Source organism: Cupressus sempervirens, chromosome 9, assembly GCF_028749045.1.
Source record: "Cupressus sempervirens isolate cs-2001-9-10 chromosome 9, ASM2874904v1, whole genome shotgun sequence".
In the NCBI taxonomy this organism is placed as follows: Eukaryota; Viridiplantae; Streptophyta; class Pinopsida; order Cupressales; family Cupressaceae; genus Cupressus; species Cupressus sempervirens.
The window spans coordinates 145,709,334-145,853,512 of NC_143126.1; the positions used below are offsets into that span (position 1 = coordinate 145,709,334).

The window sequence follows — 144,179 nt, forward strand, 5'->3', positions numbered from 1 at the left end:
TCAGAAGCTTTCAAGCAATTTCAATTGGTAGGTATAAGGGAAAATTACATAATCTTTTCCAACATCCTTCTATCTTGTGCCAAAAATGGAATAGGGTATGACATCCATCTAAGATGAGGTCATGATGTGACTACTAAGATTAATTTTTCTTTCAATCACTTCTCCACATTTTGAGGAATATTTTATGGAGCAGGTTTCCCCATGAAAATACTAATTCTACTTATTTTTGTTGCTTATGTTTTTTATACTATGTACAACATATGAACAAACTATTTTTTATTTACTAATTGATGTACATAAATTTTGGAGGGAGAAGATTAGAGGTAAATATAAAAATGGAGGGAAGAAAAAATGTAGAAACTATTGGATTTTTTTCCAGTATGCAATTAAGGTTTATATGCAATGTAGAGACTCTGCTAAATCAGAACGGGTGGCTCGAACATCATGCATTAAGGCTTATTTCTTACATAATAATTTAAGTGTTAAATAGTCAAAATTGTCTTCTTTTTTCTACACTTCATTTTTCCATTAGTGTGTGATGTTTAAGGATGGCCCTTTTAGAATCCCCAAAACCTTACCACATAGCTGGGAGCAATATACATATAGGAATCGAGAATGTGGGTGGCAATATGTTTGATAGCATACCCATTGGAGATGCCATATTTTTCAAAGTGAGTGAAGATCTCTTTTCCATCATCTTACTTAAGTTTTAGTTGATTGAAAGATCTTTTCTTATAATATTTGAGCTTTAATTAGGTTATGAATGCAATCTATGTGGGTGATGTAGAATGTATTAATAGACTAGGATGAGGAGGGTTGCCTAAAGATACTTGGTAATTGCCACAAGGCTTTGCCTAAGAGTGGAAGACTCATACTCACAAAAAACATGACGACAGATGCGTCAAAGCCAAGTAAGACTATGGAAATGGCTGTGGATTTGCTTATGATTGCCCTTGCAAATGGAGGAAAAGAGAGGAGCCAGCAAGGATTGGAAATGTTGCTTTAAATGTCAAGATTCAATGTAGTGAAGATCATGGGATTTCCTAGATTGTTTTTGAAAATGAAGATTATAGAATCCATAAAGGTTTAAGCTATTGGAATATGTGAATAAATCATACTTGATTATGTTTGTTGCATATGTTGCAAAGAGTTTGAGATGTAAACAGTCACTAGTTGTAGATGTGTCTCTCATATCTAGTTAGGTGTCAAGTTCATGTGTGTGTTGTCAATCATGAAGTAGTTTTTTGTTAATCTATTTAGCAGTAATTTAGGAATATTGGTGGATGAATCTATTGTATAAATATGCCTCTATTATTCAAAAATAACAAGCTTCAAGTTTCTTCTTTCTCTATTTTCCTAGTGATATATTTTATGCTAAATCGTATCTCTATTTTTGAAATCTCCTATAAAACTAGAAATAAAATTTATATTAGGTTGTCACTAATTGACATCAAACTTAGCCTTATTGATAGCGAACTAGAATATTTGACAACAAACTAGAATTGTGAATAGATAACCATTTTTTTTACAAACCACTATTCAAACTAAACCTATGACTCACTTGTTGATTTATTCCAACACTCCGCCTTAATCAATGAGGGAATAATGATGCACTCCTAGAACATGTCTCTACATTTTATAATAATAAAAAATTCCTCATTATTGTGCTCCTTGCTTCTTCCTTTTTCTCTTGTTTTTCTTATTAGATTCTTTCCTTGGCATCATTTGGTGCTCTTATAGCTAGCAGTCTTGTATCTTGTACAATTTTCAGTCCTATAGACCCTTGTGATCTCTTGTTGGACATTAATAAATTTATCTTATCTTATCTTATCAATGGCTTAGTGAATACATCAGCCATGTTACCATTTATGTTACAATATTGAAGATCCATTTATTGAGACCAAACTTTCTCTCTTACAAAATGATTTTGAGTTTCAATGTGTTTTGATCTTGCATGACAAATTGGATTGTTGGCCGGCTAGATTGTACCTTGATTTTCACACTTGATTAGAGTAGGCCCCTCTTGCTTTCTTCCCATATCTTCAAGAAATCTCCTTAGCCAAATTTCTTCACATGTAGCATGACACAATTCTTTGTACTCAACTTCAATAGATGAAAGAGAAATAGTTGATTACTTCTTGTTGGTCCAAGAAACAACACCTGATCCTATGTTGAATGCATAACCAATTGTTGATTTGCAATCATTTGGATCTCCTGCCTAATTAGAATCTAAATATCTTGTCAGCTCAACATTCAAATGGTTAGTATACTCAATGCCACAGTATATGGGCCCTTGTAGGTATCATATGACTTTTTTTTCTACCTTCTAATTAACTTCAAGAGGATTAGCCATGAATTGGCTAAGTATGCTAACAGAATATGAAATATTGAGTTGTGTAGTGGTCAAGTAGTCCAAACTTGCTACAATCTACCTATACAATGTTCCATTAACTTTTGAAGTATCACATTCATAGGAGAACTTGAAATTTTGTTCTAATGGAGTATATGCTTCTTTACAATCTTGCATATTAAACTTTTGTATTAACTTCATTGCATACTTACTTTGAGTAATCAAAGTCCTACCAATTTGGCTCCACACTTCAATTCCTAAGCAATAATGCATTTTTCCAAGATCCTTCATTTCAAATGTCTTTGATAGAGCTTCCTTGATTGCATCAATCATCTCTATAGAACTGTCTTTTATGATTAAGTCATCCACATACAAAGAAATCAAAATAACATTCCCATGTTCATCATTCTTTATGTATAAATTTGGATCATTTTTACTCGTGATATATCCTTGTTGAAAGAATAATCTATCAATTTTCTCATACCATGATCTTGGTGCTTGTTTGAGACCATGTAATGCCTTTTTTTAACTTGTATACCAATTGCTCTTTTCCCTTTTTTACAAAACCTTTAGATTGAACAAGATAAGTTTCTTCTATTACATCACCATTTAAAGATGTAGATAACATCCATTTGATGAAGATACCAATCAAATGTAGTTGCAAGTGCAATCATTAGTCTAATAGTTTTCATTTTATCTACCGGAGCAAATGTATCCTTATAATCAATTCCTTCCTTTTGTGAGTACCTTTTTGCAACTAATCTAGCTTTGAATTTATCAACAATGCTATCAAAATTAAACTTAATCTTGAACAATCATTTATAACCAATAGGGTCTTTACTTTCAGACAATTCAGTTAATTCCCAAGTATCATTATTCATAATAGAATCATATTCTTCTTGCACCGCATTCATCCATTCTTTATAATTCTTAGTCATGGGAAAGCAACACTACATTATAGATGCATTTCTAGAGCTTTATTGTTTAGTGGTGTTCATTTTTTGTTAATCTCATCCTTTGGTAGACAGGAAAATAACTCTCTTTCAATGAAGAATGATCTTCTCCTCATATATATATAGTTTTATTATCAAATACTTTCTTTATTTTGTATGTGTTATCTTTGGAGTTGTAATTTTATCTAACATCTAAATCCAAGCTATATCATAATTCTAAAAAAAATATAACAAATAGGCATAAAACAATGCTAGAGCATCTAGGTAGACTGACTATCTGGGTCAATAAATTGTATATATCTTTAGGTGTGGATTAATTTCAATATACATCTTCAAGTGTGGGTTTATTTCAGCTTTAGTGTTTAGCTCCATTGTTGAGTTAAAAATAATGTTGCCCAACTTGTCCAATATTTGTTCTAAATGTTTTTTATCATTAACTTGACGAAGGTCAAATATGAGATTGTCCTTTTTATATAATCTATGAAATAATATTTTTAAGAGGAATAATGTTTGTTTATTGTTGCATGTGGTTGAAAATACAAACTCAAAGGAGTAATATGGTCTCTATTAAGCTAGGGCAAAAAAAAAAAATTTACCTAACAGAAAATGGGATGGTGTGGAGGATGGAGTAGGGAATGGAGGGGAATAGAGGAGGTGCAAAGAGAACAGAATATCTAGCATTTCTGAAAGAAAAAGATCCAAAAAGAAAGGGAAAGTAGTTAGAAAGATAGTGTGTAGATAATTCAAAGATTGTAAACAATTTCAAGCATCATCTACTTTGTCAACATCTTTTTCATTAGAGTTAAGATTAGGGTTAGATTTAAAATTAGGACTAGAGTTACATTAACTTAAGCTTAGTATTATAGTTTCGATGTCTCTTGTCCTTTATTTTATATAGAATATTTCACAAATATGCATATGCTATTGTAGCTTGACATTGCAAAAAAATCCCTCTTTTGAATTTATTTATTTATTTATTTATAAGTAATTTAATTCAACCAATAGCATTCAAATATTTTTTTAACATAAACATTTTTAAAATATTGAAAAAGTTATTTATCTTTGATTCCATTGAATAACCAGAAAAACAGTAAGAGGGAAAAATATATTTTATAAAAAATAAATTCATAATTTTCTTGAATTGTGGACAAAGTATTTGGATTTATAATGTCCTAAGAACTTTCCAGAAGCGCACAAGTCTACCTCGACATTGGTAAAGTTTGCAGTGGAAAGAGACGGCATTGACAAGGAAACCAATTGTAGCCAGCACACAAGAACTAACTATTTGGAATTTGCATAGTCAAAGTCAAAGAACACGTGGCAAATGAGATGACGTGTACAAACCAAAAGTTAATTTTCATAGCTATCAAATGTAACTTCTCATTCCTCATGATGGGGACAAAACCCAAGAACAGAATGGAACCAACAGAAAGGGAAAATTATATTAACTGAGAAGATAAGCTAGTACAAACAGTGCAGAGAAAATAAACTTCAAAACATGCCCAAAGGGCTTACAATAGCATAAATCTAGAGATAATTTCTCCTTTCAGTACCTCCTCTCAAACTCCACTCCGAACTGCCTTTTACAATGCCAGAAATCTCCTTAAATAGACCCCGGAGGGTTAAGGACTAGGAGTACATTCTAGAAAGTGCTATTAGGCATCCACCGACCAAATAGAAGGTTCCGGAAGCTGCGTTAGAAGTCGGTGCAAATATAGAAGAATCTAGAAACGGTAACCGAACTTCCGGGAGGCATAACTTTTGAACCATAACTATGGGAGGAGTGTCGCTGGTGAGGAGATCCCCTACGAGGTCACACAATGTCAGTAGCCTTTTAGGACCTACTTTGATCTCAACTCCCAACCAGAAAGGAAAGTGTCACGAATCACAGCCTTGAGGTTTCTTATCACTACCCATTTACCCTCTTATCTAGCAGCCACAACGAGAGCCTGAGCCTCCTTAAGTTTTGTCAGCTGCAATCTGGTGAGATCCTCATCAAGATAAATCTTGATTGGGAGACAGAAGAGTTTCCTCTTTGTCCTAAGTGCCCGAAGGCGGTCAGCAAATGAAAGGAATCGGATAAGACAGATTTGATATCGTAATATATGGAATATGTCACTAGTATTATAGATGTATGAGTGTGATTCATGGAATTGTCCAATAGATAAGGCACTAATCAACTACAGAATCAACTTGTTCTTACCACTGCATATTTGGGGATTTGTTGAAATCAACATTATAATCATCCATTTCCCTTTCCGTTTAAGATCTGAAAAGATGCTCTCACTTAGCTCATCAATTTCTTAGGTCATGTCATTAGCTATTTCATGTCTATGATCTTTGCATAAGTACAGAAGATATAAAGGTTTAAACTTCTTTGTTTTAGATTCAGTGTATGTTTTAGCACCGATACCATATGAAGAATCTAATAGGTCCACCTGCCTAGGTTTTGCAGACCCTGAAGTAGAAGGGTCTAACCTTATAGTTGGCCTAGTGTCTAAAAGGATATCTTGCAAATGGGAAGTATTTGCCTCTAGATGTATTTTGTTCTCATCAGGGTAATTTGAAATCATAATGTTTCAAAACACCGACACATCCCTACATGTACCATTGTTACATCATTCATTGAAATTGCTATCGTTGAATTGGTTGTTTCTGTGAAAGTAAGAAACTTAAGGAATGATCTGATTTTAATGTATTTAGTCTTTTGTAGGTGGGAGACACATTTCTTGGCCTAAGGGGTCCTTTTTATTATTGTTTTTGAGCTTCATGTGCCAAAATAAACATTAAGACATAGTTTTGATAGATATGATGTTAGGAAGGACAAGCAACAACGGTGGTATAAGAAAATGTAAAAAGGTTAAATTATTAACTAGCGCTTTTACCTTTGAATGGTGCAAATGTTAAGTCAATAGTCTTCTATACTTTTAATCATGTCCTTCAATAGTTATTCATAAACTCTCCCTATCTATTTCTCCACCCTCTTCTTTATATCTCTCACATTCATGCACACGAACTCTCCTTTCTTCCTCCCTATATTTGTCTTCTCTTACCCCTATTTAGCTTCCCTTCTATGTATCTATATCCTATTTCTCTTTGATCTAATCTATCTATCCACTATCCATCTAACACCTCATATATCTTTATCATTCTCTCTCTTTAGCTCTCTCCTCGACTCTTCCTATTTCTCTCCCTTCCACTCATCTCCTCTTTATCTCTCCTTTCATAACTCTCCACCACTTCAATATTCAATTCGGATTCATCTATCTACGAAGTGTATCTCCCTATGTTTCACTCTTTATTTTTATCTCTATTAATCTTTTCACCTCTCTACACAAAATGGACAACCTAGCTATTTGAAATCAATAAATCAAAATAGTCTCTATCTCATCATCTTTATCTCTTCCTCTCTATCTGACTTTATATTTCTATCTCTCTATTACTTATATTCATATAATAAAGGGAGGATTGTTAGTATATGTATTACATTGTCATTAAATTTGTTACATTGATTAGGTTAGATAGTTACAAAGTGGTTTGTACACAGATAAAATGTTTAACTGATTTCTATCAAATGCACAAACATTATAAAATACATATCAAATGTAATATCTGACACATTGAAATAAAAGAATATTTTCTAGAAACAAAATGGTTTAAATTTTGAGGTTTCAGGCCTCATATTAATAGATATGATAGTTTTAGGCTTTCAAATCGTGAGGCAGACGTTCTTAAAAACCAGAGGTTATTTTGTTGTAAAGATTGTTTTATGCTTCGGCCCCTGAAGCTACAAAGTTTTATGTGTGCAAAATTTGTCTAATTCTGGAGCACCAAGATTTTTATTTCATCAAGGCAAAAACTCAGAAATTCTTTTGATATAATAGAAATTGATGTCTCAGGATTTTCCACGCTGAAATTTCTTAAATTATTTTTGTTTCGATAGAATTTGCAGGATTTTCCACGCTGAAATTTCTTAAATTATTTTTGTTTCGATAGAATTTGCAGGATTTTCCAAGCATTCTCAACCGATTTCCCGCAACAGAAAACTAACACCACGACTATTGCGTGAGACATTACAATTCTCCGAGGTTGATTCCCAAAATAAATAGCCTATGGGCTAATAAGAGTATAAATATTAATTTAGTTAAAATGGTCGTCTTAAACCAATTTGTTCCTTATCAAAATGTTTTGTGTTTTTATATAATTTTAGATTTTTAGAATTCAAATAATATTTAATAATTTAATAATTTATAATATATTTTAATTATTTGTTTTCTATAAATATGAATTATTTTTATTAAATGATGGAATGTTTTTTAATAAATATTAATGTTTCAAAAAGAATATTAGTAAAAAAATAGGTGTGACGAATATAATAAGAAGTAATAATTATTTTTATTTTACTGAAAATAGAAATGCCACAGTGAATTGTTGTAGATTGTTCTTACTTTCTTTCTATTTCTATTTGCAAAATAGACATGTTACTTTTAGCGAACAAATATTGTAATATTTAGTATACTCAGTTAAAAATTTATTGACTATTGCATCATATCATTTCCAAATGTTCCAATTGAATATGAGATGTCCATTATAAAATATTTTAAACAAATATACTTTTTAAGTGGTTAGTTGCATTGAAAAAATGTCTTGGCTGATCTAATTCTTCATTACTAATATACCATTTTGATTTTTTTGATTTTTTAAGTTTAATGTTAAAACGTATAAGCTATTATGCAATAGCATTCCTTTTTCACAAAAACTGTGATTTATTAAAAGTTAGCAATAGTTTCAAATTTAATTGAACAAAATATTATAAATAGTTATATGGAACCACATGTTTCCTCTTGCCTCTTAATATTTTCACCTCCATCACCTGGTCACAATTGCTTGATCATAACCAATTACCCTTGCAAAATCTTAAATCACTACTATATGAACCCAAAAATGCAGCGTTAGCAATGGTTAATTTCTTGAGCGTGGTATTGATGTTCCAACTAAAGTAAAGCTTTAAATGTCTTTCCAGTATTGTGTAAAAAATCCATTCACTTAGCGCTACTCATCCACTATAACAACTTAAGCTTTAAAAAATCGCACTATTTATATTTGGACCTAAATGGTATGGCAAACATGGTATAAGATCTAGGTTCAAAATCTGCATGCCTAATGGCTCATATGGAATGTATTCTTCAATTTAGAATTGTAAGAAACAAAGTTTGACAATGGGCAAAGAACATTAACATATAATGGTTGAAATAGTAGGCACTGAAATAGAGGAAGAGCAACTTGAACCAAAACTTAGCAAAGAGCATCTGGTTCAATGGTAGAATCCATGTTGTCGGCATCTACATGGTCCTGAGATCAAAATCTTCTATTATACAACAAAGAAAAAAGCTAAAGCCTAAATAAGGTAATCCAAACATATAGAGAAAGAGTCCACAAGTAAAAATGAATTACTTCTCACCTGGTGAGAGCTAAGAGGCCAACTGCAGTTACTAAAGGGAAGAAGATAAAATTGAAGGGCATTAAGTTAGAATATCACATGGGAACTCAATATTGCACCACCCGAATTCATGGTTAAATAATTGGCATGAAGAGGTACTTTGACGTCCAAAATTGAGGGAATAGCAACGAGAAGACCACCTAATCATTTAGTGACTCTAGATGAAACCATATTACGGCTGAACCAACAAGGAATATGCTAACAATCAACAGTAACACTAGCATAGGAACTATTTAAACAGCAGTTTTAAAAGCATTATTTGATGGATGCATATTATACACACCTCCATGAATCAATTTCATTATCTCAAGCAGGAAGAGCTAATTAGAATTCCAAAATACTAAGCCTCCTAATATACCTAAGATATTTCCAAGATGAGTAGACCAGACAAAATTAAGTCGTATTATTTGATCAAGTTCATGTAAAATTAGTTGACCATGCAAATGTACGGCTTGAAAGGTTGGCATCAAAACATAGACTGTATTACATACTAAAATTCATATATATATAGACACACACACACACACACACACACAAGTTTCATCTGCTTTCTGCATTTTTGTTAATTTTCTTGTTGGATTTAGTCCAAACGCTAACTAGTACTACTGTAAAGAAAATGTACAAGTTCAAACATTATACAAGCAGCTGGGCTTCTTTACAACTTAATACTTACAGTTTTATTTCTGTTAGAACACAAATTTTATATTGTAGAATCTGAAATGTATTAAATATGTAAGTAATTACTACCTCCACTATTGATATAATATTTATAAATTATACATACAGCAAAGACATTAATCCTTTCTAAAAGAATCACTTTTTACCTTATCTTGTGTTTTCTACATAATGCTTCACACCCATAACCAGCGATAAAGATTTCATAAGACTCATCTATGCTGATGATAGTGGATAGTACATATGCACTAATATCGGTACAACCCAATGAGAAGATCTTATTATATACATGCTGGCAGTAATATTGGGTTCAATCTAAAATGATCACAATGGCATTCTCAAAAAATGGAAGTCGTGTTTCAATTGCTTATGCATGCTTTAATAATTATGCATTAAACAGATAATATAAACTAAAGATAACTAATGACACCCTCCATCCAGATTGTTTCTAATTTAGATGTCGCATTTCAGATGCTGAAACATTTAATTTTATGCCAAGGGCCATACTCCTTTTGCACGCAAGTCTAGCATACCAATTCACTTTAACTCTTTTGTTGTGACCATTTTTGTCTGTGACTAGAAGATCCAGGAACAAGTCAGGACTCCAAGACACCTCAACATGGGAATTTGTTTCATGGAAACCTGTTACATGTAAGATATACTGTTAGTAAATTAAATATGTAAGCTCAACTGGAAAATAGTTCATCCTTCTCAATGTTCTGTTGCAAGAAGTCGTGGATAAGCTTGCATTCCATGAAATCCCTTCACAAGTATAAGCATTTTTCAACTCTAAATAGGCTAATATCAGTAGATACTAACTGGAGATCATGAAGAATCTTCTTGTTAGGAAGAAAGGATAATAATTACAATCTGGCACAACCTAAAGAAAACAGATAACCAAAAGCATAACAACCTATCACATATCTTCCACTTTTATACCTAAATGCAATCTGGTTCAGAACCATGATGAACATTAATACTGTAATCATCAAAATATTGCATAACCAACTATATTCAAAAGGAGGTAGGTTATAATCTTAATATGAAATTAATTCATGCATATCAAGATTGTCATTACAAACTGGATTTCTCTATTTATATGAAAATTGCTCATCGAGCATACTTAGATAGCTTGCAGTTCTTAGTTTGATAAATATTATCAATGCATGTTAAGTTTGCTGGTAGAAATTGGATATTTCTATTTATACAGGCTCTTCATTGAATAGTTGTTCATGGCACTGTGTCACTTACTAGGTTTGCATCAATTATTAATTTTACAAGAAAAATCTTATTCTCTCATCTAAGACTGATTGTATTTGATAATCACACGATGTTCTTTTCTAATTAAAAAAAGAACCACAATTAAATTTATTTTAGATATTTTTCATAAACAAAATATTTTCATTTTTTCCTCAACGCACACATGAACAACAAGTATATACAGCAGATAGTTCTTGGATCCTATGAAAATAAACAGCAGATAGTTTTTGGATCTTACAAAAAATTCATATCCATAGCCATTTCCTTGTAACATAATGTATGGAGATAGATCTGGTCATTGTTATCTGGTACAAGTGGGTGGTAAAATATTAAATCTAAAGTAAGAACCATAATGAGATGTTGGGTGGATATTTTCCAAATGATAGGTGTACAAACTCCTTTGCAAAAAATAGGGTTGCTAGCCATAATATGTGAGACAAAGTCTCTCCTACCTTAAAGGGAAGGCTCCCCCTTCTCACTACTCCTTGAATCAACTCAAGGTAAGCAAGAAGTTTGGAGGTTCTTTTAAATGGTGTTACTAATATTCTTTCTTCTTGTTCCAGGAACAAATCCACTTACTCGCGGAGCAGGTAATGGGCAATATTAACCTTCTAACTACACTTCTATCTTAGAATTGTAAATAGTGATACCAATAAACTTACACCAACTCACAGGCTGGTTGAAAGCCTACCAGCTTAGATCTATGTCTATTTTTCTATACTATAACTATGAAGCTCACAGACTCCTATGCAATTTCTTCAAAGGATTTCTCTACTATTGGGGCATACAAACTTACAGAAGTAGATGATTTCTCAACTATAATCCTATAAGCTTTTCTAGTTCACAGACATGAAAGTAACTTTAATAAATTTCATGAATATAAGATAGTAATACCAGCTATAGTCACAACTTCTAGTGTATAACACCTCAATTGCTTCCAGTCACAGCTTCAAATTCAATTGCTTCTCTTACTCACTTCTCTCTAATGCACACACAAGATTAACATGAATTAAGGAGAGTAAATACAAATTGCAGTCATAGCTTCCAATTGGATCTACCACAATTACTTCCATTCACAACTTCGAAATTCAATTGCTTTTTTTTATTCACTTTTCTTTCAAAATCATAGTTGTGCTTGCACAAACTTGGCAAAGCTTTCTTGCATATAAAAAAAGATGATTATTTACACTGAAGGGCACTCCTTTATATAGGCAAAGGAGTGAGAAAAAGGAGAAAAAAGGTGGGAGAAACTTGACCACCTTGACTAAGTCAATTAAGAAATACTAGATTACATGACTGAAGGTACATGTAATTTAGTTACATGCAAACGGATTACAGAGAACCTATCTTCTGAATCTACAAAGTTGAAAACACTTAAACACACTTTGAAGGAAATGTTGAAATTGTTGGATCAATATTGTAGATAATCAACAAAGGCTTTGTACTTGGTCATGTAATTGTGAATGATCATTGGATCGGGAGTTCCTGTATTCCACTTCACTATTATTCTCTTTGATGAATTGCCAATTGTCATTTGAAAATCTGATGTAATCAAGTTTTTTCTCATTCCAAGTTGTTGTGTATTCTCCATTGTCATATTTGTGCATTCTAGAATTTCCAACACTTTGAAACCCTTCTCAATGATGTTCGGATGTAAACCCAAAACAACTTTCTCATCAACATCTTTAACCTTTTTTTTGTTTGTTTGTTTGTTTTTTAGAAATTCAAAGTGATTTGGCGCATTCCCTCACGAACTCAAGTTCTAGGGCAACCATTGAGAAAGTGGAGACCAAATGAATATTGCTTCTTTCGAAACATATCTTCTTGACGGGATATCTCCATTATTTGAAAAAATTCTGACATATCTTAACTTGAAGAGTTTGCTGCAACATGAGAATTCCAAAGAGTGAAAACATTTTCAATCAGATTGAATCCATGAGAATTTCAAGATTCGGAACAATGATGGCAGATCCATGGAGGATAAGTATTCAAAGTATGTTTAAGATACTTATTGAACATTTTAGAAGGCTGGAAATGATTGGCACAGCTTGAATTTTGGGCAATAATGGCCAAAATCGAGTTTCCCAAGGTAGATTGCATGTAGGAAAAATAGGGCTTTGCTTTGAATGGACAAGAGTGCAAGCTGAGAAAATATGGATGAGAGTTTTGTATTAAGAACATGAGTTTTCCTTCCAAAATCAGGTTTCAGAGATGCATTTACATGTGGTGAAAACTCATTATTTTTACCTTGTGTAAATATGCAATCAGGTTTTAGAAGTCCAATTACATATTTGGGAATGTGGAGTTTGGATGAATTCCGATGATGGATTGAATATGAAAGATGGAAACATGAAGGATACTTGCATTCTGTTGATGAGAATTCCAACTTTTCTTCTCAGACAAACTAAAAACAAACAATAACAAGTGACCAAAGTATATACGAAAAACAAAAATGAACATACCTCTTTGCTTTGACTCAATTTGATAAGTTCAACACTTCAATCTTGCATGCAAATTCATTTTGGGGATGAAGTACCTTTTGCACTTGCAAGGAATTAGAGTTTTAAACTTATTTAATAACTTAGAACAAAATATAGGGCTGCATTTTAACAAATGGAAGATAAAGAGAAAAAGAATGCAACAAATAAGCAACATGATCAAGAAATGCAATCAGAACCAAAGATTTACACTTACTTAGAGAACAAAGAGAAAATATTGGAGCAAGAAGAAGTTGGAATGAAACTCCTCTCAAAAATCGGGTCTTAGAAATGTGTTTGCATGTAGAGATCAAATGCTTTTGAAAAATAAACCAGCCCTAAATTGTAGTTTCCAAGTGCAAATGTATGTGTTGAATGATGCAACTATGTTTGCAAATGCCCTCTCAAATGTAGATCGCTCTTCTTGAAGTGCTTTGGCCATTTGAAAAAGTCTTTTCAAGAATGAATCATGGTTTGGAGATGCAACTACATGTTCTTGAAAATGCAGCAAATTTATTTGTAAATGCATCTTCTTTCAAATGCCCAAGGAAAACGCACTTTGGAAAGTGCTTTACATGCCACGTTTTGTCATAAAACGCCTAAATCGAGGGTTATTGGAAACCAATGCATATAAGAAGCATTAAAACCCACATCCTAGCAAAATTGAGGTTTAGGAGACCCATTGCATGCTATAAATGTGATGTATTTGGCAAACACATGCACTCATAAACTTGGATGCCTAGATGCAAAGGAAAGATTAAGTTTAAATGTAAATTTGTGGTGAAAAGGGGGTTTCACAAGTTCATTTACATATTTAAAATAATCTCTCCTATGCAAATCGCGGTTTGAAAACCATGTTTGTTTGCCTTAGAATGCAAATTGCTTTTATTCAAAGCCATTTTGCATGTTTGCACATTACATGTAAGACGGAAAATCGTGGTTTTCAAGTCAAAATGTGTGTTCAAAAAAGCATGTAAAACCACCCAAACAAATTGTTTTGATGAGAAACAAGTATTTTTTCATGTAAATCACAGTTTAGGAAACCATTTACACATTGCGTACTCAACATGTAATTGACCCCACAAACCATGATTTGCTTCTTTTTGTGAGAAAATAGAAGCAGGAAAAGGGGGTTCATGGATGCAATTACATGTGCATAAGACTTGCTTAACCTTAAAGTTCTAATTTAGCACATGTTCAATTGATTCACTTGAGTCTCACTTTATGGGGTCCATTCCATATTTACACTAACATTTTTACATGTTATGTGTAAATAGGTTGAAAAAGTTAAATTTCACTTCAATGATTTAAATTAAAACACTAAAGTGAAACTCAACATCAAAATAGACTATAAAATGTCCTTTAATAACTTAGTCACTTATGTTATAAATTAAAAGTCGAAAAGTGAAACTATAAAACTTTAAAAAATAACATAAAGTGATTTTAAGTCATATATTTCAAAAAGTGCAACATAAAATTAAATTTTAAGGTCTCATATTTAAAATATGCAATGGGAGTTCTAAACCCCCCTTACATATTCACTTAAACCTTAATAACTTTTGACTAACGACACTAATTGAGTCCCAAGATATCTCGAAACAAGCGTGTGACCCAAAGCAAGAGATTAAAGGAAACAAAAACACAAAAGCAATCCAAACAAACACTCAAAAATGCAAAAAGGACTTTGAAGGCCTCAAAAATCAAGTATAGGCTAACAATTTGAAAAAACAAAAAGCACTTGATGAGAACCTTTAGTAAAAAGACTCATTATATGGATTAGAGATAATTGATTGATCAATCTTTGCCAATCAAATAGTGAGTTACCTTTGGAGAAATAAGAAACTTAATTGGAAAAGTTTCGCAGTGTTGCCTCCATTTTGTGATGACAAAATGAAGGACAACATGAGAAATGCCACAAAGGCCATTGTGCTCAAAAAAAGAAAGTAGTAGTATTATGAGAGAAGGAAACATACAAACTATTATTTATAAGAGAGAACCCATCACTATTGAAGACCAAAAACTTCATTGTTTAGTTTTTATATGACTTAAATTTTACAAATTCAACTAAATTGTGCGATGCTCGATTTCAAGGTAAATACTCAATAAAAATTATTGGGATTATTTTATGGTTATTGAAGCTTAGTGCATGTAAAGTTAGACATATATATTAGAATGCAAGGCCTTTGTGCAAAAAATGGGTGTTGTTCCAGAACAGATCAACAGAGGGAAATTTTACTCTGCTCTTTTGCATGTCTATGTGAAGATTATATTGGAGGCAGTTTTTAAACGATAAAATTTTAATAAAGTGTATGGCCGATGAGAGAGATGGAATGCATATTATATAATTTTGACTTAAGTTATATGAAAATAAAGGAACCCAGAAAGTGAAGGCAAATTGATCATGAAAGAAGAAACTGTTTTCATTGTGGTCATGAGGTCATAAAAGAATCATAACATTTGTGATATTTGTGATGTGTGCAACTAAATTATAGTCTAGGTGTCTACTGTTGGATGATTAAAGGAGGAATATCTAGAATGAGACTGAATCGATTTTGGTGCTTAAGCCTTGTGACACATTTTTGAGTTTGTCATTGTTATTGTTGAAGGATCCATATGTAATTGCACTGTTCATGAAGTATGTGAAATAGATTCAGTATTAACAAATATTGAATATCAAAGCGTAATTTCAGAACTCCAAATAAGGCAGAGCATTAATCAATTTGATTCTCATCTCTTTTGATTTGGTCTATATTTATAATGCCACTAAGGAACATGTAATGAGCAGACATGTCTGCTCATGATATGCCTTCTCATGAAGAGACATAAAGGTTCATTACAAAGTCTCTAACAGACCCGATACTCATCATCTGTGATTAAGCATTAAACAAATTCTATTTATAGGACCTTCGATCTATATATACTATAATGGATTATATGCTCGATCCAATTACAATATATTGAGAACACTTGAACGATATTGAACACTAGATCATTTACTCAATCTCCAAGAGATAATCTGGAAGTATATGGTTTCAATTAGGTGAAAAGATTCTACCAAGGTATATGAATAATAATTCTGATTTAGCACAAGAATTATGTGCAAGTGTATGTATGCACGTATGTCATTGATGTGAGCCCTGCATCTGACGGAAGCTACATATATTAACACTCCCTCTTAGCTAGGGAAGGTAGTAAGTATACATCAGTTTAGAGATCACCTAACTCGTGATATCAAGGAATATAGAGAACATCAAGTCACATGGCATTCTTATATCCTAGTTATGGTATGTGTACTGATGTCATGTCAAATGATATCTACCATTACATATCATGGCATGTATAGGGATATTACGTCACATAATATACACCATGATTATCTCATTAAGAACATATCGATACACAGCCGATATCAAGTCAGCATGACATCTATTAATAAGTCCAAGAGATATTAACGGTTACATCCCAATTTTCAGCTCAATTTAAAATTGTTCATATAGTTGTTGAAGTTTCCTGTGAAGTCAAGTGATAGGTAAAATTAGTTACGATCATGTGAAAGGGTAAGATGGTTAATCATTATAATTTCATGTGAAGTTGGCATGCTAGTTAACCGTGATGATGATACTTAATGTTATCTTGGAAGGTTGGTTATTCAACATGAATTCATTGGAAGTGAAATGGCCGTTAACTGTTATGATAGTTTACGATTAATAACTCGCTATGGTAATAATTATTATATTGAGGAATATGATTAACTGTGGAGAAATTCCTTGTAGGGAGCACATCAAAGGGTGGAAGCATTGTCAAAAAAGAATTGGGCACAGGGGAACCACCATCAATAGGCAAATAGGTATGAATCTTCAATCGCCATGGCTAAGGGTAAACGACTAGGCAAGCAAGAGTGTATGTTGGGCAATATCATAAGCTACTTGGTCAATTTTTATAACAAGAAAAATATTAAACATTTAATATCATGATAAGAACTATAAACTCTCTGTAGTTTTGAGACACCAACAATCTTAATATTAAAAATATATGTGTGTGTGTGTGTGTGTGCGCATATATATATAAATGTATGATGCCACCATGATACTAGGATGATGTCTATAAATCGTACTTATTTATATATATATATATATATGCATACATGTGCATGTACAAAGAGGATATGATGTTAGAAATAAACCATATTTCTCTAAACTACACACGTATATAGATATACATATTGTATTTATAGGTGCGACTTTAGAAATCATATATTTAAAACAATTAAAACTTATATATATATATATATATATATATATGCACATGTATAAATGATTTGAGAAAAGAGGACTTTTAATAATTCAAAACTTATATCTCTCCATGAGAGGCAACCATGCACACTTGGGGCCACCTTTTCTTTTAAATTTTGTGACCTTGTAACTAATGGTCTTGAAAAGAAACTGCCACCTTGAGCCACGGCTTGCTTGAGCCTAAGGATGATTATAAACATTTCACATCAAACTTCAGACGGTATTCTCTTTCTCTTACCCTAAGCATAATACATCTTGGTTCAGACGCGGGTCTTCCCACATCATATTTTCACATTCCATTCATAGCAAGAGTCAGCTCTAAGCCATATAGTGGAAGCATCAATCAAATTCCACTAGAGACTTTCGTTCAGGTTATGTTCAGTATCTACACATCGATCTTTATGATTTTAAAACAATGCAACAAATTTTACGTTCAATATCTATGAGCTCGAATCCTTATAATTCTAAATCATTGCAACAAATTTTAGGTTCAATATCCATGCACTAGACTTTATGATTTATGCAACAGCTTTTATGATCAATGTCTATGTACCCTGTTCATGTTCTTATCGATGCACAGAATGAGTAATTATCACTGAGATCAAAGTTCTTTCCTCTCTATCTTACGTATATGATCTTTGTCTTTTGCTTTACCACGAGTTATGTTCTAAAGTGCGGTACTGAAATATAAGACCAGCATGTTGCCAGAACTGAAATTACATCATTACACAAGTTTGTTACTCATGGTGTACCCGCCAATGGATAGTAATCCATGATTAACCAAGATGATCTATATCAGAATGAGAAGGGGGTGAAGAGGAAGAAATCCCTGCAAGGGAAAGAAACAGAAATCAAAAGTTCAATACATGTATACATCATAAGTTTTATAATAATTTCCAATAGAATATCCAAGTAATCTCATTATTGTCCAAGAATACACAATTGTCAAGTTGAGTAGCGGAATTATGTATCGGGATGCTCAATGGCTAGACAAGGTGTTCCATGTTGATTCCGAGTAGGGAGGGTCTTTATTGGATGAGATTTTGTGGGGATATTTTAAGAGTCCACGGTTGGGAGGTTAAGCCGCTGACAATGTTTCCCCCCCTCTACCACATGTCAAGACATGCACAAGACAAAGATAAGTTATGCATTCAACATCTATTAATAACAGGTATTTTACTTTTGTGATATTTGAAATTACAAATTGAAGATATGTTAGTTTGACTTATATCGTGAATTAGTTATCTCCTTCAATGAAATCAGCTTTTCTCCTCAATGTAAATGGTAACCGGTTAGATCAATTGATCATCCATTTTGTAAAGTTTCCTACCAAATTTCAAATTCAACGCTGACTGATGCACAACTTTTGATTGCAGGTATGAACACTGATGTCAAAGAATAGATTTGCTCCAGAATCTGTATATGTTAGTACAAAACTAACAAAGATAATAAAATGTTCTTTAACTTGAAAGGTAAATCGATCCTTTGATGTGCTTGCATTAATTGATTTCGATGCCTTGTTATGTCAAGCAAATCAAATATACATATCATGCAGAGGGGTGTGAGGGTGAATGGGCATGTCTCTGAATGGAGACATGAACATTCACCATCACACCAATTCAGTGTTGGTTAATCATGCCCAATTTTTTATAGACTTGACACAAGTTTTAATCATGTTTTACCGATCATTATGAACTACAGCCCAATATAATATAGATCGATAGTGATCTTAAATTGAAGGAAATAGAATAAGTTTCGATCATGTCTAAAATGAAATCTCAAAGAATATATATATGATCATCGATTTCAACTGTGCAAAGTTTTATATATTGCTATTATATATATGCATATATATAACAGTATGTGCATCATACATACATACATACATACATATATATATATATATATATATATATATATGTTGATCACAATTATTGTCAGACCGAAGTTACATGCTTTAACACTCCCCCTTAGCTAGAGAAGACAAAGTACATATATATAAGTTTTCCTTATTTGAAAGTGATATCATCTTGATATACTTAAGAAAATCAAGTCTCATGATATTCTTTCCAGTTATGGTGTGTGAAAAAATATCAAGTCTCATGATTCTTTCCAGTTATGGTGCATGATTTCTACCATAAGAGATCATGGTATATCCAAAGATATTATGTCACATAATATCCACCATGAGTTTGAATATATTGATCTTCAACAGATATCACATCACATGATATCTATCAACATGCTCTTTTAACTATCAAGATTTGTCCAAGAATATCAAGTCGCATGATATTCAACATGATAGTAATCTAATAATTATAAAGTCGTCACCTTATAGTATTAGAATCAACATTTCATTACAAAAGATTGTCACCTTTTGATAATGTACATAGGGTAGGCCCATAAGTCATAGAGTCACACATATGACAAAAGAGTTTAAACTTTAAACATCTTTATTAAAATAATACAAATTTACAAAGTTGAGACTCAATCTCATAAACTTACATTTCAACCATACCAAGTTTTTTTCTGAAATGATCAACCTTCACTTTAGGAAGAGCCTTGGTGAGAATGTCAATTCTTTGATCACCTGTATTAATATATTCCAACTGAATAGCTCTTCTTTCCACCATGTCTCTTACGTAGTGGTAAGGAATTTCTATATGCTTGGATCTATCATGAAATACTGGATTCACGGATAACTTGATACAACTTTGGTCATCACAGTGAATAGTGGTAGGTTTCATAGGCTCACAGAATAAATTAGAAAGCAATTTTCGAAGCCACACTGCTGCTCTAGCTCTCATTGTTGCTGCAATATACTATGCCTTAGTAGAACTCTAAGCAACTGAAGCTTGCTTTCTGTAGATCTATAAGATCATAGTTGAACCTAAGCTGAAACAACATCCTGATGTGCTCTTCTAGTCTTTTACACTTTCGGCCCAATCAGAATCAGTATATCCATGTAACTCCAAGCTGGTATTCTCATATTTAAGTTCATACCCAATAGTGCCTTGAAGATACCTTAATATATGCTTCAAAGCAACAAGATGAATTTCACGAGGATCACACATGAACTAACTTAATGCATTAACAGCATAGCAAATATCAGGTCGAGTATTCACAAGAAACATCAAAGACCCAATTATCTGTCTGTATAAAGTGGGATCAAGTAGTCTGGATTCAGCACATGCTTCCTTCAGCTTGTGTAAGTTGGTTTCCATAGGTGTTAATATAGGTCAACAATTCCACATTCCAAATTTATTTAGAGTATCGACAGTATACTTTTTTTGATGTAGGAAGATATTCTTAGACTTCTAACGAACTTCCAATCCAAGGAAGTAATGAAGAATCCCTAAGTCCTTCATTTCAAATTCAAAAGCCAAATCTTTCTTTCATTGATTAATGAGTTGTTCTTCTCCTGTAATCAGAAGGTCATCAACATAAGAATTAGAATCAGCGTATCACCTTTACTTTAAAGTAAAGATTTGGATCAGCGCCATTCTTGGTGAATCCAAGAGTTCGAAGATATTTATCAATCCTTTCATACCAAGCTCGGGGAGCCTGCTTGAGTCCATATTGAGCCCTTTTCAATTTACATACATAAGAGGCAGCATCATGAGTCACAAATCATTCTGGTTGTTCCAAGTATACTTCTTCCTCAATTGTTCCATTTAGAAAAGCAGTTTTTACATCCATTTGATAGATTTTCCAACCTTTAGCTACTGCAATGGCTATTAGAACTCTAACTGAAGTATACCTGGCAACTAGTGCAAAAGTTTCTTCAAAGTCGATTCCTTCCTTTTGAGAGAACCCTCTAGCCACAAAATGAGCTTTATGTTTTCAATGCTACCATCTGCAGCACACTTAACTTTGAAGAGCCATTTGGAAGAAACAACAGATTTTCCTTTAGATCTACGAACAATATCCCAAACATCATTTTTAGTATCGACTAATATTCTTCCACCATTGCATCTTTCCAAGCTTGATGTTTAAGTACTTCTGAAGCATTAGAAGGTTCAGAGTTTGGACTCTCACACATGAATGCATTGTATGTTGATTTTCGAGGTCTTTTGCTTTCTCTGAAACTCCCTGAAGGTGCTGCAAATTCATCTCCTTCTTGTATAATTTTCCTTGCCCAAAGTGGCCTTTTCGAATTATCATCAAGACTCTCTTCTTGAGTCTCAAGAAGGATCTCAATTTCATTTGAAGTCTCTTCAGGATACTCCCTTTGAATCTCAGGAGCAGTAGCCTCTTCTAGGGAACAGGATAAGTCATTAGTATCTAGTTCATCTAAAGTTTTGGCTCTTTTGAAAGCAATATCTTCTTCAAAGATGACATCTTTGCTGAGTTCTATTTGTTTTTGTCCAGGTATGTAGATTATGTACCCTTTTACAACTTCACTAAAACCAATAAGAATTCCTTTTTCTTCCAGTAGGTTCTAACTTTGTCCTTTTCTCCTTACGTACATGAACATACACAAGACATCCAAATATCCTTAAATGACTAATGTCTGGTTTCATTCCTAAAAATGCTTCTAAGTTTTGTTGTCCAAATGTGAGTGAGGACATCTGTTCTAAATATAGACTGTTGTATTAGATGCTTTAGCTCAAAATGACATGCTCAAGTTCTGATCATATATCATAGCTCTAACAGCTTCTACAATAGTTCTATTTTTCCTTTCAGCAACTCCATTTTGCTCAAGGCTGTAGGGAACTATGAACTCCTTCTTAATCCCAGCAAATTTACAAAATTCTTTAAATATTTCAGAAGTGTATTCTTTCCCATTATCTGTTCTTAGAACTTCAATTTTCTTTTGTAAGGAGTTTTAAGTGATAGTTTTGAATTCTTTAAGTTTAGAAAGAATCTCTTTAGATTCTTTGCACTTAAGGAAGTATATCCATGTCTTCCTTGAAAAAATCATCAAAAAATGTCACAGAGTACAAGAACCCTCTTATGGATGGTGTAGACATAGGTCCACATAGGTCAAAGTGCACTAATTCTAACACATCTTTAGTTTTTCTCAAACTATGAGGAAATGACTGTTTAGTGTTTTTCCCTAAGGCACAACCTTTGCAGGATTCATTGTGAATATGACTTAATTTGGGCATTCCAATTACCAACTACTCCATAGATGTTAGAGCACAAAAGTTGATATGACCTAATCTTCTATGCCATATTTCATTTTAATCTGAAATCTCATGAACAAGAACAAGATTTGTCTCCGTGCAAAGCTCATGTAATAGTCCTTGTCATACTCCCATTGTTAGAGCATTTTTTATAGTTGAATTCTTAGGCCATGCTAGTACCTTACCTTCCATGAATGCAATTCTATAACCGTCATCTTCAAGTGCAAATATAGATATTAAATTCCTTTTAATACCTAGTATGTAAAGAACTCCAAAAAAAGTTGAATAGAATTTCCGGATTTCAATTTGATGGTGCAGGTCCCAATTCCTTTTAAGGAATGTCCAGAATCATCCCCAATTGTAACTTCTTCATTTGTTTCCATTTACATGTTTTCTAGGCTATCTTGATATCCAGTGATGTGTCTTGAAGATCCACTGTCAATTATCCAAGTGTTGGATTTGGTTGATATTTGACTAGACAACGTTGAATAGAAGGCATATTTCTCAGACTCTTGACCTTCATTTGATTTATCAGTTTTGGCAAATGATGCTTGAAGTTTAGATCGATCAGGACAATTTAGTGCATAATGTCCATATTGATCACATTTGAAACACTGAATTTTGGACGAGTCTTTCTTCTGTTTTGACTGTCCTTTTCCATGAAAGTTTATTTTCCTTTTGTTGTTCTTCTTACCCTTCTTATGAGAGTTGGTGTTAAGAATATGAATGTCTTCATCTAAGGTTTTATGTTTTCCTTTAATCATTAATCTCAATTCTTCTTGAAGACAATCAGATCTCAATCGATCTAGTTTTGGGATCTTAGATCTTGCACTTGTACAAACGACTCCCAAGAATTTGGTAGTCCTCCTAACGCTATTAGGGATAACTCTTGGCTGTCAATCTCATAACTGACAGAAGATAATTGATCTCTCAATTCTATGATTCTCATGAAGAAGGCGTTCACAGTTTCTCTTTTATTCATGCTGATATTATTCATTTGTCTTTTAAGTATTATTCATTTGTCTTTTAAGAGGAAGTTTTCTACTAGTGTTATTTACTATGAATGCATTTTCAAGAGCTTTAAACATGCAATATATTGTAGCATGTTTTGCCACAATAGGCACTATGTGATCTCGAACAGCATCCACAATTATCTTCATGGCTTTCTCAATATTTTCGATCCATTGAGTTTTCTCTGGATCATCTTTAGGTTCTTCTTTTTCTTCTCTTACAAAAGATTCTAATTTGTTTTCTTTTAATAGCATCATTATATGAATTTTCTAAGATTCAAAGTTATCAGCACTTGTAAGGTGGTGTTCGAATCTTAACATGTTTGTCATCTTGAAGAGTAATGAGAGATTGCAATTTAATGTGAAATCTAATCTCTTAAACTTAATAAGATCTCTTCTTAACAAGTCTTCGATAACATGTAAAGTTTCTTACCAGATTTCAAATTCGAGGCTAACTGATGCACAACTTTTGATTGCAAGTATGAACACTAATGTCAAAGAATAGATTTGCTACAAAATCTATATATGTTAGTACAAAAATAATCGAGATAATAAAATGTTCTTGAACTTGAAATTTAAATCGATCCTTTGATGTACTTGCATTAATTGATTTCGATGCCTTGTTATGCCGAGTAGATCAAGTATGCATATCACACAGAGGGGTGTGAGGGTAAATAGGCATGTTTTTGAACAAAGACATAAACATTCACCATCACATTGGTTCGGTGTTGGTTAATTAGCCTGATTTGTTATAGACTTAACTCAAGTCTTAATCATGTATTACCGATCATTATGAACTGCAGCCCAATATAATATAGATCGGTAGTGATGTTAAATCAAAGGAAATAGAAGAAGTTTCGATCATGTCTAAAATGAAATCTCAAACAATATATATATATATATGATCGTTGGTTTCAACTGTGCAAAGTTTATATACTGCTATTATATATATGTATATATATAACAGTATGTGCATCATATATATATATATATATGCTGATCACAGTTATTGTCAAACCAAAGCTACATGCTTTAACTCATTTGAACATGAAATGTATCTATAGGTATGAGATAGGCTTATCTTATGGTTGTTATTTTTGTCTTTCATTTATGTGAATAATAATTATGAACGCATCTTCTAACTATACATTATTACCATAGTTAACAAAAGAAAGAAAAGGGATGATACAGTGGTATCTGTAATGACCCTCCCCAAATCTGCTCTCAAAAATGTTGATTGAAGGCTCAAAGAATTTTGTCAAACAATTCACATGCAAGGGACATATGACTGATATAGTTTTTCAGCTTGCTTTAAATGACTCTTTTTTTTAATTTGCATCACTGAGAATCTTGTGCTAGAAGACTCAAAATGGACTACACAATGACCTAACATGAATGTGCAACTTATTCTGACAATATTCAATGCATATATGTGACTGAAACTACTTGCAATATGCAGCTACAGCAACTAGTATTTTTGACAAACACTTGAGATGTAAAATTATAACATTATTTATGCCAAAAAGAGAACCTACAGCCAATTGACATTTTGTCAAACAATTGGCATGCAAACTAATAAGCTGATCATGAATGAAATGAAAACCTACAGCCAACTGGCATTTCTACAAACAGTTGGTATGCAAACTAACTAGCTGATAAATAATAATAGTGAATTGCTTAAATGACACCAACAACTATTATCTTCTTAATTCAATGAAATTTCTAATACAATGCTCATGAAATATGGCCAAGACTTTTGGCATTTACATGGATTACAAAATGATAATGCTGGTATAATGCACACTTATAGCTGAAACTTATAACAACCTAAAAAACAATACTAATAAAAGAACCTAGTTGTAGATCATTGCAATAATTTTTTTCAATGTTGCCCCTTCTGCTTTGCTTTTCCGATTTGCTTTTTCGAACTACTTTTTCGGACTGCTTTTTTGGCCTGCTTTTTCGGTTCCGCTTTTCCGGACTGCTTTTTTGGCTTGCTTTTTTTATTCCGCTTTTTCGGCCTACTTTTTCGATTCCGCTTTTCCGGACTGCTTTTTCGTATTTGCTTTTCAGACTACTACCCTGTTCAATCTCAAGACCATATCTTTCAATGGCGTCAAGATTTCCAGCTTGAAGGGATTTCGTCCTTCAAATTATTGAGACATAATCTCCATAAAATTTTCTAATTTCTTTGATATTTCCAAGCATGAATAAAAGAAGCTCTTCCATTTCTTTTATAGTGTTCTCACAAGAGCTCCATCCTTCGTTTTCTCAATGTGGGATAAAACATAACTCCCTTTATGTAACTTATGTCTCCAATGTCTTATAAAATAAAGGGGACTCTTTTAATTTAAATATTTCCCACAAACTATAGTCTATGCATTAATAAAGTTAAATATTTAAATTTAACTTTATAAAATAGCTTTATCAATGCATAACAAATCTTATCAATGATAAACAAGTCTTCTTGTCGATTTTAAACAATTACCATCGACATACTGTTGCCACTGGATGTCCGCCCAAGATGACTTACTATAAATAGTAAGTACGCCCAAAGTTGCCTCAAAACCCCTCAGAAAGACCTGCAACTGAAACTATATAGGCCAAATGGCCTCTAAGCCCCTTTAATGCCCTGGTCAGCCTACGGGACCGTGGGGAAATAGGCTAACGACAACATCATGCTATGAATGCTAAAAAGGGGACATTACAATCCGTCCTTCCCAAAATTGCTTGTCCCCAAGCAATGGCCGAACAACAACCCAATCAATCCACCTGGATCCCAAATGTAGTCATGAACTATACTGTTGTAAGTCAACATAGGCTCCTGCAACAACCTCTGAAAATTAACCAAGAGGAATCCATAATCAAACTGGCGAATACAACTCACCCAAACTCCAAAGTCAGGAACCCATGAGAAACAAGCTCTCGAAATATCAGAACCCAAGTAGAGTAGATAACCCAAATTGCCAACATAGTAAATACCATCAACGCATCCCACTGGCCTATGCGGAATGTACAATACAACTCTACAACAACGGTGAATACTCCCGCATGAAACTGCACCAAATACAGAGAATCCACACACTGCACACCTACTACAATCAACACAACTCTGTAAATCACCGGCCACTGTCTCATAACAATAACTCCCATGCATCGCTGATGGCGAATAGTCATCACATGATAAATAGCAAGAACTAGAACCCAAACCAAATCTGATGGCCATCAAGTCCTCAACACCTGGATCCAATGCAAACTGATGAACATACCTTGTAGTATAATGCTGGTAAAAAGAACAAATCCCAGTCAAGGACTCATCCTGCAATCGTGATACAACCAACTGTGACTGATCATCAGCTAAGTCAAAGGTTGATATAGCCAAGGGCACAGAATCAACAACATCACTAGTCTCTGTGCCCCCCAAGTCGAACATACCACAATGCTTAGCTGCAGCTCCCAACTCAGCTAAACCTACCTCCAGTGGAAACAAACCAAATATGCCAATACTAGTGTCATGGACAGATATATCCTCATCTCCACTACCTCTATCAACCTCGATCATGGACATCCTCGGATCACCAGACAAAACGGTCTGTGATTGTACAAAATCTGGTAAAGATTGAAGTCGTTCTAACTCCATGGTCACCTCAGCTAAATGAAATTGTGACTCCTCGAAAGCCAACTGTGTACTCTCAAGAAACTCAGAAGTCACCTCGAGCTACTGAGTAAGCTCACTCACCTCATCTTCCTTGACCAATAATGCGTCATATGTTGTACTGCCCCACTCCATAAGATAATCTCTGTCGGTTGCCAACTGCATATAATTCTGTCTCAGAATCCGAATAGCCTCCCATAAGGAGTGGATCTCTGTCAAGGAAAGATAATTGCCTCCTTGCTCATCACTAGTAGGAGAATCCCATCCATAAACTGCTAACAACTGACAAGCAGTATCGAAATGCTCGCAAGCGATAGAAATGTCTCGCTCGCCAACTCTCAGCTGACTAAACACATGATTGTGCCGACTGGTCGAAATCCTCTACTCTATCCCTAGTACATTGTCCAAAGGAGTAACCTCAGAATAGCTATCATCTGTAATACTCAGATCCTGGGACTCTTCTATAAACTCTGTCATATCTGAGAGATCATCAACCCATTCCAACAAGAATGGTCGACTGGATATATGAACAATGCCCAACACAAGTGTGAAAAAACTAATTCCAACATCAAACAAGCTGTTGGCATGGATGAGAACTACACCTGGCAAACTACTAATCAAGTCCATGATGGTGCAACAGATACTACTACCAAGGAATGATAGATATCTCTGGTCAAAATGATCCTAAGTACTAAGATAAGGATCCCAACATCTAATCCATGAACGGAAACCAGCTGGCAATTCAAGTAAACTTCTCACCTGAGTAATGTGAACAATACCAACTGACTTCACGCACCTGTCTACAATCTTTGAATCCGGAGTGTGAATGCTAGACATACTCATATCATCATCAACATGAGAGCCGACTGTAAAGAAAACTGAGTCCCTGCTATATGCGCTAACTCCCAAACTGAACTCACCTCAAGACAAATCTTGTCCACGTGTCTCTCAGAATCCTAGACAGCCAACTGAGTACACACCAAGGAATTCCGAGTATCCTCCAGCTCATGAAAAAACCGGTCAACCTCCTTCACTACATCTAAATAGATCCTTGCAAGATTAAGGATATGATTGCGATCTGAAAGTAGGTGTATGTAACCTAACTTCATTGCCTCCATGTCTTCCTTGATTTGTTGTAAGTCGTCACAAGAAGAACCTGTTGTGACTCCTTTCTATCTCTCCTGCAATTGAATCATCCAAATGTGATTCTCAATCAATCCATGTATCCTGTCATGATGAGATAAAGTCGTGACAATATTCTTGTCCCTTGTCTTCAGTTGGCTTGCCAAACCAAGTAAAAAGCTACTAGCCTCTATCTCATGTGAAGAAGCATCCAACTGTGCCTGATACTCATTTTCTGCAAAGTCCTGAATGCTCACTTTCTAATCAACTGTACTATCCTCAAAAATGACAGTATCCTCAACTGCTATAACTTCATCCAGCCAACTATACTGGAATCACTATCTGTGTCAATTGCACAATCCGGTGTGCCTGTGATATCACCTTCTGGCTCAACCCGCACAACATCTGTAACCCCTTCTACCTGTGAAGATGATGCAGATAAACCATTACCTGAAGATGTGCTAATGTCTCCCTGTATCGAATCAGCATGTCCATTAAACTCCTTATACAAGTTTCTGCCTGTCATAGGGAAGGTACGATCCTTAAGCCTATCAAAACGTTCAATCAGTCTCTCCTTAAACTCCACATATGAGGTAATATGTGCATGACCCATAGTGACCATACCATGATGCCACCACTCGTGTGCTAACCCATCCAAGTGAATTGCTGCATACTTAATAGCTTCTTCCTCAGGCATAGGGTTCGTTTGAAAGTATGTGTCAAGCCTTTGAACCAAAGCTCTTGCTGTAGACTTACCCGAGCCATCATAATATAGTAACTGAAGTTTCCCTACTTTCTTCCGTAGCTCATAGCTCTGGTTCCTGTCATGTCCACGTGGCATATGCTTCATCCGCACATCTATATACTCCCTAAAGGTAATTGCAGCAGTAAAGTCTGGACCTCCGGCTTCCCAATCTCTCTTCAGTTGGTCCTGTATATCAGTGATCTGGGGCTCTGGTACGGGCTGCTCTAGAGCTCTAGGAGGAAATGTGGGAATAATGGGCGTCGAACTCACTATCCTAGTTTGCTGGGGTGCATGACCGAAATTGTTGCCAACTTGTTTGATTCCATTATGTGTCCCATCCTGATTATTACCACTCTGGTTATTACCATTCTGATTATTTCCTCCACCCACATTAGCATTCAACCCCATTTGACGAGCCATCATCTGCATCATAAGCTCTAATCTCTGACTCTGTTCCTGTGCTCTCTGCTCTGCTGATCGCTGTCCCTGTGCTAAGGTGTCTAATAACTGTAAGAATCTTTCCTTTCCCTGATTTGGACCGGCATTCATTTTGTCAAACATTTTTCTCTCTATCTGGCTAATCCAAATTCCCAATAAGACCTCCACAGGATGGCAGAAAACCGCTCTGATACCACTGTAATAACCCCAATAGGTTATAACTTCTTCAAACACCAAAAATCTTTATACTTCAATTGTTTGACATTTCGTCAAACACTTTGCAAGCAAGCTCTGATACCACTGTAATGACCCTCTCCAAATCTGCTCTCAAAAATGTTGATTGAAGGCTCAAAGAATTTTGTCAAACAATTCACATGCAAGGGACATATGACTGATATAGTTTTTCAGCTTGCTTTAAATGACTCTTTTTTTTAATTTGCATCACTGAGAATCTTGTGCTAGAAGACTCAAAATGGACTACACAATGACCTAACATGAATGTGCAACTTATTCTGACAATATTCAATGCATATATGTGACTGAAACTACTTGCAATATGCAGCTACAGCAACTAGTATTTTTGACAAACACTTGGGATGTAAAATTATAACATTATTTATGCCAAAAAGAGAACCTACAGCCAATTGACATTTTGTCAAACAATTGGCATGCAAACTAATAAGCTGATCATGAATGAAATGAAAACCTACAGCCAACTGGCATTTCTACAAACAGTTGGTATGCAAACTAACTAGCTAATAAATAATAATAGTGAATTGCTTAAATGACACCAGCAACTATTATCTTCTTAATTTGCAATGAAATTTCTAATACAATGCTCATGAAATATGGCCAAGACTTTTGGCATTTACATGGATTACAAAATGATAATGTTGGTATAATGCACACTTACAGCTGAAACTTATAACACCCTAAAAAACAATACTAATAAAAGAACCTGGTTGTAGATGGTTGCAATAATTTTTTTCAATGTTGCCCCTTCTGCTTTGCTTTTCCGATTTGTTTTTTCGAACTGCTTTTTCGGACTGCTTTTTTGGCCTGCTTTTTCGGTTCCGCTTTTTCGGACTGCTTTTTTGGCTTGCTTTTTCGATTCCGCTTTTTCGGCCTGCTTTTTCGATTCCGCTTTTTCGGACTGCTTTTTCGTATTTGCTTTTTAGACTGCTACCCTGTTCAATCTCAAGACCATATCTTTCAATGGCGTCAAGATTTCCAGCTTGAAGGGATTTCGTCCTTCAAACTATTGAGACATAATCTCCATAAAATTTTCCAATTTCTTTGATATTTTCAAGCATGAATAAAAGAAGCTCTTCCATTTCTTTTATAGTGTTCTCACAAGAGCTCCATCCTTCGTTTTCTCAATGTGGGATAAAACATAACTCCCTTTATGTAACTTATGTCTCCAATGTCTTATAAAATAAAGGGGACTCTTTTAATTTAAATATTTCCCACAAACTATAGTCTATGCATTAATAAAGTTAAATATTTAAATTTAACTTTATAAAATAGCTTTATCAATGCATAACAAATCCTATCAATGATAAACAAGTCTTCTTGTCGATTTTAAACAATTACCATCGACATACCGTTGCCACTGGATGTCCGCCCATGTCCAAGATGACTTACTATAAATAGTAAGTACGCCCAAAGTTGCCTCAAAACTCCTCAGAAAGACCTGCAACTGAAACTATATAGGCCAAATGGCCTCTAAGCCCCTTTAATGTCGTGGTTAGCCTACGGGACCGTGGGGAAATAGGCTAACGACAACATCATGCTATGAATGCTAAAAAGGGGACATTACAGTATCTGATGCCCTAAATGGTATTTGTCATAAAATCCAGAAAATATTATAATTGACTGCCTGAAACTATGGACATGAAATAACTTATTCAATGAGACACAAGAAGTGTGCAAGGGTAAAGAAAAATTAGATCGTAAGGAACCATGCCGAATTGCATAACTGAATAAATTCCAAACAAGTTATAGTCAGTAATGTTAATGAACCCTACGTGAGTGTCCACACACTATTAAAGCTTTGAATAGTATAAAAAGTTCTGTAAATTATTTTTTGATGCCTTCTCTAATTCACTGGCACAGCTCCTTAAGGACAGGAAATTGTAAATGACCAATTCATGTCTTGGTACTGAAAAGAATCTCAGAGAGTTATTAACTCTTTTCTGTGTGTTAAGCTTTAGTCTTCATTAAACTCTGACCCAAGTTCCCTTCTTTCACACTTTCATGTTGGTAGATAAAATGCACCCATTGAGTGACAAACGGAATGAGACTGGAAAATGATCCTGAGATATAAGTTTATAACCTTCACATGGCAAACCTGTGAGCTATACCTATGATGTGTCACACTAAAATACATTATAGATAGGTAATGACATAAGAAGGCAACAAAACTCAATAGATGGATATTTAGAAAAGCATGGACCTATGTACATTTTACAGAGATTTATCATCGTACTAATTAGCAGAATGCTCATAAACTACTCATCACAACCAATATAAAGAATCTGGGTAAGGTAGAAAATGGCAGATACCCTGTGATCTTAATTTAAACTGAAAAAAGAAGAATGGTAATTATTAATCCTTCATCAAATATAATAATGCAAAATTGTACATGTGCCTGTAGAAAGTGGTGTAAGATTTACAGTTCATTATTATAATTTGGACTTCAAATTTAAGATATTAAAAACATCATCATTTAATTACCCAGAACTAACCACCAAACTTTCAAGCAAGAACACACATGATTCAGAGGCCAATCTATAACAAATACCATAAATTGTTGTAAGCTGCAAAGACCAACTTTTCTAGCATGCCTTAAGCTAATGAAGCAGTATAGGTGCATCAATCAAACCAAAATCTAAAAAAAATTGAAGCTACCTTACTATAGTGCCATCTCTGCCTGCAGAGCAGCAAGCTCATCTTCTTCAGCAGAATTCGGTGTAGCCTTATGAGATGCAGGTTGTGTGGATTGTTTTCCTGGAATTGGAGGCAATTTTGTAGTTGGAGCAATTGAGGCTGGTTGCATAAGTTGCTCTTCAAGCTCTGCTCCCTCTAGTTCCTCCAATTCAGCCTCAAGTTCGTCCTATTACAGTGAATCCATATTATTACAGAAAAACCAAACAATAACAAGACATAAGATGCAAATGGGTATTTCACCTACCTCATCAAAATCCGCAGCAGCGCCAATTGGTGTAGATAATGCTTCCTGAATCTGTTTCATGTTCTCTGTCTGTTCATTTATCTCATCCATGGTTTTGTCCACGTCATCAATGTTCCTGGAACATGTCTCCACTCAATGTAAAATGCTCAGAAAAGCAATACCACCAGATGATATCCAAACAAAAATTTCATATCTAAAAACACCCATACCTCAAAAAGAAACAATTTGCTATAAGCAGACAAAATGACAAAGAGATTGACAAGTTTTACAATATCAAAAATAAAATAGAAGGTAGGACAGTTTTCAGAAAGCAAGAGATTCTAAAAACTGTATTTAAAGCTAGCTTTATATTAAGGAGGCCTCTAATGATTCGCCTGATTTGACTGATAGGTTACTCACCATGATGAATATTTTTCAAAATGATCAATGAAGTTAGAATCAATACTCACTGGAAAATTGCCAGTAAAATTACTTCTACGGCACTCTTACTTTACTAAAAAGTTTAAAACATATATAGATTTGATCATAATGCCATTAATATTGATATACTTTGGAGCAGAATAATTTCTTGCCAATGTGAATATTATAATGCCAATAAAATATCTTTACATTGCACCCTATTGGTAGCTTGTACAATAAACTAATCCTATTTTGGGCCTTGGAAATTTCTTATCTTTACTATTACATGACAAATAATTAAACCACAAGTGTCAATTTCAAAGCTTCTGATATAAACTTCTTGAGATAATTTTTGCATCATCATTTCTGATCACATTCCATGATACAAAAATAAATAAATAAAAAATCTCCCACTTCTTACAATAAGCCTTCAATCATTTCTCATGGACTGTAAAACATCATGGTTTTAAAGTTTAAACAAATCATGAGCCTACTTGTACTTACGTTGCTTTCTGCATTGCTTTCATGGCAGCAGCTGAAGTTCTCAGTGCATCCACTGTCTCTGTTGTAGCTTTTGCACCTTCCAACATAATCATCTGAAATAGCTCCCAAAAGTTAGGATGCAAAATAATTTCATAATAATTATACTGTTATGAGTCAAGGAGACCCTTTCCACTCTACAATCAAAAGCTTTCAATCTTGACTTGACCTTTGTTGGGAACAACTTGTTCTGACTTAATTGTATACCTGATCATGAATGCGTAGTTGAAAATTTCCCAATTGCTCAACTTGCACCTCATAAAGTCTCTTTCTCTTCAAACATTGTATAGCCGCTGCATTGATCATTCAATTCAAAATTTTGAACTCAATCAACGAAATCATAATTCAACTTAGCTACCTGAGAATGCCATAATCAATCAAATAACCAAGAAACATATCTCATCCTTGTAACGAAAAAAATTTAAAATAATTTGAACCTGATATTTTCACTATGAATCCATAATATATTAACCAGGGATACATGTGCCCCCCTATCCCATGTCACCTTCCCCAGCATAGTTTCTGGTACACAAATACAGCAGGAGACAGCCACCGATTTCCCCCATGTCCATCCCCAACAGTGTTTTCATTACACAGAGACAGCTGGAAGAATTCCCTCGCCAGCCCCTAACTTCCATCAAATCAGGGTATGTCTCAGGAAACCTTGTCATCTAGCTGGCCACCCTATGGATAACTAAGGATGTTTAATACATCCCTCAACTGTCCCGGACACATATTTTTTTAATATCAAAGAAAAAATTTCACCTTCTGAAAGAAGAGATGCGGATGGGGGAGACTCATCAAACCAGATTTCAATCTCTCTTGCAATTTTGACAAACAATTGCATAAAAATGGGCATTTCAGAATTTTGAGATGCAATGCACACATTCATTTGCACAGAAAGGTTGTTGGTTCCAAATTGCTTGGTGATATTGATAATGCATGGAAACAGCTGCTAAAGCTATTAGAATATTTGCCTATTTTTAGTCTGTTATTTTTAGTGTTTCTTCCTTGCTTTATTAATGGTCATTTCATAGGTATTTTTCTTCAATTTGAAACTTCAGTTAACAGTTTCTAAAACTATCTTGAAATTGTTTAGTTATAGCCTTGTGTTTTCATTAATTTAGATAAGCGATTCAGTTTTCATGGTATCAGAGCAGGAGCTAATCTGGGTATGACTCCCTCATGGAAGACCCAGGAGCATGAAAAAAATCATTGAAGGTTTTGTTCAAAATTGTTAGCACAATTTTCGAAGGGTTTTTTCTTATTCATGCAAATTGCTTTTTTTTGTTTCGATTTGAGGCGAGCTCTGTTGCATTATCCCTCCAAATGCCACATAGGTTTTTATCTGAAGAATCGTGTTCATCTGTTTGGTTTTTTGGATGTCCGCATTTTTTAGTCCGTGGTTTTCCACTTATTTTTGTTCTGAGATTCGCAGCCCAAGCGACCTTTGTTTATGGTGTTTTTGGTTGCCATTTTCTTTGCTTCACAGTTTTCTTTTTGAGGTCTTCTATCGCTGGGAAGGACACTGAAAAAGCACCATTTTACAAGCTAACACTTCTTGATCATTTTCTTCTTCCCAAAACTAGCTTTTCTACCACCTCGTCAAACCTTGTCCACAAGAGCTTCTGTTCGCACATCTATTCATTCCGCAACTAGGCGTTATCCTCTCTGGTTCTGCGCAATTGACTCTTGTTTTCTGTGTTGCCTATGACCTACACAATGGGACTGAAGTTTTGTGACTTACAGTCTGTATTTTTCGGCTTTATTTTCAGGTTCTCTTTGTCCATGATTTGAATCTTTGTGTGTGCCCTGGTGTGATAGCTTGCATTTTGTGCTTGTTCAACACACGACTAAGGATGGGTTTTAATAGTTTTTTATTTATTTTTAAAGCGTAACAAAAAAATATCATGGGTTTTACGATTTTATTTTTTTTTCCCTTAAAAAATATTTATTGGGTTTTATAAATTTTTTCCCTTTAAAAAATTTATTTGACGGATTTAATACTTTTGTAGTTTTATTCCTTATATGATTATATTGGGTTTTGGTCAATTTTTCTAAACATCAGTTTTAACCAATCCAAAACTTGATTGTTCGCGTGGGAATTTTATGTTCGGTTTTTATTAGGAAAAAAAATAATTCTGGGGTTTTATTCTCGGTTTTATAATTTTTTTCTTAAAAAGATTATAGTAAGGTTTCTTAACATTTTCCTCAAAACATTATTTATTGTGACGTCTAGGTTTTGCACAATTTTGTCCTCAAAAATCACGAGCTCTCATTTGGAGGGCTTTCTAATTTTTTCCAACAAAACAATTGTCAGATGTTCTTGTTTTAGGGTTTTTACAATTTTTCTGAAAAAAACAATGCTTTTAAAATTCAATTTTAAGGTTTGGCATTTTTTACTCACAAGAATTGTGGTTTCTTGCAATCAATTTTTGAGCTGTAGTATTCATTTGCAAAGAGTTCAGTATTTTTCTGCAAAAACGCAGTTTTAGAATCATCTAGGTGTCTCTACCTAAGGAGCAATGCCTTTGTTGTCCAACATCAGGTTGGCAAGGTTTTGGTTATCTTGATCATTTCCAAAAATTTTGCAGAATCAGGGAGGGTCTCAGCAGCAGGTTCATTTTGCAAAGCATTATGAAGAGGAGGATGGAGCCGTCTCTATAAATCTGTGAACAGACTGGGACAGCCTTCATTGCATTTTGACCAAAAGATCTGTAGGTTATCTTTTGTAGGGTAGTTGATAGAATGACCATTACGGGAGGATATAAGAATATTTACCTATTTTTAATAATCTCCTATTTTTAGTCTTTCTTAGTTGCTTTATTAATGGTCATTTTCATAGACATTTTCAGGCTTGATATTTTAAACTTCAGTCTGAAGCTTCAATTAATGGTTTATAAAACTATATTACAATAGGTTATTTATAACTTTGTGTTTTCATTAATTTAGACAAGCAATTGAGTTTTCAAATGCATCCAGGTTACAGTAATTATTCACAATACAGAATTTCTCAATCATGATTCATGAATGTTGATCGTCATAATATTCATGTTGTATCATTTGCAATCGAATGCCCCTCGACATACAGTCAACCTAGCATGTATTGCCAATAATGCAATACAAGATCCCATGGCAGCAATTGTTTTTTATGTAGCCAATGTTGCTCAAACTATTTAGTCGTAATCTGATGCTAAGTTGCTAGAATTGTGCTAGAAATAGACTTGCATGGGCTATAACTATAAATACTAGGTATCAAGAAAAGCATATAAATTGTGGTCAACCAAATTTCAAGTGTTTTGTTGTAAAGAACAAAATATCCACATTTTTAAAATGGTAACTGAGACAAAATTGCATCCCAACTTGAAAATGATGTTCGCAAGCTAGAAAATAATCCAATAGGCCATTACCCAGCTCCAACAATTCATCACCCATACACACACACACACACACACAAATTTTATACTACCATATGCATTCCAGAAGAGCTGAGGAATATAATCAACCTATCACAAGGACTTGGACAGTTAGCATCCTTTGTGGCAAATAATTGAACTGCATAACATTTCCATATAATGAAAAACACGACAATTTCATCGAGTAAGAGTTGCTACTGATAAGAATCTAAATAGTTAATGAATTAAAGAACGCTGTATTTTTATTAGTCATTCAGCCTACTAAAGTTTTCCTCACTATGATCTTTGTTTACCATACAGGGTAAACGGATAGTTATTGCATTAAGAGACTAGAATGTAACACATAACAAAATAGTACTTTATTCATATAAGCAAATATACAATCCCGATTACAATGATGCTTCATAATTCCATTTGGACGATGTACATATATCTCCCGAAGGGATGTATCAACCATCACGCAACCTTTCGGACACTAACTAATCTCGTTGGCTATAGTATAGTTTTACCGACTACAGTATATGTCCTCTTATGGGCCCTTCATGTGCTTCTTTCAATACTTTCGGTATTTCTTCCTCCATAACACATCCTCGTAAAATTTGGTCAAGTCCCATCTTGTATAGCGACCCGTTGATCAATTGGAACATTCGACTTCTCAATACTAGTTTCCTCCCCTCGCTTGGCGGCATTTCCCTAGAAATTGCCCCATTGAAAGATATTCCCCGATACTCGCGTACCAAGAAGGTAGTACAGCGATTTGAAATAGTTGTGCATCGGGAAAGTCATCATTGACTTCCTCCGGAGGTTCTCCTGATTTGATCTTGGATAGATGATCTGAACTCACGTGGCTTTTCCTGGGCTGTACCACAATTTTAAATGTAAATTCTTGCAAAAGAAGTAGCCATCTGCTTATCCGTCCTTGAATGATCGGTTTATTCACAAGGTATAGCAACGCTTGATGGTCTACGTAGAACACAAATGGAGTCGCCAGTAAGTAGTGTCTAAACTTCTGTACAACATACACCATTCTGAGAGCCTCTAGAGCCTCCCACTTCATCATGCTATAGTTCTTTTCTATTTTTGACAATAATCTACTTGCGAAGTACACCGGGTGGTCCAATCCGTGATCACCTATCTGTGCCAACGTTACTCCAATTGCGTAGTTTGATGCATCAATATGTGCATGGAACTCCTTGTCCCAATGTGGATAAGCCAAAATACGCATTGTGGCTAATTGTGTTTTCAATCCATGAAAAGTTTCATCCTACTCTGTTTCCCATTTGTAGGGTTCTCCCTATAATGATCTGCTTCCCAGTAGGAGGCATAGTGATTCCTTTTATCCTTCAATGACCACTAATTTCCACTATGCCAAGTTGATGAAAGGGGTCGTACAGTGGGGAGAGAGGAAATGAAAGGTGTAGGGCTAGTGTTCAGTTGTACGATGGGAGTAAGAGCGATTCGTACGGTGGCCAGGGCAAGCCATACGGTGGCAACTAGAACAGTTCGTACGGTGGTAAATGGCATGGTTGTACAGTGGATCAATTTGTTGTATGGTGGAGGTGGTGGAGAGGAAGTACGGCGTGAATGGATGGATGTGCAACAGGAAGGCCGTATGATCAAAGATACCATGCAATAAGAGGGTCATACGGTCAATTATACTATGCAACAGGAAGGTCATACAGAACCCAAGGATGTCGTAAAGTGGTGTATTGTTCTTGTTTGACTATTCTCCTAGAGTACAAAAAGATGATTGGTGTGCGGATGGAGGGAAAGCTCAATAATGCAATCTAAACTTAGAGATCCAAATTTATCAGATAGCATCAAACAATAATGGAAATTAGACACTAGTAACCTTCAATTAGTATTTGCCAAAAGATGGTGCTTCGATTTGCCAAATATGAGCGAAGTATTACATGCAACAACGGAATAGGGTGAGGGTTGAATCCCACCAAAACTGCACAAGCCAAATAGGGAAGATCTTTCACTTCCAAAATGATGAACAATCCAGAACTCCAACAAGAATTTGCAGTACGAAGAAATATGCTTAAATACCTGTCAGGGAAAATTTTCTGATGGTGTACAAAGATGGTCGATGGCAACACAAATTACGAAAACAAAACAAAGATGGGTCTGAGATAAATTAAACCAATTGACCCATTAACAATAGTTTGATTAATAATCTATTTTATGACGAGGATATTACAATCCTATCTAAAAATTTGCTTGTCCTCAAGCAAACGCAATGTTGGATGCTATAGAATGTGCTCGCCTTCCAGGTTGCGTTATCCAGCGGAAAGTGTTTCTAGCATACCAAATATTCCTTCACCATTCGGTTCTACACGGTCTTTTCACGTACTTCAATAAAATCTCTGTTGGTTCCAATATGAGCTTTCCTTCTTCATTAAGCAATGGAAGGTCTATAGCTACTGTGACATTCTATCCCATAGCTTTCTTCAAGCAGGAAACGTGAAAAACGTTATGAATACAGCTCTCGTCTAGAAGTTCCAGCTTGTAGGCAACTTGACTGATGTGGCACACTACATGATAAGGGCCATAAAATCGTGTCTTCAGTTTTTCTTTTCCCTTTTCTTTCAATGAGGATTGTCAGTATAGCTGGAGCCTGAGGTAGACCAAGTCTCCTACTTCGAAACTCCTCTCTATCCAATGTCTGTTAGCGTACATCTTTTGTTGATTCTGTGCTCGTTGTAAGTTTTCCTTCAGGTATCTTAGAATGTATTGTCCCTCTTGAAGCCAATCCCTCCCCCTTGGTGCGCGACTGTCTCCCAAAACTGTGTCAATGAAGGAGAGGGGTTCGTATCCTATAAAGCTTTGAATGGTGCCATCCCAATGGACATGTGGTACGTGGTATTGTAACAATATTCTCCTAGGTGTATCCATTTGACCCACGCCCACTTGTTCACAATCTCCGTTTGTCCATCTATCTGAGGGTGGTAACTAGTACTTGGTGACAATTTTGTCCATGCCAACCGAAACAGTTTTGTCCAGAAGATGCTGATGAATCGCCCAACCCGATCACTGACAATGTTCTAGGGTAACCCGTGCAAATGAAAGACTTCTCTAAAAAATAGATCGGCAACTTGTGCGGCATGAAAATTTGAGGGGATGGTGAAAAAATGTGTACTTTGTCAATCTGTCAACCACCACGAAGATACAATCCTTTCCGTTCACCTTGGAAAGTTCAATTATGAAATCCATCGAGATACTTTCCCACTTATGTTCTAGAATTGGCAGAGGTTGTAGTAACCCGACAAGTAGAGTATGTTTGGATTTGTTTTGCTGGCAGAGCACGCACTCTCTTACATACTGCAATACATCTCCTTTAAGTCCTTTCCATGAAAACCTCTCCCAGAGACGTCTGTACGTTTTGAGGAAGCCCAGGTGTCCTACCAAGGGTGACTCGTGTACCTCCTTCAAGATTTTTTGCTTCAATTTGGATTCTGGTACTAAAAATATCTGATTCTTATAGTAAATGATGTCATTCACCACTTTGTACTAATCATCCTGGGTGTTGTCATCCATTAGCTCACAAGCAAATGCGTTTTTGGAATATTCTACCAACAAATGTGATTTCCAATCAGCTGAAATCAAGGCTAGTAAGCAGATGGCGGGTTTCCTGGACGAAGCATATGCAACCACATTGTATTTTCCTTTCACATATTCAACGTCAAAATCAAAAGCCTGAACCTTTCTTACCCATTTTTGTTGCCTCTCGTTCAAGTTCCGTTGCTCCAGAAAATATCTCAAACTATTATGATCCGTACAATCGACAAACTTGGCACCCACCAGAGACTATCGGAACTTGGTTAGTGCATGTACAATATCCAACATCTCTTTATCGTAGATGGAATATAAGCATTTTGTTTGCGTAAGCTTCCTCCTCTCATAGGCTATGGGGTGTCTATCTTGCATCAGTACTTTGCCAATGCCTTCTCCAGATGCGTCGCACTCCATAATAAACGATTGAGTGAAATCAAGTATAGCAAGCACAGGACAAGTGCTCATTGCTTCCTTTAGCTTATCAAAAGTGAGTTGTGCGTTTTCATTCCACTAGAAGGACCCCTTTCTTGTCAGATCTATTAGTGGTGCGTTGAGCTAAGAGAACCCCTTTACAAACCTTCGGTAATAACTGCATAGTCCAAAAAATATTGCAACTCCGCGAGTGATTTTGGAGGAGGCCAATCAAGGATAGCCTGAATCTTCTCCTGATGAAATTGAATGCCATATTTACTGACATGTCCCAGGTACAATATTTATGTCATACCGAATTCACACTTGGATTGCTTGGAGAACAAGGATTGATCCTTCATGATCCTTAGGACTTCATCCAGATGCTTCAGGTGCTCTTCCCATGTCCTACTATAAATAAGAATGTCATCAAAAAAACCAGTAAGTACTTACGCAATTGTTTGTTGAAGATGTGATTCATGCATAATTGGAATGTAGCAGGTGCATTCGTTAATCCGAACAGCATGACCAAGAACTCATAATGCCCATAGTGACAATGAAAAGCCGTCTTTTCCACGTCTTACTCCCTCAAGCAGATCTAATGGTATCCGAAACAGAGATCTATTTTCGAAAAATAGACTACGCCATGTAATTCATCCAACAACTCATCTATCCTTGGAATGGGATATCTATTCTTTACTGTTTTTTTGTTCAACGCACGGTAGTCCACACACATGCACATCATCCTGTCCCTTTTGACCAATACCACTGATGACGCGAAAGGGCTAGAACTGGGATAGATCCACCCTTTCTCTAGCAGTTCTTGAATTGTGTTTTCGATCTCATCTTTGAATTTCTTAAGATGGTGGTAAGGTGTGGCTATGACCGACTTGGCCCTTGCTTCCAACTCGATCGTATGTTCAAACCCTCAATAAGGCGGTATGCCAGGAGGAATGTCTATAAAAACTTTATCGTGATCGCTCAAGATATTCTGGAGATCATCATCCTGAGGGGGTTTCCATTGACCTTTTATACGTTCTGCCAAGACAAAATAGTGTGCAGCCCAAGCAATGTCATCAAGCCATAAATTCCCTCCATCCAATGTGCAGAAACTTCCCTCGGACCCTCATTTGCCATTCCGCGGAGAACAACCTTCTTTCCATCGACAACAAAAGTGAAATCCATCTGTTTGAAGCTCTAAGTGTATTCATCAAGTGTCTCCATCAACTGTATGCCCAAAATAACCTCCATGTCATCAAGGTCCACTATGAAGAAATCCTCGAACACGGTGTGATTCGCCATTGTGATAGTTAACTGAGGAACAAGGTGTGTGCAAGGCAAAAGAGTCCATTCGACAACCTTGACCTAGAATCCTGTGTGCGTCTTTGTAGGTAGACCTCTTAATTTCACCAGAGATGGGTTTATGAAATTTAGAGTGGCTCCGCTATCATGCATCACCATAACCCTTTGTCCTTGAAGGGTTCTTATACATGAAATACCATGCACCTCGAGCTACCGGCAAGGGCGATAATTCCTCCACGCCACACCAATGCTGCAATTCTTTCTATACAGTCCAAACTAACCATTTTGGTGTCTTCGTGGGGTTGGTTATCTTTGGAGGGTATATCTTCTTGTTCGTCCTCATCATTAGACACGAACTTGATGTAGTGGATTTTTCCCTTCCTGAGGCACCTGTGCCCAGGTTTCCATGGTCCTTTGCATTTGGAATATAGTGTCTTCCTTCAGAGCTCCTGTCTAGTAGCTTCGTCCAACGACAGCTTTCTTGGTGGAGGTTTGTTATCTTTATCTTTATCCCTCGAAAACACCGTCGGTTTGGAATGTGAGTAACTTCATGAGGATGACATCGTCGATGATGCCATACTCCTTGCCTTCTTAATGGCCTACGACAAGGTGGCAAGATTGAACCCTTTTACCCAACCCTTCAGTGATTCTGTCAATCCGTCCATGAAGAGTACTGTTTGTCTTCTTTCATAAATGTCCATGACCAAAACAGAGAGTTTCTGAAATTCTGCAATGTATTGGTCAACCGATCCAATTTTTCTCAGTTGTGCCAAATCTTCGAAATTGAGTTCCGGATCTTTACTGTCAAATTGACCTATCAATCTCTCAGTGAATTCTGCATAGGTATTTATTTGATCATGCCCTAGCCTGATGGTGTCGTGATGCCACCATTCATACACAACTCCCTCCAAGTGTAAAGCCACAAATTTAATTGCTTCTTCTTCTGGCATGAGATTAAGATGGAAGTATCTCCCTTCATTACCCACACTTGCACAAATATGGATCCGGACCCATCAAATGGTGACAAATTTACTTTACTCAACTTCATCCTGATATCATCATTGAAATATCCTCCATTTCCGCCTCCCAAATATCTCATTCTTAAATCTACATAATCTTGGTAGGATATATCTTCCTCAAAATTCGTATTCTTCCAACCTTCTCGTAGCTTTTCTTGCATTTCTTCAAAGGTCAGTTGCTTCCCTCTGGGTGGTGTCTCCGTCTGTGGGGGAAAAGACATGGAAGGTCAAAAGCGTGCTGGATGAGGGTTCGTTTCACCCGACACCGAGTTCACATTGTGACCATTTTGTTCTCAAGATATTTTATTGTCTGCCAGCTTCTTAAGAGTCTCTTCCATAAATTGCTAGTATCATTGATCTATGCCTGATTCCTCACAAGTTCTCTCAGTAGTGCCACGAGTTCGACAGCTATGCGTTCTGGTGCGGCAGCCATTATATCAACGGAATGGGTTTTTCTTCTCTTCCGGCTATAAACTCTCATTTACTGTCCACAAGCTAGCAGGATCGAATACTTTGATACCAATGTAATGATCTACTTCCCAGTAGGAGGCGTAATGACTACTGTTATCCTTCAATGACCACTAATTTCCACTGTGCCAAGTTGATGAAAGGGGTCATACAGTGGGTAGAGAGGAAATGGAAGGTGTATGGACAGGAAATGGAAGTGTAGGGTTAGTGTTCAGTTGTACAGTGGAAATAAGAGTGGTCTGTACGGTGGCCAGGACAGGTCCTACAGTGGCCAGGGCAGGCCATACGGTGGCAGCTAGAACAGTCTGTATGGTGGTAAATGGTAGGGTCATACAATGGATCAATTTTCTGTACGATGGAGGTGGCGAAGAGTAAGTATGGCATGAATGGATGGATGTGCAACAAGGTCATACAGTCAAAAGATACCATGCAACAGGAGGGACGTACGGTCAATTACACTATGCAATAGGAAGGTTGTATGGAACAAAAGGATGTCGTATAGTGGTGTATTGTTCTTGTTTGACTATTCTCCTGGAGTACGAAAAGCTGAATGGTGTGCGGATGGAGGAAAAACTCAATAATGCAATCTAAACTTAGAGATCCAAATTTATCAGATAGAATCAAACAATAATGGAAATTAGACACAAGTAACCTTCAATTAGTATTTGCCAAAAGATGGTGCTCCGATTTGCTAGATCTAAGCGGAGTATTACATGCAATAATGGAATAGAGTGAGGGTTGAATCCCACCAAAATTGCGCAAGCCAAATAGGGAAGATCTTTCACTTTCGAAATGGCAAACAATCCAAAACTCCAACAGGAATTCACAATACGAAGAAATAAATCAAAATGCATACATAACAACTACCTACAAGCTGTGCTTAAATACCCGTCGAGGAAAACTTTCTAAGGGTGTACAAAGATAGCCGACAACAACACATACTACAGAAACAAAACAAAGATGGGTCCGAGATAAATTATATCAATCGGCCCATTAACAATAGTTTGATTAATAATCTATTTTATGATAGGGATATTACACTCCCTTGCAAGTTAGCTTGTCGAGAGGGTAAAATATTTTGGCAGAGTTCTTAATAAACCTCCGATAATACCCTACGTGTCCTAGGAATGATTTTACTTCAGTCGCATCTCTCAAAAGTGGCATTTCCCAAATCACTCAGACCTTGTCAGAATCTGTCTTTAATACTGCCTTGCACACGATGTGTCCCAACAGTTTTCCCTGAGGTACCATAAATCTACACTTCTTAGGGTTTAGTGCTAGTCGTGCCTATTTGCATCTTTCCATACATTCCTTGAGTGCAGTTAGATGTGTGTGTAGGCATTTCATTTATATGCACCTCTCCTTTGACTTCCCTGTATTCAGTTGGAAAATCGTTTTTTTCCTCTCCCTTACTTCCTTCTTCAACCCCTAACATGTGACAGCATAGAAATAGTTCATAGTCCTCCTTTTGCCAATGGAGTAGGCCATTCACCGAGTCCAAGTCATCTTCGTCAGATCCTCCTTCCAGTCTCAGGATTCCTTCTTCGTTGGGTTCCATTTGTTTCTTTCCTTCGTCGTCTCCTCCTTCGCCTTCGGAGTCTAATGACGCTGCCTCCTCTCCCACCATCTGGGTGTGTAGGTCAATTACAAACCTACGACCTCTTTCCATGGACAGAGTGTTCCTTTTCCAGTTGTATTTCACCTTTGCCTATACCAACCTGCCCCTTCCGAGGATGGCATCGTACCCTTTCCTTTTCAACGAAATGACCACGAAATCGAGTAAGAAAAGTTGTGTACCGATCATTACAGGTTGTGCCATTAGAGTTCCGAGAGGTATGATTTCGTGTTGATCAGTGGTGAGCAATTAGAATATAGGCGGCCATAGGGTAGGTTGTCCCAACTTCTTCCATGTTTCCTCAGGCAAATACATTTATGCCCAACCCTCCATCTACGATGGTGTCCGTAAGGATAGTTCCAAGAATATCCATCTCGACTACTGCAAGGTGTCTTCTTGTGTTCAACGTGAGTAGCATTGGGTCTACCATGGTCATTCTACTTCCCCCTTGTGTATTCTTCCCTAGCTCTTCCACAAAATTCAATCTTTGTCGTGTCTTCTTGAGCAAGTCCTTGGCACTCCTCAATCTGCTAGGTGAATGTACTCTGTTGGTCCGTGCTCCTTCACCACTTTAGTGCCCATCAGCGAGCTGTTGAAACTTTTGCCTTCGCTCCGCCTGTTGTGTGAGAATTAATGCTTCCCCTGTTGTGCGTACATCATCCTTTTTTCTTTTTTTTTTCGATTTTTATTGAGCAAATTTGGCATTAATCTTCATAACACATCTTTTGTACCAGGTTTGGCAGGCTACAACACCAAATGTTTACCGTATAGGGTAAACAGACAGTTATTGCATTAAGAGACTAGAATGTAACACAGAACACAATAGTACTTTATTCATATAAGCAAATATACAATCCTGATTACAATGATGCTTCATAATTCCATTCGGACGATGTACATATATCTCCCGATGGGGTGACTCAACCGTCACGCAACCTTTCAGACACTAACTAATCCCATCGGCTACAGTATGGTTTTCCCGACAACAATCTCCAAGCCTATAGAAGCCCTCTCCAAGCATAGCAGACTCCTTTAAACTTCTAATTAGGGTAACAAAATAAGAGGAGCTGTCCAAGCTAGAAGCTATCCAATGCTTACCTTTGCAAGAGAAGTGAGATGTACCACAAATATTGAAACAAATTTTGTTACCCTAGTTTAGGCCATTAAATTTAAACTTCCACAAGGAAAGAAATCTACTGATTATTAAAAAAGATTGTTTTTTAATATATTTGTTAAGCTCAAGGATTTTCCCTGGCTCACCATGCTTTCTAGCCTTAATGATTTCAGATGCCTGACCAATCTTCTCCTCTTCTCCTTCGCAGATTGTTCTGATCTCATATTGCTTTTGACTTTGCCTACTGCTGTTACACTCATAAAATCGAAAATTCAAATTTTGCTCAAGTTTTGCTCCCTTGCTGACACTCTTACTAGGAAAAATTCAGATTGAAATAAACATTATTTTGAGAAAGGGTCCTACTACTCAGAAATGAGGGAACCTGGAAAGCTACTAAGAATGAGGTCAACACTTTTCTCCCCTTATCACATTAAATTTGAAAGTTCCTAGTATCTTGTCTGTGTAAACTAAAAGGGAATGCATTTCTTACAGTCATCAACACATATTTTGAATCAGGTCAGGAGCATTAGTAATAGGTTAAAGCAGATGATTGGAAAATGTAATTGGACTCATTGCAAAGACAGATTCTAGATCAAGGCTTGTGTTGGAAAAAAACAGACTTGAAAAATACGTAATAGGACACCAATTACCAAATTGTCAAAATTAGGATAGAAAAACATACTCAAAATGGTAGCTCCATTAGATACAAGGTGCAAGAAGTGGTTTCAGCACAATGAATGGCAGAATATGTCTAGCTTTTCGTATCCATTAGGAACCTAAATGCATAATAAAGACTGAGGATCCATCTCATTTGACACAACACAATGCAGTTGAAGCAGATAAGCATGGTCAATGTTTGTCAAGGTTGCAGCAATACCACAAACGTAAATATTTGAAGTGACTCATCCATCGCATTTCTGAGTTTTCCTTAATGAGGCTAGGATAAGTTTGGAAGAGATGAGATTTATGAATATTGGAGAAGTTCTGGTTGCTCTTAATTCGGTATGTATCCCTTACTGCTCTGACTCTCTGATACAGTACCTGAAAGGCAGTCTCTTAAATGTATTCGAAAATATTAAATATGCAATGATATTCATATGATTCTCTCAAGGAAACTGAAATGGTAGCATTATTACTAGCGAAAAAATTGTCTTGTAGGAACATTTAAAAATCAAAAACAGTCTCCCAAAAATGACATAGAACTGAGGCCAGGTGTAGCAGATTATTGGATCCTTTCTCAAGGAAATTTCTGCCAAAAAATGTTTTGAAATTTGGATGAAGTTCTAAAAGTTGGGAAGTTGAACAGCTAATCCTTGTGTACCACTACTTTCATATCCTGGACACGGGAGAACATGCATAGATATGCATTATAATTTACAAGCTTTATTTCCGCATTGGAGGATCATCAATCTCAAATTGTAAGAGATGTTCTTCTAAAGTTGGACATTCTCTTATTTAAAATCAAGGACCGTCTACTTCAGACCACAGATCAGGTGCATATAAGCAGCTTTCTTTCTCCTTTACGAAATCATTGGACTTGGATATTAACAGGGATTCTTGGGAAGTAAATTGCACCCTCCTATGACTGTCTAACTTGATCCCCTTGCCCCTGGGCATAAAATATTGTAGTGCTCTTTGATTCTTCTACTCTACACTTTGATACAAGCATGTGCCAACAATGATCTCCATGTTGATTTCCATTAGCCATTTGTTTCTTTAAGAGGTCTACTCCTAACATGGTTATCTATATTTGTATTTGGATTATATGGCTACATTTCCTATTATGTTTGGATTGATTTAGTGTAAAATTTTGAAATCATGGTGATCCTTTGAGCCTAGTACTTACTAATCGCCAACGTAAGACCTTGGAGTAATCTCATTACTTCAACTAGGTGATTAGTCTGGGAGCCAAGTGGTAAAGCAATAGCTTTCAAAATGTAACTGGTAATTTTATTTTAGTCCCATTGAACTGCTTAGGTCATTGGTGGACATTAATGTTTTTCCTTTTTGCTTCTCCAAACATTGCTTTATAGTTAACCTAGACTGTTGTATTTTTTAAATCCTTGACCAATATTGTCCATTTGTGAATCTTAGTACAATCTGCATCATCGCTTTAACATTTACTTAAGCGGGTATATTACCCCTAAACTGGGATCATAGAATGTCCATAGCCATATAAAGTACTTTGAGGTGGAGAATAATTTCATTGTATGTTAGCCAGAGGCCCAAATGGCATCTCCAACTTGTGTTATTCCAGTGTGGCAACCAATACTTTATCCTTGTGAGCTATGGCCATCAAAAACCTTTTTTACTTTTTTTTTAACAAAATGAATGCTTGTTATTACAGCTCATTTTTTTTTCATGATTGATTATATGTTTGTGTACCTATTACCACTGTCATCCCTTTAACAGACTTACAGAAGTAAACTCATAATTAAATGTCCAATAAAAAAAGTTACAAATGTTCAATTGTTCACTCACTATATTCTACATTCATCTACAAAAATAGACGTGTCCATATTAGTGATCTTAATAAAGTGTAATGTCCGGTTCTAGCACATTTTTAATTTTGTTTAATACGATTAACCTAACTCATAATAATAAATTTATTCAGAAATTGCAATTTTGGCAATATAGTTCGGCTTGGAAACTAATAATTTGTCTCTTGAATCTTGTGTAATGTCCCCTCTCGCCTAACTAATAAATAAATAATCATGTTAGCCTATTTCCTATTCACCCCATGGGCTAAACATTGATTTAATAACGGGTAGGAAGTATCAATTAAATAAGAGGCCAAAAAGCCTAAGTCCCAGAATATATTATTTTAAATAGCTTCCACCCAACCCGGAACTAAGAATACCCAGTTATCTTGAGGTTAGCCATAGCTATTCATTATGGGTCTACACCTTAAGTTCCTATTTTTCAGTCGTAAATGTGGAGCCTTTTTTTAATGTAACTTAAGTTATCTCGGCCAGCTCAGTAGGTTTTTTTTGACATGACATGTGGGGGAGAATTTAGCAATTGTCCTCAATTGGCTTTCATTATCAGAAGAAAGCGAAAATCTGCTTTCTTAAATCACTGAGGTCTTTAATTGAGGAATGGCATGAGGAAGAATTCATTCTATGCTTTTGATCGATTATTGTTTTCTTGCTCTGCAAATCAGAACCACAGTGTGCATTCTCAGGACGCAAACCCTGGAGGAGGCTTCAATTCTGGACGGAACCCTCGAGGTTCCAACTCTTAGCACGACCATCAGTTCATTTTGATACCAGCAACAGGAAAGATTACTTCACAGATGAGTTCAATGGCAACTGGACAATTTCAGCAGTATAAAGTTACAGTGGGTCCCGTAGCAGCTACATTCTAGCTATCCTGGTATAACAAATCGGCAATCTGCATTAATTTTTACTAGCAAAGAGTGATCTGGTGCGACTGTTGTAAACAGCTAATGCTTCTGCTGGTCTTTTTGATAATCAATAGGTTGAAATGAAGCACTCTATCTGAGTCATGCGAATAGTATCTGTATGCTGCATGTAGCTTACTAATCATGTTATGAGATATATAATGATTGAGAAATATTTGTTGAGTATTTTTTACGAAAAACAGTAGTTTAGATCAATTCATTTTGAAAAATAAAAAATGTAATCTTTAATTCTGCTATTCGATCTTCTTCAAACTGCAATGATTTCATCAGGCATGTCTACTTTGAAAGTGCTTTCAGATCTGCCTGAATCAGGGGTTTTCATGCCCAACTCAGCAATGGAAATCAAGGGTTTTCACTTTTCATTCTTGATTCTATAATCATGAAAGATCTTGTACTCGGATTGATTGAATCTTTAAATCATTTTCCACAAAGAAAATAAGTAATGTCTTGATCAACTGATGTCCTCCTTTCCTTGTTTGGACTCCTTTTAATATTAATGCTTCAATAGTCATAACTCTTCAAATTATCCCATGACTGATCTTTATTATTTCAATTAGAATAGTAGGTAACTATCCCCTCCCATTAACAACAGTGGACCAAAGAATATTCTGAGCTTGTCAACTTCATAAAATGAGGCGTGTATGATTCCATGCCCCTTTGTTGTCGGTAAATGTATCATATAGCCGATGGGTAGAGTAGTATCCGAACGGGCGCGTGACGCTTGAGTCACCCCTTCGGAAAGGTATATGTACACGTTCGAGATGGACTTTGGAAGCATGATTGATCATTGTAGTCATTGTAATCGGATTGTAATCTGCAAGTGCATACATGAATAAAGTACCTGTTCTGAATCAAATCGTGTTATACATGTATTGAACTTCTTACCCTATGCGGTAAACATTTGACGCCGTTGCCAGACAAACCTGGAACGAAGGAATGATATGAAGATTGATGCCGAATTTGCCAAACAAGGATCGAAACAAGACAAAAGATAAAAATAAACTAAGTACAGCAAAAGAAATTTTAATTTTAACACAGCAAGCAGAGCGCAGACAGAGACTTCAGCAGATTGCCGAGGGGCACCGAAGGGGTGGAGAGGCACAGACGGAGGGAGTGCATTCACCCAGTAGGCTGAGGAGTGCTGATGAATTGCTGGAAGAAACTCGACAACGCTTGAATTTGGTAGAGGAAACAAGGGAAGAATTCCTTAACCTGTATAGGTCAAGGGGAGAGTGTCCGAACAGAAGGGAAGCAACTCGTACGGCTCGGAGTGCCTTGATACACCGGACAAACGGCTACAAGCGGAGAATAGAATGTCACTTGAAGACTTCTCACCAGACAACGCAGTTGTTGGAAACAAGACTATTGTACAGAACAGCGCGAGAGCACAAAACAGCGCAGGAGTCCAGAACAGCGCGGGAGCTCAAAACAGCGCAAGAGCTCAGAACAGCGTGGGTACACAAGTACCTCAGAATCAAAGACAAGTAACAATGGCTGACCCTAAAGAAAAGTTACCCAAGTTTCATGGTGATGGTTCAGCAGACCCTATCAGACATTGTAAAACGTGTGAAACCATATGGACGGCAAATGGTGTGACAGATGATGATGATTGGGTAAGACAATTTCCAGCGACCCTACGGGGTGTGGCGATAGATTGGTTTTCTGACACTAGTCCTCAAAAACTTAATACATGGGAAAATGTTAAAAAAAAATTTATAACAGAATTCAAATTGCTCGGAGATGATAATGAAATAGTGGCGGAAATCTACAGCACCAAACAAGGAAAAAATGAGACAGTCCGAACCTATGCCAGGCGACTGAAAGAATTGATCGAAAAAATGGAGAGTCAACCAGCGGATGGGTTGAAAAAATGGTGGTTCGTGGAGGGGCTACGGTCGGCTCTTAAAAGAAAAATGAAGATAGTACCACCGGCATCGTACACCGATGCCTATACTTGTGCCATGGATTTGGAAAGTGAACAGAAGATGAGTAAGACGAAGAAACATAAGTCCTCTGATTCAGATGATTCATCCTCAGAGAGTAGTAGTAGTGATGAGGAATCGAACAAGAAGGTGAAAGCGCTACAAAAAGACATGCTGCAAATGATGAAAGAATTCAAAAGTTTGAAAAAGAATCTGGATACAGTAAAAGGAGAACTGTGGTGCACAGATTGCAAGGAGGACGGCCATACGAAAGGTTCATGCCCAAAGAAGCAATTTTGTGACATTTGCCAGGTGGCGGGGCATTCTCTGAAAGAGTGCCCGTTTAACTTGAAAGCAAAAGGACACCAGCAAGTGTTACTAACGCAGGAAGCGTCAAACAATAGCAATAACACGGGCAATGATGCAACTTCAGGTGGCTATCGAAATAATAATAGACGCGGAAGGGGTGGAAACAATAACAATAACAATGGAGGTCGGAGTAGAATACAATATGAAGATTCAAAATGTCCAAAGCAAAGCGTAAATTTATTAAGTATTGAAACAAGCAATGAGAACGTATTGGCAATCACACGGGAGCAGGCGAGGAAGACAAAATATCTGAATGCGGAAGAAGAGAAGGAGAGGTTACAAAAAGCCCGAACAGAGATAGAGAAGCAGATGAGAGCGGAGAAGTCACAAGTAAAAGACACTGCTGAAACTCCGAATAGAAATTTGGCGGAACAGACATGGTGAAACAGATAATGCAAATGGAAGTGCCAATTAAATTAAATGATCTTCCTCTCACCATGCCACAGTTGCGTACGGCTATTATAAATATGACACCGTCCCCGAGAGTGACGGAGGAAGAAAAGGATAGTAAGGAAACAACCACAGCAATAGCAACAGAACAGATGCTATTAGCAATTACGACAGGTAGACACCCAGCAGTGGTGGAGATGGGCATTCTGTGTACGGTGCTAACAGATACAATAGTAGATGGAGGATCGGGAGTGAACGTGCTACCGAAAGATATCTGAAAAAAACTTGGACAACCAACACTATGGCCACCCACCTTTCAGTTACTTACAACAGATCATCATGGGATAAAACCCTGGGCACTTTGATGGCACAGCCTGTAACAATTGGGACACAACCATTTTTATTGGATTTTGTAGTCATTCCATTAAAGAGAAGAGGGTATGACGCAAAGTAACGAGAATCGAAATCATATCGGAATCGGCACGGCCGAATTGAATCGTGAATCAGGGGTGAATCGCCGGTGAATCGGCGATGAATCGGCAAATTTGAAAAACCCCTTTAAATGTAGAGATTTTAACAATTTAAGACTTATTTCATGCACCCTTTATTGAATATAACTTAAACACACTTTAACATCATCAAATAGAAGTTGAAACTTAACATATATAAACATAGAAGTTTGTGTTTACCACATGGGGTAAAGAGTTTTTATAAGACAGCTTCACATCCAACACCTACTCCAAGTGCTTCAAAGCATATCACCCCTCTCGAAAGGCTTGCTCTGTTGTTCTCTCCACTACAGACACTCCATGCCTACAACAACTTCAGGTCTTATCAACTGGTTAGACTTCCCACGACTGATAACCGCAACAACTGGGGGTCTAGGGGGCAGCGCCCTCACAGGAACCGCTGATGTTTTACTACCTGGAACACAGTGTTTTTGTGATTTTCTTCTGATCCCACACTCTTTCTGGGAACTGCTGATGTTTTACTACCTGATTATGTCTTTCCCTTCCCTTGGGCATCATCTGTTATGCATTCTAAACATTTTTTATTTGTCGTCTTTTTTTTTTCTTTTTTTCTTTTTTAATAACCTATGGTTCTTCTTTTCTCTTCTCCTCTCTTCTAGTCATGCTTAACAATTAGAAGGCCCTTTAGGGTTATAACAAAGAGGAAAGGTAAAAAAGAAAGCAAAAAGCATAAGTGATTTTTTTTTTATTTCCAACTAAACATGCTTGCTGCTGCCAGCCGACTTTTGGCGATTTCTAATGGCGATTCAGGCGATTTTTTGAGTGAATCGCCGATACATGCAATTCAGGTGATTCACCCAATGAAATTGCCAATCACGATTTCCGACACCAAAAAAATCGACGTGCATGAATCTGATCGCTGAATCGACAATTCACGCGATTTCAGCACGATTCTCGTTACTCTGGTATGACGCCATCCTGGGACAGGGGTGGTTGGTGCAAGCTAAGGTAAAGCATGATTGGAAAAGGAATACTCTGTCAATGGAGAAAGGAGGTAGGAGATTTATAATCGATTTGCATACACAGATGGTAGGAGAAGAAGCAGCGTCGTCAGACTCAAAAGGCGAAGGCAAGAATGATGACGAAGGGAAAAAAAGGATGGAACCAGATGATGAAGGGGTGCTAAGATTGGAAGGAGGGTCAACTGATGACGACTTAGATTCCGTGAATGGACTGCTACACTGGCAAATGGAAGACTATGAGGTCTTTCTGAGTTGCAATATTTTGAGTGTCGAGGAAGGAAAAGAAGGCCATAAGTTTCCGAAGGAGTACAGTGAATTGAAGGAAGGAGAAGCGCAGGTGGATGAAACACCAGCCCATACGTTCAATAAAGATAAACCGATGAAGTATGAAGAGCCGACGGTGAAAACAATGAACTTGGGTGATGAGGAAAATCCAAAGAACATTCTTGTAGGAGATGATTGGTACCCAGTATTGAAGGCAGCAGCTTGGACGTATAAAAACTTAAAAGGAGTACCACCAAAGCTATGTGTCCACCGGATACCATTAATCGAAGGTGCGGTACCTATACAAAAGCGGCCGTACCGAAGGAATAAGAACTATGCAGCATGGGCCACGGAAGTTGCACAAAACAGGTGGAAGGTATGGCGTCAGAAGCGTTTAAAATTAAACAGATTTCAACATAGTCAGTTAGTACTAAAGTATAATGGATGAAATGAAATAAGGCCTAGAAAATTTAAAGTTAAATGGGTTGGACCGTACAAGATATGGGAAGTTGGGTATAACGGAGCAATTAAATTGTGGACACTAGACGAAAAAGAAATACCAGATGCCGTAAATGGATCAAAATTGAAAATATATAAAGAAAGAAAGAATCCTCCGCCGACAAACAACTGAACGAAGAAAAGATGTCTGTAAATAATGTATATATGCAGGAAGTGTATATTTTCAAGCGAAGTTAGGATAGTTTAATTTATTAAAAAAGAAAAAAAAAAGTATGTGGAAATAAATAAGAAGTCAGATGTGATAGTCAGAGAACAAGTGAGAAGGATGAAAATAAATTATGAGGTAGAACCGTACGGTCTCAAAAGAACCTTATTGGAAAATATTTTAAAAATAAAAAAATAAAAAAATAATAATAAACATGATAAAAAGCTAAGCAAGCAAAGTGAGGAAATAAGAACAAAGTAAGAGTTTTGATGACCGTACGGCCCCCCTAGATGACCGTACGGCCTTATTGAACGACTGTACGGCCTCATTGAACGACCATACGGCCTCAAACAGAGTTATGTTGAAAATAATAATAAAGCAAGCTTAAAATTTGACATGACCGTACGGCCCTAGATGCCCGTATGGACCCAAGACTTATGTGATGGGAAAAAATATAATGAAGTAGAAGAAAGGACCATACAGCCCTATCCCGTACGGACTTGCAGAGCAGTGGAAACAAGCCATATGACCTTAAGAAGAGTTGAGAAGAAGTTTACATGACCGTATGTCTCAAACAAGTAGAAGCAGATTTCACCATACGGATTGTGGCCAAGAAGCAGGAGCAAGCCGTATATAAGAGCTAAATAGGAAGCCATACTAAGTAGAAAAAGTTACAGCTAAAGCCGTACCATCACCTGGGAGGCTGAATCCAATAAAGACGTACCATAGAAATTGCTCACAGGATTTGTAGAAGTCATACAGTATGGAAGCCGGCAAAATTTGTGAACAGTAATTGCCATAACAGTGTGACATTTATTCACAAAACGACAAAAGGGTATAAATAAAAATTTTAAAAAAAAACGACGATAGATTGAAACAGATCGAAATGAGTAATGCATGATGCCAAAGGGAAGGGTAGACATAAGTAGTTGCCAGAAAGAGTGTGATTAGGAGAAATTGCAGAAATAGTGTGTTCCGTGCATTTTTCTGTGGGTTTCGAAGTGCTATTTTGGTCTTAGTGGCGAGGGGCGCTGCCCCTCGACCCCGCTGGGGGCGTTGCCCCCTAGACCCCTATTCGTTGCGAATTATCAGTCGTGGGAAGTATGACCAGTTGATGAGACCTGGAGCTGCGACAGTAGGCATGAGTGAAGCACTTGGAGCAGGTGTTGGACGTGAGGCTATCTTGGTGGATGCATAGAGAGCTCGGGAGGAGCTGATCATCCAGTTGAAGGCAGTACGGCAACACTTGGCTAAGTGTAACCAGGAGTTGGAACAGAGAAAGCAACACAGGTGGCTATTAAGGTCAGCTAAGGAGACAGTATTGTGTTAGCAGAGGCTACAAATGCAATGTGGTTTGGAGACCAATTTGGTGCAGGCATGAGACAAACGTGAAAGTGATGTAGCAGATACAGATTTATCTTGTTGTAGTTAGTCAGTTAATATATTTTGTTGTTAATGAAATTGTGTAATGAATTTTTTTGTATTATCGTCCGGAGACGACCTTTTCTTTTGGGGGGGATGATGTTGTCGGTAAATGTATCATGTAGCCAACGGGTAGAGTAGTATCCAAACGGGCACGTGACGCTTGAGTCACCCCTTCGGAAAAGTATGTGTACACGTCCGAGATGGACTTTGGAAGCATGATTGATTATTGTAGTCATTGTAATCGGATTGTAATCTGCAAGTGCATACATGAATAAAATACCTGTTCTGAATCAAAACATGTTATACATGTGTTGAACTTCTTACCCTATGCGGTAAACACCCTTAATACACCAAAATAACCTTCTGCAATTTATGATTGAGCAGGGCTAATCTTATTTCGGTTTCAAGGTGGGGACATTACATAAAGAGGAACAAAGCTAACAAGGCAAACATTAAGAGAGTATGTTTTACATTCCCAATTAGAATAACAAATTGTTGTCTTTCCCGTAGATTGAAAACATCTAACTCAACCAAACATTTGGCCTAGGGCCAACAAAAAGTCCTCCTCAGGTACCGGTAAATTTTTTTCAACATGTACTAACCTTTGATTCAAAGAGTTACAATATGAAACTTCCTAATAGAGAACAAAGTGCTTCCCTTTGCTACCAAAGTTTTTAAATCCTGTTCTATCTAGGCTATTGAAAAAATTAAAGGTTTTTGATGGAGTTAGCATTACCTTTATTAAGACTATCTGACATGGCCCCATAAGCAGAAATCTGCAAACTTGTTAACCAAAGGATGTGGTGTTTCAATCCTATTAAAATCTAAGTCACAATTTACAAAATAGCACATGCTCATAGGAGGTTGCATACAACAGAAAGGGTGACTTCATAGTTAAAGGGTATAAATAGGAAGGTCGTATGAAACATCAATTCTATTTTATTATGCAGCGGGAAGAGTTCAATTGGATAAAAAATGGCACAAGAATTCCCACAAACAGAGAGAAATCTTAAGGGAGAAGTAGAAGTAAAAGGATAATGATTGTGATGCATGTCTGCAAAATAAGGACTACAAAGACAGTGGGATTGTATTGACAAAGGAAATAGCCAGAAAAATGGAAAAACAACCTGCAGTTTGTGTCAAATATTCGCTCATGTTTGATCTCTCTCATATATGTTTGATCTCTCTCATATGTTCTTGGTAAATTACTAAATTGATAGACCCTACAATCTAGTTTACAGTATAATACAACCCTTTGTACTTGGCTGTTGGTTGGTGAAGTTAATATTAGTCTTCCTACACGCGTTTGATAGTTAGTACAGTAATTTATCTAGAACCAAAATCCCTAAAAAAAAATTGCTTTGAATAGCCTAAAAGCAATTCCACAGCTATTTGTGCTTTGCCCAGCTGCCAATGTTTGTTAAATAAGGATTTTCCAGCCAAATTGCATATATCTATTACAACATGCATTTATTTATCAAAGAAAAATTCTAAACTTTGGTCCCAGAGTTAAGGTTTCCATCCCAATTATGAAGACAGCATGCAGTCTCCATTAGCTGAGAGCAAAGAAAAACTATAAAATACACTTTACATATTCGCAAGAATTACATGCATGCAAAATGTGTCATGGCCTAAGGATCCTACTAGTCTTGCCTACAACTTGACCTAAATATTTCCTTTAAGAATTTAAAATAATTTCATTAGAATAGAACTGAATGCATTAGAAAGGTCAGCACCTACTTATAAGTAAATGGAGAAATTGAGTTAAATGTAAGTTAAAACAAAGGTAGAAAACTGTTAGACATTCAACTAAAAAGAGGATTTCTTAAATAACTTTCTAGCTTCCAATTGCCCCAATCAAACAAGAAAATAGAACCTTGAACTTATTTTGAAAAAAGATGGTAGAGATTACATGTGCACTGTTGATTGAAACTGGTTAGTTCAAGTTACAAGAAAGAAAGTTTAACTCAAAAAACAATGGTTGCACAATCAAACATCATTTAAATGTACCTCTTTTGTTCTTTGCTCGTGTAAACTCCTTGGCTTTTTCAATCTCTGCAGAAATTCTCTTTTGCAACACTCCTTCTTTCTTCTCCAGCATCTCTAGGGTCTGCAACATCCACAAAATTTCAAAATACATGAATATCATAAGTCTTCTGAATAGTAGTATAAGGCATTGTTGGATATACAAGCAACAGAATTGTAAACTACTGAATAAGATAAGATAAGATAATGATATTAATGTCCAAAAAAAGACCAACAAAGGATCTATGGGACTGAATAATTACAACAATAAGGCTGACAGCAGCAAGAGCACACAAAGGTGTCTGAGAGAAAATACAACAACAAGATAAAGCAAACAAAGAACCAGAGAGGCGACCAAGAAAGAGACTAGAAGTCCTTTCAAGGCAAAAAGAAGTCAGTCACTGAATGATATGTATGTCGGTGAGTAAAGGACCTGCCCTGTATGTGGCCACTCGTAGAGGAATGTCATTGGTGCAAATAGCTGGTCTGGGACCTGACGCAACTAGAATGCCTAGTAGATCTAGTAGAGCTAGAAGGCCTTTTCACCCCACGCAAAGGAGATAATGGTGTGAAAAAGGCAGTAATTAGCTGGGTAGACGAGTGCCAATGCGGAAGCAATGACTGAATCGTGCTATCACGGAGCATAGTGGTCTCTCAAAGATGAAGTGAGAGACAGTGCTGATCATAGTAGCTGAAAAAATCATAAAGAGAGAAGCTATCCCGAAACAAATAGCTGATAATAGCTGAGCTTTAAGTCTACCAGTCTATTCAAATAACACTTTCAGGCTTTGACACAAAACATGTATCAAGGAACAAGTTCTCCGCAAACAATCCCAACCCTAGAACTCTTACCTTACAGAATACACAGTGAATTGTACACAACAGAAATAGTTTCGGCATCTAAAATAGGAGTTAACCTTTACAAAATTTGGATTTCAAAGAAGGCAACCATAGTAACACGGGGACGCGTCCCCCCCCTTTTTGCCCGACGTCTCGGAGACTTCAACGCACCGGAGACTTGGGGACTCCGTCTCCCCGTCCCCAGCGGTGCCACTAGATTCCACCACCTCCACCGAGGATGGGGGACATCCTGCTATTCACTATTTGCAAATTCGACTATTTATGTTTAATGTTCGATGTTCCAATTCAATGCAATGTTTCAAGTATTCACTCTTTTACATCTTTACATCCTATATTGCAATACATATTTTGATAACTAACATTTTTAAATACCATATGCATAAATATATACACCGCTCTTGTCCCCTGCCGCCGTCCCCCCACCGTCCCCCCGCCGTCCCCAAATTAAGGCCTCTCTGTCCCCCCGTCCCGAAAACTTGTCCCCTCGTTTCGCCGTCCCCCCGTCCCCCAGGGTGGTGTAACTATGAAGGCAACGAACAACATTAATAGAAAGAAAACCATGTTATCTAACAGAATCTGTATAAATCAGTGATATTCTATCATGTCCCCCATTGGAAACCCTAATCACAACAGTTAGTGAAAACAAGGAGCACCCAGTAATAATTTGTTTCATAGTAGCAATTTTAAGAATGGGAGACATAACAACCATTACTACTATTATAAATATATATACATACATAGGGCAAAAGCCTAATGAAATGGGGAGGCATCTTTGAAGACAATGGAGATGTAAAGCCCAAATGAGATTGTGTATAGGGGGAAAAATTCAATAACCAAGAGGAAATAAGATTCCCTTGAGCTTCATCGTGAACATTATTGGGAGTGTTGTAGCAGGAAGAACTCTATGCTTGAGTCACATTGCTGGATGAGACTATTGTTCCTATTTTAGTCAAATGTTTCTCTCTTCTGAGCTATTTGAAAGCATTTTCAGCATGCATAAGGGTCTGCTCACCAAGAGAAGTGTTTGGTTGACCTTGGAATTCAGGACGTGAAATAATTGTTCATTTTATAACCAGAAGTATATAATTGTAACAAAAATAAAACGCCATAATTTAACACAAAAGATAACACCAAAAGTTATCTTGGGAAAAACCCTCAGCTTTACGAAAATCCTTGCCTCTGATTGACATCTTTAGCCACAGAACAATTAACATTTATGAGTCTTAACATAAACAGATGAATAACTGATATTGCTCAAATGATGCAAATGATTAGGAACAAAGTAAACAAACCATGAATGTTCCTATGGTAAGTATTATTGGGGATACATTATCTATGGACATTTTTTGAATATTTGGTGAATATCATGTGACTTGATATTCCGAGGCCATTACTCTTGATATCATGAGATGATATCTAAATGTGAGTATCTTATGATCAAGGATATTCTTAATCATGCCAACCTGATATTACATTGAGGTAATATCTAACCATGTGTTTATCCTCCCTAGCTAAGAGGGAGTGTTGATGTTGTAACTTCAGCCAGATTGAATAGATCTATAGACGATCCCTCTATGGTTATTGGTTAAACATTATTGCATTTGATTAATCGTCAATTAGATGCAATATACACACATTCAAATCTGCGCTTGGAAAACACATACCGTATAGGCAGTGCTATTACATTTACAATGATCATCATAAAACAACAAATAAGATAAATTCTAGCCTCAACTTTTATGCATTTTATCACCTGGGAAGAGTCTTGCAAAAGCATTATGATGCCCATTAGCAACATCATCATCCGCATATGGTGCAACTCAATCCGCATAGCAACTATTTCCTAGCTATAGTACCTTGGAGATAAGGCATATGCAAGAAGGTGCAATGGGGTAGTCATCTTCTCCCAACGATGATGAATGATTGCTTCGACCTTTTTTGCATAAGGCTTCACATTTTGTGGGGTCATTCTCATATGTTTGTATGGAAAGCTTTACTTTTTCTACCATTGTGTCCATGTCATCATACACATCCCACAAGCAAGGTGAATCTATATCAGCAAAGCATAGCATAGTCATGATAGGCTCAATCAAATCCAATACAAATTGTACACGAGCCCACCAACTATCATCCAAGACCAAAGCCTTGACCTTTTGGGCTCACTCTGAATTTGAAGCCTTCCATATACCCCATTGGCTAGAAATAACCATTTGGCTCAATGCCCCATGCACCTTGAGGAGTCATCTCATTAAAACAGTATAAGATGCGAATCGGGTCTCCGCAACCTAAGCAAGTTACAATATGTCAATAATTATTAAGAAAACTTATATACAATTTGATAATTGAACATGAACATAAAACTTATTCAAATTAAATAAATAAATAAAACTATCTAATTACAATTTTGAATTTACCTTCAACAACTCCAACTTGGAGAATGATCTGAATATGGATTGTGCCATGTGGTGGTTTTACACAAACATTTGTATCTCCTCTTGGAATATTTGCTTCACCTAATCTATTTGGGTGCCAATTTGTTGCATAACCAAGTTGAGAAAGTGTATGGTGCATTATGTCCTAAAATATGGTCTCAACCAAAGCACCTACACCCCTACAATTTTTTGGATTATTTGTGATCACCTGGACCACATTCTCACAACCCGCCATCTCAATGGCCTCAATGAGAATTCTAGAAATGAATTGTGAATCCTTAACTTCTCCTCCACAATCAACTGCCCCAAAAAACATTGCCCCTTTGGGGGGCATTGCAATCACATTAATCAATGGTCAATTTCTCGTGTCTTTCCATCCATCAGACACAATAGTTACACCCCAAGTTTTCCAAGAAGTTTTAATTGGTTGAACAACTTTCTCTAAAGAAATCTCATCTTTTTGCAAAAGAGTAGTACACACCTTTTCATACCCAAGACTAGTGTAATCAATTAATGCTCTATTGATGGTTGCAACCATTTCCTTAAAATATGGTGATCTTACCAAGTTGAAAGGAAGACAACTAGCATAAAGGCAAGATGCAATTACTTGATCAGCAAGCTCTATTGCCTCCATTTTAAATGTGGAATCCAATAGACCTCTTTTGCGGGCAATAACTTCTACTTCTTTGTCTTCCTGTCCTGGTATAAGTACTTGCAAGAATAGATGTTTAGAGAACACAACATGATCAGTGGGCAATTTTACTTTGCTCTTTCTAGATGAAGGTCAATAAAAATTTGTCTTTGATTTGTTAACTAAACAATCAGCAGCTTCTTGTTCTTTTATAAATCTTGCTAATCATGCATCAGCCATCCTTTTTCCATCTTAGCTTCCTTTGCACAATCCTATTCCTTTACCAATAGGGAAGATAAAATGCGCTTTGACACGAATATGAGCTACTGAATGATTTACTATAACATAAATTACATTTCCAAATGTACGACCTGCCTCTTGAAACCTATGATAATCTTGTGGTATGTCCATAACGGAGATACTACATCAGTTTTGAAGTTATCACTTCGTTCACCTTGCCCTGTGACTTAACTTTGACTACTGGTAGTGGTCATTCTTACACAACACAATCTATGAATTTAATAAGAAAATTAAATTATATTTGTTGCGTGGATATTTTGCAACCGACATTCTTGTGAAAATCCAATTGCAAAATAGGATGAGCAGCCACAAAATATGAGACAAAGTCTCTCCTACCTTAAAGGGAGGGCTCCCCCTTCTCAACGTTCCTTGGATCAACTCAAGGTAAGCAAGAAATTGAGAGATTCGTAAGGAGTGTTACCAATATTCTTTCATCTTTAACTTTCAGGAAAGCTTCCACTTACATGCGGAGCGAGTAATGGGCAAAATGAAATATCTAACTACACTTCTATCTAGTAGTTGGAAACGGTGATACCGATAAACCAACATAAACTCAAAGACTGATTGAAAGTGTATTGGTTTGGCTCTAAGTCATGCTTGTCTAATTTATAAGAAAAATCAGTACCATTAGGGCGCAAAGACTTCCAGAAGTAGATGATCTCTATTCTATTTTTCGTGAATTTGAGATGGTAATACAAGCTAAGTCAAAGCTTCTAGTCTATTTATCACCACAATCACTCCCAGTCAAAGCTTCAACTCCAATTACTTCTTAACTCACTATGCTCTATTATTGAACATACAGTAATAACATGATTTAAAGACAATAGGCACAAATTACAGTAAAAGCTTCTAATTTTCTCTATCACAATTGCTTCCAATCAAAGCTTTGAATCCAATTGCTTCTTTTATTCACTTTTCTCTCAAATTCGTACTACACAATTAAAGTTATGCTTGCACAAGTTTAACAGAGCTTTCTTGCATACAACAAAAGATGATTTTTACAATGAGCGAGAACTCGTTTTTATAGGCAAAGGAGTTGAGAAAACAGAGGAAAAAGTGGAAGCAACTCAACCAACTTTGACCTTTTCAAACTAAACGAGAGAAATTATTGGATTACATGTCATAAGGACATGCAAATTGGATTACATGTAATTACACAATTACATGCAATACATCCTCTCCAATCTATAAACATGAAAAACGTTTCAAAAAAATGTTGAGGTTGTTGATTCTAAATGAATCAATCCTACAGATTGTCGGCAAAGACATTGTACTTGATGATGCAATTCCGGATGATCACAGGATCGGGAGTTCTTGTATTTTGTGCCACTGCATTCACCTTGATAATCATGGTGTTGCGTCTTTTGTTAGCCTCTGACTCTCTTTGATGAATTGCTCGTCGTCATTTGAAAACTTGGTGTGACCAAGCCTTTTCTCGTTCGAGTTGTCATCAATTCTCCTTTGTAGATTGGCACATTCTGGAATCTGTAACACTTTGAAAACCTTCTTGATAGTGTCTGAATGTAAACTCAATACAACTTTTCATTAGCACCTTTAACTTTTTTCTTTTTTTCTGAAGCAAAGTGCTTGGCACATTCCTACACGAACTCGGGTTCTCAGACAATCACAGGGAAAATGGAGACCAAATGAATTACTACTTCTTGAGGATCAAAGCATATCTTCTCGACGGGATGTCTCTATTCTTTGAAGAAGTTTTGACATATCTTGAAGAGTGCGTCACAACATGAAGATGAAAACATCTTCCAATGAGATTAGATCCATAAAAACCTTTCGATTTGAGTTAAAATGATGAACCCATGAGGGACGAGTGTTTGAAGTATGGATTAGATACTTATGGAACACATATGATGACTAGATATGAATCGGAAAGAATATGTATTTGGGGGAAAAGTGCTAGAGTTGGACTTAGACAAGTGGATTGCATGTGGGCAAAGATGGGCTTTTCTGGGTATGGCCAAGAAAGCAAGTTGGGATGCATATGGATGTGTGCAAATGGCGACTTTGGTGTTTAAAGAGTGACCTACCAAAGTCAAATTCTCTGAATGCAATTACATGTAAAGTGATTTGCATGTAATCATGACTTTATGCGATCGTGTAATTAGGTTCGAAGGATGGAATTAAATATAGGTTGGTATGGAGGTAGTTACATATAAATACGGATGGAGAATGAGATTACATGTAAATGCGGATGGAGAATGAGATTACATGTAATTGCTCTTGGAGAGTGAGATTACATGTAAATGTGAATGGAGGATGGAATTACATGTAATTGCTCTTAGAATGTAACTGCATATGAAAGGAATGGATGCAATGTGCTTTGACATGAATTGGTGGGATACAGAAAGATGTGATGCACTTGTATGGAAAGGTGAAAAATGAAATGGTGTGATATGATCTTGCATTCTTGGAGAAGAATGCTTAACCTTTCCGAAGAAAGGAAATCAAAGCATCAAACAAAACTTTGCACAAAACAAAAACATACCTTTGGTTTCAAACATGACAAAATATCAAGTTGCTCTCCTATATGCAATTTTAGAATTGGAATTTGGGGAAATTCCAAACACTCAAAATGGAAGTTTTCATCTTATTTAAAGGAAATTTGCAAAATGCATGTATGTCTTTGAACAAGTGTACAATGATAAGCCAAAACATGCAACAAAATAGCAAAGGTTTGAAAACTTCTACTTACTTGGTGATCAAAGTGCCAAAAGTGGAAGATTAATAGGTTTGAAAGAAAGTTTCTCCTCCAATTTTGAATTTCCAACAAACTCTCTGACCTTTTCAATGCTTGTATATGATGGCTTTGTATTAGACATTTTTGTATGTAAATGCCCAAAAATGTGATCTCAAGCCTTCAACATGTAAACGTTTTTTTAGAACACATGCATTTGGACGTTTTTTTGAGCAAAAAAAGGTCTCTAGCAACAATAACATGAATCATCTTTTCTTAGGAAACTCAAGAACGTGATTCACAAAGGCACTAGCAAGCATTAAAAATCAAAAACAATCCCTATTGATCCAAACGTATGGACTGGAAATGCCATTTTTTTGGGTGTTTTTAACAAAAATGTGTCATTTTCATACAAAAATCTGGGTCGTTTTTGCAAAAACGTGGCTCACAAATGCATATATATTGGTCGTTTTTTACTTGTGAATGCAAAAACATCTTGCCTAAATGCTAATACATGGATCCAAATGCAAAAAAGTGAATGAAAACTCAATTTTCTGGGCTTTTTTAGCAAAAACGTGCCCTAATAATGCATGTTTTTGAGTCATTTTTGGCTTGGGAATGCAAAATTGTGGTCTCCAATAGCATTTGCATGTGTTGAAATGCCAAATCGAGGTCTATGGATGCATTTACATGTTTAAAATGTATTCATATGATGGATGGAAGTGCAAATCGCACTCTCCAGACCTCGTTACATATTTAAAATATGTAATACATGTTGTGTGCTTGGACGTTTTTGGCTTTGGAGTGTAAAATGGGGTCTTGGAGGGTGATTACATGAGTTGTGAATGCAAAATTGGATTCTCTAAGACACATTACATATAAAATCCATTGGATTACATGTAAAGTGGATTACAGGTAAAGGAGGTTTTTTATGCAATATGGACTCTAGAAAGTCCATTACATGTTTTTTTAGTACAAAACGCACTCTTGAAGGTCCATAACATGTAAATAGATTGAAAGACATGTATATGCGCAACTTAAGTGATAAATCAAGCGCATGCCTTATTGATTTTTGAGGAAACATCACTTAATTGGGTCAAAAATAGCATTTACACTATATAATTAATATATTATGAGCAAATATCATTCATAAAGTAATATTAACTTAGATGTTTTGAATTAAAACAAAAAGTAACTGAAAAAAAAAATCAAACTATATAGTAAGTCACTTAAGTGAAAATTGTAAAAAGCAACTCAACATGAAAATATAACTTAAGTGCTCTATGGTCACTTAAGTGATAAAGTAACTTAGAAACATAACATAAAATCAATTTATGCTATATTTATCAAAAGTGAATGTCAACATTAAAATATAACATGATATTTTAAAATATGCAATTGCATCTCGAGGTACCACTTTTTGGGCACGTAAACGGTCATATCTTTTGACTGCCAAGCCCGATTAAGCCCTATGATAGACCAAATCGAAGCGAAAATCGAAAGCAAGGGATTGAACGAAACCAAAAGACCAAAAACCAACACACACTCAAGAACGCGAAAAAGGACATTGAAGGCTTAAAAAATAAAGCATAGTCTTAATAAAATGAAAAATGAAAAAGACTTGACAAAAGCTTTCAATAAAAGGGGTCATTATATGAATTGGAATTGATTGATTGATCAATATTAGTCAATTGAATAATGAACTATCTCAGAGAAATGTGAAACTAAGTTGAAAAGTTTTACACTGTTACCTACATTTTGTGGTGACAAAATGCAGGGCAACAATATTAAATTAGAAATAAAATATGAACATCAAACATACAAATGCAAAAATATGATACAAAAATATTTAAAAAGATAGCTAAACTTGTTTCTCTGTTCTTAAAAGAAAAAGGAAATAGATTTGTAAAAGTTCTTCCAAAATTTGAAAAATTTATCATCTCAAAATAAAAAACATTAAAAGAACTCATGAATGGCATAAAATGCTTACCTTAGATGCTTAGAAGTCCTTTGTAGAAGTAATCTGACACCCTACAAATAATCCTCTTCAAAAATAATGACCTTGCTTTGAAAATGACAAAATGGAGATCAAATAAGAAGAGAGCCTAGCTACAAACAAAATGAGAAGAATGAATAATGAATGGCCTTTTTTAGGGTTGTTTGACTTGGGAGCGAAAAAAGAAATTAAAAAAGCAATAAAGCACATTTTGAAATAGAAGTTTAAAGTGATTTTCACGTGGGAATGGTATCTTGGCTGCAAGTGCTTCCCGGATGTGCCAGGATGCTCCCAGGAAGCGCATCTCAACTTTATGGATGCTTGTTGGAGGCGCTTTTCTTGGTTGAATCGGCGAAGAACCCAAAAGCATCCATGCATCTGCTTCAACATCTAGGACCAGAAGAAGAGACCAGTATCATAGCCTCGAACTATAAGGTTAACCTTTTATTTTCAATGATCAAATAAACATTATTCTCTATAAGAATCAAATCCTCTGCATTGAGAACACTTATGAGAATTTCCAAACAATCTTCTCCACATATAGTTTGATGTCCTTTTCAAAGTTCTTGAACCCCAACTACTAAAGATATTAACCAATCTTGCATACCATAAATGTTGCACCTATTGTAAACCATATGATGGCATCTTCAATCTACAAATTAATTGTCCCTCTTCTTCCTTCATGAATCTAAGAGATGGCTTCATGGAGATCTCTTCCTTCACTATGGTGAAGAAACACACTCATTACATCCAATAGATGTGCATACTACTTTGTTGAAACTACAAGAATTGCCTTCATTGTAATGCATGTTGTAATTGGGGCAAACATCCCATTGTAATCAGTACCTTAAGTTTACAAATACCCCTTGGCTTCAAGTTGAGTTTCGGGTTACTCAAATTTCCCTTATAAAGTGAATTTGGTCCTATAGACCTACTTGCAACCAACAACAATCTTACATTTACTTATGTTGTGCAGCTCCCAGTTCTAGTTCTTCATGAGAGAATAAAGCCCATCATGCATTGTTTCATCCCAATGTGGATTGCCTTTGGCTTCCTATATGGCCTCTAGAGCATGCAAGTCATCACATCTTAGCCATCAAAACATGGTTTGAAAAATAATTTCTTGCAATATAAGTATCTAGCACATCTATCTCAATGGAGTGTTATGGAGGACCTCCCTAGCACATTTAAGTATTTTTCTACCGGTAATAGAGAACTTTGGCAGCACTTTGTGAAGTATATTCACCTTCTTCATTCATGCAACTATTTTACGTCACCCACTTCATTTGTATTATGAAAATTCAACCAAGGAATCTTCAGTGGGAAAATATAATTTGGGATTAATAGATATGAAATAGTGGTGTTCTTGATACAAGCTAGGATTGTCGTTGTACCAAAAGATCAACCTATCAATGCCTGATACAACCACTAGACTTACAGAACACAAGAGGCGATTAAGCCATGTCATGAATCCCAAAGGGGAACATTGGCAGTCAGTCCAACGATCCCCCCCACTAGTGTTAATGGAGCAGATTTAAACTTGTGACCAAGCTCTGGTACCACTTGTTACAAGCTAGAATTGTTGTTGCACCAAAAGATCAACTTATCAATGCCCAATATAACCAGTAAACTTCTAGAACACAGAAGATGGTTAAGCCATGTCATGAATCCCACAAGAGAAAGTTAGCAATCAGTCTAAAAAATCTTACCATTTAGTCCATTCTTCTCTTCATCAAATACCACATCTCTATGGATAAGAACATTCTTAATCACTGGATCCCATACTCTCCATGCCTTGGATTCTATACTAAAAATCAACAATGACATTTTTTTGACTGTTGCCATCAAGTTTACTCCTATTCTCATCCTATTCTCATCAAAAGCATGTGCATAGGAAGTAAACCCAAAGACTATGATGTAAGTAAAGCAAAGATTCTTGCAATTCCATTTCTCTTTGCAATCGATTACTTCACAACCAAATCTCTATAAATGAGAACATTCTTAGTCATTGGAAACCATTCTCTCCATAAGTTGGATTCTTTACTAAAATCAACAATGACACAATTTTGACTGTTGCCATCAAGTTTATTCCTATTCTTGTCAAGATCATGTAAACCCAAATACTATGAAGTGACTAAAGCAAGCCTAATAGAGCCTTACTTAATTTGCTCTAGTATTTCCTATTAGATTTGGCTTGTACTTGGAAATGGCAATTTGAAACATTCCCTACTAGGATAATGTCACTTCCCAATGGCTATGATACAATGTTATGTGTTAAATCAAATTATATGAAGAAAAAAATCATGATTTGTAATGCATACTTGAGTCCCAATTTCTTATTTCACTCCAATCACTAGCGTAAGAAAGATGGAAGACTTATTGTGCCAAGGTTGCATGAAATTGTCTACAAGCGGACTCCCTCAAGCTTAACCCCAATGTTGGGACCGACCTATTGGGTTGATATTTTGCAACTAACAATTTGTCAAATCCAATCACAAAATAGGTAGACCAGGCACAGCATATGAGACAAAGTCTCTCCTACCTTAAAGGGAAGGATCCCCTTCTCACCGTTCCTTGGATCAACTCAAGGTAAGCAAGAAGTTGAGAGATTTGTAAGGAGTGTTATCAATACTCTTTCCTCTTAACTTTCGAGAAAGAATCCACTTACCTACAGAGCGAGTAATGAGCAAGTTGAAATCTCTAACTACACTTCTATCTAAAAGCTACAAACAGTGATACCAATAAACCAACACTAACTCAAAGGCTAGTTGAGAGCATACCGGTTTAGCTCTAAGTCCGATTTTAATCTATCATATAAGAATAACCTTTACTATTGGGGCTCAAAGACTTCCAAAAGTAAAGAATTCTAACTATTTTTCGTGAATTTGAGATGGTAATACAAGCTACAGTCAAAGTTTCTAGTTTATGCATCACCACAGTCGCTCCCAGTCAAAACATCGGCTTTGATTGCTTCTTAACTCACTATGCTCTATTATTGAACACACAATAATAACATGAATCAAAGACAATAGGCACAGATTGCAGTCAAAGCTTTTAATTTGCTCTATCACAATTACTTCCAGTCAAAGCTTCGAATCCAATTGTTCTTTTTATTCACTTTTCTCCCAAATTCGTCCTACACAATCAAAGTTATGCTTGCACAAGTTTGGCAGAGCTTTCTTTCATACAACAAAAGATGGTTTTTACAATTTGAAGAGCACTCCTTTTATAGGAAAAGAAGTGAGAAAAAGGAGGAAAAAGTGGGAGCAACTGAACGAACTTTGCCCAGTCTAACTAGGAAATAAGACTTATTGGATTACATGTCTAAAGGACATGTAATTGGATTCAATTACATGTGATTGGATTCAATTACATGTGATTGGATTCAATTACATGTGATTGCATTACATGCGATTGGATTACCTGCAATCCATCTTCTGCATCTACAAAACTGGAAAATACTTGAAGCAAATGTTGAAATTGTTGATTCTGAATAAATCAATCTTGTAGACTATCAAGAAAAGCCTTGTACTTTGTGATGATCGTGGGATTGGGGATTCCTTTACACTGCACCATTGCATTCTCTTTGATGAGTTTCTAGTTGTCATTTGAAAACTTGATGTGATCAAGCTTTTTCTTGTTCGAGTTGTTGTGCAATCTCCTTTGTAGATTGGCGAATTCTGGAGTCTCTGATACTTTGAAAACCTTCTCAATGTCCGGATGTAAAGTTGAAACAACTTTCCATCAACATCTTTAACTCTCTTTTCTAAAGCAATATGCTTGGCACATTCCCACACAAACTCAAGTTCTCAAACAGCCATTGAAAAAATGGAGATCAAATGAATTGTTGCTTCTTTTGATTCGAAGCATGTCTTCTTGATGGATATCTTTGTTCTTTGAGTGTGCCGCAACATGAAGATGAAAACATCTTCCAATGAGATTGGATCCACGAAAAGTTCGGGATTTGAGTTACAATGACGAATCCATGAGGGATGTGTGGTTCAAGTATGGATTAGATACTTATGAAACACATATGATAGTTGGAAATGAACCAGAAAGCATATGTATTTGGGCGAAAAGGGCCAAAATTGGACTCTCAAGGGTGCATTACATGAGGGCAAAGATGAGCTTTTGTGGGTATGGCCAAGAGTGCAAGTTGAGATCAATATGGATGTGTGCAAATGGCAACTTTGGTTTTTATAAGTGTGACCTTTTACCAAAATCGAGCTCTCAAGATGTAATTATATGTAAAGTGATTTAGATGTAATTGTGTTTGATGAAAACATGTAATTAGGCTTGGAGGATGGAATTACAAATTTACATGTAAGTGGGTATGGAGGTAATTGCATGTAAATGCGGATGAAGGATGGAATTGCATGTAAGTGGGTATAGAGGTAATTGCATGTAAATGCGCATAAGGATGGAATTACATGTAAATGCTCTTGGAATGTAATTACATATATTGGGCCCAACTCCAAAATGTCTATATATTGATTTTCACCTATGGTTGAATCATCTATGGCTTATAAGTTGTGCATCTATAGATTTTCGCCAACACATGTAACCACAACTCCAAAACGCCTCTTATTGAGCCCAAAGCGTGAACTAGAAACACCAAAATCTAGGCGTTTTTACCAAAACGTGGCCTTCAAATGAAATGAAAATTAATGTTTTTGCAAGGAAAGGCAACGCCTAATGCATGGAAAGGCATGGAAATGCAAAAACGGCTCTTGTTGCAGGGATTCCATAACATGTCTTGGGCAAATCTGGACATTCTTGGCAAAACTGTGCACTTGGAGATCAAGAACATGGAGGTTTTTGCTCTTGGAGCCAAAATCGTGGTCTCAAGATTCAAATTCATGGGATGGAATGCCCAAACACACTCTAGGAAGGCCTTTGCATGTTTTAAAATGCATACCCTTTAGTCTTCTATGCAAATCGCACTCTTGGAGTGCTTTTGCATGTTTTAAAATGCATGCATTTGGAGTCAAGAGGCAAATCCCACTCTCTAGGACTTATTACATATTTTAAAAATACATGTAAGTGGGAGGAAGTGCGAAATTGAACTCTTGGGACCCCTTTACATGTTTTAAAAATTGTCAAAACAATGTAAGAAGTGCAAAATCACACTCTCCAAGGCCCTTTACATGTTTTAAAAACAAAGCATTTACATGTTTTAGAGCTTTTTGATGCAAATTGCACTCTAGGAGGTCAAACGCATATTTTAAAGACTTGGCTTTTTCTTTTTAAGTATCTAAAAGGCCTTTCTAGTGCCAATCACACTCTAGGAGGTCAAACACATGTTTTAAAGACTTGGCTTTTTCTTTTAAGTATTTAAAAGGCCTATCTAGTGCAAATCACGCTCTAGATAGCTCTTTACATGTGAAAGTGTAATTGGGTTGGGAGTTGCATTTGCACAACTTAAATGACCAATCAAGCACATGTTTAATTTGATTTCTGATTAAATATCACTTGATTGGGTCAAAAATAACATTCACACAATAATATAATAAAGATATCATGTGCAAATATTAATCAAAAAGCAATATTTAACTTAGATGTTTTGAAATAAAACATTAACTAAAAAATAATCAAACTATATAGTTTCATAAAGTCATTTAAGTGAAAAATTAAAAAACAACTCAACATGAAAATATAACATAAAGTGCTCTATAGTCACTTAAGTGATAAATTTAAGTGAAAGTAACTTTATAACATAACATAAAGTGAATTTTATGTTGTATTTTTTTAAAAGTTAATGTCAGCATTAAAATATAACATGATATGTTAAATTATGCAATCGCATCTGGAGAGTCCCACCTTTGAGGCACTAAAATGGTCATATCTTTTGACTACCAAGTCCAATTAAGTCCTCAGATATGCCGAATCAAAGGGAAAACTGAAAGCAAGGGATTGAACACAACGAAAAGACCAAAAGCAAGCAAACACACACTCAAAAACACAAAAAAGGACTTTGAGGGTTTCAAAAATCAAGCATAGGCTTATTAAAATGAAAAACGAAAAGGACTTAATGAAAGCCTTCAGTAAAAGAGTTCATTATACCAATTGGGGTCAATTGATTGATCAATGTCAGCCAATTAAATAACGAACTAATCTCAGAGAAATGCTTTTGACTGCCACGTCCAATTAAGTCCTAAGATATGCCGAATCGAAGGGAAAACCGAAAGCAAGGGATTGAACACAACCAAAAGCAAACAAACACACACTCAAAAACACGAAAAAGGACTTTGAAGGCTTCAAAAATCAAGCATAGGCTTATTAAAATGAAAAACGAAAAGGACTTGACGAAAGCCTTCAATAAAAGAGTTCATTATACCAATTGGGGCCAATTGATTGATCAATGTCAGCCAATTAAATAACGAACTAATCTCAGAGAAATGCGAAACTAAGTTGAAAAAGTTTCGTACTGTTACCTACATTTTGTGGTGACAATGCAATACAACATAACCATCATGTGATCAAAATTACTTTGCCTCTCTATTCCACAAACTCCCTATCCACTTAGTTGTATTAGGGATCGATTAAGGAATTCACTTATTAAATCTTTTATATCTCAAATAAACATATGGATGTAATGAAATGCAAGTCAACAAGGAATTCACTAAGCTTCCTAGATTTGTTGCTTTAAGTTACTTTGAACAATCTCTTCATATACGTTGTATGAATCCCTTCTTACCTTCCTACTAACATCATGAGATGGAAGCCTTATTGTGTCAAGGTCACATGAAACAAACAACAAATAGTCTCCCTCAAGGCATAATCCCAATGTTGGGACAACCATCATGTGCCCAAGATTAATCCGCTTAACCCTTTCACACACTCCTGAACTCCCATGACTATTAATAAATGATAAGATTGGTGTAATTAAATACTCACTAATTACACTTACGCTTACTTAGAATTATGCATTCCATAGTAGTTTATCATTAAGACACCTAGGAGTTTGCATCCCAATTAAGCACATGATGCAGGAGAATTTCACTCCAAGTGGTAATAGTTGTTATCTCATTCCACCTTTAGTACACATATCATATCATCATCCTTGTCATTGCACATACTTCATTGCATTATGGACGATGATCCACCTTAGGTGGACATGTAATTCCACCTTGTGTAGGTGATATGTTCTCTTCTCCTTATTATTCTCTTATGGCCATTCCTATATAGGGAGGCCTTTTATGTACATTTCAATATGTCCAGGAATGTCCATGTAATCTATTGATGTTCATTATCAATAATATCATTATTGCATCTTAATGCAATTGTCTCGTGGAAGTTACCCTAGTCTTTCATTTGATCTTGGGGGTGTTGTAGAGTTACCTAAAACTCTAACATGGTATTAGAGAAATTCTACCGTGGTATCACAGCTCTCAAGGTGTGAAGACCTCTTCTCAAGAAATGCAATCTTGGCTTGATTCTATTGTGAATGTAGGATTTGGCAATTTGGACATTATCTAGTTGGTGGAAATTTGGGGATTTATATTTTGTGACCTTCAATTGTAGGTAAAAATTAGAGCTTGTTGGTGAAAATCAGAGGTTGGCATCATATAGAGGAGGTCCAAAAACCCCGAAATTGAATTTTGCTTCACCCAAATCGAACATTTGAAGCCAAATCTAGAGTTATTTGAATTTTAAAGTGCAATAGCAACAATTTAGAAAAAATAATTTCAGAGGAGATTTTCGAACAGCGGTATCTCAATCATACAGACTCCTTTTACGAAGCAATTTTTTCGTTTTGGGGTAGAATTCCACAACATATGTAGTGCTGCAGGTACTTTTGGATCTCTATTTCAAAGTTTTTTAGAAAATCGACAAGACCTCGTTTGGGCTCATATGAACTCCTTTTTAGGTGCAAGATTTTTTGAAAGTGCATAATTTTTTTTTGTATTTTTCAAATCTGATATTAGCTTCCAATGACTGTGATCAGAACTTGTACTTTCATAATTTGGCGTAGTTTTGCAATTGTAATGCATAGGCCTTAGTTGTTTACCGTAGTGGTAAAGAAATCAACGCATACAGACAATGGAATAGAATAGCAGAATAATATTTGCAATAGTAGACGATTGATGATTTACAATGTTCCCGGACGGGATATAAACACTACCGCTGAACCTTCCCGAAGGAGTCCGTCGGCCACAACATTACATCCACTCCAAACTATTTACCCGTTAGCTACAAAATACAAAACACCGACAACAGTCAATCCGTCGGCTACAAAAACACCGTCGAACCCATCCAGTCGGCTAACACCATCCCCCCAAAAAAAACAGTCGTCTCCTGACGACTAACAAAATTAGGAGACAACTTACAAACAACAGAAGAAATACTAGAGAGAAGGAGGCGTCCCAGAAGTGTGCTGTCCTGATGCGGAGGTCTGTCTGAATCTGAGAATTAACCTCTACGGCCTCCTTTAGAAGAATCGCCGCATCCATAGCCTGCCTCCTAGCTAATTGCATCTCGTGCTCAGCCGTATCCTTATCTCGAACCGCCGCCTCTGTACCTTGCCGAGCCACGTCACTCTCCTGTACTGCTGCTGCCATATTTGCCAGTAGTGCTGCCCGCTCTGCGGCCCATGCTGCCTGTTGGTCAGCCAAGTCGGCAGCTATCTTCTATCTAGCCTCACTCTCAACTGTCAATGATCTCTCTGCTACAACCCTGTCCGCCTCCGCACAGCGACGACCATAGTAAACATCCTTGTATAGTCCCACAATCTCATGTGCCAGCTTCATCATAGGGGTGTCACTGGGTCCCAACTCCGGCTCAGTGGCCCAATCTGCCAACATCTCAGCTGTCTCCACCGTCGGCCAGCCTCTGTCTACAAAACAAGTCTGAAATCGTTGAGGACAAATCCCACGAATATATGCTCTGATCAATTGCCACTCCCTCCGCCGAGTCAGCCTGAATTGCCACATCGTGTCCCTTCTTCAATGCAGACTTCATAGTCCTGAGGTAATCCCGGCACCTATCCTCATCCGACCCGTAATCCTCCTTGGCGAAGTCCTCCAATGACCATTCCGCATCACTGTTCTCCTCCTCATCAGTAGGAGCCATGCCTACATCCGGTGCCGCCTTCTCTGCTGTTGGCGCAACCACGGCATGTGGCATTCCCTCCTCCTAAAGCTGAGGCTCTGGTACTGCTGGTGATGTTCCTGAACGCCTAGGAGACTGAATGGACAGACCCGCTTCGCAGGAGTGAGTCGGAACTGCTGCCTCAGAAACTCACTAGCTCTATCCATCACCTCCGGTTGGTCTGACTGCGCAAGCTCCATGTTCTCCTCTGGTACTGGCTAAGCTAACTCGGCCTCTGCTAAAAAAGATGATGAAACGGTGACAACTACATCACAATCAATGACCTCCAACTGAACCTGCGGCTCTGGCTCTGGCGGTGGCAACTGTGCTCTCAATGAGACTGCAACGGTGACATCTGCTAGTACAACTGGAATCACCTTCACTACAGCCGTCGGCAATATCTCGACAACTGTCCGTGGGGCAACATCTGTCGCTGTCTATGGGACCATCTCCGTCATTGTCCGTGGGACATCTGCCTCCGCTGGAGGAGTCACAAGGACCGGGGCATGGTGCTGACCAAATGCCGGAATGACTGTCGGAAAGGTAGTCAAGCGCGCCGAAGTTGACAGCTGAGGGGGGGTAAAGAATGTGGGCCCACTACCCGCTGCCTCACCATCAACTTCCGCCGATGTGCTCAACTCTTCTTCCACAGACTCAGCCCCGTTACTCATCGAAGTGCCCTCCCGTCCGCTATCTGTCTCTCTGGAAGCAGCCAGTCCGCGGAGTACTTTCTTGTGACCTGCTGCTAATCCTCCTGTATCCAAGTGTCGCCAGTAGAATATGGGAGGCTCCCCGTCTGCCAACTTGCCCCTTGGAGGAGCCTCAAAACCCTCTAGTGGGATCTGGCTAGCAGCAGCCTCCAAAAACAACCCGATGGCATGGTGTGGCATAAAAAATGTTCAGTGCTAAAGCGTCATGAATTCCTCCATCCTGTCGGCAAGCACTAAGGCCCAATCATATTCCACTCCCTGCATGATACCATTCATAAACACAATTTGCAGCAATGCTATATTCGAAGCTCGGGTGGCGCCTGTCAACCTGCTCTTGATGACATCCATGATACACCGCCAATGACCCTGCCGAATAAAGTCCCTGCGAAGTCCTCTGCACTTTGTCCCCTGGACCGCTGTCTCTCTCTCAATGGGTGTAAGATCCCGGCACACTAGATCTATCCAATGCTCTTTCTGTTCCCGTGACAGTTTATGATTCTTGATTTCCACTTTCCTCCCATCGGGGCCGGGGATGCCGAAAACCCTAGTGAAATCCCTCAGTTTAAAAGACACCGTCATCTGCTGCTGCTTGTACAGGTATGTACTTGTTCTACTCCGGGCGCTATATGTCTTTATCATGGTGTGCAATACGGATTCGAACAACTTGATGGAAAAGATGGGAAGCTGGATAGCCCAATGCACCTATGCCCGCATCAAAATCTGTTTAATCTGGTCTGCCTCCGGGGTCTCCTGCCACCACTTCCGGCATTCGCTCCCACTGAGACTCTCAAACTGGATGGTGAGATAAGTGAGTTCCTCCTTGGTCTTCTGTTTCTTGCTACTGGAACCGGAGGGGCCTACAACTCGAATCCCTGATGCCAAAACTCTTGAATTCTTTTCCATATTAGCTGCCAACTAACTCTTCCATAGCTTTCGCTTGCCCGCTGACTCCATGCAAAAATGGTTTATTTCTCCTTATATTTGTTTCCTCTATCCCCTACAAAAAATATCACTCTGGATGTGTTGAAATCACCTTTCCCACAGACCGTTACGGTAGCAGAGATAACCACTGGAGGAGTCCGACCCGAATGAGAAACCCAGGCAATTGTTGGGGTAGTGAAAACAATCAAAACATCCCCTCCTTCGAATTTCCTTCCTACTTCGACTGGTGAAACTGATCCTACAGCCGAGATCTAGAGCTTATGGTCTCCTCCAGTGCAGGGCAGACACAACTGTGGAGGAATGTGTGAGTTGCTCGCAGGAAGCAATTGCCTTCATGCTTAAGACCAGCAATTCAATACACTAGCTCGGCTGGAACAATTTCATGCTGATTCCTTCCCAACACCTATCTGGCGACCGACACCAACAATTACACCATGGATTACAAATGTCTTGATAGCAAGAAAGTCATACCCCATGTAGGTTAGACGAAAACCATCATATTTGGATGAATCGTGATGCACAAGCTTATGTTTTAATAATGTTCTGAAATTCTTATAGGTGCCTCCATGCTTAGGTTCAGGTGCTTCCTCATTCTGACAGATCCGTCTAACTTTTTCCCCGCGGAGAAGTCTGGCTAGAGGAGGGAATGGAGCTAGGCGGAAATCTCTTTTACCCATGGCCTTTTTGCGGAGGAATTTAGAAGTTTTATGCCCGCGGTCCTTTCCTTTGTTACCCGCGGAGACGTCTGGTGAAAATGTTTTAAGCCCGCGGCCTTCCTTGGCGGAGAGACTTATAAGTTTTAGAGCCCGCGGACAGGCTGTCCACAGGACTTTTATTAAACCGCGGACAGACTGTCCGCAGGGCCTTTGTCTTCTTCTCCCACAGACCGCCAGTTGCCCACGGGGCTTTGTTTGTAACGCCCACGGACAGACTGTTGCCCGCGAGGCCTTTCTGTCCGCGAGGCCCCTCTTCTTCTTCTTTTTTTCTTTTTTTTTTTTAATTTTTTATTTTTATTTTTTTTTAATTTATTTTCTAAATTTTTTCTAACACATCAAATAACAGAGGTACCTCCAAATGACGTCGCCGCCAGAGAGTCCTTTAATGACGACGATGGAGGATTCAACGACGACAAGAACTTTCTTGCGCGATATAGTTTCAATTTAGATCCGTTAACTGACTGAGCCATCTCCTATCCGTCCAAGGTCGCCAGTTTGATTGTCACGCGGGTGACCCGGGTTCGTTCCCCGGCAACGGCGCCAAATGTTTACCATAGTGGTAAAGAAATCAACGCATACAGACAATGGAATAGAATAGCAAAATAATATTTGCAATAGTAGACGATTGATGATTTACAATGTTCCCGGACGAGATATAAATACTACTGTCGAACCTTCCCGAAGGAGTCCGTCGGCCACAACATTACATCCGCTACAAACTATTTACCCGTCGGCTACAAAATACAAAACACCGACGACAGTCAATTCGTCGGCTACAGAAACACCGCCGGACCCATCCAGTCGACTAACATTAGTTTGGTCTCTTGCATAGTGATCTAAGTCTACTATAACTTAATTTTGGGGTATAATCATTTGTTGATCTCATTTTTTGATGTGAGAAGTGTATCATTGATGTAATCATGTGTTATAAAACACATCCGGCGGTAATACTTTTGACTAAGGATAATTATGAGTTATGGGCAAAGAGAATAATCACACATTGTAGATGGCTTAACCTCTTGCTTCATCTTTATGGACTCATTCAAGTCACAAGGGAAGCAATATGGTTGGGGAGAAAAGAATGCTCATAATATAAATTTGATTTGTAGTAGCATTAATTCGTGTCTCTTTAATGACATCTACCCCACATTGAGAGGTATTAAGTGTCCACACATAATTTTAACAATTATTTGGAAATTTTTTGGACATCTACATGTTCCTCCTTTCCCAGATGATCCTACTTCAAATTGCCTCATTCCGCACAATGATGATGCGAATAGTATTCCCTATGATGATTATACATTGGATGAGATTGAAGAATTTGCATATGTTGAGAGAAAGGATGATTCAGTGACTCCTCATGTAGCCTCTACTTCTCCAGTTGAGATTACACATTCATCTCTTGTTGGTGGTTCCAAAGATTCATTACAAGAGAAATCTATTTGTCTTTTTGATTAGAATTCCTACTTGCCAGAAATTGGTTCATTATTTGTGGAGCCTCACATTTCAGATTTGAGAGATGTTTGAGGGGGGTTCTCTTCTCTTTGGTTATAGCATCATAGTTAGCAGATACTTCTTCACCTTCTTTGGAGATTAACACTCTTTATTCTTCTTCTTCACAAAAATGGTTCAACTTTATGATGTGATGGAATCTTTGTGCTTGATGAGACCTATTTAGTCTTCGAAGATGCATACTTTGAGACCTTCCTCTTTTGATTTGGATGTGGATTGGCTTATGACATCATCATCATACTTCATTTGGATTCCACTTCCTAGTTCCTATCCAAAATGGGAAGCATTCCTACATTTGTACTTGATCTATCTTCTTCCCATGGGGATAAACATTATTTGTAAACATTATATTATATTTTTGTCTTCAAACACTCACCATTCTTGCAAGGAGCTTCTACGTTATGGAGGGATATCATGTCTCATATTATCCTTTCTATGGGGGAATAATTCTTTGTACATACATGATGTATGTAGTTTTTGGGGGTCTTGAGTACTCTATCCATCCATGCATTGTGTATTTTTCATCTCTCTTTTTGGGGGAGGGTTTTTCCCTTAAGGTTTTCCCTCTTTATCTACATCATGAGATAGCATATCATGTATTGCATTGCATATTGGGTACCTAAAATGTCCTAGTAGTCGGGCCCCGTCTTATCAATCCGAAAATGTCCTGCAAGTCCACTACTATGTTTCTCTTTAATGATATTTTCCCTCATAGATCCTCTAGGTATACACAACTAAACTCCTTTAAACAACATGTCTTCCTGAATGAAATAATCAACCCACTTATTTTATTCATCAATCACAAGGTTCTTACAAGCTTTCGAAGGTTCTACAAAATCAAGGTCAATTTCGTACAAGTTCTTCAAATCTTCAAATCCAAACACTTCAACTCTCATTTGTGTCAACAAACTTCTTCCTCTACTTAATGCATCTGCTACCTTATTTGACTGTTCATGTTTATGTTTCAACACAAAAAAAAAGTTATGCATGTATTCAACCCACTTCATATGTCTCTGATTCGACTTATTTTGACTTCCCAAACTCTAAGACTTTAGGATGTGTATGGCACAAATTCTCTTGGCATCAAATAATGTCTCCATTTCTTGAAAGCTTGAATAATTGCATAAAGTTCTTGGTCATAGACTGAATATTTTCTCTTAGCATCATTTAATTTCTCAATGTATAAAGCTATGGGCTTACCTTCTTGACTCAAAATAGCCCCAATGGCACTCCCACTAGTATCATAGTCAACTTGAAAAACTTCGTTAAAATCGGGCAAAGCAACCACAACTAATTTTGTGACCTTTTCCTTCAATGTTTCAAAGTTTTTATTAGCTCCATGTGTCCATTTGAATCACCTCTCATTGTCTCTATTCACATTACATACTGAACTGAAATTTCTGATAAACTTCCTATAGAAATTTGGCAATCCATGAAATGATCTAGCTTCTCCAACATTCTCACGTGCTGGCCAATCAAGAATAGCTTTTAGCTTTTCAAGATCCATTGGCCGAAATCATAGAACCAAGATACACAAGCTCCTCTATCATAAAAGAACATTTCTTCAAATTTATCAGCAACTTCTCTGCTTTCAGCCTCTGCAAAACTTGTCTGATATGTTCAAGGTGTTCTTTAGTCTTATTGTAGATTAGTATGTCATCAAGATATACAATCACAAACATACCCAAAAACTTCTTTAAAATCTCACTCATCAATCTCATGAAAGTACTAGATGCATTAGTTAAACCAAAAGGCATAACCGACCACTTATACAAACCTTCACTAGTCTAAAAAGAAACCTTCCATTCATCCCCTTCTCTTATCCTAATCTAATGATAACCACTTTTCAAATCAATATTTGTAAAATAATTTGCTCCACTCAATCTATGCATAATGTCATCCATCATAGGCAAAGGAAATCTATAGTTCACTGTTATGATGTTTATAGCTCTAGAATCAACGCACATTCTCCATTCCCCATTCTTCTTAGGTGCCAATATAGCACGTATTGCACAAGGACTCAAACTTTCTCTAATCAAAGCCTTCTCAAGCAATTCTTGTACTTGTTTGTTCAATTGTTCATTCTCTGCAAGTGTTAGTCTGTGCGGTGCTTTATCAGGCAAACTAACTCCAGCTATCAAATCCGTACAGTGACTTATACTTCTTATAGGGGGTAATCCATCAGGTACATTATCTGAGATAATATCTTGAAATTTGGCTAGCAAAGATCTAACCTCCGGTGCATGCTCAAGTTCATCTTGTTTCTTAGTGTTTCTAGGAATCAAAGCAACACAAACATTTTGTTTCTTCATTTCCTTAACAAATTGATTTCCTTCAACCAAACACTCACAAGTAGTACAATGATTCTCCTCAAGTTTCTCAATCGAAGTCAACAATACTTGTTTCTTCCCATTAGCCAAAATAGGATACTAATTTAATCTGCAATCATGTAAAGTTTTCCTATCATACTGCCAAGGTCTTCCCAAAAGTATATGACAACAATCCATAGGCATTATATCACTCAAAACTTCATCAGAGTAATTTTGAATCTTGAATTTCACAAGGCATTGTTCAATCACCAGTAATTTATGTCCATCCTTGATCCAAGCAAAGTGATAAGGGTTAGGGTGCTTCAATCTCTGCAATTTCAATTTAGATACCAACTCTTCAGATGCCAAATTATCAGAACTACCACTATCAACAATCATTTTGCAACATTTATCTTCAATCTTACATATGGTTTTAAAGAGCCTTTTCCTCAAAACAGATTCATTATCCAACTGTTCATTCCACAAAGTTCTCCTCATCATCACGTTCTCTACCTTCTCAAGTTCATTAGGTGCATCAATAGCTTCTTCTTGAATCAAAGCATTTATACTACTACTTCCTATCTTCTTACCAAAAAAGTTACATTCAAAAGCTCTATGTCTTTCTTCAGCACGCTTAAAACAAGTACCTTTAAACCAAGATCTATCTTCGCTCTTTCCATTATTATTATTTCTAGAGTAACCAATATAATTACCTCAAGTGTAGTTACCTCTTCCTCTGCTTCCATAGTCTTCTTTCCATTCAGATTTTCCTTTGTCATTAGATGTGCTATCACATCTGCTACTTTCCCCATAAGATCTTCCTCTACTCCGCTGAAATCTTCCACCTCTTGTCCTTTGTCTATGCTCTTGTTTCTTTGCCAACTTTTCTTCGGCCTTTAAGGCATACAAATATGCTTCTTCAACACTACCCATCTTTACAAAATTGATTTCATCTTGTATAAAAGTCCTCAAACCATTCAGGTATCAAACAACTTTCTCAACCTCATCATCACTATGTCCAGATCTAATGTCCAACTTATAGAATTCCTTAGTATAATCTTTTACAATCATATCTTTTTTGGCTCAAATTTTGCATTCTTCTCAACAAATTAACTTGATAATTAGCAAGAAGGAATTTCTTTTTCAACTAACCAACCATCTTTACCCAAGTCTTGATCTTTTCTTTCCCTCTTCTTTATCTATAATTGCAAGTGCTCCCAGCAAAGAGATGCATGTCCTCTCAACTTTGTAGTTGCTATCCTCACCTTCTTATAATTAGGAATACTTTCATAATCAAAATACGTCCCAATCTCAAAGATTCAATCCAACAAAGCATCAGTATCAAGTCTTCCACTATAGGTAGAAAGCTCAAAAACAGGTCTTAAATTCGCTCTTGCCAAAGCCTTAGAGAGTCTTTCCTCATCTTGTTCTTCTTCAAGTTCAGAATTAGGTGTTGTTGCTTCTTCTTCATCACTAACATCTTCAAGATGTACTCCTCTTCTCTGGGTTGTTTCTACAGCTTCAAGTCTAGCTGCAATCTGTCTCAACATGTCCACAATGGCATTGTCTATATTTCCTCTAACCTTGAACCATGTTGACAACAGTTCCTACAAGAATCGTAACCCTCTACAAGTTATAGGTCATAAACCAAGTCTACCACTGTACAACCAATTCAATTCGGGTTCTCCAAAATCCCAAAACTTCGCAAAGAAAGAAGCCTTCACTCTGATACCACCTAACGCAAGGTTGGAAGGGCCAAAATCCACTCCCAAGCTACCCTTGCTAGAGTTACACATAAAAGCCAACCAATATAGTAGAAACCACAAGAAATTATAGAGATATCAGTGTAGACATGATGAGACAATCTTCATTCAACATGCCAGGCATAAGGTCTACCTTATTGCAGCCATATACATTCAAAATACAATCTACAAGGTTAAGAGCTCGAGCTTTCAAAGCCAAATCTTAGTATTTTCCTTCTATCTAACTTCATTGTACTTTTCCTAATCCTAGATCTCTAATTATAGCCAACAAGACCACAAGTCAACCTATCAGGCATATTATTATAAAATATAGGCCTTGCCCCAAAGGAGAAACTAGAGACCTCACAAAATAGCAAATTAAGTTTTGAGGAGACAAAGATAGGTCCACACATGATCCAAGAATAGATTCCCAAGGACACGAAAAGCCTTGACACCAAACAAAACCTCATTGAAGCCAAACCTGCACATTACTCGAGCTACCAGGAAATAAGCATACCTCGAACAAAGATAAGGATAACTCCCGCAAATGACAGAATTAGTTTATGCAAGCTTAGGTATAGGATCCATGATAGGTCCACATTAAATAGCTAACTGCACCAAAAGAGAAAACTTGAACAGCAACGGCCATTCCTCAAACAGGAAACATGAACAATAAAAGGAAATCTTTTTGGTTAATGCAAGATTGCCAAAGTACCCAAGATGCTCCTACATAAATTCTCATTATCATAATTACTTATTAATTAATTTTCTTTATTGTAATTATTTATTCTTTAACTTTCTTTATTATATTATTTATCCAAAACATATATATCCATATCTTGTATTAAGTATATTTACCAATATGATACCTGTAACCTTAATTATTTTATTAATATAATTCATAAGGCTTCGGCCATTTACCGATTAAAAATATATATATATTTATATTTTTTTATTTTTTTTATATATATATATAAGGAAATTTCTCCTAATTTGCCACTGGCTAGGGACTTTCAACATGTAATTGAGCTTGAGGAAAGAGCAAAACCCATTGTCACTAATCCTTGTCATCACCTAGGAGATAAAAGGAGATTGAGAAAGCAATTAACGAGTTATTGGACATGGAGTGCATAGGACTATGTTCCAGCCCATTTACTTCATCAATAGTGTTGGTCAATAAAAAAAAGGGAATATGAGGATGTGAATTAATTATAGAGCCCTCAATAGGAAGACAATCAATAATTGTTGCCCCATCCCTATGATTGATGAGTTTATAGATGAACATAATGGTGAGCTGTAAATTGATCTACAATTAGGGTATCATCAAATCAAGGTTAGAGATATGATGTGCACAAAACAGCTTTCATGTGTCACTGTAGGTATTATGATTTCTTACTCATGCCATTTAAGGTAACCAATACACCAGCCACATTGAAAATGTTATATTAATCAGGTATTTATCTTCCAATTGAGGAAATTTGTGCTAGGTTTCTTTGATAAGATCTTGATTTATGGAAAAATATAGGAGGATCATTTGAAGTTGAAACACAAATAATGTGCTTGGCATACTTGAGCAACATTCATTTTGTGCCAAAGCATCCAAATATGAGATTGAGTTGATTGTGAAACCATAACTACAGGATAAGATTAATGCCCAAGGGGTTACCATGGAAAAGGAAAAATCAAGGCAATAAGGGAACGTGGGACATTAACGCGTTTGAGAGGATTTGTAGGACTTTGTAGTTACTATATTGACTTTGTGGAAAATAATCTGGTGGTCGAGCACTCTCTAGGAAGCCTTATCTCAACTCTACAACTAATATATTTGTTGATTGGAAGGTTTCTATAATAGCTGAATATGCCAAAAACACCTTTGTCATTGATATTGTGGAAGAAAAAAATATTGGATGAAAGGTACAAAGCAGGGGATGAACTCATTTTTTATAAGGATAGTGAGCATCTTGTACAAAAATTGAAGGTGAAAGAGAAAATCTTGAAGGTATGTTATAACACCACTTGTAGGTAATCAAGGGTACTTCAAGAGATACAAGCAAGTGAGAATTTCTCATTAAAGAGGTTCAAAGATGATGCTTTGAGGTATGTTAGGGGCTCATTTAGAAATGGGAAAGTCTCTCCATGGGTATTAATGCAGATCTCCGAAACGTACAAGTTAAAAAATTGTGTCTATATGGTTTTCGATAAACTCATTAATGTGTTCATTTCCATGCTCTATCTTTAGAGTATAGAGCTCCACAAGTGGTCGAGCGATTATTAGAGAGACTATTAGACTTCATGGGCTGCTAAAGAACATTATAAATGACAAGTAGCACATTTATCAGCTTGTTTTGGCAAGAACTCTTTCAATTAACACATGCAAAATTGACTTCAAGCACTAGCTGCCATCCACAAACTAATGGATAATTGAAAATTGTGAACAAATGTATAGAAGTATTTGAGGAATGATGTTAGAGGGCAGAAAACAGCTTGGGCCAAATGGCTCCACCTTGGGGACTATCGCTACAATTCCACACACCACATGTCTCCAGGTATGACAAATTTCAAGTCACTCTATAATCATGATGTTATTTCTTCATGGATTTGAATCTTTCAAATAGTAGAGTCCTAGAGCTAAGATCTACTTCAACAAAGTCTGGATATTGTAAATGGACTCTACGATGTATGACAATCACTACCAAACAGAGCGGGTTATTGAGGTTGGAAACATGATTTTCTTGAGGCTGCAGCCCTATGAACAATCTACCTTCAAGACAAGTGGTGCAGAAAAGCATAGCCATAATTTTATGGGCCTTACAAGATCATAAAAAGGATTTGTGAAGTTGCATATGAGCTAAAACTTCTAGAGAATAAAAGAACTCATAACATTTTTCATGTGTTGCGCCTTAAGAAGGCCTTTGGACAGCAAAAACTCACCAAACCCAAAAACAAAAACTCAGGAAAAATTCAGCTAGTTTCAAAAAAAAACTCGGAGCCTAAAAAATAGCTTAAATTTAAATAAAAGTACTTTTTTACAAAATTCAATGAGAAGATGCATCCAATGAGTTAATTAATGAGAAAACAAAATAAACAAGCAGAGTTTAGATATATATAAATGCAAAGTGGGTACAAAATCGGATTCTCATGTAGAATGTTGATGGCAGGAAGCAAACTAGTGAATAGTTTCTCTAAAACTTGAAGTAAATACATCATTGTAGTTAGTTTCTAAAAAACTAGAAGAAAATACATCATAGTAAATAAGTTCATTATAACTAGAAGTAAATACATCATGACAAAATAGTTCAAGTGTGAGTTTGAGCAATGCAATTTTGGCATGGTAGAAAGTAATGCTTGTCTTGGATGTGAACAAGTGGTTGAGCTAAGTTTGTCACAACTCAAAAAAATAGAATTGAAACCAAGTGATTTCTGAGAAAATGAGTTAGAATCACTAGAAAATCATTGTTTTAGCATCAATTTGACCTCATAAAGTTAGGACAATTGTGGGAGATAACACTGCTGACGGCATGTTGAATCCTAGAATTTGGCTAAGCCTAGAATATTTTGAAAACCCCCAAAATCTAGAATCTGCATTTTAACTCCTATGAAGTTGAAACCTACCTCAAACATCCTGACAATATACAAATATAACTTAAAGTATAAGCAACTTATATTTAGATGTTATATTTGTATAAATCCTCCTGCCCCTGAGCTACAAAATGGCTAAACAATGCTGTAAATGCAAACTGGTGTCAAAAAAAGACATTTTTGGGCATTTGACCTCTAATTTCGCTACACGAGCGAGTGTTTGCCCAAATCTTGCCGAGTTTTCACTAAAAACTCTATGATTACTCAACAATTTTTTGCCAAGCTGGATCATGAGTTTTTTGGTGAAAAACTCACCAAGTGAAAAAACTCGGCAAGTTTTCCAACTATGATTGATATGATGGAGAAGAGGCTTCGAAACAAGGTTATCCCAAAGTATTTGGTAAAGTAGAAAATTTTGCCTATGGAGGATTCAGAAGGTGTGGAAATCTTCAAACATCCAGGCCTGAAATTGCTTGGGAACAAGCAATATTTCAAACAGGAAGCTTGTCACGTTCTCTCTGCCTGGGAGGTATAAGCCAATATTCTCAATTACATAATGTTTAAAACCACTAAAATAGTGGTATTATAATTATCATAGTTCCCAGACTCAGACTCGGTTCTGACTTGATCAGGAATTGGCAAAAACTCGGCAGGACTCGGCAAAAACTAGGTTTTTGGGGTGTTTTTCCTAGACCGAGTTTTCGGAGAGTCAAGGGTCACTTCCCCAAGGTGACTAGACTCGGAAAGTCTTGGAGACTCCAGGATCTATGATATTTGTGGTCCTAACTTTAAATTATAATAATAATGGTATCATGAGCCCAATTCATCTATTTTTGCAAGACTGAACAAAAAATAGATATAAAATACACAGTGGGGTGCAATTCTGATCATTATTTTGGACAGCAAAGATAATCTTCTGATCACAACTTTCACCTAACTTTAGCATGAACAAAAACCTATGTGCTAACCACCCAGAGGTCAGGATGAAACCCCTGCCTCAATCATTCAATCCCTTTAGTGTTTTTTGACTGTGAATTATATATTCAACATTGGCAGAATCCTGATTGCAAATGTTTATCACTAGAAGTCAGGTAGAAGGATTTTTGCAACAAATCAGACAGGCAGATTGAGCTACAACAGAAGCTTCTAACGACAGCAAGGTGCCTGACAGATATCCTTCAGGTTGTTCATAACCAATATCTACGGCCTAGATAGGAAAGGAGAGTACAGAAGCCGTGACTGTGACAATGAATCAAACCTAAAACACCTCCAAAATCAGGCAAGCATCAGCTCAGTCTAGGCAACCTAAACTCTCAGGTATTGGCAGAGGCAGACATTAATTGTCAATGACCTCAGTCCAAGGAGTTCTCAGTGATTAAGAGTTCCCCACCAAAATCCTACAAGAGATGATTTGCAATCAAATCAGATCAGATCCACACACCATTAGAAGGACAAGACCCCAGTTAAGGTGTTGAATACACAAGCTGTTCCAGATTTGAAGGGGGCTAACAAACCTGATACCTGTGGTCACTCAGGCCCTCTCTAGCATCATCACACTACATATCTCAAGTGTGAACCTTATTATGCCAGGAGTTTCACACTACTACAACGAATTATCTGCTGCCAGTCGTCTGTACAGTGAATCTGTGTAGCAGAATTGACAGTTGGAGTAAGGCTAGTGAAGGCTGGTGAAATCTTATCTAACCAGATTGAATACTGAATTTCGTTATATGAATACTTTGTTTCAGACTGTATAAATTGTTCAAATTGACATTTTTTGTGTATTTTGAGCTAACCGTGGCAAAAAGAAATACAAAATACAAAAATTAAAAAGCAGTGATGGTGTTTATAATCTACTTGATTTCATACCACAGGGTCACTACATCCTCCTCTTGAACTTAAGTCACAATCTAAAGGCAGTGCTATTGCCATGATGATGCTTTGGGTTATGCCCCACCTGTGCTCCCAGATTAATGTAACTATGATAATAAGGACATAATTCAATGATTCATACTATCTCTGCCGAATTCAGTATTGATTTTCATTTTCTTTTCTCTGCCAGCTTCAAGGGGTGGTAACTCTGTACAGAGCCAAGGGTCTGAGCCATTGTCATGTCCCTGACATAAGATGGGCATTGTTTGTGAAAAAATCACAATTTTCTTCACCCAGCATACACAGTAACAACCCTATGGAGGTCAGCAGCAAATAAAACTAACACTAAACAAGGGATAATAAAGATTAACAGTTGTTAGCAAAGACTGAATTAATAACCACCGAAATAATAGTCTGATTAATAGCTGACTAATCCAAAGAGAATTGGGAAGAGGTGTGATTACAGAACAGAGGAGATGCTGTGTGAGGGAACACACTTCTTCTATTCCAAGCCAGAAGGTATAAGAAGGTCAAGGTTAAGGACTGACTCCAAGAAAGGAAGAAAACAACCAGTGAAAACACAGAAGACAAAAATCAAGCAACAAACACACAGAAGACAGCTCAGACAAGGATCAAGCAAAATATTATTTATAAATTATAATAGATCAGATTGCATTAAAACTTTCAGATATTGTGGGATGACAGAATAATTATACTGCTAATGCATATTTAAATGATGTGAATATCAATGTTCTTTTACAGACTTTATCTCCAATATATTTGCATGCTTAGTATAGATATATGCAATGTAAATGTGTGTTTACATCTATGCAAATGACAATATCATGCAACTGTAATAATAAACCATATTAGAAAAAAGAAGAAGTGCAAGAAGGAGGAACAATGAGGCCTCACTAGGTACACCGCCTCATGAGAACAGTTAAGGACTACATTAGGTCAAGAGAGACATAGATTCTGCTCTTGGGCCTAGGGTCCAATTAAGGTCACCCTATCACGAGCTTCTCTTTGAGCCCATATGGGTTAGTCATAGAGGTAATGGAAAAATGGATCCTCAATTATAATAGGAGAGAAAGTTGGTGTGATAGGGGGACCGGTGTACAGGCTCCACTAGGCACACCACCTAATGAGCTTGGTTGCAACCACACAAGGCCAAGCGGGACAGAATTTCTACTCTTGGCACTAGGACTGGAGATAATTAGAGCACCTCATCATGTCTTTCCTATCTCAACCCTCACCATGGATTGAGCCTGTGAAAGTTTTGTGCTATAAGTATATTTCTCTCTTGGCCTTAATGAATGTATTACATGTATTATGATTAAATTTGTATTAACTAATTTGATTGCAAGTGCCAACACATGCCTATCTTATCTTAATCCTAGGTTAGGATTATAGCTCTAACTACATTGTGTTGTCAGTTTCATTTGGAATTTTTTGTATTTAGGGCAGATTACAAGGCAATCCATGAAAGGGTCATTACAAGCATCTTTGTGGCAAAATGTAGGAGAGTGATAACTTGGTGAATCCAAAGTTCTATTAATACTCTTCTGATCAGGTCATTCGCATTTTAGTTTTAAATTCAATTATCCTTAACCTCTAAGTGTTTTTTATTAGATCTAATTGTTGTTGATTAGATCCTTCCGCATCGCTATTACGTACTCATTTGTCCCTTGGTATTTTTTAGATTTGAAATCAAACCTCTACTTAATAGACCGGTATGCATGTCCACATAAATATTGATAGAAAAGGAAAGCTATTGTTCAGCAATACCCAAAAGGAAAAAGAAAAAGGAAAAAAATTATTGACTAATCAGGACAAACCTAAACACAGAATGTGATTGCAAGCATATTTCTCTACCAAACTATGCATGACACTCAAGAAAGCAAAAGGAAGAAATAAACAAACAAAACAGAATTGGGTTTTTTAAATACGAAATGAGGGCATCATTTTCCCTTTATCTGTGAAATGTTTAATTCCATCCCTATTCAATTTTGTCTTACCCTAATCAAGCAAACTCCATCCCGTTTAGGGTTCTCTATCTTTTCTACGAAGCATGACTACCAGTGCCTCAAGAAAACCGTGTTAATCATCTTCATAATCAGGAAAAGCTGGATTCAGGCTCTTTACATTTTTAAAGACAAACAAGCAACAAAAGTACACTCACAATGTATGTATGTATGTATGTCTATACTTACAAACGTACGTACATATAGAGAGTTTCCCGCTACAACATAAATATTTTCTTTGGAAATTTCTTTTACAATTTTTCATCTTCTCTTCCATACCTAACTGAATTTAACCTTTTTTCCTTTTAATTTCTCTTTTCTATCTTTACATGCCTATTATGATGTAACCGTGCCAAAACGTTTTTCACTTTCGCCATTTGCACTCATCAGTCTTCATTTTCATCAAACGCAAAAACAAAAAACCAACCAAAAGACAAGGACAGGAATCAAATATTAATTAGAAAAATCGACCATATGTCCAACTGGAACGCTGAATCTTAAAATCCCCCTAGAATTAGTACCTTCCTCCATCCAGTGAGATACATCACAGAAGTATGATCATGAAGAGATACTAATTAAGCACAAAACTGAAGAACGTAAAACTTCGAATTCATGCTAATTATATTACAAATTACAACCAACTCTACAGAAAGTAACACTTCCTAAATACATATTCCCAAAGCAACTTGATATGTTTCTACGAGATAAAATTTTAAAACATGCATACCTCATTGAGCTTATCGAGAGTGGAGAGAGCCGTCGGCTCCTGTTTGGGTTTTCCGAAAATCCTGTTGAACATTCTGATAGGGTTTCGACAGTTACTGCTGCGTATATAGCACGGGATTGTGATGTGTATATGTAAATTATGGTAGCTGGTAAGACAATGATATGCTCTCGATATTCTAACGCCGAAGTCTGGTTGTTTGCTAGATTTAAAATTCGTCTCGGCTTTTCAGTGAAGGAATTTCTATAGTGGCATTAATGCGAGTCCAAGCTTCCAGACTCGACATAAAGAATCGTCCATAATTCGTTTTTTAGTTTGTATTGAACGTAGGTTGCTTGTACGCTTTTATGTTGATTAATAGCTAAGTTATGCGACGGAAACAAGAGACACAATGTGTCATACTTCCTTTCTAATGCATAAGAGGTATAGATGAGTGAGAATCTAAATTAACATTATAAATGCATTAATTTTTGCCTAGAAATGCATTTGTGATATGATAAGATTGCTCATATTTTGTTGCTAAATTCTCGTTTGAAAAATGTTGTAATCTGATAGGATGGCTCATATTTTGTTGTTAAATTTTCGTGCTATATTATTATATCTTTGGGCATTTAAGCCCAAGAATAAGAGGCCAAAGTCTTCGATATGGCACTAAGTACTTAATATCATACTACGATCAATACATATGCTTTAGACAAATTTGCACCTTCTACATTGACAACTTAAATTATGTGCAATGAGGAAATATATCCATACCAATATTTGAATTATAAAACTTGAAAAAGTGATGAAGCATTTGGAGTATCACATTATATCTTTAAGCATAACATGCATGCTACTAGACAACCATAAGTAGTTGGAATAACTCCCCCTACTATGTATTATTCTCATCTTGATTATCAAATGAAATTCACACTATTTTAAATCATTCGCATTGGACAAAAAATAGGATAGAGATATAGATAGAGATAAATAACAATATACACCAATAACAACATAAACATATATGCAAAGAAAAAATGGATAGATAATATAAAGGAGGAACAAGAAGAGAGATAAAATAGTAAGATAGAGTGATATCAACATAAGTGTTGTGTGTGTGAGAGAGGGAGAATTAAATATAATTATTTTTCTTAATAAAACAAATAATCAAAATAAAATCATAGTTATAATAAAGAATTAAAATATATTATATTTTAATTAATGAAACTAAGAATTTAATTTTTATATAAAACTCACATTTTTATAAGAAAAAATGAAATGTATTGAAATATAAAAATATTTTATAAGTAAAATTAATTGTTTAATTTTACAGAATTAGAGAAAATTTACTATTTAATGTTTTGTATTTCCAAATTTTTCATAAAATTAAGTAATTTTTAATTATGAAATAATATCTATATAATTTAATATGTACATTTGTAAATAATAAATAGATGTAATACATATAAATTTGATGTTGATGAATAAATATGATGTAATAAATAAGAAATAAAATATAACTATTTAATTTTAATACATAGTTTATAAAAACATAATAATAATTTATATATCTTTTAGAATTGAATTATTTCTATTTCGTGGTTATTTCTTTAGTTTTTTTTTGATATAAAATATAATTATTAATTTAATATTAAAATATATATATAAGTTTTAAATGTATTTAAACTAAATGATAAATTATTTAAATAAAAAATATTAATAATAATAAATAATATAATTTAAAAATTGTAACACTTATCAATTATACATATTACAAACACTATTATAAAATATAATTAAAAAATAATATTGTTTAATTTATTTTTATAAAAGTAAAATAATACTAATAATTTAACTACTTTTATTAAAAAAGAAAAGTTTTAAAAAAATTAAAAATTCAAATACAAAGATATAATATATTGAAATTATATTAAAAAGATATATATATATATATATATATATATATATATATATATATATATATATATATATATATATATATATATATATATATATATATATATAATTTGAATTTATGCATTACATGAAGTTTTAGGAACAAGTTATATCAAATAGTCAAAAATAAGCATCAATGTAAAACTAATAATAAATATATTTAAAAATAAAAATTAAAAATACTTAATAGATTGTGATAATTAATATTGATTAGACATGTTGTCTGAGGTGGAAGATAAAATGATTGAAAAAATCTTATCAACTTGTCACAAATGTGAAAAAGATAAAGTTATAATTAATACATTAATTAATGCAAGAGGAAGTTGTTAGAAAATATTTGTATTTTTTGTTGAAAAAAATTAATTTTCTCCCCCACCAAAAATAGTATGTACCAATGGAATGAATGAAAAATGTGATTTATAAAATAATGAAAAATTAGAAAAAGATATAAACATTTGAAATCTCATATAATCTTTTAAATTCTTGGATTTGATTACTTAGTGTTAATGTCCTATTTAGATTGAATTTGGATTGACAGGAATACATAAGTATTCCTACCTTGGCAGGAACTAATAATAACAAGAGCGAGCTCTGGAGAGCTTTAGTCCCAAAGAAATGGTAGAATGATTTTATGTTTTGTAATAATTGTAAGTATTATATAGTGAAAATTTTGTAGTAAATTTAAAGCTAAATTAGGAGCGAAGAGAAACTAAACATATCATATACAACATCTATAAGAATAGTTATTATAGTACTAGACATGATATGATATGTATATATGTATATGCATGTGTACTTTTCTTTGATTTATTTAGATATTTTTTAAATCATTATGAATATAACTTATCATTGTTTTATTATGTTCAAAATGGAAAAAAAAACAAAAAAAAAATTTAAAAAAAACAAAAAAAACTTATAATTTTGAAATATTAACTATAAAATAATTAAATATGATAAGGTAAGATGTATAGAATTGTATATTTATAATATTTATGCTAAATAGAATTTTAATATAATATAATATTTTCAATATCTTTATTTATTATTTATTTTATATAGAAATAATTTTAAAATTATCCAAAAAAGCCTCCCATTAAAAATCTCTAAATTTAAATTCTAACAACTATTTAGTAACCATTCGTCTCTTCAAAATATCATACAATATTATATATAGTCTTTTAAGGAAAATATAAATATAAATATAAATCACAAATATATTCTACACTGTTTGACACTACATGCTAACTTAACTATAATATTTTATTTTATTCATTTCACGTTGCACTTATTTTTTCAACACAATGATTTTTCTAAATAATGAATAAAAGTTACTAACATTAAAAGTTGGAGTGCATCGGTAGTGCTAGGTAGCAAAAATTAGCAAAAGCAAAAGAAATTGAACAATGGTGTTGAGTAATTGCTTTTGTTCACCATGTAAAATTTGGATGGAGTGCATGTATAAGTTTCTTTTCAAATTATCTATTGACAACTTTGTATTTACTGAATAAAGATAATAATGTCTAGAAGTCTCTTTGAATAAGCCATGAAAATATCTAGTTGCAATTTTTTTTTTTAATTTCTGAATAAAGAAAATAATAAAACTCCAACGAAATTATAGAGAACCAATCAAAAAATTGAAATATTCATAAAGAATTGAAAATAAAACTAAAAGATGACTAAAACATTAGGGTTTGTATGGAAAAAGAAAATTATGAGCGAGAAACTAATGCAAATGTGTTCACTGAAAACATTAGTTATAGGTAGGACTAATAAAAGATTTAAACTTCAAACGATTACCAATCAAACAAGTGCTACATAGTGGCTAGTATTTGCCTAATAGTTAATTATAGTTTAATATAAGATAATTTAATAAAAAATAGTTTTAAAAAATATTATATTTAATAATATAAACTTACCAAAGATTAAAATTTTGAAATTACATATTTTGAGATATTATTTTATTTATTATATAGTGAAATAATTATTTATTAAATTAATTGAATGTTAAGGTTTAAAGTAAAATAAATATTAAGTTTAAGGTTAATTTTGATATTGTTTTAATATAATTAAAAATGCTTAAAATAATTTTATACATGTACATAATTAAAAGAATTAAAAGTGAAAAAAAATACATTCTTTAATAAAAAGATTAAGAAAAATATAAAATATATTTGTATACAATAGCATGGATTGTTAATATTAATATTTTTTATAAATGACATGTTTCTATTAATGTGGGTAGTGCCTCCTAACATATTGGCTCATTCCATCAAATTCGTGTTTAAGATGTGAAATATATTAGCCAACCATTGCTCAGATAAATGATTTTGATCATTTTATAAGTTAAAAAATAAGCATGTTAACTTTATTTAAAAAATTAATTAATTAGAAAAGAAAAAATATTTAATAGTAATTAGTGGAAATAAAAGTTTTAATAACGAGTTAAGATAAACTTATTACAATAGTATGTAGCCTTTCAGCAAATACTAAAATATAAAAATTTATTTAAATAAAATAAATTAATATATTAAATAAAAATAATTTTAATTCCTAAAATAATTTATATGGTGCATTTTTGACAAATATTAATTAAGATCTAAAAACTTTGTATAAAATACTTTAAATACTTTAATAATTAAATATTAAATAATCTAATTAAGATCTTTTAGTTATTGTTTGAAGTAGGCTCAATTTAAAGTCTTCCTAATCCTATAACATTTGTTGATTAGATCATTCAAGTGTAATTGTATAGTTATATATTTTAAATTTTGCGATACTGTCAAGGGCATGCATTTAAATTTTACATGCATTAAAACTCCAATTAATTCTATGTTAGAATGATAAATTTCAAATCAAAATGATGCATAATCTTAGCCATAAAAAAGTAGTATATGCTTTTAGAAAATAATTTTGTATTTGATTAATATACATTTTAATCAAGTTGATATGAATCCATTCTTGATTTCAAAACACTTAGGTAACTATTTAAATTTCAATCTTAACTTCTTAAAAAACGTAAACAAACATATAATAACTCCATCACTTTAATAATATTATAAAGTTAAGTATGGTGATTCTGCTATTATTATCATATATATTGTATATGTACCTATCAATACAAGATATATAGTTATATAATCAAACATTTTGAAATGGTTATTTAATCATTTTATTTTAGATACAAGATGATGAAATTAACTGTTAGAAATTAAAAAAAATTAAATTTTTTTTATTTAAAATATGTCAATTCTAAACACTGTTAAATAGACACAATGAAAAAATAATAAAACCAAGACTATGTTATAAACATTAAGCATAACTAGTGTTATATCTAATTTTTTGCCTTGTTGCTGAGAAGAATCTGCAATCACTCCATTAAGCCATAATAGATAATTTCTTAAAATTTGAATGCACTTTATGATTAAGAGAATTTATAGACTACCCAACCTCCTTAATCACTTTGATAAATTATAATTTTACATAATTTCTAAATGATTTTTAGATTTATGCACAAAAAATATAATATATAATATTAAATATAAAAGCAAACTCGTTGGAGAAATATTTTTTTTATTGAATATATCAATTTATTATTGTATATTAAAAATATATTTTATATATATGAATAATTAATCATTTTTGTATATAGTTTGTGGCCCGTCCACATTTGCCAAAAAAAATAATAATAATTAATCATTTTTAGATGAGCCCATCAAACTATCACAGTTATTTCCATAAAGTTCCTTTTTCAACATTATTATATTAAAATTGTATATTTTGTAACTTAATAATAGTATTGAGTATTTTAATTATAGGTGGTTGTTAGATGCCACTAGTGCATTTTACCCTAAATTGCGACCAAGCATTTTAAATGGGTTGGTTGGTCGAGTTATAAAGCATTTTTTTGTTTTTTTTTTTGTAACATGCCTGTGTTGGTCGCAATTGTGACAAATTATTTTTGTCGCAATTGTGACACACACTACAGCATAAAACAAAAAAAAAGGGCAAAAATATAACACATTTCATTTGGCGCGAGGGTTGCTGCGAGTCCGGAGAACAAAACATAAGGGCGAGCTTTCGATGGTTCACAATTGCCATATAATTTTAGGCATAGAATTGTATGGCAATCGCTGGAATGCTTCTTGATGTGCCGATGGTCGACCTCCATTGACCCACCACTTCAACTCCTTCACTTCCAGCATTTTGCTCGCAGGAGGGCATAGATTTTCAAGGGCGGGTTCTGGAAGAGAGGACTCGGCATTGTGTAGGGACCATTGTAACAGGTAAGAGTTTAGAGTTATATGGTTTTCTTTACCATGGCATTGTATAGGGTTGTAATATATAAAATTTTGGTGGTAACTCCCACAGTCTAGTTTTGTCACCCTCTATCTTGTCCAAACTCCACACAGATTTACCATGAATGGCTTTGTCCCCTCTTCCAAGCACTCAACTCCTCATGCACGATCAAGCCTTGGATCGTGCCTTTTTCTGCATTCAAGCCCTTGTTTATGTATTCTTAGGTGGTACATGATTTATTATCCTCCTATATTCAACAGTAGAAAGTGTTCCCTTCTCCGCCATGTGGTGTCAATTCAACCACACTATAAGAGGTTTCATAAGAATGCGCTTGGGACTCCATGTTGGCAGCATTTTCTCCAAAATTAGTGGTTTGAGCACTCCATGCATTAATCTTGTGCTACTTTTTTAGTACTGACTGCTTAATGCATCCCGGTCTTCTGCAACCACATGTTGTATTCATCTTGTGGAACTTCTGGTCCATCAAACTATTCGTTAGAAGGGCTTTGAATGTGCATTACAAAAACTTTCAAACAACTGTAATACTATGTACCATATAACAGTTGAAAACAACAGTACTTATTAAAGAGATTGAAGTTATATTGAGCCCATTGAATTAAACAAAGAAATTAACCAAGATAATCTTTGATTTCATGTGGAAAGTGGCTTGGTGAGATATTCATTTACGCTGTCCTGACAAGGCAATTTTTTTGTTGTGGCATCCTACTTTTGGGGAGCTGAAAAACTAACAATTTAGATCTTAATTCAGTGTGTTGAGCAAGTTCTACCAAAAACATTTAGATTATATGAACCTACATTATGATTGACTTCATTGACTTCAACTATTTCACTATTTTAAGCTTCATGCAACAATTTGGCTCACGTTTTGTGTCAACTGTACAATGCAATTTCTTTTAGACACTCCAATGGTTTGAATCTGCAGCCTGTGACCTTTTGTCTACCAATTACTTTGGTTATTGGTAAAACTGATGAATAATATTCTATATTTGGAGAAGTTATTATGGATTGAAGAAATCTTAGCTTGTTTAATAATATTTTATATAGGATCATGAGCTTTAGATTGGAACTTTTTATATTGGGAGCAACATAGTAATTATATTTGTTATTTGATATGGAAGTAGAATTCTTAGAGTGAAACTTTTTGGATTGACAATTGAGAATGATATATGTTTGTTATTGGATATAAGAGTATGAGTTCTAGATTAATATTTCTTGGACAAATAATCAAGAATAATAATAATTTTTTATTGTTTGATATGAGAGCATGAGTCTTAGATTAGAGCTTCTTCAATTGTAAGCTAAGAGCAATAATTGTTTTTGTTTTAGTCTGTATGGTAGCAAGAGCCTTAAACTGAAACCTTTTCAGTTGAGTGCCAAGGACAATAATTATTTCCGCTACTTAGTATGGAAGCCTGTGACCTAGCTTGAAAAACCTCTTTGATAAGAAGCAAGAACCATAATTGTTTTTGTTACTTGATATGAGAGCACAAACCTTAGATTGGGATATTCTTAATTGGTAGTGAAGAACACCAATCGTCTTTGTTACTTGGTATGGGAGTGCGAGCCTCGTACTAAAACCTCTTCAACTGAGAGCCAAGAACAATAATTGTTTATGTTACATCACTAAGGGAATTTCCCTCTCATTTGCTTATAGGCCCTCCAGAACTGGTGAAAATCAGGAAACTAATATGCTAACTAGTTTGAGATTTCTTTTCTTCTACATTAAATGGAATCTGCTTGAAACTTAATGGAAGTTTGGTGCTTTCGCTAATTGCATGTTATTCGTAGGGTTACAAAATAGTGTTAGCAAAAAATTTCTAGTTGCATTTGAGATGCACAAATCTTAGTTTATGGGTATTTGTAAGGGTAATTAAAAATGTCATGTTTATCACTTGTAGTGGTGCATTGACCAGCTGGATTGGGGGCATCATAGAAGTTTAATTCATTGACTTTATTTTAATGTTCTCCACAAACAATTTAGTGTGCCTATTTAACAATTTTCTCATATACTTCTTTCCTTCTATTATGTGGCCTTACCTCACCAAGCTTTTCTTCTTTGCTTTTGCATTGATCTATGTCTTATCAATACATCTGTATTTTATTGATGGAAACTTATGGCTCAGAATTAGTGTTTTGTGTTTTAGTGAGGAGATAATGGAAAATGTAGAAGTATCCTTTTAAATGGAAATCTTGAAAATATGCTTTACATATATACAACCAAGCTAGTTTTGATACCAAGGATGTCTATGAGATAAGGTAATATCTTCCAAAACTCATAACACATTTGTACATGATCCATAAATAAGCATTACAACAAGTGAACAATAAGGTAAAGGCCATGTGAGATAAATGTACATTTAATATATAGTAATTATTCTATTACAATTTGAAATGATTAGAACTCTTGAGTAGTAGTATATGAAATACTATACATCTCTAATGTAGTTTGTCTAGCATTTAGGAAAAACACTGGCATCATAGAATATCATTTCTTTAATATTGTGAGAGTTAAAAACTATGGTGAACTACTTATATATTTTTAATATTTCAAAAGTGTCATATAAATGTGGAACCACATTACAGTGCGAGTTTGGTATATCCCTACCTTACCTTCACCCATTCTATTAACGGATTTTGACTGCAGTGAAAACAAAACCTTCCATAATTATTAATTATAAGTCAAGTAATATTTTGAATCATAATGATTCTAGGATTTATATACATAAGTTGTTTATTTTTATCTTTCAAATGTGCTTTACCTGTTGCAGTTATTTCTATAAATTAGATTTTTCTGAATGTAATTTTTTGACATCTCTGGTAAAACTTAATCTTGTTTGGCATCCTCTTGGGTGATGGAGTTAAACAATCATAATATAGGAGTTATAAACTAGTATAGGAGTAGTTATGCATATAATTTCATACATCTGCACTGTAATTTTTAGAAATGTGGAAGCACTATACTACAATCACAATACCAAATCCAACTCCATAACTTAATATGTCAATTTCAACAGCATGTATCGAAGATGAGAGAAGTTCTCTGTTAGATTTCAAGGGTGGCCTTTATCTTTCCTCGGGTTAGTTATCCTCTTGGCGTGGATTGAATTGTTACGAGTGGGAGGGTGTTGGCTGCGATTATCATACATCGCATGTGATTACCCTTGATCTAAGTAATCAGTTGAGTGGTGAAATTCATCCATTGTTGTTTGATCTACAACACCTGCAGCACTTGGATTTCAGCTGGAATTACTTTCAAGGTATTTCTATTCCTCCACAGTTCTCAAAACTATAGAGGCTTTCATTTCTTAGCTTGTCAAATACTGGATTTGGCAGTGAGGTTCCTCTAGTGTTGGGAAATATGTCAAGCTTGCATCATCTAGATCTTTCATATAATTGGGAATTTAAGGGTGCTAAGTTTGATGTATGGGCCAGAGCTCTGAGAAGCCTTGAATTCTTGGGAATGAATGAAGTGAACTTGACAATGGGCTCAGAGAGCTGGGGTGAGGCCCTCGGCGGTCTTCACAATCTCACCCAGATTCAACTATTTAGTTGTGGGTTGTTAGGTAATATTCCAGATCTATCAAATCTGACCTCTTTGTCCCATCTACATTTATCATGGAATTCATTCCCGTCCAAACTACCCTCTTGGATTGAGAATGCATCTTTGTTGGTTTCACTTGATCTCAGCTACAGTAATCTAAATGGCTCCATCCCTTCCAATTTCATGCCCCATTCGAAATTGAGAAATCTTGACCTTAGTGGTAATAATGACTTGAAGGGAAACCTTTCGTTCGTTTTAGGCCATTCCAACTCACTTGTTGCTCTATCTCTTTCTGGCTGCAATTTAAGTGGAGAGTTTTCCCACTCTCCTGCAAACTATTCAAAACTCGAGACCATGGATCTGTCCCATAATAATTTGGAGGGAACTATGTCGTCCTCTTTTGACAGCCTTTTATCCCTTGCATATCTGGACCTCAGTAACAACCAGCTATTAGGAAGAATCCCAGACTCCATTTCAAAGCTGGCAAGTTTAAGAGTATTGTTACTCATCCATAATCATTTGACTGGCCAGATTCCACCCTCTCTATGTGAGCTTTCAACATTAAGTGAGCTGCATCTGGACGATAACCAGCTATCAGGAACAATTCCAGATTCTCTTTTGAAGATGGCCAGTTTAAAAGTGTTGGTGCTTGCTTCCAACAGATTAAGAGGCAACATTTCATTTCAGATACTTGAAAATCTAACTCGCTTACAAGGATTGGACCTTTTTGAAAATCAGTTATTTATTACTATATTTGCAAGTTGGATTCCATAGTTTGACCATTTGGAGTACTTGGCATTGAGGTCTTGCAATATAGAAGGTGTTTTCCCTGCATTTTTGTCCCAACAATATCAATTGAAGGAACTACATCTTTCAAGTAACAACATTGTGGGAAATATTCCTTCGCGGTTGTGGGATCTTCCTAATCTTGATACACTCATTCTTTTAGATAACAATCTAGAAAGGTCTCTACCCTGGCAGATATCCCATTGGTTTTCTACAGTAGATTTGCAAGGGAATAGATTGTATGGCACACTTCCTACTCTGGATTTTGTTTCATTCCTATTAGATCTGTCAGATAATATGTTTAATGACATGATTCCAAACATTAGACCTCCATTAGATATTTGGGCATCGATCTTTCTGTCATTGTCAGGAAATAACCTCTCTGGAGAAATTCCAAGTTCTACTTGCACAAATTCAGATAGAGTGCACATTTTGGACTTGTCAAATAACAAGATGATGGGCAAGATCCCTGCAACTATCAGGTCATGTTCTCAATTAGTGGTTTTAAAATTGGCTCACAATGATTTGGTAGGGGAGATTCCAGAGGAGTTGGGAAATCTCACAACTCTTCATGTACTAAATCTCAATGGCAATAGGTTTCAAGGTAATATTCCTCCATCCCTTTCAAATTGCACAGGTCTCAAAATATTTGATTTGGGAAATCATAAATTTGAAGGTAAAATTCCTGTTTGGATTGAAAAGTTGAAAGATTTGAAAATTTTGAGCTTAACCTCTAATAATTTCGAAGGTAAAATTCCATCCCAACTTATGAGGTTGCAAAATCTCCAAATTCTAGATTTATCGAGTAATTGTTTATCAGAAAGTATCCCTCAAGATCTAAGTAATTTATATGCTATGGTCAATCAATCTCAAATTATTGATGAACGACTTACCTTCTCTTATTTCACTGATTTAAATCTGGACCCTCCTTATGAATCAAAGTTCAAGGATGAAGTAACAATTTGGATAAAAGGAAGGGTTCAAACATACAAGAAGATAATCTATGCAGACAAGTTCATGGATCTCTCACATAACAACCTCTTAGGAAATATTCCTCCATCATTGGGAGTCCTCCAAGGTTTAATTTCTCTCAACTTCTCAAATAATCAGCTATGTGGTTCAATTCCTGAATCCTTGGCAAACATGGCTCATTTAGAGTCTCTAGATCTTTTAGAAAACAAGTTGTTAGGAAAAATTCCTTTCAAATTTTCAAATCTAACCTTCCTCGGAGTATTGAATCTTTCAAACAACATGTTGTTAGGATTAATACCACAGGGTAAACAATTCACAACATTTGATGCTTCCTCCTTTTTAGGAAACCCCAACCTTCATGGGTTTCCCCTTGAAAATACGACACTGGGTTGTGGTTCAGGTTGCAGAGAGCATCAAACATAATGGAATAAGACTACCGTGGGTAGCAGCAAAGATATAATAGAGAGTCGATGGTGGGCAGTGGGATTGGGATTAAGTTATGGAGTTGGATTTGGTATTGTGATTGCAGTGTTGTGCTTCCATAGTAGTTATAAACTAGTATAGGAGTAGTTATGCATATAATTTCATACATCTGCACTATAATTTTATTTTTATGCATGGTTAGAACACTAGCTATAGTTTCTTAGTTTAGGAATTGAAGCATTATATAAACAAGTATGTACAATGTAAATAATATTGACAATTTTTTTGCAATAAAGCTTTATGCAATTGTTGCTTCACTCATGGTGTGATAATGCTTATATCTATGTCATTTGATTTTTTTCCACATCTTGTTCAAAACATATAATGCAATCTCATCTATGAAGTGTATTAAAAGCTAAGGATTTGGAGTGACTCGTATACAATTCATTTTTTGTCATTTCATTATATGGTTTGAACAAGTGTGGAAAAAAATCAGATTTTTATTATGAATTTTCTATTCACCAATCTATGTTAAACTAATCAGCAAGGTGACTTTCCTAATACTTTATGAACTGGATGCTATTCGCAAGGTTAGTTTCCTAATATTCACTATAGTACTTGCTATTCAATTAAGATAGACACGGCTCATTAGTTTGTTTGTATTATCTTTGGATTTTGTTAAAGAAGACAGCTGAATGTTATATGAACTAAACGTTTTGTGGTGTCAACAGGCTTGTGCATCTCTTGAGCCAAATTACCAACCCCAGTGACATTTGTTGTTGTTCAAAAGCGGCACCATACTAGACTATTTGCAAACAACCATGCAGATAGGCATTCTATAGATAGACTTGGGAATATCTTGTTGTTTCTTCAGTACATAATAAAGCAACTGAATTTCATAAATTGTTTTTTTGATAGTTGATTTGTTTAAATATTGCCCATCAAAAATTACTTAGTACATCTCATCTTTTTTTTGCACAGGAGTTTGCAGTTCTGAAGAATCTGATAGCGAAGAATTTGAAGAAGATATTGTAGCAAAGGTGTATTTGGTGTTCTTTTTTAAGTGAAAATGTGATTGGAAATTTTGTATATTATCATATTTCACTTGCAGAAAGGTCAAATTGTACATAGAGGTGAAGTTGTATGGATTTAAGTTTCTTCTTCATTATTTATAATGCTCTCGATTCCTCCTTTGTAGCTATAAAAATACTTGTTTATTTTCACCTTTCCAAATACCCTTTACCAGGTTCTTCAAGATTCCAAAATATCTTGGGTTGACCCCACTCCAGCATGTCCTAACTCCTACTTGGTTTAGAGACCTAAATCCTTTTTATATGTGTCTTCCTCTTACTACTCCATCTGCAAGTTGCAAACAAATCATCCTTCTTCCACCAACGAGTCATTTCATTCAAGAAAGACCATGTTTGACGATATCAACACACAAAAAAATAGGGAGACAATTGCTAGACTGTGGTCTAACTTAAAAAGAAAAGGTGATGGAAAATATTATTGTCCTTGAAAAATGTGTAAGGGCTTAAAGACTCGAAGATATCTAATCACGACAGTTGAGCAACATTGTAGGCAACATGATCACATTGAAGGGGGAAACGAGTATCGCCCATTGGTATGTATTTTAATAGTTTATAAATTACATAAGACATGGTTTGATGATGACATCATGGTCATGGTTAATATAAGGTCATCATTTTCATATAGGTCAACATCCCTGAGTTTCATGTTATGGACCATGACAATTCAAAGAATGCGGATGTCCAAACGAGGGAACATGGAGGTGTGAATATTGAAGTAGAAGGTAATGATACCATGGAAGAAGACCAAGATGATGAAGATCATGATGATCAAAATTATCACGATGATCAAGATGATGATGATGATGATGATGATGATGATGACACAGAGCTTGATGTACCTTTACTTGAAAAGGCACGCCAGTCCCTATATGAAGTCTCCAAAACAACTCTTCTTGCCACTGTATTTCTATTGGTGAACTTGAAGGTTATGAATGGTTTATCCAACATAGCAATGACACGTATGTTAAGGTATGCCATCTTCTTTCATCATTTTACTTGTAGTTCCCTTACAATTAACATTGGGTTCATGTAGCAATTAATATTCTTTAAATTAAGAAATTATATTTGGTCATGGATTGATAGGTGAGTGTTTGTTACCACCATCAAACATTCTACCTCACTCATACCAAGAATTATCTGCCATCATGAAAGATATTGGAATGGAGTATCAAACAATACATGCATGTCTAAACGATCATATTATATATCATAAACATCATGAATTTGCAACACAATGCCCTACTTGTCATATCAATAGATATCAATCAGATCGATTAACAAAAAAGGTGCCTTGCAAGGTTCTTCGGCATATTCTCATTATTCCACATCTACAACGATTATTCAAGTGCAATAGCTTGGCACAATTTATGGATTACCATGCACACAATAGAAGTCAAGATGACATTATGTGAATTCTTGCAGATGGTTCAGCATTTAAAGAAATAGAGGAAAAATGGCCACACTTTAAAGAAGAACCTCGTAATCTCAAGCTTTCATTGGCAGCAGACGGTGTCAATCCTTATGGAGAGATGAGATCTACTTACTCGGTGTGGCCTATTTTTGTTATCAACAATAACATACCTCCTTGGTTGTCCATAAAGAGAGAGCACATAATGCTGACACTGATTGTTCCAGGTATATTTTGATTTAGTGGTCATCTAAATTAATTTATTATTACTAATCCATCAAATGGTCAAAATAATTATGTAATGTTTTTGCTCGTTCAACTAGGTAAGTACCAAGCTAAAGATATCAACGTATATATTGAACCCCTTATCGACGAGTTGGTGGTGTTATGGAATGGGGTTACTATGTATGACATTTGTAGACCAATAGGACAAAGACAATTTCAATTTCATGTAATGCTTGTATGGACAATACACAATGCCCTTGGGCTAACACATTTTTGTGGTATGTTCTCTTCTTGACACCTCTTTTTTGGTATGTCAAAGTTAACACATTTAATCCAATTATACACAATCTTGTAGGTCTTTAGACAAAGGGTAAATTTGCATGTCCAGTTTGTGGTCCAAAGATGAAATCTCATCATTCAAAAAGTTTAAGAAAGTAGGTGTTTGATGAGAATAGACACTTTCTGCACAGAAATCATAAGTATTGAATTATCAAAAAACATCTTTTCAATGGTCTAGAAGAGACTACATCAAAGCCACTGAGAATGACACCTCGCCTATGGAAGTTGACATGCAATAAAATAAATCGTCGAGGTAATGTCATTCCATTTGATGGTTTTTGTTTCAAATTTATATTTCGATATTTTGTTTTGTTTACTGATGGTGTGATTGATGCTTGTGAAGGTCATCAAGACATCAATGACCAACTTTCAAAAGGACTAAAAATTTATCCTACGCAATCTACTAGGTTATCGTACTACGAGAAACTCCCAATTGTGCATTTATTTGATCCTATGCATATTGGAAAGAATGTAGCAGAGCCATTATGGAAAATCTTGGATGGAAGGCATGACAAAGATCAAATTGTCAAAACTTGTAGTGACATTGAAGAATCCAACCATGCAATGAAAAATGGCATTCGATCAAATAACAATAGAGACCAAATTGATACAAGTGCCCTTAGTTGGTTATTGTCAGAGCAGCAGAGCAATGTTGTAAAAGAAGTCATTAAAAAATACGATTTCTCATAGGATTTTCTGCGAACATAAACAATGTCATATAAAATAAAAGTGAATTTGGGCCAGGGTTGAAAACACACGATTGGCATACATTTATTAAGGTAATTCATGTTATTTTGTATTCACTATATATTTATATATTGCATGTAGTTTCAATTGCATTCTTTTATAAAATATTGACAAGATCATTTTATAAACATTGCAGTACGTTCTACCTCTATCTCTCCCACGCCAACAATGTCAAACAGGTTATATATGATCTTGGAAAATACATGAGGTGGTTTTCATCTAAAGAAATCAATAAAGAAGATATAAAATATTGTAAGAGAAAAATTCCTCTTCTGATGTGTGAAATGCAAAAGTGTCTACCTCAAAGTTTTTTCAATGCCAAGAACACTACCTCATACATCAAGTTGAGGAGATTGAATTGTTTAGACCTGCACCAACCAGGTCAATGTGGATGGTTGAGAGGCAATTAAATTTTTTGAAAGGCTTGGTTCGACAAAGAGCACAGCCTGAGGGTTCTATGGTGGAGGGATATATGGTATACCAGACCATGGTGTACATTAGTGAATATCTTCCTAAGTTTGCAGCAGAGATCCATGTAGATCATATTTGGGATCCCAACTCAATTAACAAATTCTAAGGGGAGTACTTGATGGGCAAAGGTAGATCGAGGTAAATCTAAGATGTTATTGTAGTTAATTAATTCTTATAAATCTTCAATATAAGTTATTTTTAATTGGTGTATTTTTTTGAAACAGGTGGTCAAGAGTGGGATGCAATACATTTGTATATTGCGAACAATCTTGATTGGATGACAGAATGGATTGAACGATGTCAACAAAATGGTTGCTCATTAACATGGGAAGGTGTTGCTTCATTGGTTACAGAAGCTCATCGTAATGGAGATTCCAATGTTATGCCGATGGTTGTTGATCTAGTAAAGGGTTTAAGAGGTGGAGAGGTACGTAGAAATTTATTAATGATCATAACTCGACGTATGTTTCGTATCAACTCACGATGCAAATAATTTACACACACTTCAAAAATTGCAGATCAAGCACCACAAAGCTATGTACTATCATGGCCACAAATTTTGCATAAAAAGGTTGGATGACACAAAGAAAACTTGTGATTCTGGGATAACTGTAGTTTTTGACGTCACCAATATATCATCTAGAAATGACATACATCCTCAACAATCTCAAAATCAATACTATGGCATCTTGGATAATATAATTGAGTGTGAATTTAACACCTTCAAAGTAGTTTTACTCGTCGTCAAATGGTACAGGTTACGACTAAATCAAAATGATCCAGATAGAACGGTTATTCAACATGATAATGAATTTACAATGATCAATACAAGGTCATTTGAGCCACTTGGAGATGAGCCCTATGTTCTTCCAATCCAATGTGAGCAAGTGTTTTACTTAGAGGTTCCACATAAACAGGGTTGGTCATTTGTTGTTAGACGTGATCCAAGAGGAAGGCCGATAAAGTATAATGTTATGGAAGAAGAAGATATTGAAGATGATGAAGAAGTAGATGATGAAGATCAAGATGATGGTGATGACGATGACGGTGATGGTGATGATGATGATGATGATGGTGATGATGATGATGATGGCGATGGTGATGATGACGATGATGATGGTGATGATGATGGTGATGATGGCGATGATGATGATAATGATGATGATGATGATGAAGATAATCAATGACTACAAACGTTGTCACCCTTATGTTGATGATCTTGCATTCCATATATAAGGCAAATTTGTTCATGTTTACGATGTTGCATATTATTCATGTTGTCTTCTAAGTTAGTTGTAGCATACACGTCTCATGTAATTTTTAGCTAACTTAAGATAAATGATTAACATATGCAAGAAATTTGATTACATATTTATTGTGTTCATTTCTAATGATTACAACATATGTTATTTATAGGTACCAATATTTATGTTGTGTCTGATTATGACCCTTTTTGCAAACAGTCAATTGACTATAGGTACATCATTACCCCTTCTATTGACGATCTTGCATTCCATATATAAGGGAAATTTGTTCATTTTGTGATGTGAATATCAGGATTTAACTGTGTGATTTTGAGTCAAACTCGGGAGGTCCCGGTGCTTCACCCCTGTGAGCATCACCTAGATCCAATGAGTGCTAAGTGTCCCATTTATTCTCATGAGAGATGGATTCATGTTGAATCACTACTCATGAAACATGGGTCATCGAGTTTGACTCAAAATCACACAGTTAAATCCTGATATTCACATCACAATTTGACTAGCTGTGGAAATCATCTCCTACTTATCAAAATTTGTTCATGTTTGTGATGTTGCCTATTGTTCATGTTGTCTTCTAAGTTATTTGTAGCAAACGTGTATCATGTAATTTTTAGCTAACTTAAGGTAAATGATTAACATATTCAGGAAATTTGATTACATATTTATTGTGTTCATTTCTAATGATTAGAACATATGTTATTTATAATTACCAATGTTTATATTGTGTCTAATTGTCACCCTTTTTGTAAACAGTCAATTGACTACAAGAAATTTAACCCGTTTGGCATGGATTGTGCACAGTGACATGGATCACCAGGTATAAGTCAATAAATAGACATAATTTTCTTATATTCTTCTTGTTTATCATTGAGCACGTACGTTATAAATAGACATATTATATAATCATATAATGTATATATAGACAAAGAAGGTCCGTATAGAAATATAATTGTATAATCACTTTCAACTTACTACATTTTATATTTGTCACTTTCACTTTCCATTTGATGGATTGTAGGACCCACCAAATAGGTACTTGTCAGATCTATCTACATCGAATGAGGGAAATGAGGAATTGGTAGATGAAAGCTCTACATGTAGTATGGCTAAAATAGGGAGATCAACTAGAGGTCAAAAGAATAGAAAAAAATTTGATAAACGAATGCAATTTTTCCTTGCTAATGGGGGGTCATGTTCTTATGATGATGAGACCAAAGGCAACATCAAGGTGCCCTTTTGATACTCACACATTGAGAAAGAATGGGTACCCAATGAGCTACCTCCAATTAACACAGATTTTTGTGTTAATGAGAGGATATATTGCATTGCTCCATCCTCATTACATGGTTTGGGCCTATTTTCCATGGATAGGATAAAGGTATGTTACAACAAAGTTGTCAAATTGTTCAAGTATGTCAGTCCATGTTACAATTACAATGATTGGATGTGGATTGTTTGATATATAAAAAGTATGCGTAGGTATGGGGTATCAGCTAATTATATACAACAGAAAGAAAATGATCAAAGTAAAAGATTTGATATGTACATTGATGGGAGACCAAAAGAAATAGGTAATATTGAAGGTTTTATAAATAGTACGCGACCTTCTTCAACTAGTAAGCAACCCAATTGCATATTTGAGGCTCGTGAGGGGAATGAAGTTTTTGTTTGTGCAATTAAATCAATAAGTGTAGGGGAAGAACTGCTAATCAATTACCATTTAAATCACATAGATACAAACAAAGTTACTATCATGAGGGTTGTAAGTACTATTTACCATTTTGTTAATAAGTTTTTTTTTGCTGTCTATTGCTTTCAGTTAGCTGAATTTTTTATGTTTAATCTTTGTGATAGGATGATATGGATCTGACAGATGATAGAGGTCACCAGGATGCTACTCCCACCCCTTCTTCAATGAGGGTAAACCTTTTTTAAATTGTACAAATTAGATAGTTGAAAAATGTTATATTATTACGTTATTTTATTTACAGTTTTTTAGTTTTTATGATAGTTTTACTGATATTCCTCTCACAATTTGATGTTCAGGATAAGTGTAAAGCAGCATCAGTAAGCACCGAGCCACTAGCTACGCCTTCTGATGAGGATATTGCTGAAACTCCCAATTTCATAAAAATGTTGAAGAATTTTTTAAAAAAAAATAATTTAGAAGCAATGAAAATTTTGGATGAGGCAAATATGGAATCGGAGGAGATGGTGAAGAGGCTATCAGATTTGACAGCGCAAGCTTGTCGTTATGAAGTAAGCTCCAATGAATATGTGAGGGAGAGATTGAGGACTTCTCAGAGGTAGGTGGACAAGTTACAGGTGCAAGTTATAGTTAGAGATACATGACTAGCTAGAAGAGGGGAATTGTGAGATAGTAGATCTATGGTCTGAGACCATAGATCTAAAGAGATAGATAGAGTTAGAGCGAGATGAGACCTGTCATCATACCTCTTGAGCTACTCATTATTAAGTAGTATATGAAAATGCAGTACCTCTAGCTCAACATGTCTCAAGGTTCTTTGATTATGCTTGAGCTTTTGATGGTATAGTGCCTCCTACACGCGCAGATGTTACTCCTCCTCCTCCTCCTAGTGATGAGGGGGAAGGCTGTAGTTAGGTCCATGCTATCTTTTGTTCCTTTTTGTATCTTTATATTGATCATTATATTCATTGTATATTTGATGTATCATTTTGAGACTTGAGATATTGATATTGCTCTGATTAGCACTTAGTTTTGATCTTTTGATTGTATCACCCCTCCGACATGTCAATGATATATATATGACACTGGATGCGAATTATCCACTCTTAGAAAGCATTAGAATTATTGATTGCAGTTTACCCAGTAAGATAATGGTGAGCTTCTATTTACCTAAATGTCTCTATTTGGAAACTGACACTCAACTTTTGGAACATTTTGAAAAAGTGAAATCGATCAAGAAAATCACCTATTCTAATGATGAAGATTTTTCTAATGTCAAAGTTCTACAATGCTTTCCTTATTTGGAGTAGTGCGTGCATTCTCCATTATTGGCCGTGTCCCCTACAAGTGTAAGCATTTATGCTATTTTAATCTGCATGAAAGCATTTGCTTGCAAACATTTAAAGTTATGAATTTTTTTTTGGAAAACTCTAACCCAAATTTCATTCTTATAAATAATGCTAATAATTTCTGCTAATTTTTTCCACTCTATGAAATTTATTGTTTCTTAAACTCTTATACCTTATTTATAGGATCAAAATTATGTGGCATTATTAAAGCGAATGGTTTAAACATGATCACATACTAATCTTCGTAATTTCTACAGTAAAAGTGTTAAAGTTGACTTTTTATTTTTTTCTATCCTTAATTCTTCTTTTACTGTGTGACTTTTAAGAATAGTTGAAGCTCATCTAAATAGTTTTCTATCCAACTGTCAGCTTTGAAATTGTTTGTTGTGGATGTAGACTATACGAAACATCCTCCAAACTATGATGTAACGTTTCTGATCTTCTGAGACATTTTGAATGGTGCTCCACTGCTAGAAGCAATCAAAATAAACATAGATTAAGACAAGTCTTAAGTCGCGAGTCTTCTGCTGGAACAATGCTAGGTAGTTCCTGTTAGTTGCTAGTTATCTTAGCAAATTAGTGGGGATTTTGTTTCAGTTACAACCACCATTTATAAAATCAGTTCAATGCAGTGTGGAGGCTAAAGAAGCACTTGATGCACAAAGGTGATGTCTTTTAAATTGAAAACAAAAAAATACTTACTTTTCAACTACAGGTAAATAGGAATGCTACTAAAATAATCTGAAATCTGACATTTGCCCTCAAGTTTATACCTGTTGCAGCCTTGGGGATAAAAACAGTTTGAGTGTGGAACCTATGGATACTCTTCAGGACATCAAGAACCAGCAGGTAATGATACCAAGGTAATGTTACCAAACTCATGCCTTTCCACTAAGCGTATAAACTCTAAAATGCAGTTTGAACCAGTGGTTCCTCCATGAAGCCCCCCCCCCCAAATATGTTCACATCCCATTCAACTAAATTGACTAATCTTTGATGGAAAAAAAAATTAATCTATAAAAGCTACTAGATGTTTGAACTTTTAGCTTATCATTTACTTTGTGTGACAATGGATAATATAGACTGTTGAAATTGATGTGTAATTTTATGGAGAGGCATGTCAGAATATGGATAAATAGAATGAACTCCATGGATAAATAGCATGATTACACATGTCAATTAAAGGTATGATGCTATAATTTCTTCCCTTTTTTCATATTTTTGGTGGAACATGCTACTTTATGGTAGAACCTTCATACCAATATATAATAATCCACTATTTAGTACTGATCTTTATATCTATATCATCTAACATAGTTCAAACTTTTCATAGGTTGTAGGACACATCAAAGGCAACAAAGGTGAGGTTGGAAAAGGTTGGGCAGCACAGACTTGGCTCTTGGGGATATTCGAAAAACAAAGCACGCGTTGTAAGTAGCAATAAATGAATTGCAAAGAAAAATTATTTATAAAATGCAAATAATTTTGTTAATTAATAAAAAAATGCAGGGCACTGATTTTAATCTGAAGGTCACAGAAGAACACAAAAAAATTGCCTTCAAGCAAGGCTATGCAGCGGTGGCTGAATGCCTACGACAAACTTCTATTGCCCCAAACGAACAGTCTCCTGCATCATGTGCACAAGTAAATATGCCAAAATATATATTAGAAATTGAATACTTGAGCAACAATTTATTTGATAATAATGTGCATGACATTGCAATGTAGCCTATTAATCATGACATAGATCATATGCAGCATCATGAAGCTCGTGATGTGCATTGTACTATTGATGGAGGTGCTCATTTGTTATTTAAAACTAATTATATAATTATTCATACAATTTAACATCTTTAATTGAACTTGGTGTGACTTTTTTGTGTTGAGGATATAGAATCATGTCGTGCTGAACGAGTGTCGGAGGATGTTCAGACTGATCAACAGGTAGATCATGTCGCACATTCAGGTAAATAAAATCTATATTTTGGTCTTTTAAAGTAATTTTTTGATTTATAGTTCTTTTACTTAAATAAAAACTCGTAATTCACTAATATAAAATGGTACAAATTTAACTCATGAAGTACTTGTTATTGCAGTGGACCCCCCTTTGGCGCAACGGCCTCATGATGTTCCTGAATGGATGAGGAGGAGACATGTCTTAGAACCAGTAGAGGAGGGGGATGACGAGGACATTGATATTCCTCTTAGAAACTTTATGAAAAAAAGAAACAACAAGAAAGCAAAAAAGATATGATTATTCATCAATGACTTACTCTTGAATATTGTTAATGAATATTATTCATTAATGTTGGGTGTTAATGAATTATTCATGAATGACTTACTCTTGAATGTTGCGTGTTAATGAATTTTGTGTTAATGAATTATTCACGAATGTTGTGTGTTTATGAATTTTATGTGTTAATGAATGTTATCATGTGATTATAATGATTGAATGTTATATTTCAAAAATGGATGAATTGAATGTTATTAAATTTTAATGGGGATGACGAGGACATTGATATTCCTCTTGGAAATTTTATGAAAAAAAGAAACGGCAAGAAAGCAAAAAAGATATGATTATTCATGAATGACTTACTCTTGAATATTGTTAATGAATAATGTGTTAATGAATTATTCATGAATGACTTACTCTTGAATTATTCATGAATGTTGTGTGTTTATGAATTTTATGTGTTAATGAATGTTATCATGTGATTATAATGATTGAATGTTATATTTAAAAAATAGATGAATTGAATGTTATTAAATGTTAATGGGGAATTTAGAGTGATTTTTTTTTTGGGGGGGGGGGGGGGGGGGGGGGGGGAGGGGCCAAATGAACTTCCACCTTCACGTGGTTGGCCTTGTTAAGTAGAGAATATTTAACTATTCTCGAAACCAAGTGAAGCTCAAACTTTAAAGATAAGCTTATAGTTAATAGTGACAACCAATTAGCAAGTCGAAATGAAGTTCTTCATTACATGTACCTTTTTAGTTTTTAAAGCATGATATCATGTTTTAATATTGTATTTTTTTTCTTAAGTTAAAGCATTCTTTTACTATAACAACATAATTTATGACCATTTTAGTAACTATTCTAACATCGCTTTATGACAAATCCTGTTTTGGCAAAGATGGCGATACTTGGTGCTATCTATTCCTTGGGAGATTGGATTGTGCAGGTCTGTATCTCAACATCAACATGGCAAATGGTGTGAAATTGCACTTTCATTAGTTGTGGTTGCATACCTACTGCACTCTTTCATTTGAAAAATGAATATAAATACCATATCTAGTAGCTTCTCTATGTTGTATTCATATATTGGTAATGATTCAATGTCATGCCATTTGATGGTAGCTTCTAGAGTTTCATTTAGTTGTAAGGTGTGTCTTATCTTTTCAAGTTTGTATACTCCATTTAGTAGTTTGGTATTAATTGATGATGTCGGGGATCTTCTACCTTCACTGTAGTCTTCATCATCATCCAACTTGTTGTTTGCTATTTTCCATGTTATCCTCTATTTCCATGGTCTTCAGCATGGTTGTGTATTTTATCTATCTAGTTCAAAGACTCTATGTGCCTAAGGTGGAAGCCATTTAGAACTAACAGTTGGAGAGATCGTGTTTCCCCCCGTAAAACTAGAAAATGTCACGAGTTTAAGGTCAAGAAGGAAGAAGTCATAACATTTTGAGTAGCAAAATATGCTTAAAATTACATATTTAGTTGATTCTTTGGTGAAGTTTCTTATTTCAATTCAATTGATTTTGGTTGTCAACCAAATTCCTAACTCCAATGTATATTGTATTTTAGTGCTACATTTTCATAGGGATGTAAGTAAAATGACAGTTGAATATTATTTATATTTGAGAATTTGTGTTGTGCTTTACTATGATCCTCTGATAATAGAGGAGAAATCAATCTGAATTTGTTTCTCATGTCCCATGTTGGATGCTTCTTCTTGTGTAACTAACCACTTTTGATGTGGGTTATGAACTTTGATGCTAGTATGCTATTACACTGCCATTTATTATAGAGTAGATATAATAAGTATATCTGAATATATAGTAAGGATCTCTAAACATGAGTAAAGAAGTATTACATAACTTAGATCTAAACACAAAATTCATGATGTTTTCCACTCTGGAGAAAGAGGGGAACTTAATATACTCGTAAGACACCCCATCAGAAGAGATCCATTGGATGGTTTTTGTTGGGGTTTGACTCTCCTGGTGTAGCGCTAAGCTAGGCTTCTAGGTGCTAGGATATTTGCTCTTGTTGGTGGTTCTAGACCCACTGAATGCTCTAGATAATTGTCTGTCAAATTTTGGTTGAAGGAGCTATGCTTGGGATGTCAAGTCTTATGCAAATTTTGTCCTATTTTGTGGTGATAACATGGACATTTAGCAGTGCAGAAGTATGGTCTATAAATTCTTAGAGTCTCTAGTGCCTCTAAGATTTACACCATTGGGTGACTAATTCTTTGAAGTCCCTAATGTTTGGTGACATTGAGCTATACCTATGTGAGATATGTTTGGGTTTTCCTTCCTCATTTTCATTTCACTTTTGTGAGTTTTTTTGCCCGAGGCCATTGGAAATTCCCTTTGCTAGTTCCTAAAATTGGATGGATCTAGTACAATTTTGGGGTATTCTATGTTTGTTTTCTAGTTGAAATAGAGATCTCTCCACTTCAATCATGGTTGATGAGAGGCCATGGGTGAAGCATTGAATATGAGGGTTTTCCATTTTGTTGTAGAGATTACATCTCTATAGGATACATGCCTAATGATTGCCATTTTGTGTTGGATAGGTGTTGTCACTTGATGGAGGGCCATGAAAAGTGACCATTTGACAATTAGAGCTTATGATTTTGTTTTAGATTTTCCTTTTGAGGACTTCTTTTCTAATGAAGAAGAAACTTTTTTTGATTATATTGATGCTTCTCATGCTGTTGGTCTGAGCTAGACTTCTATCGCTTCCATTCTTGTCACAATTTTGGATGTTAGACCGTATTTCAGGTGCAATGCCCGCTAGCCTTGTGGCCTATGTTGTTGAAGTTACTGCTCCTACTTCTATTTTGAACAAAATTCTACTGATAATGCTGACTCTTAAATAATCACTCTTGGGCCTTGTTGACAGGTTGTAGTGGGGTTTCCTTTGTTGTAATCCTAACAATAGCATTGCTTAGACTTTTTTCCAAGTGCATAGGAAGAGTTTTTTTTTTGTTGTGTTGTTGATGCCCTATGTTTATGCTTTCATCCCTTATTTGTGTAAAGGTTAACCACCCCTAGTTTTGGTTGTTATAGAAAAACAACATATCAATATCATCCTTTCAGATTAAACAATACTAGACGAGTAATGATACTATCTTGAAAAATACAAGAAGCCAAGACTACAATATACACTCGTTTGATGAAGCAAATATAATCATTCCAACAATAATTAGTCAGAACTATCAAAGTGAATTTTTAGGATTGTATAAACACAATTGAAAAATGGATCAAGAAGATTTCATGTCTTTCTCATGGCAACTTTGGTTATTATGTGTAAAATTGGCCTCATTCTTTTAACAATTATTTTCATGTTATCCATAGAATTTTTTTTATCATTTAAGTTTCTTGTTCTTGCAAGATGAACTATGAGATGCAATGTTACTGGTGTTTGCAAATAAGTAGGATATTCTCAATGCAATGAATGTTGCAGAGATCATGATAAACTTGGGTTGCATTCTCTTAGGCAGCGACACTTGTGAGTATTACATTCTTTATAATTTTCAGTATTAAAAATTGTAGATACTAATCATCTATTATGCTGCACTATTTCTACTTTGCATATAGTTTATCATCACTCTAGTAAACGAGAAAAAAATTGGAATGTTAAGTGTTGCTTGTGAAATAGCTTGTATCATGTCCTAAGGTATATACAAAGCATCTGTGATAGTTTGTTAGAAATAAATCCTTTTATTTTAGTTCTTATGGCTTTTGTTTTATTTTGCAAGTTTGAAAGATTACAATGGAATAGGGTTCAAGAAATTTGTATTACAAAAACGTCTTATTTCTTTATTGATACAGATAGATTGAGGAGGTAAAAGTTTAGTTTTGATGCATACTCATATGTAGGATGCAAACTTATTTTGATGTGACATTATGTGTGTTCTCTTTCACATTTTACTATCAATTTTCTATCCAATTTAATGACTCAAAACTACTAAGAAAAACTGTGAAGGTCACAATTGCTATTAAAATCTTGTACTACCTTTTTATGTTTATCGCTTACCTATTTGCAACTCCACAATCGATATTGATAGTCTCTTGCCCTCACCGTGCAACTGAACTACTTTAGTTTTATTGATGTAGCTGAACTATGAGTACCTTTTGTGTTCTTGACAAATCGTAAGCTTTCAACTTTTGTGAAGCCATTGTGGATGCAAATGAACAACTGGTGAGGTGTCAATATTAAGGCAATTTTTTGTTTCTATAATGTACAGTTCAATTGCTAGTAATACTTCATCTAGATTGTTAATTGATAGATTGTTAACTTTTCATGTCATTTTCTACTTTGGTTGGGTAGTTCTCTTACATTTGTAAATCGTAAATCTTGCTGCAGTCTTTAGCCTAATGATAGTTTGGTATTACATCTAGGGTGATAACATAGTTGACTTAAAACTTTGCATTAAAGAAAACATCAAGGGATAATATTTGAATTGTGGATATTTTTAAATTATGTTGGTTTTAGACATAGTTATAGTTATAGTTATATATGCGCTCTTATGATGATGTGATTGGGACTGTTAGTTTTTTTGTCACATTTATTTGTTTGAAAAATAGATGAAATTATTGGCTTTCATTCCTGATAAATAATTATTTCCTAATTTTATTCTTCCCTGCAGGAACCAAAATTTAGACATGATGTGCCAATTATTGCAAAGGCTTTGCTCTCATAGGAGCCTTTTAAATTGCACAAAATTTGAGTTGTAAAGCATAATTGCTCGGTGGAGACTCAGGATATTGTGCACATTTCTTCCTCCTTCCCATTTTTTTGTATGAAATAAATCATGTGATGAATGAAACAATGGTGTGGAGGTAGAAATGTGCATGATACCCTGACTCTCATGCACTAGCAATTACGCTTTAGAATCAAGTTTTGTGTAGTTTAGAAGGCTCCTATGAGAGCAAAGCTTTTATAATAACTGGGATAGCTTGTCAAAATTTCTACATATGTTGGTCTCAATTTCAACACAAATGCAAATAAGAATTGGTATTTTGGTTGCAATTTTGACACCAAACTGGTCACCTTTGACGTCGCTTGTATGGCACCACCATAGAAAAGTAAGGTGTTTTCGTCACAATTGTGATGCCAAATTGGTGTAGGTTTACATTGAAATTTTGACCAGCGACGCCCGCAAATGAGGAAATAACAGTTCAACTTGGACTAGGGAAATTGAAGAAATTTGCATCGGTAAGTCCACCTTTATGAAGTCAAAATTTTGACGCAGAATGTATGTGGCAAAAAACTGACCAAAAAAGACCGACAACAAGCTTGGTCACCTTATCGACCTACTCTTGTCAAAATTTTGACCTTTTCATGTCAAAATTTAGGCCTAAATTTACTAGTGTACATTGACAGATTCCAAAGCAAGGGAAAGCATGAATATTGAAATTTAGGATCATCTAAATAAGCACAAGGGCTCCTGCCATTGTTACACATAGACGAAGATTTGGACAATTGGCTACTTGGGTTTCACATATATTCTACCTTTTCATTGCACTTGGCATGTAGAAACAACTGCTTGTGAGGAACTTGACAAGTGGTCTTTATAGACAGAGCAAACATTTGTCCTGGTAAACACGAATGAACTCAGAGGGAAAAGGATATTGGACCTTTCTTGATGAAAATAAATCACAATTGGGAGATTCTATTGAGTCTTCCATAAAGGATGCAATATGTTCTTCTGAAGTGTCTATGTCTAGATCATGTGCTTCTCATGTTGGAGGCCAAGGCTTGCTTTATTATTGTATTTTGTGATGTCAAGCCTTTTGAACTTGGCTACCTTGACAAGGAATACTATGTAGTTGCATTCAAAAAATATGGAGGAAAGGGGAGATTAAGGACAAGCTTGACCACTGGAAAGTAGCTCTTAAGTCGCGTGGAAATAAATGTGGCTATATCTTCAGTACATCTAATGGATAAGCTTTATTTTGTTTTGTAGTTTGGTTTTTCCCATTTTGTTAAGTTTGTTTGCTTCCAATTAGCTATCATGATTCATTATTGTAATTTGACCTTTATACCCTCTCCATGTTGAACCCTTATGAATTCTCATTGACTTCAAATTGTCTTCAAATGGTAGCCATTCCCATTGCCTTTACCATTGTCTAAATTAGGAGTGAATAATTTTGCACAAATGTTCTTGTGGGCATTTGAGGTATAAGATGAACCACACATAATCTATGGAGAATAGACAAGCACTCTTCTAAAGATTGATAATTTATCAAAATTGAATGGAACATATTTAAAACAACTATTTCAGAGATCACATAATTAACTACATGTAGAACTGGTCCAGATAGAGGTAGATACATTGACATTCGTATTTCCAGTCTAGAAATTGGTGTCCAGATATCACTGTGCTTTTTCATGCATAATTTAGAAAGCTACTAATTATTATAGGATTCTCTTTTTCCATCAACAATGGATTCCAAGAGCTCACCAAAGCCACCCCATTCCAATGCAATCAACCCACTGCCTGACAATGCAAGTGACACACATGAATGCCCCCATTTTCCAGACTCCAAAGATGGTTGTCATTGCCTAATGTCATAGTTAACTTGGAGATCTATAGTCACAATTCCTCATGCACTCTTGGAGAACCACATTGGTTATTTGATTAAAATCTTAAAGTGTTTTTCCAGCTGATGCATTTTGGAGCATGTACAATGATGTACAAGGGATCCATTTTTTGCCTGAATTATATCGAAGTTGTGGTATCAATCTGATTGTTGAATGGTGGGGAACAAAGTGGTATAATATAGAAGTAGTGCAACCCTAGGGAAATTTGAAAGGTGGTAGACAAGGGTGGATGAGAATGGAGTTGTGCAAGACAACAACAACATTGTTTCTTCATCTCCACCTAGATCTTTGCTAATTGTATTTTGGGAGATGAGAAAAAGCTTCCAATTGTATTTTGGGAGATGAGCAGAAGCTTCCAGATGGTCAAATGTTGGTTCTTTTGTTCTCATTAGATCGAATCTCATCCCATGATCCACATTATTTCTGACAAAAAAATAAATATGTGATTCAAAAAATTCTCAATCTTTGAATAGGAAAATTAAATAAAACCCAGCAAAAATATGAGTAACCAATTAGAAAATAGTAATAGTCTTCAAATAGTTTGAATAAAAAATAAAATCATTGTTAAACATTAGAAATCATACAAAGTATTTCATATCACATGATTTTCTAGATGAACTAATGCAAAATACTTCAACTGAAAACAATAGTTCCTGCCTATATATAGGCAAGACTAATAATAATAATAATAATACCTAGCAATGTTGATCCTTTTATCCATTCAAAATGCGCTTGATAAAAAAGTAGCTTGTGATATTGCTATCAGGATTTAAATGTGTGATTTTGAGTCAAACTCATTGACCCATGTTTCATGAGTAGTGATTTAATGACCACTAAGTGTTCCATTTAGTGATTCAACATGAATCCATCTCTCATAAGAATAAATGGAAAATTTTCCTCCTATCCTAGAGTACCTCTCCTACCTAGCCTACCTAGATATTGATCAATAACCCATTTGATCGAATCAATCAGGACAGTGCAGAGTCGACTGACTGACGAGGAATTGAAAAGGAGAGGAGATGAAAGCAAGCCCCCTATTATCATTTAAGGCTTATTGGTTATTCACTATATTCATTTCATTATCCCACCATTGAGAGAAGGCTCAGTAACAACATAAGCTTAATGAAGGTGGTACACTTCCATGCACGGGTGGGGAATCAACTAGAGCAGATGCCATGTTCCATTTATTCTCATGAGAGATGGATTCATGTTGAATCACTAAATGGAACACTTAGCAGTCATTGAATCATTGCTCATGAAACATGGGTCAATTATTTTGACTCAAAATCGCACAATTAAATCTTGAATCCTAATAGCAATATCACAATTTGACTTGTTGTGGAAATTATCTCCTACTTATCAAAAAAGTAGCTAATAAAAAATGTCAAATCTTAAAATTATAAGAGATCATTCATATATTTATTACTAATACATTATCATTGTGACTATGGTAATCTTTGAAAAATAGTTTTGGTAATGGTTGTTGCCCTAATAGATTACTTTAAAGCTTTAATAATAAATACATATTATATTTTTATAATTAATTAGATAAAATTTAAAATGTAGTAAATAAACAAATTATAAATAATTATGTTTGTATAAATAATTACATCTAAATACTATAAAATGAATGTTATAAGGTATCTTGTAACATTAAATTGGAGTATAATTTTTAATTTTAAGAAATCTCAATTAATGTATATCTAACCAATTCATAATTTAGCTTGTTTATATTTATTCTACATAGTAACAATCTAGCTTGGCTAGATGTAATGTAAATCCAAATTAATTTGTATAATAATAAAAATACTTTATAAATCTCGTTTCAATTCACATAATCTATTTATGATTAGTTTCCTAACATCCATATTCAACTTTCATTTAAAGGTTCTATTGAAATTGGTTATGAAAATACAAAGTGCAAAGTCAATAAAACTCATGAGAAAACCATGTGTATTTGCAAGAAACAAAATCTTCATACAATTTTTTTTCTCTAATTGCTCAACCTAACCAATTTCATTAATAAAATCTACATAGCCTTTTCATGTTAATTATGATCGAATGCTAAAGTGGGCAAGAGAAATCACTTTATTGAATTAATTTCATAGTTTCTAAAGAGAATTTGAAAAAGTTTAACTCTACGAACCCACAAAAACTCTCACTTAAAAAATAATAATAATGTTATTCATTCTAATTTATGAAACATAAATGAAATAGAAAGAATCTATTATACAAGATATTTAAAATATGTAAAGGCGATCATCAAAATAGAAATAATCTAATTTAAGATCTTTTCAAGAAAGATTGATAGAAATAATCTAACTCTGATTTTTTCATGCAAATTATTTTATATTGTAGATGTTTCTATCTATTTATTTTTATTAAAGTATAAGTAGAAATATTACAAAATATAATTTATTTAGATTTTTATTTGCTCGTTTATTAATTTTCATAATGTAGTTCCCTAAATCTAATTGAATCACAAGCTTGAATCTTAAGGTGAGTCTTCATTAAACTAAAATCAAACTTTTGAAAAATATAATATATTTATTATGTGATATTAATTAATTAGTTTGATTATAATAGTTATCTATGTTGATCTCTAACCCTATGGTGTCTATTAGTGTCCAAACACTTAGTCATTTACTAGACAAGGATGAATGGTCGTCACTGTGACCAAGTCATCTAGTAAAGGTCGAGCATAACAAATGACTTGTTTGTTTTGCATTATATGTCAAACAAGTTAGTGATTGTCGAGCACCCTAGTTGAGACTGAGCATATATATAAGTCGAGTTATCTTAGTGGAGATTGAGTAGATTGAAAAGAAATTTTTTGTTGAGTGAACTGAGAAGCTTATGCATATAGAAGTCGAGTGCCAGTATGAATGTTAACGATGACTGAGTGTCAGTATATTTAGATGTCAAGTAGTCTAATTTTGACATATGAGTTTGTGATTGCATAAACAAATATGTAAACTATTTTGGCCAACTTCCATATAAGATTTAATATTTATAAAGACAATTATGGTAGAGATTACGTGTCCTTACAGATGGTAATGATCCTGAGGAATGTAGAACAACCAATCAAAAAATCATATACAAATGACAAAAGAAGATGAGTTGTAAACCACCGATCAAGATCTAGAACTTTTGATGAACACCTCTTTAAGGAGGATTCTAATGCTAGAATCAGTATGAGTGATAGAGGAGAATATGCATGTGTAAACGAATGCGCAAGTAAAGGAGCAAACAAAGGACAAAATAGAGCAAGAAATGCTAAGTGTGGAATTAGTTTAGATAAGGTCGATCGAAGTAGTGAAGGACTGAAAGCAGATATCAGATTGAGAGATTGGATCAGACATTGTAGAGAGGAGATCCAAAATCATCTTGCAAAGAAAACTAAGGGTTAGGTACTAAATCAATTTTGAATCAGGGCAAATCTCTTAATTGAGTGATCCTAATAGGTCTATGTAAATCTTCTAACTGAGACCTTACTTAATTGTAAATGTGAAATCCTTTAACAGGGTAGGACTTAATAATCTTGAAGCTTGTAATAGGGTAGACCCCTCATAGGGTAGATCATATATTATGATCAAACATTGTAAGCCTAATAGGTTAACTTTATCATTGCAACAGTGAAGATTTGTGGGTTTCATCCCCGCCCTGATTTTACCTTCGCCTTTAAGTTTTTTTGGGTTACCAAAGCATTTGTGGTATGTATTAAATCTTTCATGGATGTGTTGTATGCATTTACTACCCAACATTATAGTTTTAATGTTATATCTAAGATATGAGATGAATTATGAGTGAATTTAGTAATTTGATTTTTGAAGTTAAAGTTAAAGATCCTAATATCCCCCCCCCCCACTCTTTGTATCTTGTTTCCCAATAATCCTTCCAACAATTGGTATCAGAGCTCATTTCTCTTGAAATAATTCTAATAGCTTAAGAGGATCATATCATGGAGATGGAGGAATACATGTTAGGAAAAAATGTTTAGAACCAAATGATTGAAATCTAGATCATATTGCAATAACTTGAAGGAGAAAGAGAAGAGATACAAAAATCATTGACAAAAATGAAATAGATAGCAATATGTCATAATGACATTTAATACAAGGAAGTAGACACAGAAGGACTACTTGACAATGGAAAGATCGGTGATAACAATGAAGCAATTACAAAGCTACTAGAGAAGAATAGTACTCTAAGAAAAGAAGTAAAAGAACTCAAGATAGAACAGGAAACTCAATCAATATTACAATATGAGGTAATAGAGCAAAAGAACAAAGTTGAAGAAGACAAAGCCATTACTGAAGAAGACAAAAGATAGATGGTAATCAGACTTGAAGAGAGATCATTTGAAGAATAAAATCTTACAAACAATAAGTTGGACATGATAAATCAATTAATAGTTGCTACTCGAGAAGCAAACAAAAAGGACTTGGAGATCACAAACCTAAGGTCGCAAAATGAGCAACTAAGAAGTGAGTTAAGGCATGAAAAGGGAATTGTTGAAAGAATGAACAAACCAAGTGAAGTTTTCAAACATTTTGAAGAATTGATGAGATCACCTAGAACAAAGGACACCTTTTGATTGGGATACAAGTACTCTTCATCCACTAAAGAAGGAGAATCATCAAAGAGTGAAGAACAAAGAAATGCTAAAGGCAAACCTACATGTCATCATTGTGGTAAACTTGGACACACAAAAAGCATTTACAAAAGCAAGAACAGTATGAAAACTCCTAAACCTAAGTCTATTAGTAGTTGTTCTAAATGCAAGAAGGTAGGACATCAACCACATGAATGCATATCAAAGAAAAATGATTCATTTACTACATTTAAAGAACATTGCTATAACTATTAGAAATATGGACATAGAGCTCATGAATGTAGATTCAAGACAAAGTTCAACCAGACAATTGAGAAACAAACACATGCAACAAGAAAAAGAAATTCCTATAATTGGGATTATAATACATGGTATAGTTGTCACTAAGAGTATGGCCACATTCCAAAGAATTGCATGAAGACACATTTTAGAGGAAATTACAAGAAGTGGTTGAATGGAGAAATAATATGTTTTAGTTGTCTCAAAGTTGGACATATCAGTAAAAATTGTAGAACTAGAGCACCAACACCAAGGAATGGAAATGACAAGGTTAAGGGAAAGAAAACATGGATAGAGATAGTAAAAGTTGGAAGTAGTGGAGCAAATGAAGTAGGGATCACCCAATCCAATGGATCAGGTGATCACACCACATCTAACTAAATGAAGAAGGTATGTAGGAACTATATATTTAATAATATATTTTACATCAATTCCTAACATAGATGTGCTAAAAGTTCATATCTACATAAGTTAAGATGCATTAAGAATAGATCCATAAAAAGGGAAAGTAAAAGATAATCATTTGCTACATAAAGTACCGAGCATCAGTGATACAGTCTATATGGACCGAGCTTTATAGTACAGAGCACGTAATCGAGGTAGTCAATGTATTGACTCAATGAATCAGTGTTGGCCAAGTAAGGTAACCTTGACTGAGCAAGTATGAAAATTGAGCTAGTTGTCATACACCAATTAAGTATGAGAGCATTTATTACAGACCTAAAATGAAAATTTAAAGGTATTTATCAAATTTGAGCATATATTTATAATCATTAAGCATTTTCAGATCTCACCAGTGATTTAAAGGTGGTTAAGAATATTTTAGCAATGAAGCAAGCAAATTACAATAGAGCATTGATAAATTTGTTAACATCTGTAAGTGATACTTTTTGGTGCCGATCAAATTATTTTTAGAAGATATCGTAAAAGAGTTTATTATTTGAAACCCTAGTTCAAATGGCTTCATCAAGTGAAATGTTGAAGGATAGTAACACTCAAATTGTGATGAATGACTAGTATCCTCCACGAAATTTTAGGGGTAGTATAATTGCTAAGAAGATTGAAGATGATATTGGTGCCTTTTCTTCAATTCCACCTAGAATTTTGATGCAGTGAGAATTTGAGGGTACCCCTACTAGAGGTAATCTAGATACTTGCAAATAACCACACAATAGAAACACAACAACAATGCAAGATCTTATATCGATTCTCAAAACTTTATTCATAAAATAATTATTTACATGCAATATGCCCATTTGTAAGGCCTTCTAGGTTAGGGGAAAATACAATAGCAATTACAAAAAAATTCTGCAAGATCCCTCAAAATCTAATCCTAACTCTAGCTAGTCCAGATCCACACTTTGGTAGAAACCTCCAAGGAAGATGTAAACTTGTGCACAAAAGCCCACCAAGCAATCCCCTTGTTTCCCAAGCCTCAACTCCTAGCCCTTCTCTCAAAATTTGCTCCTCCACTTCATCCTCTTCTCCAAGCTGGATGATAATGACTTAAAACTCCACAAAAATCCCCCTACTTATACCCAACTAAACCACAAGTTAGCCTAGCACATTACAAATTAAAATAAACCCTTACACTAAATATTTTCATAAGACACAAGTTAGTTGCAACACTCATTAACTACCTACAACCCAAATTAAATTCCAAAAGTTAGCTCACAAACAACTTAGGCACCACAGAGACCAAGACCAAACTGAATGTCAAAAACCATCACCGAACATCAACATTCCACCAAGCATAACTGAGCTGCATAATTGACCGAGCCAACTTAGGAAATACTACTATGGAGTCCTAGTACAAACCAAGCCACAATATACACTGAGTTCCTCCCTCACGAACGAGTCCCTTCACTAATCGAGCAACTTGGAAAACACTATTGTCAAGCTCCTAGTGTAAACCAAGCTTATAGTATCTACCAAGTGCCCCAAGCATCCTTGAATGCCTTCATTAACCGAGTCATTCAGTTAACATAACAACCAAGAATGACTTAGTATTGACTGAATACCACCTCTTCATTGATCGAGTCCTCCAACTCCATAGCCATAATACCACAACATGTAGGATTGCCAGTCAACCAAGGATGCTCCTGCATCAAAGACCCCATGTTCGAAAAGATGTTTTTAATAGATGGAAGAACATCTTCTTGGATTCAACACATAAATTCCAAATTGGTTCTTCACATACATATCCTCCAAGTCCTTAACTTATACAATCTTTCCCTTGATCTTCTTATGCTTCTTCACATCCATCCTCAGTGTTCTACAAGTCCACCTTCCACACTAATCTCTAGTCCTCTTAGAATCCTTCAACTCAACTTGACTGCCAATACTTAGGTTCCTTCTACCGAGCTCTTCATTTTGCAAAGGAATCAAGGAATTGTTCCTACCACCCTTCACAATTATAAACACATCCTTGACAGAGCCCTGTAATCATATTGTCAAGATTTGCAAAGCAATAAATGACAACTATTTGTGTCCACAATATTATACAACACTTGATCCTTATACTACCCAATTTGGAAATCAACAAGGCATTGCTCCCTCACTTCCAAAGCATGATCACCTTGCAACCAACCAATCCTATAAGGACAAGGATGTCTTACTCTCTTCAAACCAAGTTTTTGAACCATCTCCTCAGCAATAGGGTTATCTATTCTACCACCATCCACAATCACATTTTAGACTTAACCACCAAACTTACAACAAGTCTTGAACAAACTAGTCCTCTGACAAGATTCCATTTTCCTCTAACCAATTAGTACTCCTCGAGCTAGTAAATTCTCTCCTTAATTAGGTTGATCTCTTTTGTCACTAGCCTTAGGAAATTCATAAGATACGTGTCCTACTTTACCATATCTGTAGCAAGTACCCTTAAACTCACCTCTACCTATCCTTCTCTTCTAATCAACAGGCTTTGGTTCATCTTCAACACTCGATTTAACTTTTTCTGAGCTATCATGCTTCTCCTTCCCTCTAGAATTACCTTGACTTTTCCTCTTCAACTTATCTTCTTCCTCCAGAGAATACTGATAAGTATCCTCAATGGAATCAATCTTCAACATGCCAACCTTATCTTGGATATTGAATCTCAAACCATTAATGTACCGAACTACGATCTACTTTGACAATTATCTATGCTCAGACTAAATAGTCAACTTGTAGAACTCCTCGGTATAATCTTTCACAATCATATCTTTCTGTTTCAAATTTTGCAACCTCTTGAACAACTAATTTCATAATCAACAAGAATGAACTTAGCCTTTAACTTAGTTATCATCAACCTCCATTCAATGATCTTTATTTCACCTTCCTCCTCCTCCTCTCTCTCTCTCTCTCTCTCTCTCTCTCTCTCTCTCTCTCTCTCTCTCTCTCTCTCTCTCTCTCTCTCTCTCTCTCTCTCTCTCTCTCTCTCTCTCTCTCTGTAGTTCTTTCCACCAAAGAGCAACATGTTCTTTCCATTTAGTTTGTACTAGCCTTACTCCAAGTGGATCCTCAATATCCTCAAGCTCAAAATAGTCTTCTGATCCACCAATCCAATCAATTAGGTCTTCAGGATTCAAATTTTATGAGAAATTAGAAACCTTCATCTTATGCTTCAACTTGAACTGAGAACTAGGTCTAGCAAACTGACCAACCCTATTTCCCATAGGTCTCTCCACACGATTAGTTATATCCTCACCACTTGACATAACAACTTCAAAGTCTTTAGCAACCTCCTTGTAACCATCTTCAATACCCACATGTTGAGGTACACCAACTATAGCACTTACGATCTCAACTATCATATCACTCTTCATTAGTATCATCTCAAATCTGAATTTTGCTTTAATTTTCTCTAAGATCCTTTCTTCCACAATATCACCAAGATCATCAATCCCCCTAAGGTCCAATATTCTTGGAGGAATCTTCCAAGATCCTTGCAAACCTAAAGTAGTAAATCCACAAATTCATAAGATCAATCAGCTTTACAACATCAACATTCACTTTAAACCCTCACCCAAGTCCTAGTGCAAATTGCCTGAACTTCAGCACTCGATCTACACACTCAAGAATAATTCTACTTTGATATTTTTGGAAGCATGAATTCTAATGATATTCCTATGGGGGATTACTACTATGATGATAGGTTACATTCATGATTGAGTTTATCATTGATGTCAACATAGCAAGTTTTTTGTGGTATCTGACGGAAGAACAATAGAAAGATCAAGTTGATACAGATGGCTAGTTGAAAATTATATCCACCCAAGGTTATAGGGAGATACTTCTAAGTATCTAGTATATGTAGTTAATGTTGGAAGAATAAAGGACAAGCCTGATATAAGTTATGTAAGTTTTGGTGATGTCTGTTATGAGATAGAGTTTACAGAGGCATGTTCTCGTAAACTTTTTTATATCTCTTAGTAGAGTTGATATCTTGAGGATCAAGGTTGAGGACATAAGGAAGACATATTGGTGATGGTGTGGCTAAGCTCACTCATCATAATATTGCATGTATGGAAATTTATTCAAGTTGCAAGGTGGAATATTAAGGTTATCGCTAAGTGTAATGTGTTCTTAATGTTCCTATAAAAATTTAATTGAGAAGGACTAATGTCTGACTCAAGGAATTGTTTTATGGACTCAATATAAAGCAAGGAAATTTTCCTTTATCATGTGGATGAGAATGAAGATGATGATATGGCTTTATGATCAATGATAAGTAGTAGAGTGTGTGGAATCCAAAGTTGAGCAGAGCAATGTAGAAGTGAAGGTAACTTCATTGCCAAGGTTTTAATAAGTGATTTGAGTTTTGGTATTTGGATCCGAGGTTCATGACCTAGTCTATAAGGTCTAACTTTGATTGGTCCAGTTGATAGGATAGAGGAAAGAGTAGAGGAAAGACACAGATAATAGTAAATTACTTGCTTAAGCAGTGAGCTCTTCTTGTAGTTGAAATTGCATGTTTGGGTAGTGGGCTCTTCTTGCATACATTATACCACAACTCCTAATAGGGTTGGAATCTCCCAATAGGGACTCATTATACTAAATATTGTAATAGACTCCTAACAAGGTCCATCCTCTAACAAGGAATACTTATATTAGTACATCATCTTCTGAGCATCATTCCCACTAGGGTTTTCCCTCTGATCAAGGGTTTCCCTAGTCAACTATCTGGTGCAATTGTCTATGTACATCTTATTATGGTTTTTGTTTACTTTGGTTGAATGGTTAAGTTTTTTTAAAGGAGATAAATGTTTTAATTTTTGGATAACCAATTCATCCCCCCCTCTTAGTTATCTTGGTGGATTATTGTTTTTAACAATTGGTATCAAAGCATTAGGTCCTTGAAGAAAAAATTTAACAACTTTGGAAGAACCATGGTGAACATGTTCAAGAAAGATAGTCCAAAGTTTGATGGAATAAATTATGACAGCTAGAAGGAAAATTTGAAGAAAAATTTGTTACGTATGGGTCCAAGATATTGGATCTTCACAAAATAAGTGAAGATAATCATTGAAGAAGAGGATTCAAAAATTTGCATTGAGGCAAAAAGAGATCTTTTCATGTGTGACATGAGAGCTAGAGAAGCACTACTGATTGCACTTCTTAAAATTGAGTGCAATCAAGTAAAATCACTTGCTACTTCACATTTGATTTGGAAAGATTTAGAAAATAGTTTTGAAGGTGATGTACATTCTAAGAAGTTGAGGCTACAAAGTTGGATTTGTGCATTTCAAGATGCCAAAATGATGGAAGATGAATCTATAAGAACATATATAGGTAAAATATCAAAAATTACTATAGGTATTAAAGCTCAAGGAGGAACCAAAGAAGATGATGCAGTTATATGGAAGATATTGAAGACTCTAACATTGCCATTTAAGTCAGCAGTTTGGATGATACAGTTGTTGATATCATGTACCAAAGATTTCACAAAGGAGACATTGCTTGGAAGACTTGAAGCAGTTGAGAATGAACTTAGACAGTTTGGAGAATTGACCAAATTAGAGACAGCTTTTAGTGCCTTGAATATTCAACCTAACTTATCAAGGAGCATAAGTGCTAGAGGAGATTTTTCTATTAGTAGCAGATCTGAAGAAGTTAGGAAGATTGAAGAAGGAGTAGCCCTTCTAGTAAGAAGAGGAAAAAGAGATAAGAAAATATTTAAATGTTGGACTTGTGTTGAATATGGTCATTATGCATCTACGTGTCCTAAAAGAGAGAAAAAGTATAAGGGAAATCATAAGCCTAGAAAAGATAGAGAGTGTTCGTATGCAAATGAAGATAATGATTATGAAGAACAAGCATTAAGTGGTAGTGATGATGAAATTGGATTTGTGGCAATTAAAGAAGAAAGTCCAGAGAAGGTAGCTTTAGTATCATAGGTCAAGAAGAAATTTGATTGGATAATTGGTAGTGGTTGTTCACATCATATGACTGGTGACATGAACAAGTTTGTTGACATCAAAAGTCAGGACGGAGGAATTGTCAGAGTTGGAAATAATGCAGCATGCCAAGATAAATGTATTGGACCTATAATTCTTGATGCTAAAACTAATACTGAAGATGCATACTTTGTTGATTATTTAAAGCACAATCTTTTGAGTGTTGAACAACTAGTAGACAAAGGTTATCACTTGCAGTGCACAAAAAAGACATGCATGATCAAAGACAAAGATGGAAAGGTAATTGGAACAAGAACCAGATCTAGAGGTAATGTATTTCAATTGAATCATACTAAAATGACATGTCTGGTTGCAAAGGTAGATGATAGTTGGTTATGACATAAGAGATTTTGTCATATAAACTTTGATAGTATTGTGAGGACTAGTAGAATGTTTGTAGTTAGAGATTTGTCGAAGATTGTAAAACCTACTAACACAATTTGCAAGGAATGTGTTTTGGCAAAGCATAATAGAACTTCTTTTCCCAATAAGAAGTTTACTACTATAGAAAAGTTGGAGATTGTACATGCAGATCTTAGTGGTCCTAAAAAGACGAAATGATTCTATGGTGAAAGGTATTTTATGATTCTAGTTGACGATTTTTCTAGAATGATGTGGGTTGCATTTCTCAAAGAGAAATCTGAAGACATTTAACAAGTTCAAGATATTTTAGAATAGAGTTGAGAATGAATTTGGTGTAAAGATTAAATATTTAAGATCAGATAGAGGAGGAGAATTTACTTCAAATGAGTTTAACATGTTTTGTGAAGAAAATAGAATTAAAAGATAGCAATCAGCTCCGAGAACCCCTAAACAGAATGGCGTTGCAGAGAGAAGGAATAAGTCTGTTACAAAAGTTGCAAGAGCTATGTTAGCATAAAATGATGTATCTAAGACATTTTGGAGAGAAACTATGAATACAAAAATCTACACTATGAATAGAGTACAAGTCAAGAAAGACACAAACAAGACACCTTATAAACTGTGGTTTGGTCACTCACCTACAGTTAAGTATTTCATAATATTTGGAAGTAAGTGTTATATAAAGAGAGATGATGACATTGGTAAGTTTGATGCTAGAAGTGATGAAGGTATGTTTCTTGGTTATTCATTGAAAATCAAGGCTTATAGATATTACAATCAGAGAACTAAGACTATTATGGAAAATGAAATGTGAAAATTGATGAGAAATTTAGAATACAAGAGAGAATAGTTTTGATTAAGTAAATTTTTTTTTTAAAGGACCCAAAACCTTTACAAAAAACAAGAGTCTAGAGATAAACAAGAGATGTAAACATCAGAGGAAGGCAACACAAGTAAACATGAAACAGACCTCCAAAAATAACAACCATGAGGTCGCTTAAGAAAAAGCTGGAAAAGATAGCAAAAGAATAGTAAAAGAACAACAACCGACTAGCTAAGAAGTCTTTATCAGGTCAACAGCCTGATCTGCCAGAATATGCATATTATCAACATCGGATTTCACCTTGTCCTTCTTACTGACATCCTCATTCTTCTTATAATGAGCACAGGTACATTTGCTTGGTCCCTGGGTCTTTGCCACTAGAGGGGAGTCTTTCTCTTTGTCAATCTCATTCCTCTTCAAGAGGTTACCCACATTGTCCACCATATGTTTGAATAATTTTTCCAAATTGCCCAATTTAGTATCTGTTTTTTACACCTTCCCCTGAATACCATTTATCTCTTTATCCATCACCCTTTGTTTGGCCTCGAGTAGTGGTATCTTATGCATGAGATCTTTAACTTCTTATGCATTCCCAATAACTTTCAAAAATCTATCTATATGTTGGCCCAATCTATGCTCACCTCTGGCAGTTTTGCTAACTTGGTCCATTTCCTTTCCTATCAACACATTTGTTGCTTAAGGAAGCTAATCTCCTTCAGAATTGAACTCAGGTTACCAAAAAGACCCTTGGACAACCTGAGCCCACCTTCAATATTTCCAAATCTGGAATATGCCCCTATTCTCCACTATCCTCATTATCCAAGTCTCAATTCTTCCCAGTTTTTGACCTATCCTCATATCACCTTCTTTTCCTTTCCAGCCGGTGAGCTAAAGGCTCATCATCAGAAGGAGGAGAGACCCAATCATCTTGAAGGCCCTTACTACTCTTTCATTTACCTCCACTCCTCTTATTATAGTGGTCTCTCATTAATTCCTCCATGAAGTCACTCTTCCTGTCAAAATCACCTTCCTCAACAATTTTTTTCTTCCTTTTGGAACTGCCACCTGAGCCCTTTTTCAAACTACCCAAACCCCCTTTAGCTTCATCTTGGTTATTAAAATCATAGCCCTTATCTGGGAGACTCCCTTCCATATCCTGATTAGCCCCTTTCAAACTACCCTTGGGTTTCACAATCTTTTTGGACTTTAAGACATTCATTATCAGGACCATAAGACCCTCATGGAAAACATGCTCACCATTCAGGTCTTTTTGAATAGCCTAAGTGGAAATACTAAGAGATTACAATAAATAAAATGGAAAATTGATCCTAACGTCATGCCGAAAGTGATTTTCCAACATGAAATGATACCCATACAACTTAGTGAATCTCCCATCTAAAGTTAGATATTCCATTATCACAAAAAATACAAATCACCATGGTCAAGAAATTCATACTTTTGGCATAGATAAGACCATGAAGAGTAGTAAAGGCTTTTACAATATGATTAGTTTGACTCCCTATTTGAATAGCCATGCAACCCACATAGTCACCATTAGAGTTTCTGATAACAACTCTACATCCTGCTTTGCCTGGGTTCCCTTTCGAGGCCCCATCAAACTTTATCTTAAACCAATTCACCAGAGGACAATCCCATCTAGCATTATCCCTTGGATTAAGATCCTTAATATTCATTCCCAAACTCTTTATATTCTAGCTATTAAGCACCCCTTCTTCCCACTCATTACAAGGTTGCTATCTAGAACCAATAATTTTAATATTTTCAATCATAAGGACCTTAATTTTATAGAACACCCAATCAGGATTGGATTCCACTCCTCTAAAGATCCTATCGTTGCACTCCTTCCAAATGCCCCAACAGAAATAAGGAGGAATGACGTCCCACAATTTGATAATCAAAGCATTCTTGGAAGGAGCCATCAAACTAGAAAAGAACAGTTGGATGGTAGCATGGAAAACCCAATCCACTTTTAGTAAGTTACAAACTTTATCCCAAAGCTTCTTGGTAAAGGGACAATGCGACATAGTATGATCCACCGATTCCCCATCATTCTTGCAAAGAACATGTTGATTAACAATGATGAAACCTCTCTTCTTAAGATTATCAAGAGTCAAAATTTTATTCTGCAGACGAATCCAAAATAATATATTAACTTTGGGTGTCATGCATTTCACCCAAGCCTTAGCCTAGCAAGGTTCATCATAATCATCGAAAGAGTTAGCATAGGTTGAGGCAATAGAGTACAAACCATTGGGGTCAATTTTCCAAATCAAAACATCATCTTCATGGTTTAAAAAGAACGCATTCAAACACTTTCCAAGCTCAAACAAGTTATGGTCCACACTATGAAGATTCACCCACATATCATCCTTCCAATAATCACCCACAAAAGTACCAAACTAATTCTTGCATTGCTACATATACCTATTCCACCTTGGATCATCAAAAAGAAGGTGGTCCAAGATCCAAATTTCTTCCAAAAAAAGAACTTTCCTACCATTTCCCACCTTCCATTTAACCCCTTTCCTTAAAATATATTTAAATTTCTGAGCATTCTTCTAGATCAAAGATCCCCCTTGTTCAACATCGGTATTAAGGAAATGATGAAAATCAAAGTGGTCCCTATTATATTTATCAACCCAAATATTCTTCCATTCCCCCTCTTCCTTGTGCCATCTCCATAATAATTTAGCCAATAAGAATTCATTCATTGTAGTAATCCTTCACAAGCCAAGCCCTCCCTTCCCCCGTGGTATACAAACATTTTCCTCAGCAATTAGAGAGAGTCTTTTTTTAGTCTCCGTTCCAGTCCACAAGAAAGTCTTCTAGAATTTTCTCAATAGCTAGAGCAAGCTTTCTTAGAATTTTGAAAACACTCAAAGCATAAAGCGGAACACTTTTTAGGATAGACTTCAAAATAATAACCTTACCAACCTAATTGAGGAGAGAGCCTTTCCAACCAGCAAGTTTCAAGTGGATTTTATTAATCAACAAGTTCCAAAAGTTGTTAGGAGTGGCTAAACCCAAAGGTAAACCCAGACAGGTTCTAGGTAGAGAACCACTCTCACAGCCAATAATCTTTTCGATCTTATTTTGTCTCACATTACTAACATTAATAAAGTAGATCACACTTTTGCTCCAGTTAATGATTTAACCAGTGGCCATCCCATAGTCACCAAAAGCCTTCTTAATGTTCCTAGCATTTCTCACTGAAGCCTCCCCCATAACAATAGAATCATCTACAAATTGTTGATGAGAGCACACTAGAGTAGAAGATGAAGGGTCAAGGCCCACAAAGTCCCCTTTCACCACCATATTATTCACAAATCTCCCCAAGCATTCAACCAAAATAACAAAAAGAATAGGAGAGATCAGGTCCCCTTGTCTAAGACCCCAAGTAGCCTTAAAGAAAGAGGTAGGGGAATTGAGAAGGAGGCCAATGAAACTAACATGTAGATAAGGTCCTGAAATCTCTTATTAAAGCCAAATGCTTCCAAACCACAAAGGAGGAAATTCTAGTACACTCTATCATAACCTTTTGAGAGATCAAGCTTAAGAAGAAACCCTTCCTTCTTCGACATTGTAAGAGAATGTATATTTTCATGAACTAAAATAATGGAATCCAAGATCTGTCTTCCAAGAACAAACCCATTTTGCTACCTTGAGATGATAGCCGAAGAAGGGATAAAATTTTGAGAATAAGAACTTTAGAAATAATTTTATAAAAAGAATCACACAAGCTAATAGGCCTAAACTGATCCAATCTATCAGCACCCGGCTTCTTTGGAATAAGGGCAATAAAGGTACCATTTAACTCCCTACGAATGTTTCTAGTACCAAAAAATTCCTTCACACCATTACAAATATCAGCACCAATGATATTCCAATATTTATGAAAGAACAAAAGAAGAAACCCATCAGGATCAGGGGCTTTGTCACCCTCGAAAGAGAAAAAAACCTTAGAAATCTCATCTAAAGAAGGAATGGAAATGAGGGACAGGTTCTAGGCCTTTGAAATACAAGTTGGAATGCAATCTAGAAACATATTCTGCTTATCCAAATTCAAATCAAGATCACCTTGAAGTAGTCTGCTAAAGAACTCCACAACCTTCCTTTTGATAATCTCTTCATTATTAGTCAAACCTTCATCCATATTAAGTCTAGAAATTCTATTAGCCATCCTATGCTTTAAAGTAGTCAAATGAAAGAACTTATTATTTTGGTCACCTTCCTTCAAAAAGACCTTTCTAGAACGTTGTCTCCAGAACATCTCCTCCTTGGTAATAAGGTCATGAATTTCAACTAGTTTGTTGCTTTCCTCCTTCCTTGAGACCACCTCATAACCATTAGTCTAAATCCTATCTTGAATATCTTTAAGTTCCTCCAAAATCTTTTTTTTATTCTAAAAAATGTTGCCAAAGGTATGTTTATTCCATTTCTTAATATTCTTTACATTTTTCAATTTGGCTACCACTCTAAACATCGTTGTACCTTCCACTTTGATACCCCACCACTCCTTAATGAAGTTCTCCAAGTTTGGATGAAGAGTCCACATTTTCTCAAATCTGAAGGGGAAATTCTTATGAAAGTTGAACTTATCAGCAACTAGGAAAATAGGGTAATGATCTGATCCCATGCGAACTTGAGCATTAAGTGCACATTTATAATTCAAGAATCATTCATTACTGATAAGAGCATGATCCAACCTAACCTGAATAAGATCCTTTCTAGCTCTTCTATTAGTCCAGGCATACTCAATCCCATGCAATTCAAGATCATGGAGAAGATGAAGATTAGTAAAGTTCATTAAATCTAATCTATTATCCAGATTGGTCTAACTGCCTCCCCATTTTTCAAAATCTTTTAAAGGGGTATTGACGTCCCCCATCACCAACTAGTTCTCCTCAGCAAAAAGCTTTCTCTGATTAGAAATTTCTTCCCATAAGGCCTTCCTACCCCATTTGGAGTTGGGGGCATAAACATTAGTAAAGACCTAGCTAAAATCATTTTTTGAATGAAAGAATCTAACAATCTCTCCTTGAATCCATCTATTAATCCAAAAAACTCCATCCCACCTAACACTCCTTTAGAATCATTACCAATAATCCTTCCTCCCTTGAAAATAGGAAGGCATTCCACCTTATCCTTCAGCATCTTGGTTTCTTGAATAACAATAATGTCTGGCCTATTGTCCCTAATCATATTTTTCAAAATGTCATGTTTATGAGGGTTATTTAACCCTTGGATATTCCAAGAGATAATCTTCATAATTTATGATTTGCCTCGGTTATTCTTTTTTGCAAATTGGATGGTCTTCCAACCAATGATGGAGAAGACCCAACATCACCATTCTTGATGGTTAAAACAACATTCTTAGAAGAAGAACTTCCATGTCTACCCTTAAAAGTTTTAGACTCCCCATTTTTGGAATTTTCTTTGGGCCCTTTCTTATTATTTTTCAATGGAGCAGTCTCCTCATAGTTTTTACCACCTTTCTTCCTACCTTTAGACTGTTTACCAACCGAAATCCAATTGGCATGAGGACTGTCCTCTTCCCACACTACTTCCTCATCATGAGAGATAGTAAGAAGGTCCTCAAATTCACCTCTAACAAAGTTGCCAGCCTTCAAAGGCTCCTAGACCCTATGTTCTGTAGGCAAACCTATATCCTTTTGGGTCCCTTCTTTGACAATATCCCTCCCCTCCTTAGTCATGATCACCTTACCTTCTTGGTTCCTCTTTAAGCTGTCACTATTAGGGATCTCTGAAAGGACCTAAGAAGAGGCATTCAAACCACTCTCCATCTCCAAAGGTGAATCCAAGCTAGGATAGGAATCCCCCACATCACAAAGTGACCTATCTAACTAATCTTGAGGAGGAGCAACAAGCTCACAAGGTCGTATGGGAACCTCCACACCCCTAGTCACACTACCCACCACACCACCATATGAACACTTAGACTGTTCATTTGGGGAGACAGACTCATCTAGATCCACTCCCACACCCTTAGAGAGATCTTTTCTCACCCACGCTTTCTTGACCTTCTCTACCTTTCTTTTTAGAGAAGGACATTTCTTAGCCCAATGACTAGCTTTCTTGTAATGAAAGCAGGCAAAAGGAATAGACTCAAACTCAATCCGTTGGTCCCAAATACCAAGTTTAGATTTTAAAGAGATAGATTCGGGAAAATCCACACCTCTTGAAACACCAACACAAAATCTGACAAAGTTCAGTCTCCTTCTAGAAATAGTCACAAGATCTAAAGAGAGGAGCTCCCCAAAAGTATTAGAAATGCCCTTGAACACATCTTCCTCCTAGAACTCAAGAGGGAGACCAGGAAGTCTAGCCCAAATAGGGGCTTGAATAGTAGTATCATCCAAAGAGTAAAGGTTGGGGGTCCATTTCTATAACAACAGGATATGCCTTCCCATAACCCATGGACTACTATAGAGGATATCTCACTTATCCTCCTCACAAGAAAAACAAAAGGAGAGATAACCTTTAGCCATCACTGAAATGTCAACTTGACCTTTCAAAATCCATTTTTATGAACAAAGGCTTGCACATCTTCAATATTGTGTTTGGCCCCAATGAAATGCCCAACTAGAGTTATGTCCATATAGGAAATATTTTTGTTATAATCTGATCAGGGATTTTGATTGACTACATACCTTTATCCCTCGTAGATATGTCCCTAACCAGTGGGAAAGCAGACTTGCCAGTAGGGCATACCCCAAAGAAGCTGGACCATTTTTAAATCTACTTAGGCCCCCCTCCTAAGTCCTCCAAAAGCCTACCATCATCAACATCCCCAAATTCAATAGGGGAATCTCCAACTGATGCGGATTGCTCACTCGATATAGAGGAATTCAAATTTAGATTCCTGCTTGAACACTTCATGTTTTGGTGTTACTAGTGATGATATTACAAGAGAGAATAGTTTATTACAATTTAGATGATGATGTTGTTACTAATCCAAGGAATGATGATGCATTTCTTGAGACTAACAATGATTTGCAAAATGAAGGAGAGCCAAGATAGGAACAATGCTTGAAACCTTCAACAGAGCCAAGAGTTGAGATAGCAACTCCTACTTTAGGAAAGAATATGATAAAGAATCACCCATCTGAACAGATCATTGAAAGAAAAGACAAAGGTGTGATGACAACAAGTAGAGTAAATGAAGAACTATGCTTGATATCTCAAGATGAGCCTAAGAATTTAGATGAAGCATGTAAAGATGACTATTGAAACAAGCTACAAAATAGGAATTAGATTAGATAGAAAAGAATTAGACATGGGAATTGGTCCCTAGACTAGAAGACAAGAATGTGATAGGAACTAAAAGGGTATTTAGGAACAAGATGAATGAGCAAGGAGAAGTTATAAGAAAAAAAGCAAGATTGGTATGTAAATGTTACTCACAGTAAGAAGGAATAAATTATGAGGAGACTGTTAGGATTAGGGTATAATTTAGTGGCTAATATTCGTAAATTGGCTAATTTTAGAATTTTTTGGCTAGTATTTTGGCTAATAATTTAAGATTTGATACAACCTAAATCACCATAGTTTTATAAAATTCAATTCTAGAATATTTAAAATCGCTCAATAATTTATTTTATTGAAAAATTTAAACTCAAATATTCGACACAATATTCGTTACATGAATAGATTTGAGTAACCTAAATATAATATATTATTGGAGAAATTAAATTGAACTGACCAATAATTATCATAATTATTAGTTAATTTAGGGATATATCACCAATATTTATTATTCACTATTGATTTAAAGTATATGTAATGATTCTCATAACATTCCACAAGGTAAAAAAATGTTCAATTTTGATTTGTAATATTCCATGGTGATTAATAAACTTCCTATTATTATTGAGATTCGTCAATATTTTATACAAAAAAAATTATGATTCAAAAATAATCACCAAAATTAATCATATTTAGAATAAAAAATTGAGAGTTTCACCAATATAAATAATTTTGTTTTTTCAAAATAATGAAATATTCGCCAATATTTTATATCTTTTTTTGGAGGTGGCTTTCTTAAAGTTTACCCTGGTTAGGATTAAACTCCAGATAGAAATAAAAATTACATGCAGATATAAACAACATCAAAAAATAATAGATCATACAAAAAAGAACACAAGATACCAAGATTTAATGTGGTTCACCCAATCCCTGGGCTACGTCCACCAAATAACAAGTCCAATATTATTACGATCTAGTGATTACAACTTGATTACAATTTGTAATCTCTTATAGCTCAATACCACCACAAGATCCAATTTTTTGCATCACGACAATGAAACAATCCCTAAGCTTAAGCCCTTTTATACAAGTATTTTACCGCTTTATGGTTATAAATAATAATTGCATGTCAGAATTATGGAGTATGTACAAAGTTTCCTTGATCAATCACCACAATCTAACAATCTCCCACTTGGGGACTGATCAGGATCCACACTAAACAAAAATCTCCCACTTGGAGACTGATCCTATAGCTATGCCGCTACTCCATGAGGCTCCCACTAGATCAAACCACCTTGGACTCTGTTCTTCTTTTATTCATGTTCAGTCTAGAAGACCAACCAAAGCTAGAGAAGAATTTAGCTTCTCCCTTGTTACTACCTTTGTAAAAATATCTGTTGGATTGTCATCTATATGTATCTTGTCCAACTTTAACTATCCATCATCCAAAATTGATTGAATGAAATGGTACCACAACTTTATGTGTTTGGTCTTTAAATGTAGAGTTAAATTCTTTGCAAGATGAATGACACTCTCACTATCTGCAAACAAATAATTATCCTTCTGAGGGTGTCCCAATTCTTCTTAGAAGAACTAAACCCATATCATCTCTTTGGCTACCTTTGTAGTAGCAACATACTCTGCCTCTGTAGTGGATAAAGCATTAACCTTTTGTAACTAGAAACCCAGCTCACAGCTGCCCCACCAACAACAAGTACATAGCCTATAGTACATCGCTTGGTATCAATATCCCCTACCAAATCTAAGTCAACATAGCCTTGTAAATCAATAGTAGAGCCCCCAATGTGTAAACACTTACTAGATGTTCCTCTCAACTATCTAAGAATCCATTTAGCAACATTCCAATGCTCAATTCCTAGATGACTCGTATATCTATTGATGACTCCCACTACATGTGTAATATCTAGCCTTGTACATACCATAACATACATCAAGCTTCCTATAGTTGAAGCATAGGGTACCTTTTACATCTTATCCTCCTCTTCTTGTGTCTTTGGACATCTCCTTAGTCAATGTCAAATGACCAGGTAAAGGTATGCTGATAGCTTTGGCATTCTCCATAGAGAAATGTTGCAACACCTTCTCAACATAATCAATCTGAGATAGCATCAATTTCCTCCTCTTCCTATCTTTGCAAATCTTCATATCAAGGATTTGTTTTGATATCCCCAAATCTTTTAT

At 35.3% G+C, this 144,179-nt stretch overlaps 1 protein-coding gene and 1 pseudogene across 1 annotated transcript; one reads left to right on the forward strand and one right to left on the reverse strand.

Annotated features, from left to right (window-relative positions):
* Positions 1 to 9,604: 9,604 nt before the first annotated feature.
* LOC149537928 (vacuolar protein sorting-associated protein 32 homolog 1-like) lies at positions 9,605 to 93,073 on the reverse strand. Its single transcript, XM_089799342.1, has 7 exons — positions 92,749 to 93,073; positions 58,599 to 58,698; positions 33,946 to 34,031; positions 33,703 to 33,794; positions 32,800 to 32,914; positions 32,517 to 32,721; positions 9,605 to 10,120 (listed from the first exon to the last, which is right to left on the reverse strand). Exons 1-6 carry the CDS (start codon positions 92,818 to 92,820, stop codon positions 32,521 to 32,523), a joined length of 666 nt encoding a protein of 221 aa, XP_089655468.1. The 5' UTR covers positions 92,821 to 93,073; the 3' UTR covers positions 9,605 to 10,120; positions 32,517 to 32,520.
* Positions 93,074 to 101,998: 8,925 nt separating this feature from the next.
* Positions 101,999 to 104,863, forward strand: LOC149537929 (uncharacterized; annotated as a pseudogene).
* Positions 104,864 to 144,179: the final 39,316 nt, after the last annotated feature.

What these genes read in the sequence shown, in the direction of transcription:
- LOC149537928 (XM_089799342.1), bottom strand. Translation starts at nt 92,820, where the DNA reads ATGTTCAACAGGATTTTCGGAAAACCCAAACAGGAGCCGACGGCTCTC. An exon ending in ACGAGCAAAGAACAAAAGAG is followed by an intron (nt 34,032 to 58,598) that starts GTACATTTAAAT and finishes TGATCAATGCAG; the next exon opens with CGGCTATACAATGTTTGAAG. An exon ending in AAAGCAATGCAGAAAGCAAC is followed by an intron (nt 32,915 to 33,702) that starts GTAAGTACAAGT and finishes GACATGTTCCAG; the next exon opens with GAACATTGATGACGTGGACA.